The sequence below is a fragment of the Xenopus laevis genome, chromosome 9_10L (genome assembly GCF_017654675.1).
Source record: "Xenopus laevis strain J_2021 chromosome 9_10L, Xenopus_laevis_v10.1, whole genome shotgun sequence".
Lineage (NCBI taxonomy): Eukaryota > Metazoa > Chordata > Amphibia > Anura > Pipidae > Xenopus > Xenopus laevis.
Window position 1 is genome coordinate 47,783,709 of NC_054387.1, and position 130,836 is coordinate 47,914,544.

Below are 130,836 nucleotides of genomic sequence, written 5' to 3' on the forward strand. Positions count from 1 at the left end.
AATTTCCTGGTATGTGTCAGTGCATGGTCATTTCCAGCAGTATTTACAGTGCAGCCGCCACACCTCTCACACTCAGTTAAACTTTGGTTTATGGCAAGTCAGATATTGACACATCAAAGGCTCCCTCTGGTCATGGTGTTCCAGTTTATCATGTTTATATGTACAGTCAGAGAACTGGGGTGGGGGGGGATACCAATCTCTGATGGGCAGGAGTAGATATTTAGGGTAGGACTTCACGGACGATTTCCGTGCGATCCGACGCGCTGCACAAAAAACGCAGGCGTCACGTCGGATGCAACATAAATAAGGTAAATAATGGAAATGTCGGATGAAGTCACAGCGTTGATCCGACGCGACACGACACTCGGATGCAGACGCAGCGTGCATTCACTTACCTTATTTCCGTCGCATCTAATTTGACGCCTGCGTTTTTGCGCATCGTGTCAGATCGCACGGAAATCGTCCCTTATTACTTGTTCTCGAATGTCCAACCCGCAGCTCTTTTGCTGTTGTTCTTAAACTGCAACTAAGCCTTCTATGACAGTCCTATAGGCTGCCCCCTCATTATATTAAGAGGGAATGTAAAGGAGTTATTTTGCAGCCCATACATGTATCTCTATAACGACAGCCCTACACAGAGGGGTAAATTTACTAAAGGGCGAAGTGACTAACGCTGGAGAAAATTTGTGACATCATTTTGGGACATCGCCGATTTACTAACAGGCGCTGGTGTAAATTCGCTAGCGAAGGAGATAGACTGTAGCACTACTTCGCACACTAATGGCAAATTGCGAATGGACGTAACTACGCAAATTCACTAATATGCAGATTTTACTGAACGTTACCTCTTGCGCCAGACTTGCCTTCGCCACCTCAGACCAGGCGAAGTGCAATAGAGTAGATAGCAGTTCCTCAAAAAATTTTGGGAAATTTTTCCCAAAAAAACGCTTGCGACTTTTCAGTTTTTCAGGGTTAGGCTGCAAAAGATTATACATTTTTTCAGGGTACCCAGCTTCCCCCCTACATTTCCTTCATATGGCACATGAACTATACACTGGGCTCATGTGTAGGGCAATATAACAACTCTATTTTATTTTATTAAGGTTTCCCAGGCTTGTGTGGTGTAATGTATTGGCTGCAACATATACGTCCATTGAAATTTAATTTCCCGCCGTATGCAAATTAGCCAACACTAGCGCAACTTCGCTTTGCTTGCCGAATTAACGATAGTGAAACTTCGCCATCTTTCGGCGCTCTGGACGCAACTTCGCATTTTAGTGAATTAGCTTTGTCCTGACGAATTTTCGTCTGGTGAAGTGTTGCGAAGTGAGCGAGGCTATCGCTGGCGAATTTTCGCTAGTTAGTGAATATGCCCCAAAGCCTAAAGCTTTTAAATCTATAACCCCCCCCCCTCCGAACCACTTTGAGGGAATAATAGGGACTTGGGCACTCATAAATCGGGACACAGAGCCAGGGTCGGACAGGGGGGGGTCAGAGCCCACCGGGGCTGCCACATCAGGGCCCCCCTCCCCAGTCGCAAGGCCCCCTCTGTCCCTCTCAGCCCCCCACACCAGCACGTACCTGCTTTGCAGAACAGTAACACCAAAAAATGAAAGTGTTTTAAAGGAATGACAATATAATGTAGTGTTGCCTGCACTGGTAAAAAGCAGTGTGTTTGCTTCAGAAACACAACTATTGTTTATATAAACCAGCTGCTGTGTAGCAATGGGGGCAGCCATTTAAGCACAGGATACACAGTAGATAACAGATAGGGTCTGAAGGATCCCACAGACCTGTTATTAGTTGTGTATCCTGTGCTTGAATGGCTGCCCCCATGGGCACAGCAGCTTGTTTATATAAACGAAATATATTGTAGAGTTTCTGAAGCATCACACCAGTTTTACCAGTGCAGCACGACAGTAAATGACATTTTCATTACTTTCATTTTTTGGTGTTACTTTCATTTACTCCGCTTCAGATGCACTCCCAAATTGACCTCACCTCTACGCCTCTCCCTTTGTTTTGTTTTTAATTCCAGCCCCTTCACCTATTCTGCACTTTCATTTCCCCGAATCCACCCCTCCCTACACACAAGCACATGGTTCCACCCCTCCCTACACACAAGCACATGGTGCTCACAATTCTATTTCACTTTTCACCTCCTTTCTAAGAAAGAGGAAGTTGAAGTGGGGGGTTTTTTCACAGGCCTGATATGCAGAATGGGGAGAAAGATGCGCTGCTGCTACTAATCCTGGGCTGGTTACCTACCCCCACTTATCTAGTGTGGAGTTTTATTTCAGCATATAGTGTAATCCCCTTCCCTGTCAGAGCACACCCAAGCCCTTTGCAGCTTATGATCCATTACCTGCTGTTATAGAAGCACATTTATAATGAGGAGAATTGCAAAACAGAAATCTGTGTAGGACGTCACAGAAATATTATCATTGAGTTCTGAGTCACTAATTCTGTAAGGCCCAACTAGTCATAGGGGTTTCCCACCACTATATACTAATCTGCCAGGGCCACCCCTAATGTCAAGGCATCCCCAGCAGGAAGCATTACAAGTGGGAGTCAGTTCCCACAGGAGTTTTATTTCACATAACAGGCTCATCCGCACACTGGGGTTCAATGGCTGTATCCAGTCTGATCTCGAAGGACTCCTGGCTCTGGACAGGCCACTGCTGGGCAGATCCTTGGCGCTCCAGAGAGATTTGAGCTAGTGCTACAGGATAGAGAGAATGAAGGTTTGGGGTTGGAACAGTTAAAAATGGCAGGTGGTTCACCTTTAAGTTAACTTATAGCATGTTAAAGAATGACTAATTCTAATCAACTTTTCAACTGACCTTCATGTTTTCATTTTCATAGTTTTTAATTATTTGCTTCCTCTTCTGACTCTTAAGTTTTTAAATGAGGGGTCACCTCATCTAATAAACAAATGCTCTGTAGGGCTACAAATGTATTGTTATTGTTACTTTTTTATTACTCCCCTCAGTGTCGGACTGGGACACTAAGGGCCCACCAAAAAACCTTAGACCAGGGCCTCACCCTCAGTACAATTTTCTTCCTCTCCTCGCTCAACCTCTATTCTCCTAGTCTCTTTTCTTTACATACTATAATCAATTATTCCATCTATTTAACCTCTTTTTTCTCATAGAAATAGGGAATGGCCATAGGGTTGCCACCTGTCCGGTTTTGACCCGGACAGCCCGTTATTTTGAGGGGCTGCCCGGGTCTATACTTCCTGCCCGGTTTTCCAAATAAGGAACTGACACGGCGATCGGCCAATCGCTGATCGCCGCGTCATAGCCCCGCCTGCTGACATCGCGGGTCCGCCCATTGATGGCATAGCCCCACCCACTGATGTCACGGGTCCGCCCTCTGGCGTAACAGACACGCCAACTAACGTCACAGAACCCCCCCCAGTCCGACATTGACTCCCCTTTCTTTTCAGGCCCTTTTCTAATCATATTCCTGTCTCTTTTTCAAATCAATGCATGGTTGTTAAGGTAAGTCGGACCCTAGCAACCAGACTGCTGAAAATGCAAACTGGAGAGCTGCTGAATAAAAAGCGAAATAACTCAAAAAACTCAAATAATAAATAATGAAAACCAGTTGCAACTTGTTTCAGAATATCACTCTCTACATCATACTAAAAGCTAATTCAAAGATGAACAGCCACTTTAAAGGGGTGATTTACCTTTAAGTTAACTTTTAGCATGTTATAGAATGGCCAATTCTAAGCAACTTTTCATTTCACCTTCATGTTTTCATTTTTATAGTTTTTAACTATTTGCTTCCTCTTCTGACTCTTCCCAACTTTCAAATGGGGGTCGCTGACCCCCATTTAATAAACAAATGCTCTGTAAGTCTACAAATGTATTGTTATTGTCACTTTTTATTACTCCCCTTTCTATTCAAGCGTCTCCTATTCATATTCCAGTATCTTATACAAATCAATGCATGGTTGTTAAGGTAATTTGGACCCTAGCAACCAGATTGCTGAAATTACAAACTGGAGAGCTGCTGAATAAAAAGCTAAATAATTAAAAAAATGCAAATAATAAAAAACGAAAACCAGTTGTGAATTGTCTCTATCACTCTCTACATCGTACTTGAAGTTAATTTAAAGGTGAACAACTCATTTAACACAAACTAATCAGATGCTGAATCAGTCTGCTTTCATTATTTTAACTACTTTTAACCAGTGAAAATTAAGTGCAGGTTGGTTGCTACTTCATATTCTTCAGCGCAAGCTTTCCGTACTTTTACATATACCCGTAGGAGTTCACCCAGTGTAGAGGGTACCAAAATCTCTACTGTTTCATGCGTGTCTCGCCTATAAAGCTCCCAGAGACTCCACCAACCCTTTCCCTAGGTACCTGTAGGACTTCGTCCAGCAGACGTGGCACTTTGGGGTCGAGAATTGGCACTTTGGGGTCGAGAATCACAGGAAAGAATAGATTTCGGTGAAGTCTGGGAACGTTTCAGCCTTGCCCCGGAAAGTCCTAAAAAGAGCAGAGATAAACAATCAGTGCAGCTTTTAAATACACATGACTATTGGGTAGTTGATACAGTATTTCTCTTGTTGCCATTCTCTAAATAGGTCAGTTCCTGTGGTTGGCCATACAGACAGCCTATGTACAGTGTCAAACCAACTGACTCCTTACTCCGTTTGGGTAACATATGTTCACCATCAATAGCCTAACTAGAAGCTTACGTGAAAAATCTGGTCCCTTCTTCAGTGTCCCTTAGCCTTGCATGTAAAGTTGTATGTGGACACCTTTATACTGCAGTTTTCTGCCTTTTTGCTGATCCAAATTCGTTTATCTACGATCAAGGGTCCCTTCAAATCCAGAGGTTCCAGTGCAGGTGAAACCCCCACCCCCCTTGTAGTTCACAATCCTACTTACCATCCTTGATGTTATAAATGGCCGGTAGTCGAGAATCCATCCTTCCTCTATAGATGTGACCATCCAGCCCAAGTATATCTACTTCCTCGATCTGAGCACATGAAAAAGAAAGTGAGAAAGAAAGCAAGAAAGAAAGAAAGAAAGGGGTGTTAGTGCATGGTGTTATAGTAGTTATAAATAGGAAAACAATTTGAAAAATACCAGGACTGACTCTTTGTCTCTGATGGAATGGAACTAGTTGTCAATCCCCCATATGTAATAAGAGGCACTAAGTTGGCACAGGAGCAATAACCCATAGCAACCAATAAGATGTTTGCTTTTAGACAGGTGACCTGTAAATGCTACCTCCTGCTTGGTTGCTAAGGGTTACTGCTCCTAGGCACATTTAGTATATTTTATTACATAATCCCCAATGATTTTTATGAAAACCCTTGACCAATCTATTTAAATACAAGAATATCTTTATTTCTCAAATATGTGTACCCCCCTCCTCCACCCACCTTCTGAGCAAATCCTATGCTGCCTTCTTCTGGAGACATTTTTGAGGTGATGTTTTGCAACTTGGAAAAGCGACGATGGGAGTAGGTCAGCGTATGGCTACCCCCACAGCTACGGGCACTGGTCATGTAGTTATAATCAGCCAATTCCTGGGCACGATCACTAAAAGAAGAGTCACATCAGGTTACATGTCATCAAGTTGGTTGACAATTCCACAATCCTTTGCACATGACAGGGAACGCTTCCCTATTTATTTCTCCACTATCTTGCCCCATTGAGATTTCTGGACTACCCAGAGCATACAGGGTGACAGGTCTCTGTAGTCTGAATCAGACTGCTGGCTCAGAGAAGAGAGATAGAAACAGCTGGTCTATTTATCAAAAAGTATGTATAATAATTACTTAGTGTATGCTGGACAAAAGAGGGTTTAAAGGACAAGGAAAATCGAATTCATTGGGGGGTGTGCCAGTTTGTTTTTGACTCCTCTGATACAAGAGCAAAAGTAATTCTAAATTAGGTAAACTGATTAAACAAATCTTATTTAATAAATATTACATTTTCAAGCTATTAAGTCCACTTTGGGGAATGGCCAGAGTAAACAGGATTCTGCCCCCCAGTTCCAAGGGCATACATCACAATTAACAAAAAGAATTATCCTGTAACTCAAAAAACAATTAAAATTTACATGATAATCCACTTTACACATTTCATAACCTTCGGTACTTAATCATAGGTAATTCATTTATAATTACCTATTGTACTGATTATTTTTGGATCATAAAGTTCCTTTACATTATATTTGCATTCTCTGTCTTTCTCTTACACACTCACTTGCGGAAGTGCTGGCGGATGTGTTCCAGTTCGTACATACTTTGTGGCCTCGTAGAACGATGAACTGGCAGGCCGGGAACATTAGGAATGCTCAGTACTGGTCTGTATGGATTGAAAGGGAAAAGTAATCTATTTATCACCCACTACTTCCTTATTTGTGGTTGGTGGGACAGTTTAAATACTTATTTACAGTTTAGGATATCTTGGAACTATAGAAAGTTGAATTTTACAGCTTTGTATTCATATAGACATGAACCTAATACGTGTTAAAGGAGCCCAACCAAATGGGGAACTGCAAAGATGGACCTGAACTTGACAGTACATCGTCTCTAAACTTTTTTCACACTAAAGCAGGAAAAGTATGGCCTTTGAATACCTCACAATTTCAGCATTTAACCTAGACCATTTACAGTTGATCAACTACACCCCAAATTTGCTAACACCCTGCCAGTTATACGTTCCACAGCTTTCAGTCTGACTTGAAACTGTTGCCATAAAAAAGGGAGATGCAGAAAATGTGGTTTTGTTAGTATTGAAAATAATTATTGGGTCAGCCCCTCCCCAAAGTTCTCTGTAGGGGTAGTTCACTTTCCAATCCTTTTTTTTTTTTAATTAGATAGATCCTCTTCCTCCTTTCGGCAATTTATGGAGCTTTCTGGTGCATGCACAGTAGGTGCAAATGTCAGACTGGTTCCAACAGCACATGCGCGAGAAAAAAGCCTAGTGGCTGCGGTCCCTTAGCAAAGAAATTCAAAGATGGCGCTCACGAGCTCTGCTGCTCTGTTCTGCATGTAAAGGTTAGTGTTACATCCAGGGACACTTTTTTAAAATAATGGACTATGCAGGGAGGAAGCAGGGAGCGAGGGCAATGGAGGGTATTGGATGGGGGCTTTCTATTAGGGGAGGGTTAAATTAATTCACCTTTACATTAACTTTTAGTATGATGTAGAGAGTGATATTCGGAGACAATTTGCAATTGCTTTTCACTTTTTTATTATTTGTGGGGTTTGAGTTATTTAGCTTTATATTCAGCAGCTCTCCAGTTTCCAATTTCAGCAATCTGGTTGCTAGGGTCCAAATGACCCTATAAACCATGCATTTATTTGAACAAGAGACTGGAATACAAATAGGAGAGTACCTAAATAGAAAAAAAAGTAATCAGAAGTAGCAATAACAAACAACAATAACAAATAACAACAATAACAAAAAAATTGTAGCTTTACAAAGCATTTGCTTTAAGATGAGTCCGTGACCCCCATTTAAAAACTGGAAAGATTCAGAAGGAGAAGACTTTTTTAGCAGGATTCAGATTCGGCTGAATCCAAGTTCCTGGCTGAGACGAATACTTAAAATCATGTGACTTTTCATCACACAAATAAGGAAGCAAAACAATTTTTTTCATATGCAAATAAGGGGCTGGGATTCAGCGGAATCATTCAAGAAGGATTCTGCCAAATCTCAAAATAGTGGATTCAGTGCATCCCTATCAAAAACTATAAAAAATAAATAATGATGACCAATTGAAAAGTTATTTAGAACTGGCCACTCTATAACATACTCATTGAACTTAAAGGTGAACCACCCTTTTAATTGAAAAGTACTTCTGCTTTTGTGGAGGTATGCAGATCATTTTTGCATTTTCGGGCCAAACCCCACTCTCCGTGCTTGGACACAAGTGGAAAAATTTTTTTTTTGTTTTCCCATGACAGTATCCCTTTAAGTGCAGATCAGCTGAGCCGGGGAAGGGAGCGGATCTGTTTTTCTCAGCCTGCAATAAAAAAATACAGACAGAGCAACAGGGCCAACTATCTGTGTGCCCTCAGCATAAAGGCAGCTGTTATAATTAATATAGTAGTTGCTAATATTCCACGTAATGTATGCATTAATGTAGCAAATTGTAACAGTTCAGAATCTGAACCTGGATTACTGAGATGCCAGACTGAAACAAAGGAACATTAAACTTTAAACTTCCATTTTGGGAAAAAATGTTAAACAATGGAAGCCATTGAAAAAAGTCTTTATTTCTGGTGAGTAATCTGAAAAAACGTGTTTGGAAGGTAAACAACCCATTTTCACAAAGGAAACAAGAGTATAACAATAGGATCAGCTGACCTGAAGCCTGCCTGAGTAGATTATAGAGGGCCCAGTGCAGGTCCTTACTTTTCTTGATGGTTTGCTTGATATTGGAGGGAGGCTTAAGGGTCAGGGCACACAGGAAGAGGAAACTTCGGGTGACTTCGGAAAACAAATCGCCATCCCACTATTGATTTACATTTTTGCTGGGGGGAAGGCAGGGGAGGCAGTTCAGGGAGATTAGTCACCCCGAAGAAGAGGAGATTTGTCGCCAGGCGACTAATCTCCCCGAATCTGCCTGTGTGCCCTGATCCTAAGAGGGCAAAGCAATGCTGCTTTACATCAGAATAAATTGGCAGGGGAAAAAAGAGTGGTCACTGAATCCCCCCCAAGTAATTTTCTGTCTATTATGTTGGATTTTTTTGGGAGGGATAGATCTCCTTCTCATAGATTCCTGTTTCAGCTCTACTGAGAATATTTTATCATGCGAGGATCTTACCAGACACTGTTTTGCTATCAGACTTCTAAACTGCCACTTTGAGGATCTGTACTGAACACACACACTATAGAGAAAGGCTGTGTTACCAATTAGGAGTTGCCATTGAGAACTTACTGGCCCGGCATGATGATGTCCAAAGGGCGGTCACAGGAGAGGCAGTGGAAGTGGGAAATCAGTTGCCTGAGGATGACGGATGAAGAGAGTCAGCAAAATGTCTTTTCAGCTAATGCTGCATCATTTAAACTCCCCTTATTTCTAAACTAGATTATAAATTGACTCTTTGTTTTGATTAAAATACACCTAAGATATAAACATTGATAGTGTAAAATGTTTATATAATCTGCACATAATAGATCATCGCTGTAATGTTAAGCCAGACTTTGTATGTATAGTGTATATGACTGATCCAGAAGATCTAGTTAAATGAGATACAGTTTTTGAGCTTCCTTTACTCATTCTGGCACATCATTATTTTCTGTTGCCAAATGCCTTGTCACCCACAGCTGAATTTAACACATGTTCATTTTATACAAACCTTTTAAATAAACCCACAAACAGTGATTATTTTAACCATATCCAAAAATGGAATGCATTGGGTTTCACTGAATGGGGTCCATAGTTCTTGTATACCCATAATGCTGTGCTTCTTCCCTAATCTTATTCTTTTGCACATCTCTTTGTAACTTCTTACTTTCGGATGCCTGCGGCCTCATCCGTCTCATACTGGGGAGAGCGTTCTTGCAACTGACGACTTATAGACTTCCATCGCTCCTCTAGCTTCTTCTTAAATGGGTCTAATTCCATACGGTCTAACTAAAGAAGAAGTCCGTATTATATAGAAAAAATTATGCATGCACAGATACTAACAGGAAAATAGGAGAAACTAATAGGAGAAAATGGAATTAATGGAAAAGGCAAATATTGGGAGAGGTGGCAAGAGATATAGAAAATAAAGATATGTGGCAAGTTAAATTTTTGAGAAAACAGCTCAAGTATATAAGGGCACCAAGGAAGAAAAGAAAGTGTTGTGGTAGGTAGTGAATAAAAGTAATTTGAGAAAGAAAGAATAAACTAACAACTGAGATCAGAAGACATAAAATGTGATGCTTAAAAGCAGATGAGGATGGAAGGATGAAAATATGCAGTCTGCAGCCCACAACTTCCTTACTTTGTTCTGCATCTCCATGTTGATTTTATCCAGAACCTTCTGCCAGTCTTGTTCCTGTCCAGTCACTCGACCCAGCAGCTCTTGGACTATGTTGTTCAGTTGCTCAGTGGTGGCATCAAACTGGGCACGGCTCACCTTTTCATCCAGAGCCTGCTTATCTGCTTTCTGTCCTCACATAAAGAAAAAAAGAAAAGACTCATAAGAACAGAAATATGTAGGGGGTAAAAAGTGGCCATACATGGGCAGATTTAACCTTTGGGCCCTTTAGACTGATACAGTAGTTTATTTGCTAGTTTATGGGGCCCTCCGATGGGCCCACCCAACCAATATCTGCCCAAACTCAGCTAGATGCAAATCTGCTATTTGATATTGATGACTTGTATTACCATCATTATAATGCTGTTGTTTGACCCTAGCGCCAATGATTGGATTAGCCCAATATTCCTCTCCAACCTCACCAAACAAGCAGATCCTATAGTGTGTGACCAGCTTTACCTGGCATCAGATTTATTATCACAGGACAGCTCCATGCTAATTCTGGAGACTATCCCCAGAATGGTGCTCACCACATCTATTTCCAGCTCAAGATGTTCCTTGTCAGCTTTCTTCTCCTCCATTTCCTCCAGCTTCTTGTAGAGAACCTGCAGGTTGAGAATGAGGAGTAAGTGTTACACAACTGAATGACAGAGAATGCAAGAATACATATTCTGACAAACTGATATTCTCAACTCACATCAATGTGTTTCTGCGTCTGCTTCTGCTCTTCAGCCAAAGACCTTTCCAACCTGTCGCACTCTCCTTGGAATGTTAGCAGCAAATCCCCATCCTGAGAGAGTGAGAGAGAGAGAGTGTATCTGTTAGAAGGAAGAAACAATTACAAGACAAGAGGAGAATATGTAAAAATTTATGTAGTCAGGAGAGGTCAAATACAGTAGGACATAATGAGCATCCTTGTGCTAGTTATTTTGTCACATTGGTTTCTTTAAAGGAGAACTAAACACTGAAAACAAATATAACTAGAAACGCCATATTGCAAGCAGAAAATGAGGTTTGTCTGTCACAGAAGCTGATGCTAACAGGGTTGATTATTAAATCCTGATGTTAATTGAGGTGGTCTCCTAGCTGTGAATCACAAGGAAAGAAGAAGGGGGACTAGTGGGCATCTTAGGAGACACAGATCTTTACTGCTAAAGGACGGTGGTTGCAGTGCCGGGCCAATCCGACTGGGCGCCCTAGGTGACCTGGCCGGCCAGCGTGCTCCCCTCCGTGCTTGTGCACGCTCCCCTTCATGTGCGTGCCTGAACACAGTGTGCACACACATGCGCAAAGCACTGGAGGGGAAGACAGGGGAGAGCGCTGGAGGTGAGAGGGAGGGGAAAGCACCAGAGAGGGAGGGGAGAGTGCCAGAGGGGAAGGGAGAGGGAGGGAAAAGCGCCGGAGGGAAGGGGAAAGAGCTGGCGGGAGGGAGAGCAGCGAACATGGACTAGTGGTAGGTAGAAGACAGGTACCTGCCCATCGCCCCCCTTTCATTGTGCCCTAAGCAGGTGCCTCTTCTGCCTACCCCTAGTTCTGGCAGTGGGTTGTTGCCATGGGCTGGTACAGAATCCCAAAACATTATGGCAGCATGCCGATACACAGCAAAACAGCTTCTCTGTTTTTTTCAGACTCTGTTAGACTCCCCATTAGTACTATTATGGTGTTATCAGGTGTACATTGTATAGATGATGTCATATCCTCTCAGGAGGGCCTGGCCCATGATATTATCAACATACCCCCCAGCATCCTTATTAAATAATCAAGCTATTTTATGCCATTCTATGAATGTATTGTGCACTGTGCTGCATGAACAATACATTCATGAGGAGAACCTGAACTCTTGTACTGGGTTTGAGTGCCACCCAGTGTCTATATTTGCACGTACAACATGGCTACACTTCGGTATTCCAGAATACCTCCATTACAGGCTTTCATTATATAACAAATAAAAAAACAAACCAATACAATAAGTATTGTAGAAGTGATACCTATATTGGCTAACAATAAAAATACATTGCAAGGTTTCAGAGCACCAAGGCCCCTTCCTCATGCAAAATACAAATGAAAACTAGAAAGGCACTGAACGGTGAAAGGAAGATTTACTAATTCAAATGTATGTTATTTAACACATTAAGACAGGGCCTTAATTTAGGGTCAGGTTTCATGTCACACTATGTGACCTGACTGAATCCAGACTCCTGGACTATTTACAACCCACCCTAATTCATTGTATTATCTCTACAATTGATCTCTATCTATCTGTAACTTCCTAATTTATTGCCCATGAATACCATGAATCATTGATCTAACAATATATATGCTGTGCCTTTCTAGTTTTCATTTGTATTTTGCATGAGGAAGGGGCCTTGGTGCTTCGAAAGCTTGCAAAGTATTGTTAGCCAGTATAGGTATCACTTCTACAATACTTTTTGTATTTGTTTGTTTTTTATTTGTTATTTTTGCTACTGGCTAACAAGGTACCACTGTTTTTGTTTTAGGCTTTCTTTATAAAACTGTGAAAACAGTGGTGCAGAAATAGATATATTTCACACTGAATTTTAAACTTTTTGTTGTACAAATTTTATGGTGCTTGTCATTTCTCTCCAACATTCCCTTCCTACCTTCTAATGCTCAGCCAGCTGCATCTGTGTTAATCATGTTCTTACTAGGGTTGCCATCTGGCCGGTATTTTACCGGCCTGGCCGGTAAAAATGATGGTTAATCTCAATGTTATTAATAGGGAAAAAAGATAAATATATAGGAAGGCCGGTATTTTTATCCAGAAAAGGTGGCAACCTTAGTTCTTACCCTTTATACTACCTTTATACTACTATACTACTACTACTGTTTCTATAACGTCTTCAATTCCCTGATATCTTACCTTTTTCCTCTCTGCTTTCATTTCCTGCAGAAATCTAGTAATGTTCATCTCCTCCTGTAGGCTGGCGACATTGTTACTGCCACCAGGTACTGCTATTTCCCCTGAAAAGACAGACATTCCAAGTTTTCTTCTTCCATCATGTGTCTAAAATGTTTTTCTGTATTTTTGGGTGGGAGAGGAAGAAGTACGAAGAGTCGACTCTTCGTATGGAGGTCATTCTAGTCATGTACCTGCTATACTTGGCTGGCACATTTTTTCTTCAAAAAACACTAGCCCGGGTGCTGTTTGCCAAGTACTGTGCTGTTACCCAGATGGGTTTTGGTGAGCACTTACAAAGTGCAGAACTTTTTCTAAGATTTCTGTACCGCATATGAACTAAAACTGGAGTCACCCATGAAAACAAAATAAGATAGTGGAATGTACATCCCCCTGAGGTAGCAGGTAAGAGACTAGGACTACTGGGACACCCCCACAGTGAATTTTACCTTTACTTCTCCTTATGAAAGGCTTGGGTCACCATCTTGGGGAAAGGAAATCAGGGGTGGTGACTAGCTGTCAGTTTGCCATATGAGCCAAGGCTATTTCACTGTTAAGTTCTGTTATAAAGAAAAGCATACCTTACCTCTTCCTTCTAAAAGTGCTTTTAGTTCTGATCGATCAGCCTTGTTTCTCACCAGTGCCTCCACTCTCTCCCGGAGCACACTATATTTGTCTGTTAGAGCTCCCATTTTACGCAGAGCATCCACTGTATCTGCATAGCGCTGGGAAGCTCTGCTTTTTCCATGGGAGGAGACACCTGGAATGGTAGTACTAGTAATAGGTTGACTGGTGGAGGTAAGTTGGCTGCTGATGATCTCTGTAGTCATAGCAGCAGGGTCATTGCGTTGGTCAATAACCTGCTCAGTAAAACTCATCCCAGGGAGCTGAGTGGGTACTGTGCTCGGGGGACCCACCATAGGAGATCCAGGTGGGTGAGTGGAGACAGAGGTGTTAACAGCACTATAGGGAGGCACTGGGCCACCAGGGGGAGTAGATGTCATGTCTGTTGAAAACTGTAGACCTTTTTGGAAGGTTTGAATAGACACTAAAGTTTGTGGTAAAACAGCAACCAGGGCATCCCCTTCAGATTGAGACAAAGGTTCTAGTAGAGGGTTTTGTGCAGTTTGAGATGGACTTCCTTCTTGGGATGGCTGCTCAGATGGTAGTCCAGGTTCAGAAACTACTGTGATGTGAAAATCGGTCTGAGATGTTACTTCAGCATTTGAGGTTCCAGCTTGAGTGGGGACAGTGACATATGCAGAATCACTGGTTTGAGACCAGCCAGTTTCTAGATCTGGGACCTTCTTTTCAAAGACGGGAATGTCAGTGCATGAGGTTTCGGCATCCTAAAATAAAAGAACAATATTCCTTTTTTACTAAGCCAGTTCTAGAATGTCTCTTATCCACCATTTCACTTCTCTAACATTTCTAGAGTCCTGATTCCACCTGCAGACACAGCCATGACTATTAAAACTTTCCTATAATCACTGGGGGCAGCACTGCCAAAACCATGAGCTATATTTGAATACTGGCAGCCTGTGGGATGCTGGAATTGCTGCAGCCCACAGAGGGAAGATACATATACAGTGCTTACTATACAGTGAGCAGATACATATACAGTGCTTATTATACAGTGAGAATATACATATACAGTGCTTACTATACAGTGAGAATATACATATACAGTGCTTACCAAACAGTGAGAAGATACATATACAGTGCTTACCAAACAGTGGGAAGATACATATACAGTGCTTACCATACAGTGAGAAGATACATATACAGTTCTTACTATACATTGGGAAGATACATATTTTGCACCAGAGATATCTATCCAGGGGCACCCTCTAAGGCATAGGGCCCTTTTCAAATACTGTAATATTCTGGGAACCTAGCCAACACTACTTTCCCCTCTTACAACTTCCTTCCGTTCTTTGATACAAGATTTGTCTCTTCCCCTGGTCCCCTTGCGAACAAACATTGCCCCAACCCCCACTACCACCCCTACCACCATGCAATTCAAGATGGCTACCGCTGCACATGACAAGGCCACCCTCCTCCAGCAGTGCCACTGGACTAGTGGCAGGGAAAAGTTACAGGAATATCTTGTGGGGGGGGGGGCTAGTCTGGCCCTGCAAACACTTTCAAATGCCAGGGCCTGTTTTAAATCCTAGTCCTGACCTGAATTCTATCTATTTTGACGAATGTATCTAAACTGTCAGGGTGTTGTACATTGCAAATTAAAAAGCTAATTATGCAGTGACAGTATCCCTTTAACATTTGGGAGCTGGAGATAAAGTCCTAACTCCTTGCAGACTGTATTTGGCGCCAGAGGGCCTTTAATTATGCTGACGAAGATTACATTTCATAGTGATTAGGAGAAGTGTTTATACAAGGCACCCTGACTTATTTCTGTTTTGTTTTCACCTAGGAGCTGTGACTCACCCTGTAAATATCTGTTGGCGGTTACCATTTGGGGATATTGTTTTGTTAAGGTATCGTAATTAGAAGGATTCTTTCGATGCAGTGGACCAAATATTAATGCAACTGTTTGTGCAATGGAGTCACACGTTTTTGTATTTGGGCATATTAATTAAATTATTTTCACACGACACCACTTGTTTTGCTCATTCTTAGGATTGATTGGACTCAAAGCAGCAAAGGAAAGACTTCTCTGGAGTTGTGAATAGTGCTTTACCATCAGTATGAAGAACCGTTCTCGTTTTGGCCATGTAGTATAAGTAAATGGGAAATGCAGCATCTTGGAACCCAATGAGATGGTTCATTCATTACTTACCATACAGTGTGTCACAAGTGTCTCTCTTAGGATATCCCACCCCACCATGTTGTTCAGCTCAGTCGGGCTCGGATACTGCATCAATCGTTTTTCCAAAGCTGCCTGCAGCAAGAGAAGCATGGTATATGTATAAGAGCAGAATATATTTGCTATAGTGGATTCTCTGTAAATCACTAACAATTACATTATTACAGTCTGTAGAAACGTTATTGCACTTTCAACTGGTTGGTATGTAAGGGGCAGCTGGTAAATGTGACATTTGATGCCACTAAATAGGGAAGAAATATAGCACAGATAGGAAGGCTGGTATAATTTCCTTGAAAAAGGTGTCAACCCTACATAGTGAGTACCTATTTATGTCCCCTTACATTGCCATTTAAATACACACACTCATGGAAAATGCACTGTATACAGCTGATTTAGAACCTTTGCAGCCCCATAGGTGGATTTCCATAGTAACTACTACTACTTTCTTTGAGGCAAGCATCAAATATTAGAAGGCAAAGGGGCTAGGTAGGAGAATGGCAGAACCTGCAACCCGGCATAAGGCCTCCTCCCCGTCAAACCACCTGGGGGCACTGCTGTGTGGTAGCTTAGCCCCTGTAGATGAATTAAGTGCATATACTGTAATATAGGACTGCAAAGACAAAATCATGAAGGGTGGGGCAGAGGACAACCTTAAACTTTTATATCCCTAGGATTAAGGTGGCCATACATGGGCAGATAAAAGCTGTTGCCTATTCAGAATAAGTTAGCACCCACTTGCTCGCCTACCTGACAGGTTTGAAAATCCCATTGGGTACAGGACTGAAAATCCCATTGATACAGGTTTGAAAATCCCATTGGGTACAGGTGGGCTTTCTGGTGTGTCTACTTACCAGGCACTTCTGAATGGACTCTAACTCAGCTTGCATATTGCCCAGCTTGGCCTCCTCAGTTCTCTGTAACTCCATTTGGTTTAATTGCTGTTGGATTGTATCCTGATCACCCTGTGGAAGGCAAATGAACCTTATACACGATACAGTTAACATTCTATTTCCCTTTAACTCATGGGTCCCCAACCTTTTTTACTCTTGAGGCACGTTCAAATGTAAAAACAGTTGGGGGGCAACACAAGCATGAAAAAAGTTCCTGGGGGTGCCCAATAAGGGCTGTGATTGGCTATTGGTAGTCCCATTGTGGACTGTCTGTCTACAGGAAGTTATGTTTGGCAGTACACAGGGTTTTTATGCAACTAAGGCTTGACGTCAAGCCATGAATTCAAAAATAAGCACCTGCTTGAGGCCACTGAGAGCACCATCCAAGGGATTACGACGAGCGCAATCGGCTCTGACGGGTCGGTCAGGAGAAAAATCAAACCTTCGCGATCGATATCGTGTCCAGATATCAATCGGAAAGACCCATCAGAAGCCTCCATACACGGGCAGATTAGGTCTAAAAGACCGATATCAGCAGCTTTATCTGCCCGTGTATGGACACCTTAAGTGGCTGCTCACTTACACCCAATGGCACCAGAGTTTGCCTCTTATCTCCCACCAACACTGAGTCCAATGGGTTTCTCTTAACCCCAATACCTGCTGTTACTTTATACTAATGAAATGAATACAGACTAGTGAAATAGCTAATAATGGTTATATGAGCTATGGCCAATCTGGAGCCATCGAGCTGTTGTTCAGTTATAACCCCCATTGCTGTCAAGGGATACTGGGAGTTGCAATTTAACAACTGCTAGAAGGTTTCAGGTTATGCTTGCTTTACATGGACACAGAATGTCCTTTGGAGCGATGGATGAACTATTAGATTTGTGTTCCAGGTCCACTGCCGTGTAACAGAAATACCATGTAGTAAGAGGGCACAGGATAGTAGCTGAGTTTGAAGAAAAATATACTTCCATCAAGTGAGAGATATGATTCTATCCTATGTTATTGGAACATGCATTTATTTTCAGTATTTCTGTGGGTGTCCTGCTCCCCCAACAGACAGGCAGGTTAATCAATAATTAAAGCAGGACAGAAGATGTTGCGTATCTGCTGGACTGTACTTACCATGTACTGCTGGAGGGACATGAGCTCCTGCTCCACCTGGGCCAGTTTCTCTACATCTGATCTTTGCAGTTCCAGTTGGCTCAGACATTTTTGGATGTCCTCTTGCATAGTCTAAAAGAAGGCATTTGGCCAAAGTGCATAACAAATCAAGTTCCATCCACAGACTAAATCTGAAATATTAGATCATTACTATATGTTTACTACCACCTAGATTATCCTCAGAAGCTGTGCCAACCTCTCTCTCACTTGCTGCACAGAGTTCTGGGAAATCACACTCTGATTTCTATCACTTTGGTGGTCCCCCATTGAATTTTTTCATGTGGAAGGCTACACATTTTTCTTAAGCATATGGGATGTCCCACTCTGGACTCTATCCCATATGATGTCTCACTCTGGTCTCTATCATGTGGGTAGTCCCCCACTTGTTTCATGCATGTAAAAGGCAACACTTCTTAATTGTGAGTTCACCCTCTTTTCTCTAAAGTATGAAAGGTTCCCCTCTGGTATCTAGGCCCTCAAGATTCTTGCATTTAGACAAAATCTCAGTATTTCTTAATTTTGAGGCCTCCTTTTCCTAGCATGTGGGAGGTCCCACTCTGGTCTCTGCCATGTGGAAGGGGGGCAAGTCACACTGCATTTTTCTTACTTGGAACATTACTTTACCCTGCTGTCCTTCATGCTGAACATCACCATCAGTTTCTGTCACATGTGTGCATCCATGGCTTTTGTGGTTTTTGTCTAGATATCTGTGACCGCGTGCAATGCATTGGAGATTCTTGGGACATGTTGTTAGTAGAGATCATTCAAAGTCACCTGGGCCTGAACCTTCTCTGTGCTACACTGTACCACCATGTATTACCTTAGCCCACTCTCAGACCTCTGTCACCTACCATCCCCATGCGTCTTATTTATATCCCATTGCCCTGTAAAGTTAATTTTGCTCACCAGTTCCACAGAATCTCTGACTTTCTGCAGTTGGCTTTGAAAGTCCTTGTTGGCCTCCTGGAGGGTGGTAGTGATATTTAGCAGATCCTGCAGAAGCCCCATTGCCTAAACCAAGAACATAGATTATAATCACATTGTGTAGCAGTATTTGCCTTTCAGCACTAGGGATTATTTTATGGGAAATAGGGATGTTTTCTGGACAGTAAGCACCCAGCCTCATACCCTTTAACCAGAGCTAATAATTCAGTTTAGTTTGGTATATTGGCCAAACCTAAAACACATGGATTTGGTGCATCCCAATAAATCACTGAGGGTTAAATATTATAAAATTTAAATCAGGCTGTCCAACCTTCCACCCTCAAGCTCATGTTGCACAACAACTCCCAGCATCCTCCACCAGCTCAGTGATATACCTTCCTGAATTCTGTAATACAGGGGTGCCCAAAAGCTAGATCGGGATCTACCAGTAGACCATTAGCTGGTGATCAGTAGATCACCCTCCTGTTTCAGTCTTTTCATTCAGATATTTATTATGTTAAGGTTACCTAAGAAATAGTTGCTTGTTAAATATAGCCAGGACCGCCATCAGAAATCACAGGGCCCCAAACGACAAAATTTCCTGGGCCCCCATGGGCTGCGCCCACTGCAAGCCCCACCTACAGGTCCGCCCTCCCCACTCCACAGGTCCGCCCCCCACCACACAGTAAAACAACAAAAAAAATATTGGATTGGTGGCTAGGGTTCCCACATGTTAATAAAAAATAAAAAGATATTGGTGGTCAGGGCCCCCCATAAAAAAACATTTGTGGCCAGGGCCCCCCCATTAAAAAATATTGGTGGCTAGGACCCCACATGAGAAAAAAAATTGGTAGCCAGGGCCCCCCCCACATTATAAGAAAATTGGTGGCCAGGGCCCCTTAAACGTCCATGCCTTCCTGAAGTCAGCAGCTCTCAGAAAGATGGAGGGCCCGGCTAATCAAGTAAGTATGGGGTGGCCGGGCCTCCCTTACCCTCGGGCCCCCTACAACTCTCCCCCCTGTCCCCCCCTGATGGCTGCCCTGAATATAGCAATATACGTTTTCCCATAAATCAGTATTTAAGTAATATTTTCCATGGAACAGAATGCAAAAATGCTTTTATGGATGCAGATCAAAATGGGACAACATCACCAACATCACATTAGTAAAGTATGGGCACTCCTGCTGTAATAGGTTCTCTTACTGTTTTAAATGTTTTCCCATGACAACTGGAACAGTGAACTTTCCTAAGCCACTTGTGCCAGCTCTTGTATTGCTCAAGTGTGATTATGAAGATTTACTTTCATCAGTGCAGCCTTTTTATGTCTGCTGATAGGCCCCCCTGCATATTAGGAATTTCACAGGGGAAAGCAAAGTTCACTGCCCTGTCCTCATCCTCATCCCCACCCCTTATGGCAATGAAGGATTTAGACACCCCTCTCAGATTGCAGTAATTAATCCATCTCTGTGATGATGATGAGATGTTTGTTGACTCTAGTTGCTTGTTATTATCTGTAATGAGACCCAAGGGGGATGGGAGTGATAAATTATTTAGCTGGGGATTAAACAGCATTATAAAGTTTGTATCTTGGTTTATAGAGCAGTGGTACTGTCCTGTGTAACTTTATGCAGCAGAATGTACCCCAGTATAGCAATTACCCCAAATTTTATAGGGGGGAGTTATAAGAGTATTAAAATAAGCAATAGGAGAAGGTATAGGAAAAGAGTTAAATGGATCAAGATGGAGAAATTATATGAAAGGGATACATAGAGCAATGGGAGAGGCTATATGGAGCAGTAGGAGGAGTTATAGAGAAGTTTATACAGACAATAGGAGGAGTAATACGATAGATTATATTGAGCAACTGGAAGAATTTTAGGACACATGAGTTATTCAAAGGATTATACAGAAAAACAGCAGGATTTACAGTGCAGATTAGGAGGAGATCAGAGAGATCAGTTATATGTTAAAATAAAGATTATGTGAAGCAATAGGAGGAGTTATTCTTTGGATTATATGGAGCCATAGGTGGGATACAGGGAGGTTTTTATTGACTAATAGGTAGAGATATAGTGAGGGTTAGGAGCAATATGAGGTGTTATGGGGTTATATGGCGTAGTAGGAGTTATAGGGATGATTATATATTAATATATAAAGTAATAGGAGTAGTTGTATGGAACAATGGAAAGAGAGGGTTATATGAAGAATTAGGACGAGTTATATAGAGGGTTATATGTGATAACAGAGGGAGTTTTAGGGAGGGTTATATGGAGTTATAGGGGGGGCTACAGAGAGAGTAATACACAGTTACTGGGTGCTATATCGAGCAAAAGGGGGAGTTAAAGATATTACAGTTATATACAGCAGCAGGAGGAGTTATGGGGGTGCTATATGGAGAAATAGGAGAAGTTATAAGGAGAGTTATATGGAACAATAGGGAGAATTATTGTCATGTTCCCAACAACCACTAAAGACCAAAATGCTTGCTTGCATGGGGTTAAAACTCCTTGCACATTCCTTTTTACGCTGGGGGTCTGTGACTTCTGCCTTCCTTCTCTGTCTCTCTAGTCTCCAGGAAACAGGCACCAAGAGGGAGGGGGGCTTTCTACAGCTGGACGCTTCATTGCAGAACCATGACTAGATGGAATCCACACACTGCCCAATAAGAGCACGGCATTCTGTGCTGCTAGGACACACTTGTGTAGCTTACTATTTATTAAACATACGAATATCTGGCATAGAGATATAATGAACCCAAGACAGGCAATATAATGTAGCTGATGGAATGGGTGTGGGTGGGACATGATCAGACAGAGAGGAACAATATAATGAAGATGACGATTGATGAATCATCACTAGGCGGATTAATTACTGCAATCTGAGAAGGGTGACGAAGAGAATCCGTTACGGCATGGGGCAACTATATATATTATAGTAATTACTTCTGCCAGGTCACAAAACGCAGCATGTTCCAGCCTGTCCAGTTTTGAGGGATGCTGGGAGTTGCAGTTTTTTAACTGTTCCTGAAATTAGCAGCAGAGTGGAGAAGTAAAGGAGTAGTTTGTCTTAAGATAAATATTTGTTATAATGTAGATTTTGAGCTGCGTTTTGACCTCGGTTGCATTCACCTGAAATTCATCCCCAATACCATTGCCCCAAGACAATTTGCAGTTCGTATTTTTATTATTTGCTGTTTTGAATGGAAACTATTATTTGGTTGCTAGGGTCCCATTTACCCTAGCAGCCATGCGGTGGTTTCAGTGACAGATAGGAATAGAAAGATGGGGTTAAAAAATATATAAAAATGTAGCCTCAGAATGAACATTGTGGCTGCTGGGGTCAGTTATCAATGATAAGGTTTCAGGCTGAAGAGAGCCACAAACCAATACAGTACAACTCCCCACAACTAAGGTTGTCTGGGGATGCTGGAAGGTGTAGTCAACCATGGGAGGCTATGTGTTGTACAGTCTGAACGACTCCATTCTGAGTAACTGTATGCAATTATGCCTGCAAATTCTTTCCACAGATTTTGGAGACCCATGGGCTTTCTTTATGGTTTGCACCCCTTAATAACAGCTGGGAAGCCCTAGCTCGGGCAATAAGGATTTCATAGAAAGCAAAGTGACTCCACCACTCACCGTAGATACCCCGTCTTCATTTGCCTCAATCCTCTTCTTCATCTGCAACATGTGCCACACGTCCTCCACCGGGGTCGTACCCCCCACTCTTTCTATAAGATCAGCTCCAGTGGGCAACTTGTTCAGAGCTTCTATCTGCTTCTCTATGTGCTCGATTCTGTCTTCCATTTGATGGTAACCCACTGCCACCTTCCCAGCCTGCTCTGTGCCATCCATATGTGCCCACCCTGACGGTGTTTTGTACAGGTCGCTCTCAGCCTCCAACACTTCTGTCTTAATATCCTGGATGTGCAAGTGCTTGATGATTGCATGCAGCAGGGTGCGCAAGGCATTGAAATTCACTGCTCCTGCTTCTGGGGTGCCAATGGACAGGTTAGCCAAATCAGAAAGGCTAATCAGTAATGCCATCACCACCTTCCCCTGGTCAGTGCCACATTAGTTAAAGAATGCTGGGCAGTCAATGCATTCAGAGTTACTTGCAAAACACAAAAAGCACAGTGATATCAGGAAACTATGTAACAGCAGAATCAGATTTATTGCCAATGATACCTTTGCCAGCTGCAGCCTAAAAGCATCAGCGCCAGCTATGCCTCCTTATTTCACCCTGCTCTGGAAACCCCACCCACAATCAGTCATGCCCACTCACTTAGTTCCACCTCCATTTATCTCTTATTGGCTAGTTATTAGCATACACTGAGCTGATTAGCTGGAGAAGTTAATGGGGCTTTGCAATTGCTGACAGCAGGAACAGCTGTTTGATGGCATTGCCTGTTGCTCGGCAACCTCACGGTCCGCAGTTTATAACTTAAGGTGTCCCCACTCCCTCATGTATAGGGTTTTATAATGAGTTTATTTGAACTCTACTGAAAAAATACAATAACAAGTAATCAGCCTAAATCTGTCTTAAGGGAACATATCGCTCAATTTTTGCCTTGCTGTTACCATGCAATGTGTATGGACTCCACTAGGTGGTGGTAACCTGTTTCTCACAGCAGCAGAGCTAAATGAATGCTGAGCAATGTTGTGCCAGCAGGAAACAGCAGTCAGAAGTAGGTGGTAATTAAATGAGCCACAACAATAACCTCTATATTCAAATAGTGTTAAATAAATGCATTGTGCAGGTCTGTAGTGGCAATATTTCTATGCTTTTGTATTAATGTACATAAATACAGGGGTTTCACATTGGATCTGGGAAATATACCCCCCCTTTTCAAATTAAACATAAAATCCAAATTCTATTTTTATTAAAGCATTTAAACCTGTTGTAAATTCACTTAAAAATCTCAGCTGTCAATCATATATTGCCTGCCCCTCCGCTATGCCTTAGACATAGAGGTGGCGCAGGCAATTACTTTCAGTTTCCATTCAGCACTTTCTAGATGTCACTGCTCTCCCCACCATCTAATTATGAAGCCTGTGCATGGGGATTGCTATCAGGTCCCCCATTCTGGCACAGAAATATGATTTTGAGATGCAAGGCTTGTCTTAATAACAGTGTCCAGTGAAGGAAACAAGATTTAAATAAATTATATAGTATAAGTAAAGTTTCTTTTGCTTGAATAACATGATAAAATAAGATTTGGAATTATTTTTTAAAGGAGAATTCAATCCTAACATTAAAAAAACCCCTACACCCTTACCCTACATAGACCCCCCTCCCTCCTCCCCCCAGCCTAAGCAGGTCCGGACTGAGAATTAAAATAGGCCCTGGCATTTCAGGTACACAGAGGCCCAATCAACCCACACAGAGGCCCAAACAGCCCCCACCAGCCCACTAAATACTGACTTTCTATGGCACCTTATAGCAGCCCCTCTGGCATTTGCCAGAACCACAGATCCGGGCCTGAGCCTAAGTGTTACCCCTGGCAAATGCCCCTAACATTTTACTTACCCCTCATGCAGATTCAGGCATTGGAGTTCACGGACGCCATCTTCAGCCGCATCGGTAATCTTCGTAACGAGACCAGTGATTTGGCAATTTTCACGAGTTTCAGCGCATGCACAGCTGTTGCCAAACAGAAAATTACTCCAACTGCGCATTGGCCGCCACGCGGGTCTCATTCCGAAGATTTCTGATGAGGGGGTGGGGGTGCTATGTAGGTTAGGGTTTTTTTATATTAGGGTTGAATTCTCCTTATAAGTCACAGGTCAGGCATATAAGCTGGATGGTATATTTGGCATGGAAGGTGAATGCACCTGACAGAGAGACATAAGTGGTGTGCTGCAAAATGTATTGTAATTGGACCTTATGATATATGCATGGGCGTAACTACCGTGGGTGCAATGGCACCCAGGCCTGCTCAGATGCGAAGGCCCATAGAAAACTGCATCCAGACGGGGGGACTGCACGGCCTGCATCCGGGCCCAACCCTCATTAGTTACGTTACTAGATATTTGCCCTGTACTAGTCCATCTACCACATTACCCCCATCTGGAAGAACTAGAAGGGGCACAGGGAAGGGTAAGGAGAGACATGGAGCTGGTGTTATGATGAACCTCTCATATAGTGTGAAAAAAAAAAATATATTTTTGACAATCTGCACCCCCACCCCCGCTGACAACAGTAGGATAAAATGGCCACAATATGTGTCATATGAATACTGTCTGATCTGTGGCCCTTCAGCTGTTGAAGTACAGCTAAAGGATATGTAATGGGTCATCCAATACTAGTCTTACCTGCCTTGTTGTTGCCAGGGGAGATGCTGAGAAGACAGGAAAAGGAAGTGATGCAAATGCAAGAGGGTTTAAGACAACTTAGTTTTAAATAACTGACAAATAAGTGAAGATAAGAGAGAGGAGCTATGATAGGTTGAAATGTACATAGAAATGAAGCTGAAATCAGACACAGCCAATCTAGTTCAAACTCCAAGTAAATCCCACCTAATGATCCAAAGAAGCCAAGATCCTACCTGACTCCAAATGGGCCTGTGTCAATCAGCCACTAAGTAACTTCTATCACTTTAGAGACCCCTTTCTTTAACAAAATGTAACAAAAGTGAGTAAGAAAGTGCAGAATCAGCCAAGAAAGAAGTAAAGTAAATGAATGGAGTAAAATCAAGCCATACTTCCCAGCATTTGCTTTCCCTGCAGAGGCAACAATCACAACTGATATCTCTGCCCCTGATTGCACACAGCATGTGAATATTTCAATTATTTCCTGATCTACATAAGGATATTCCCCCGCAGTGCTGCCTCCTTTCTCTCTTCCCTTGTGGCTAGTGAGACTTTGTAAGTTACCATAGATGTTGAGATTTTTAACAGATCAGATCCTAATCGCAAGACCACGATCTTCTCAGAACGATCGTACGAATTTACCAACAACTAAAAAGACCAATTTGCCAGGAAAACAAAGGGGAGCTGCTTGCTTGGCCCTGCAAACATAGGTAGATTGCACTGGGGCCGACAAAGATTTTTTGACCTGGCCGATCAATTTCCTGACAGATGTTGGACGAAAAATCGTAAGATGTACGATCGTTCGAATCCCACTAACCGCACGATAATTTAGAAGGATTGGTCGGGCTTCCCTAAAATCGGTCGTTCGGCAAGAAGAATCGTCGCGTCTATGGGGAGCTTAGGGATTTCAAAGTAAATTCATCGCTAAAGGTGGCCATCTGTTCATTTTGTGAGGCTTCCAAACGGATCGTTGCCCGATATGACCACTTTGTGCTGCATGTGATCAGATCTATGCAGGCCACATCAATGAGCAGAAAGCAATCATCCAGAGTCAATTTTAAGCAAATAATTCTATTTTTTTGTAAGGATTTCCTTTGTATTAATAAAACAGTATTTTGTAATTAATGGGAACTAAGCTGCATGAATCCATACTTAAAGGGCAAGTAAAGGCATAAAATAATATCCCATTTTTACTTTATTTTATGAAAAAGAAATCTATCTCCAATATACTTCAATTAAAAGACGTGTACCATTTTTATAAGAAACCTGACTGCATGCAGTGAAATTCTCCCTTCATTTGCTGCTGTGGATAGGAATTGTCAGACGGTACCCTAAATGTTGTGCAGGGAAACAATCATACTTATGAACAGCAGGGGGAGCCCCCGCCTTACTTCCCAGCCAAAGCAGCTTTGTTTGTTTCCCTGTAGAGCAATTGGCGACTGTGTAGAGATTTGTATTGGATTTATTTTTGACTACATCCCCTTTACTGTTTCTAACTCCAGCTGCAGGGACAAAGATCATGGAGCCAGATTCAAACAGATAAACTGGGATTCTATTTGGAGGATTATTTTGCTGCAGCCACTGGTTCTGCAGAGTTGGGGAAAGTTTGTATTAAACAATACAAAAACTATAAAATCCACATTAGATTACATGACAACACAGGACCCAGTGCAGTCTGTATATTCTGATTATTAATCAGTCTTGCTGTGTTGGCTTCTGGTAGATAATATTGACTTGTGCTGTTTTGATAATTTATGACGATCCCTAAACAGCCCAGATTACACTGAGCATGTGCCCAGTCTTGGTCTTGCAAAGATGTTTAACAAAATAATGGTCCCCATAGACGCAAAGATTTTTCTTGCTGAGCGACCGATTTTAGCGAAGTCCGAACAATTCGTCAAATTATCGTGAACTTAGTAGGATTCGAACAATTTTACATTTTACAATTTTTCGTCCGACATCTGTCAGAAAATTGTTTGGCCAGGTTAAAAAATCTTTATCGGTCCCAGTGCAATCTACATTTGCTGGGCCAAGCAGGCAGCTACCCTTCAGTTTTGCTGGCAATATCGCCTGAAATGTTCTTTTTAGTTGATGGACACATCGTACATTTAAACAATCATTTCGAGATAATCGTGGTCTCGCGATAACGATTGGATCTTTTAAAAATCTTTACATCTATGGCCAGCTTTACAAGATGGCGACCCCCTGTGGCCAACTTTGAAAGCATAAATCATTTGTTTTATTAGGCTTGTGGTGCAGTAAGTTCATGTTTAGCCTTATTTTAGACTTTACTTACCCTTTAATTATAATAATTGTAATTTTATGTAATGCTTAAACTTTTTTGTAGACTAGGAAGATATGAAAATCCAAATCATAGAAAAATTCCTTTTCTGGAAAACCCCAAGCATTTTGGATAATAAAACCTATACCTGCACATTTTTTATTATATAATAAATACTTCAGTTCTGTGTGGGGCCTGATAAAAACAAGTGACAGATAATAGCTGCTGGCATCACTAAGCACAGTTTATAAGGTTATATTTCAGAGGTTATTCTTGACTCTTGTGTCTCTTTGAGAAGAATCCATTGGGAAGGAGAAAAGCTGAAACGAGAAACCGTATTTCCCCAGGTGCTGAGAGCCTGTGTGGGCTACTGATGAAGACTTAATATACATTTGTGGATGCTGCAAAACTATTTTTAAAAATAGGGCCAGCATTTATTTAGCTGTAGTTTCTACTTTCAAGGCTTGTTTACATTACAGATTTTACTACAGGAATCGGCAGCCTGCAGTCCTGCCACATTGTTATACAACAAACTCTTAGCAAGCCCCCAAAAGGGGTGGTTCACCTTTACATTAACTTTTAGTACGTAATAGAATGACTAATTCTAAGCAACTTTTCAATTGGCCTTTCTGAATTTTTGCCTTTTTATTCTGACTTTTTCCAGCTTTCAAATGGGGGGGAGGTCACTTACCCCATTTAAAAAACAAATGCTCTGTAAGGCTACAAATGTATTGCTATTGCTACTTTTTATTGCTCATCTTTCTATTCAGGCCCTCTCCTATTCATATTCCAGTCTAAAATTCAAATCACGGCATGGTTGCTAGGGTAATTTGGACCCTGGCTACCAGATTGCTGAAATTGCAAACTGGAGAGCGGCTGAATAAAAAGCTAAATAGCTCAAAAAAACACAAAAAATGAAAACCAACTGCAAAATGTCTCAGCATATCACTCTAGATCAGTGGTCCCCAACCAGTAGCTAGCGAGCAACATGTTGCTCACCAACCCCTTGGATGTTGCTCCCAGTGGCCTCAAAGCAGGTGCTTATTTTTGAATTCCAGGCTTGGAGGCAAGTTTTGGTTGTATAAAAACCATATGTACTGCCAAACAGAGCCTCCTGTAGGCTACCAGTGCATATAGGGGCTACCAAACAGCCAATCAAAGCTCTTATTTGACATCCTCATGGATTTTTTCATGCTTGTGTTGCTCTCCAACTCTTTTTACATTTAAATGTGGCTCACGAGTAAAAAAGGTTGGGGACCCCTGCTCTAGATCATACTAAAACAATTTAAAGGTGAACAACCCCTTTAAAGTCGAGCTGTCATCCAGACACAAAAATATGTATAAAAAAAAAGTCATTTTCAAATGAAACATGAAATCCAATTTATGTTTTTTATTAAAGCATTCAAATATTCAAATATTGTCTGCCCCTCCTCTCTGCCTTAGTCATAGAGGCGGAGCAGACAATTACTTTCACTTTCCATTCAGCACTTCCAGATGTCACTTCTCTCCCCACATTCCCCGTTCTCTTCCCCATTTAATTGTGTAACCAGGGCATGGGGATGGACATCAGGTCCCCCATTCTGGTGCACAAACAAGATTCTGAGATGATACAAGGCTTGTCTTAATAACAGTGTCCACAAAATGGCTGCTGCCTGCTTGCTATAATTATGAATTCCCAGACTCATGGAAACAAGATTCAAATAATTTATATTGTGTAATTAAAGTTCATTTTGCTTGACTAATGTGAAAAAATAGGATTTTGAATTTTTTTTTGGGTAACGGGTCCCCTTTAAGGTCTATAACACTTAGCAGAGGGATAATTCAGCGACTGGAGAGGCCAGATTTACTCATGCTGGTCAAAAATCCCCAATTTCACCTTTATTCTGTGGATGAAGATAATGATACTGTAAGCCCATTTCAGATGGTTTTAGTTTTTTTAAAAAAATATGCAACATTTTATTATACAGCTCTGGAATTGCAGTTTAAAGGGGATGTAAACCCATCCTAAAATTGCCAAATTAATGAAAATATAATGCTAAGTAACCTTCAGTGCAAGCAATCTGTTATCTACACATTTCCAATGTTTTTAAAGCTAATTGTACATGTAATTGAAAGCAGTATCTGCATGACGCTGCAGCTTTGAATGCATTTTCTTAGGTCTCTTAATCAACTGGCAAGTTCTTCTACAACGTTTTTAAAAAGTCAGAACCAGCAGGGCAGAAAACAAAAAGGCAGTGACAGATACTGCTATGGGTAGCAATTATGTTTGCACGTAACTTTGAATCCAGGAACATAGGTCATGAATGTATATGGGGAAAAGTGCTTAGAATTACAATTCTTTTCATTAGGCAAACATTTTTTTTTGGTTTTACACCCCTTTTAAGCAGTTACAAATTGTTGGGGTCTCATTGATCCCACCAGCAATCATTGTTACTTTGTGATCAGTTTTATGGATTAAAAGTAGATGGTGCGTAGATCAAGTGAATTAGCGATTAGGAGGTTAATTTGGGTAAGGGTTGTTTTCCTTTCAGTGAGTGCATAGATTTTGTTTGTGCTGAGTGCCTGTAAACAGAACTGAACATAGAATCTCTTGGCTTAGAGCCTGGGACATATGCAAGGATAAGATATGCAAGGATAAGATAACATTTTCTGCTTTCGTTTGAAAGTGTTTTTATATTATGCGGGTATAAATGCATATGTTTACTATAATCTTTGGCACGTGTCTGAAATAAGCGATCTACACTTGTATCTAAGAAACCTAACCTTATCAGATGATCGAGACGGCATGGCGAATTTCATTAGCAGCCTGGAATATGTATACAAGGCTCTGGATGTATGTCTATAATAAGTATTAACTATAAAAATATGAATTAATCGCAGAATGAGCCATGCTGCATGTGAATCTGATACATGCTAGTTTCAAAAGGGTGTGCGGGCAACCCTACTAGCAAAGCTGTCCCTTCCTTGTTGGGATCTGTAGGAAAGTGATTAGGACAAACCTTTAACCATAAGCACAGAGATGCTTGAGGCATACACATCATCCCAGGCTACATATTTAATGGGATACAGTGACCACCCCCATTGAGATGGCAAGCAGCGGCCTTTGCTGTCATGTAACCAGTAATAAGGAGACCACAAAAGATGCTCAGATGTTTTTTTTTTCTTCCTTTTCTTCAACTTGTAATTAAAAATAAACAACTCTGAATACAACATCTGAGACCAGGAAAACAAAGCATCCTTATAGTAATAAAACCAATAGAAAAGGAACGTTTGCATAAATCAGACATCCTCTCGGGATCTTCAATCGTCTGCCAATTCGAGTAAACAACATAATCACAGTGCTGTTTGGAAGCGATATTTGCAGAGGAAGGAACCGTAGATCCCCCTGGCACAGAGAGAGCAACTTACTCCCAATGCCACACGAGGGAAACATGGGAAAAACAAAATCAACCTTAAACTGTGGTTAAGGGTTTTAGTTTAAAGAAGCTGCAAGGAGCAAAGTTTCTATAAGTTATTGCCAAAGTTTCCAGCATTAAAGATGGCTGCTGTCACAGTGTCATTTGTGCAGAATGTTGGTCTGACCATATGGGAAAGCTTAAAAGCAAAGGATATGAAACTGGAGCTTTCCGTTGGGACGGCTCAAAAGGAAGGACATGAGTATAATATCCAAGCTCTGAATGCTTAGTGGCCCACTTTACATAAATGCTGTAAAATGCAGACCACTTTGCAGCTGCGTGTGTACAGCATATATGCATTATACATAAGATTTTTATGTATGTGCATGCAACGAGCAGACATGAATATGTATATCCCTACATACATATATTTTCAAATAAAAAAAGAAACCCGAAAATAGCTTTGTGTGTCTGCTTCACATATGGACAAAGACACGCAAATCCAGTATGTGCATAACATCATGTGTAGTGCACCCCGAAGAGTTTGAATGTGCCTGTTTCTCCATGATTGCGTGTTTAGCAGTATGTACAGTACATATGGGAATGAGCATGCCAGCACATGCATGACACAGCTTACATGTGCTGCGTGTACAGATGTTATGTATTCTGTGCATCTCCTATTCTGTGACACTGAGAACAGCATTGACTGCCACAAGCCTAACCACTGTACCTCTGACATGACAGGGGTTAGCCCATCCACACATACTCCAGCTAATACAAAGGGAATCATTGCAGCTCATGCTTCCAACTGTTAAAAATCCAACCCAGACAGTTGCAATTCACTTTCCGCCCTGCAGACGGGTTGCCAAATCATGCTCCGCATTCGCCTTCCAGAATGTGGCATTTTGCCATAGTGTAAAAACTTCAAACATCGTGGTACACTGAGGCTGGTGCACTGCTAAACTCCGGCCCAACTAGTTCACGTGCCTGCGTGGCGCTCTGAGGAGAGCAGCACGCTCAGTCATCCAGTGCAATGTTTCGGAAGAGGTAGGACATAGACTCTCCATTGTGGATCCGCCGAATGGCCTCGGAGAGGATCATACTTATGTCCACTGTTCTGATTTTGGAACACTGTTGCTTCTGGAGCTCATGTGGTATTGTGTTGGTCACTACCACCTGGGGAGGCAAGAGGCGAGCATCAGAATAAAAAAGCATAGTGTGTGGTGTCATATTGTTTCCTTTAGACAGTACAATTTGAGAGTACATCTTTTTAGAGTCAAGAATATTCCTTCTCTGTATATTTGTAAATATGGGTGGAAGTTGCCGTTTTGGACATTACAGTATAAGGGCATAGCTTATTGTATTTCTAGAGCATTACCTCTCTGTAAATTTCATTTCTGCCACATTACTGCCTTTTTATCTTAATTAGAGGTGCTAGAAGCTAGATGTTTTGCTACACGGAATTTCCAGGGTACCTTAGCAAAGAGAAGCAGTATGGAGACCTCGACTTGCATGTATAATCATAAATAGAAAATTCCAAATAATATTTCTATAAAAACAGATCACTGTTTAGCCAATAAAGGAATTGTTCAGCGTAAAACTAAAAGCTGGGTAAATAGATAGGCTGTGCAAAATAAAACATGTTTCTAATATAGTTAGTTAGCCAAAAATGTAATCTATAAAGCTTAGTGTAACTGGATGTCTAACATAACCGCCAGAACACTACTTCCTGCTTTGCAGCTCTCTTGGTTTCCACTGATTGGTTACCAGGCAGCAACCAATCAGTGACTGGGGGGGGGAATATTTTTTATTTTGCACAGCTTATCTGTTTACCCAGTTTTTATATTTACACTGAACTGTTCCTTTAAGGTAAATGGGGACAGAAGAAAGAATGTGAAAAATGGAAGTTTCTAAAGGCAAATGATTAGAAGCAAATGTACATAGAGATTAATGTTGAGCAAATATCTGACCTCATCTATAGCTGAAAGTTCTAACAGGCGCGGGGCATCAGAGGATAGGATCCCATGAGTCGCCATCACATAGACCTTAAAGGCTCCTCGTTCTTTCAGAATGTCTGCTGCCGCCACAAAACTGTCTACCTCATCGATGATGTCATCCTGAAATCAAAAATGATCCCATTAACAAAGAGACACCTTGCTGTGCAGGGAAGAGCCAGAGCAGATGCAAGCCATACAGGGAGCCTTTATGCCCATCTTACCACAATGATGGCAATTTTTCCATGTACATCTCCAACCAAGCTGATGGGTGGCTTCTCCTTGGGCATCAACACTGGTAGAAAAGAGAGACACGATTTATCATGGCGACCTTAGCTCTTAACAACTCAACAAGCCATAACCCTGGGTTAGTAACACCACCAGCTTCACATGCCTTGGAATTGTGTGTACTAGAGGCACTGCCCAATATCACCTATAACCTACAATCTTCAGCAACACTGAGATTCAGCAGCAGATCCATTTAAACTTCAATATATGACCCTATATCCCCAAAAAACAACTAATGCCTGTCTGGACCTGAAACTATGTGATGATTAGGGTTCTTGTTTTTCAGTACTGATGTTTATTCATAGCATCACCCTGCATTGGGAAACAAACAGTTTATATTCCTGATGAGATTCTTGGCTTTCCAATCAGATAGATGTTAGATGGTGTTTACATTCAGGAAACAAAATGGCAAGAGATTTGATCGTGTATATTCAGAATCTTACTTTATAATAGGTGCAGTATGCGGCCCTGCCTCTGTAAAAGACCATCTTTACTCTCCTAAATGCTACTGTGGCACACAGGGGTATGTGTATTGGGTTAATATTGGGTTTAGTTGCACACCCTCGATCCACACCAGTAAGGCACACACTAGGCATCACACCCACACATATATATACAGAATATATAAGAGCATAACAAAAAAAAAAAACCTTTCCATACTTGGCAGTTCAATGCCTGGAAACGGAGACTGGTGCTTGCCTAATGTCAAAAACACAGGAAGCGTGTAAGCAAAAGCTTCAGACAGGACTCTCACCAGCTTTAACCCCCTTCCCACAAACAGTATGGACAATTAGTGATTAGGAACCCTAATGGTGTCATGTAAAAGACAGGATTAAAGCAATAGTGCTCAGTTGTACAGCAGTGTGAATGGATACAGACAGCCAACAACCAGCACCGGCCAATCATATGTTTCAATCTTAATATCCAGGACTACAAACAAACTACCTACCTACCTATTGCACTTAGCCTCTCTTCTACTACTCACTGACTGCCTCTCAAGAGCTTCCCCATTTAACCCTTCCTCCCCACCAACCCTTACTACACAACTCATACAGGCGTTACCATGTATTCATTCTATCTGGCTCTCCACTCTCATACAAGAGGAAGAAAGCCACACGGAGCTTAAAATCAAATTGATTGGCCAATGCATCCTATAGGGGAGCTTGGCGTGCCATCAGCAGGCTTGGGAATGACTGTGGTGCCCAATCCTTACACTTCATGTGCAATTCAATTAAATGGATTCCCATGTCTAAATCACCCACAATCCAATCAGTTGGTTTTAACTGGTTTATATGGTAATTTTTACTGCATGTACAATTGGTCAGAGGGAGGCAGCCAGCTACTGGAGTCTCCAGCTTTTACACTAGAAGTATCACCTATTTGAGGACACGATTTCCATATAAGTTGGTTTAGCAATGTAAACTTACAGGGAATCTCCAGTCCTTTGTGCACTGTATTGTTCTTCACAGTGGGTGGAGAATGGCGTCCATCTAACATATCGTGCTCTCCACATTGTGGCTCCCCGTGTATGACAGCAAGGCCCACGCGCAGCCGTTCTGCATAAGACTGTGCCCTGTGGTCAGAGCAAGCATAAAGGCACATTCAGGCATTACAATGAGCACTCAAATTTAGATCCCAGTTGACAGATGCCCTTGGCAACCAGAAATTGTTACAGAAAGATACATGTTCATTTGGTACTCCCTTAACCCAAAGTATATGGATACATGGGTCAGATCAACCTATAACCAAACATGAGCCACGTTTATAGGTCTGCACTGTGAGGCCCATAGTGTTCAATTGGCTACTTGGACCAAAGCTATACTATAAGGCAGGCAAGTAAAAGTCATGCTGGTGAATAACAACCCATTAAGTTTTTTGGTACCTTTTAGCTGCATCGGGCGACTTGGCAACTATAACTGCATTTTTGTAGTTTTGGATCTGGAAAAAAAGATGATGGGTATAAACGCTTGATTGTCCAACACATTGATCCCATGATATATGCCAAGGCTGGTTCCTTACCTCTTCCTGGATGTACTGTAGTAGAAAGGGGGAGGCTCGCAGGTTGTCCACTGGGAAATTGAAGAAGCCCTGTATCTCTTTTTGGTGCAGATCCATAGTAATTATATGCGTAAGCCCTACAGTGTGAGAATTCACATGCTCAGTTTTTATTAACCCGTGATCCTGAAATCTCCCAAATTACCCTGGTAATTACAGGATGAGAACTGTATGGTTAGCCACAGACAAGGGGTGGTCAATGGCAATATGCCTGAAAAGGCACACAGTCTGCATAGGGCCATACACAAAAAGAGTGGATATTTGCCTCAATTGGAGGCCTATAGGAACCTGTTGGGAAAAAACACATACACTGCCCAAACGGCTCGCCAACCAGATATCTTGCGAATACCCATATAAAGTTTTGGCCCAGCTCCTAAACAGGCCTGGAGTGGCCCAGTCAGCCGCCCAAGCAGGCCCGTGTCTGGTCACTGCTAATCTGATCTTTAAACCAGTAACAATTTCAGATATATTAGGTATGTCTAGTAGTTGTTAATTCCTAGAATCCCAACAGCTTTTGGTTATCCAGTTTGGGCAGTACTGAACACCACATGGAGCAGCCTTTATTCTGGACATTATTTTAATCAAAACAGTCAGTCTTATATTATGTTACAGTAATACCTGTTGGTTAAAGGAATAGTTCAGTGTAAAAATAAAAACTGGGTAAATAGACAGGCTGTGCAAAATAAAAAATATTTCTAATATAGTTAGTTAACCAAAAATGTAATGTATAAAGGCTGGAGTGATTTGATGTGTAACATGTCAGTCAGAACACTACTTCAGCTCTCTTGGTTTACACTGACTGGTTACCCTGGCTACCAGACAGTAACCAATCAGAGACTTGAGGGGGGGCCACATGGGTCATATCTGTTGCTTTTGAATCTGTTGCAGCTGAATGCTGAGGATCAATTGCAAACTCACTGAACAGAAATGTACCATGTGGCCCCCCTTATAGTCACTGACTAACTCAGAGTTATAGAGCTGAAAAGCAGGAAGTTGAATTCTGGCTGTTTTATTAGACATCTGTTCACTCCAGCCTTTATACATTACATTTTTGGCTAACTAACTATATTAGAAACATTTTTTATTTTGCACAGCCTATCTATTTACCCAGTTTTTATTTTCACACTGAACTATTCCTTTAAGATAGAAATATGCAGCAGAAGCTGACACACTACTATGCAAAATGTATCATAAGGTTACACACCTAAGGGCAGGAGCTTGCAGAGTAACATATTTGAAGTGTTCCAAAAGGTTAGCTAGGGAGAGGTTGCATGGGTAAACTGTCAGTCTCAATGATTCTGCTAAACTCTGCTCAACAACATAAATCTCTGTGACTATCTACAGTGGGAACACTGCAAGTAGCTAGCGTCTGTCGCTTATGTACAGTAGTATAGGTTATTTGCAGTGGTTTACATTAGTTGTTGCATCAGATCAGTTTTGGTCACATTTTTAGACCCCCTGTATATTCTCGTTTTTTTTTTTTGTACGTTTCATGTAAATTCAAACTGACTGTTCCACTTCCAATAAATAACCCAACTTACCACAATAATGTGAAACAAACCCAGCAGTTCTCAGGGCCGGCAGTGTAGAGGGAGGTGTCATATTGTTTCCCTTTAGACAGTACAGTATGAGGGTATAGCTTATTGCGTGCCCAGAACATTCCTTCTCTGTATATTTGTATTTATACATATAGAAGGTGGTGCTATGTTGTTTCCCTTTAGACATTACAATATGAAGTATAGCTTATTATGTGCCCAGAGCGTTCCTTCTCTGTATATCAATGAGATGCAGCTACTAGTGATGTACGCTTTGAGAAAATATCAACACGCATCTGACCCCCCTCACCCTAACCCTCCGTGCATTCCTATTTATAAACCTGCACCCTGACATAACGAAAGGGGGTAGGGCACACTAGCGCATGAATATATATAAAGGAGCACAACCGACAGAAGTGGGGCACTAGGAGGTCATGGGCATGGTGGATGCAGGCTTAAGTTCAGCCCGCCCACAGCCCTCAAACTTGTGCAGAAGTCAACTGGAACCCGTATTACTAATGACGTTATGCAGGACTTTTCCGATTCATTCAAGCAGTATACAGTAGCTGCTGCCACTTGCACAATTACAATCAAGCAGATAAAAAAAAAACAACCGGACTTATATTGCCAGGTGAAGTTAGACCATGAACTGACTTTTCTGCTGATGACAGGTGTATTCTAAGCAGCTTTATTGTGTGTCCTGTGACTGTCAGTGAGTGAAGATCTGTATTGTTATTAGAATGTGCTGTGTGTGTGTCTCTAGTCAGCAGTCATACAGTATTCATGCAGTCCCCATTAGAGCCAGGCACATAATGTAAGACAGGAGAGACGGAGCTTACCTGCGTCAGACATCATTGAAGCAAGCAGCTTGCACACAATAGAGCCCCGCTTGCGCATCTTGCTCTGCTTGCTGTACGGGAAATATGGGATCACTCCGATAATGTTGTTGGCACAGGAAGTCTTCAGAGCGTATGCCATGATCAGAAGCTCCATTACTGCAGTGTTGACATCTCTGCGTAGAAAATCATCATATGCATTTTATTTCTAATATATTGGTTAAATAGGTTCTGTTACACATAAGCTTTTATAAACAAAGCACTTTTACCATATCCCCCTACTGCTGGCACTACCACAATTATTTCCAGCTGTTAGCTTGCACTGGCAGATACGGAAAAACTGCACTCTGCTATGCCATAATACAACCAGGCCTGTGCTGCCAGTGTTATTGGAAAGGCTGCATTTCCCCACCTGACCTGTGCCTTATTTCTTAGGGTATTCTGGGTAGAGAACTTCCTCATTCAGGGCATTCTGTCTAGAGACCTTTTGTTCATTAAAGGAATTCTAGGTAAAACAGGTTTCCATTCCCAGTGCTTAGGATATTATTACTCTTGTCCTTTAAGGAATTCCTGGATAAAAGTGCTGTCGGTATGTAGGGCAGAAGGTGAACTTAATTCAGCACAGCTTGCCAGAGACACAAATCCATCAAGTTTAACCTTTACTAAACACACAGTGTTGATCCAGCGGAAGGCAAACAAAACTCACTCTCCAGGCCAGCTGCCAACTTCACAGGAGGAAAAAATTCATTCCTGGTGCCAGAAATGGCAGCTATATGTCCAGAATGCGAGGTCACAATAAATAAGGGTTGTGGGTGGAGGCCCAGAAACTGAAAGGTCTGTGCTTAAAGGCAAAATGTGTGCACTATTAGTACATAAGCCCTGCTGTGTTTCCTAAAGCTGCAATCCCAGCACGTTCCATATCAAGGTTAGCCAATGGAAAACCTCCAAATTTCAGCGAGGAAAGGTCTGCCAAAGGCAATCGTTTACCAAATCTGAAAGACTTGGTGGAGAAATCAGTTTTAACTGGTGCTTTAAATGTGTATTTTGTGGGCAAGTTTGCCATTGAGATTTGTTTTTGGAGAGAACAGCTGCAATGACAAATTGTCAACATTTAGCTCCAAGGGAATTCCTTGGAAAGCATGCTGGAATGAGAAGTACCTCGTATAATTCCCACTACTAGGCCTGTCAGCCACAGGCCACTACTATCACTAATAAAAGTAAATGTACAAACTCAGAATGACTTTATTATATTGTAGGCACTTTTCTGCACCTATCCGCTTCCTCCCAGCCATGTAAATCAAACACAAACATAAATCGGTAGTCCGGAACTGCAGTATAGAGGAATTTGTTTACTCAAGAGAAGAAATAAACACAGAACTTTTTTAATATCAAGAATGTTATAAAATAACTTTATGGAAGAAAACCAATGCTTATGATTACAGTAACCCATTGCCTTTTCTTATCTCCCCTGGCTGTAGGGCTGCAAAGCAATACTAGCTAGAAGCTGGAAGGAAGGCACGACAGAGGAAGAACATGGATTCACTCATGCCTCAAGGAAAGGTGACGTTTTTCTATTATATTTGGATCCCATATAATGAAACAGGATCCTTGTCACAGCTACTAAGCCACAAATGATGTGCCCTTTAGCTGATGAAGACAGAGTTGCTGCTACAGAGTATCCAATATGCATGGAATAGCTCCTAACCTCTCTCACCCCCACGTGTCCTGCTGCCACAAGTGGGATTGTCTGACCGATCTTGTTAATGTCACTTTATTAATATAGCCCTGCTAATCCCTGGCATGTATAGCACAGCTAAACATTGCAGGAGCATCCATTAAACTCAACCCATTCCTTTCAGGGAGCCTTTAAAACCGACTATTTATCATTCTATTGCGAAAGCCAACAGATGCACCCCCCCCACACCCTCCTCCCGCAATGCCATCCATAGGAAAACCCCACACTTGGGAGATTATTTACATGCATTGACTTAGAATAGTTTCCCACGTAAGCGATACACAGAAATCAGCAGAGGGCATTGTGTCAAGGTAACACAACAAATGCAACTGGCATCTGTGTGCCAATGTGAGGTATGAGTGTGATACAGGAGAAGCAAAAAGTCATTAAAGCAAGGCAGAATGGAGACTGTTGGCATTAGAATTGTGGCACAAGCATCATTAGCAGTAGGGTATAAACATGATGGTATTTCAAGCAAGAAAATTACAAATGTATCTATAAGCAGCATCTAATCTTACTAGCAGCGGCCTTTATTACTTACCCTCACCCTCTGCCTTACTCAATGTACTATTTTCTACTGTAGGAAAAAAATTAGATGGGTAGATTAATGTCTATCCATTCTAAACAGCATGGGGTCCCATTCGAGGTACTAATAAGCTAATAATCATTTACCGCTTATTAGACCACTAATGGGCAACCACCACCAACCATCAGATTCAACAATACTGCAGTGTTAGTACTTGTAGCGTAGTGATATCTGGGACTGCTGGGCAGGTTCGGGCCAAACATGCTGCTCCTCTTCTGCCTGCCCGCGAACTTAGACTGCCGACTTCCTGTTTTATAGTCTCGCGTCTGCCCCACCCCTTTTGTGACATCATCAGCAGGGCAGGTCAGCCACCAGAGCAGATGAAGGGGTCAGTTTCTTACCGGAATTCTTCTTATTTTTTTTACATAGTACTGTTATGGTTCACAGTTATCACATCAGTCCCTGCACCAGTTTTTTCCAACAATTCTTTATTCTGCCATTATCACTGCTAAATGGTTGTTAGCGACACAGATTCATTGACGACAGACAGGATAGGTCATAACAAAATAAAAGCACATGTAAAATGACCCAAATGAATTATTTGTACAAGTCACATTGCATGGAATGATAAACATAGCTCATACCTAGAAACAGGGTTAAAGGCCCCTTTTCTGATTGCAGGCAATCTCTGGGAGCACGGATTCCTTTAAATAACTCTGGCAAAGGGAAGGAGGGGTAGATTCTAGCTCGGACAAATAGAGGGGAAATTAAATTCCTGCTATGTCTGTTCAATGGGTGCTGTTTTGGTAGTTGGAGCTTTTTAACCTGACTGCCAGACCAGATGGGCACCTTGAAGAATCGTTTTAGCAGATTCCCATCCACTGGTGCCCTTTTTCTCAGAGCAGGTTGGGCAGCAGTTACAGGAGTTGCAGCTGTTCTTTGCCTTTGTAGTACCATCATAATATGAAAAGAGAACAAGCCACAGCAGTTTTTTTTGCTGCAAATGACTGGTTTAACATTAACACTACATATTTTGGGACACAAGAGACCCTGTTTGGGCCATTTGTCAAGGCAACGGATCAACAGGATTTGGCTGTGCACATGCAGACAGTATGCGACTACTGGCAGATAAAAGGCAAGTTGTATAGTGTAAGCCCAATCAACACAGGCCTGAACAGGACACCCCAGAAATGGAGTGACAAAATCATGGCACACCTGTCACTGAATCACTGTGACCTTGAGTCTGGGCTGTAGAGACGTGCAGCTCTCAAGATAATGCTGCGTCTAATCCACAGGCCCCGGCAGCTGTTGATGCCTGGGGTGAGGCTTACAGCTAGTGCGCGTTCTGCTTCTCTTCTTCTGTGGTTATATGGATCAGTCTTTCAGCAAATGTGGGGCTATACCACCCAATCAGTGATGCAAACACTGCTCATAGAACCAGTATATACAGTGGCAAGCCGGTACACTCAGGAGCAATTCCTTGGGATACGTTCTGTGAGTGCTACCCTCATTTTGGCAAAAGCCTTTGTGCACAGGGTTGAATCTTTCCTTTATATATTTATTAGAATAGAAGCTGCCATACTGTCCAATCTGCTTACCTACAGATTACAATGATGGCATGCTAGAATATAACAAAAACAATACAAGACTTAAAACGCTGACATTTGTGCAGGAAAAGGCTACATTTGCATTTCACAATAACGGCTATCTGGATACAGTAAACAGCAGCTTACCTTGGAATTGTCTGTATAATGAAGATATTGTGCCCTCGGACTGATTCCTTGATTTCTACTCTGGTTTCTGTGACAGTTAACAGAAAAAGAGCTTTGGAATGAAAGAGCAGAGTAAAGGGGGGTAGAATTGGAGGAGAAAAAGTACAAATCTTACCTCCATTACTTTCCTGGTATACAACTGCTTTCCCCAACTGTGCTCCCAAGCGCCTAAAAACAAAAGACAAACCTGTATCAAATGCTCATCTCATACCCAATAGTGGGAGTTGTTGTTCAGCAACATGATGGTACAGCCAATCAGAAAACACATTCTCTCTTCATAGTTAAAAAAAAACTAGTGAGAGATTTCCATCTTGAGACTTACTCTGTAATTTTTTTGGCCAGTTCCATGCAGGCCTCGCTGGAGTTGGCGGAGAAGACACGGTATCCACACCTGGCTGAGTTCATGTTGTGGCCACCATTCAGCCACTTTGGGGGGCGGGAGTAAGAGAAAACAGACTTGTGAGGCATTAGCATCCGTCTTGGCATCACGAAGAAGTCTGAAATACACTAATGACTGATCAGCAACAGCAAGGTGCTTACATTAGACAAGCAGCAAATCAGGTAACATAAAGCCAACAGACAGCAAAAGGTTATATGACAGGATACAGCGAAGAGACTGATTGGGGTAGAGCAAAGGAAACATTTAGTGAAATATGGAAAGACTAGATAAAGCAATTTATCAGTCTATATAGCATCCTTAGTTGCAAGGGAAACTGCCACATGCTTAAAACAGGATGAAAATAATAAGATATCATAAGCTAGTGGTGTGCGGGTCAAGTAATTCTCAATCCGCACCGACCCCTCCCAATCCGCACTAGGCCCGCCGTTCCCCCTCTATTTATAGACCCACCCCGGCCCTTTTTGTGACGTCACTGCGGGGCGGACGCAGGTCTATAAATTTAGGGGCCAGAAGCCGGCAGTGCTAGGTCACAGCACATCACTATCATAAGTGACAGGCATCAAATGAAGGAGGTATTGGAGTGCACCAGTTCCAATGGTGAGTCATAATAGGTTGACTGCCAAGAAGCAGTATGTGTCAACTATAAAAAGGGTCAGAAAGTCAGTACTTTGATGTTTCAGTCTCAAAAGCCCCCCAGGCAATAGAATTTCAAAGAGGCCCCATAGTTGGAGCCTGAACTGCAGGTGCACGGCTTACAACAACTCTTGGAATGAGCGATGAAAGCCAATATCAGCCAATTATATGTGTTTTGATTCTTCAAACCAGAACAGTGCATCCAATACACAACTTACATGTAAGTTAGGTTAAGTTTCTAGACATGGTGTGGCAGTTTTTGCAGAAGTTACATAAATTGAATAAGTTTCAACTTAATTACGCAATTGGAGTAAACTACGTGGCCAGGCACCCTCCCGAAGTGGATTTCTCCAGCCCAGCACAACTGTACCCTGTCTCCCCCCAGATGGCGACCCTGACTGTATTTATTATATAGGCCACAAATCCCAGGAATCGTTTTAGAGTCAATAAGGCAATGTTTTCAACCATCACAAGATCTGGTCATGGGGGAAAAATAATAATAAATAAGCTGCTCACTCCAGTCGCCTCCATAAGGAATGACTATCAAGTACACAGGGGCCTGTATGTTCCTGCTGCTGCCTAACACGGCCCAGGATGAATAAACTAGTGTAGTGCCCGTGCCACAAGGTTCTTCCTCCCTGTCACAAACAGCAGTCCGCTCATGGTTATGACACAGATTCCACACATGTTTTGGAACACAGCACAATTCAGTGACTATGTGTAAGACAAGGCCATTCTAATGTTTACACTACTGCGGCACAGCGAGGTCTTAAGAGCAGCAAAAAGAAAGGGAGTATTAACCAAAGCAAACAAGACCGCAGTGCTTCCAAAACAAGTTTATGAAAAAATGAATGGCTTGCCGTGCATGACGCAGGTGCACTTGTGATCAACATGTAGTCCGACAGGCAGCTGTTTCCCAATTGCCTTAACAGAAAAAGGAGCTTTCTATGGATGATGCTTCTGCCCAAGGCAGGTATTGCTCCAGAATGCAGACATCTACTCTATGATACGCCCATCTAACCTGCAGGAGCGCCCGAGACACTGCCTGTTACCTTCAGTCAAATTGGAAACGTCCCTCTGTTGGCATGTTGGTTGCCATGATCCCCAAGCACCCTTGTGCCGCAAGTCTTTTATAATCATGAACACAACTAAAGCAGAGTAAATAAGACAGTACATTTAGAAGGCCATGGCTTTAACTATTTTCAACTCATAGAAAAAATGTGTACATATACATAGAAAACCAGCCTATAGGGTTTATTTAATGTTTACAAGATTTTCTAGTAGATTTAAGGTATGATGATCCAAATTATGGAAAGATTCGTTATCTGGAAAACCCCAGGTCCCAAACATTCTGGATAATAAGTCCAATGCCTGTACAAACGGAGCACTAAAGGTCTGGGTATATGGGTATGTTAAGGACACTCTTTAGGGTAAGACCACACTGGGCGTTTTGGGGAGATTTGGTAGCGTGGCAACTAATCACCTCGTCTTTGCGGCGACCAATCTCCCCAAACGCCTCCTCTCACTCTGTGCCCTCTAAAATGAAAAAAAAAAAACGCTAGCGCTAATCACACGCGGCGGTTTGTTTTCCGAAGTCACCCGAAGTTGCCTCACGAGAGAAGGAAGGCGATTGGGGAGATTGGTGGCCGCAAAGACAAGGCGATTAGTCGCCAGGCGACCAAATATCCCCAAAACGCCCAGTGTGGCCTTACCCTAAGAGAAATGGGTAAGATGGCAGGTCCTTGGCAATAATAATAATAATATACACAGTACCAAGATAACCAGCCAGTTTGCCTGCTTTTGCATCCTCGGGATCTAAAGCAAACAGGACCACGCCAATTGAAAAACAACTTATACTAAATAAATCTCTTCTGCAAGTGTGTAAAGAAGCCTCAATGATATCAACATGTGACAACATCCTTTAACTACTTCACTTCCACATCCATCTATCGGCAGGAAAATTTGAATGAAATAAAATAATGTCAGATTACCACAGGATACTATGTTAAAATTCACTGTATTATACAAACGTTGATATTCTGCCATTTGCTTTTCTTATCCATTAAAGGACGAAGCCCCAGTAACAATTGTGTGACAGAACTATCAAAATGAATATACAGCTGGGGTACTAGCCCGGAACAGCAGCCTTATGAGAGATAGTCTCTTCAACTTGTCTTCTGCAAACCTTTCTCCCTCCAGCAGGCCCCATTCTCAACTTTCTATGAAAGGCAAGATTCTTGTCTCCTCTTTTCCACTTAAACTCCTTTAATCCGGGAGATTTATGCTGCATAACTAGAAAGGGAAACTCACTAATCCTCTTATTCACACACTTCCATAAACATTGCCATCTATGAGGCTAATTTCAGACCATAGAATGGCTAATAGAAACAGCATCAGAGGAGGAAGTTGAAGTTTCACAATGGCCTTCTCTACTCCTTCATCAAAACGGTACAATGCTTCTTCCACAAACAAAATATTCCCACCAATCAATGACAGTTTCCCACTATCTTCGAGCCCAATCAAAAATCAGTTTACTATGGCTACTGCCATAAGGGTATGTTCCATTTTTTTGTGCTTAAAGGGATACTGTCATGGGAAAAAAAAATTTTTTCAAAATGAATCAGTTACTAGTGACATGACCAGGGGCACCTTGGAAATTGACAAAATGTCTAGCCCCATGTCAGATTTCAAAACTGAATATAAAAAAATCTGTTTGCTCTTTTGAGAAATGGATTTCAGTGCAGAATTCTGCTGGAGCAGCACTATTAACTGATTCATTTTGAAACATTTTTTTTTTCCCCATGACAGTATCCCTTTAACAAATACCTTTCCTTCCTAGTACAATACATATGAAACAGAACATGTGCTAAACCAAACAGGTACAAATGATAAGCCATGCCCATAAGTCCCTTTAAGGCACCGCTAGGCCCAGTAAAATGCTTAAACTAGGGATCTCTGTAGCCAGCCCCCAAAAAATCTGTGGCAATACAAGCCTCATCTTAATTATTTCATACACTGTTGTCTATGTTAGAGCAACAAATACAGAGAAAACAGTTGCTTGGGGCATATAATGGATAACACCCTCATACTGTAACATCTATAGGAAGCAATAGGAAAACATACAGAGCATAAAGGTTGTTAGTAAAACAAGGTTACAAGTTACCAGGGGATGGGCAATACACACCCTAAAGCTTAGCTGGTGCCTGTATATCCGCCCTGTTTTGAAAAATAAAATCTTGTTTATAAGGCAATGTATGCCCCGTAAAAAGGGTTTGTGAAGGACATGCAGTCTGCCTACTTTTCCAGTTAAAGCCGGCATTAAGCATGAGCATAGTTTACCATCATCATGCCAACAGGCATGGGTTAGGGAGAAGACTCAGGTGGGTGAAAGTGTATATCATCAGACCCCCCGCATCATCAGCCCAACTGCAGCTCCTTCCAATTCCTTATCACCCACTGAAGAGGGTATCATGTTTCGGAAGTCATGTATTCCATCTATAAATAAATATTAAGTGGCTCCATAAAAAATGTAGCAACAGCCAAACCCTACTTTCCTGACTCCAGAGCCCTGCAGAGGAACATTAATTGGTACACTCATTAATTAACTGCCAGCACAAAGCCTTCAAGTTCAAAGTGGCACCAAACTGCTGAAAACGGAAAGAGTAGAGGTTCATCTTTCTCTACGGAGATATCAGTTGCAGGATAGTGCAGGAGTGGAACATGCTGTATTCAGTGTCACTGTACCTGCAGGGAACTCAGAGTGTGAGTGTGGAAAGAATGCACCTTCTGTTATCATGAGAAGACAAGAGGTGAGGGGGGAACATTGGGACATACATTGGTAAAATGAGAAAAAGAGCTAACCTGATAGCAAAGAAGAAGCAAATCTCAAAGACAAGGGCTTCAAGAGAAGGTGGTATTTAGAACACTGAAAAAAGAAGAACATGGAATTGCAGCCACCAAAAAGTACAGTGGGAGTGGGGAAAATGGGAATCTTAAATAAGTGTGGGGTGCAAGTCACCCAACTGGGAAAAGCAAGTCAAAACACAGGCACTGCTGAAAAGGGAAAGACACAGGGAAGAGCTGGAAACGGAAGTACAGGCAATAATGCAGCAACCGCGCAGGTACCTGACTGAGCATCAGTATGGAAGGCCCAGGCACCAAACTGAGCACAAGCAGGGAAAGCGCAGGCACCAGACTTGAGCATGAGCAGGGAAAGTGCAGGTACCTTACTGAGCATGAGCATAAAAAGCGCAGGTACCTGACTGAGCATGAGCAGGGAAAGCACAGGTACCAGATTGAGCATTAGCAGGGAAAGTGCAGGTACCAGATAAGCATGAGCAGGGAAAGCACAAGTACCAGGTTGAGCATGACCAGGGAAAGCGCGGGCACCAGACTTGAGCAGGAAAAGTGCAGGTACTAGATTGAACATGAGCAGGGAAAGCGCAGGTACCAGATTGAGCACTAGGAAAAACAGAGCAAGAACCAGGCTGATGGTGAGAAATGAATGTGCAGGCACCAGAAGGAGCACAAGAAAAGACAGCATAAGAACGAGTTAGGGATCAAACAGGGAAACCACAGGCACCAGAAGGAGCACAAGGAGAGTGCAAGCACCAGATGGAGCGTGAGCGAAGAAAAGTGTAGGCACCACATGGAGCATTAGAAGTGAAACACAAGCAGAGAAAATGCAGGCACCAGATGGAGCACAAGCAATAAAACTGCAGGCACCAAATGGAGCACAAGAAAAGACTGCACAAGAACTAGGTGGAGGGCTAGCATTGAAAGCACAGGCACCAGATGTAACATAAGCAGGGAGAGTGCAAGCACCACATATAGCAGCAGCAAGGGAAAGTGCAGGCACCAAATGGAGCACAAGCAGGGGAAAGTGCAGCCACCAAATGGAGCACAAGCAGGGGAAAGCACAGGTATCAGATGGAGCATGAGAACGGAATGAAGTAGGAGATGGCAAAGTGAGGGCACCAGATGGAGCACAAGCAGGGAAAGCACAAAAACTAGAAGTAGCATAAGCAATGAAAACACAGGCATCAGATGAAGCACAAGAATAGATAGTGCAAGAACAAAACGGAGCACAAGCAGGTGAATGGCAAGTACCAGATGGCAATCTACATGCCATGACAACATTATGTTGGCATCTGGGTAAATATGCTTGGCTGAGAAACTGGCATGCAATGGCCATCATGTCTTGTAACTATATAAATCATGTTTTGTAACTATATAAATATTGACAATCATAATGGGGGGGGGGATGTCTGTTTTGTCATGCACTCCATCATCTGTTATGTAAATACAAAAAAAAGAGTGCAGACATCAAAAAGGCAGATGTGCACTGACACCCCTAGAACATAGAGGGAGTCAGGGTTAGAAAGGATGGGCATTGCCAGTCAGAAAACAAGTGCAAGGAGCAGGGACAGAAATGTTCGGAGAAGGGGAAGTGCCTTGCAGGTACTGAAACATTTGGGGAGATACAGTTTAGTGCAGGCACTGAAAGGTTTGGGAGTGGGGCATGTCTTCTATGGCCTGAATAATATGGGAGCTGGGGACATGTCATACAGGGACAGAAAGATTTGATGAAAGGGAGCAGTGACAGTGCAGGTAGGTGCAGAGCATTGGGGTGTAGCTCAGGAATGTCTCACAGGAGTCACTGGGCATTTCAGTAACTGGAACATTCTGGGTGGGTAGACTTGGGGCAGATGGATTTGGGGGCAGGTGCAATTGGGATTAAGGCAGGCAGGAATTTAGGGGTGAGCAGGATTTGCTGATGACAAAGGGACAAACATTATCAGTGGGAAGGGGATAGAGGGAGCCAGTGACAGTGGCGCAGGCAGATATATACCGAGGGGCACTATCATGGGGAGGCTGCACAGACAACTGGGAGGGAAGAAGTATGGGAAAACACACGGAATTATCAGGCAGTCCCGGCAGTAACAGAGGATGTAGGGGTTCCGGGTACAGAGAGAAGTGTGGGGAGCACCGATAAGTAAGAAGGGGAGGCAGAGGGACAATGGGGATGCGGTGCCAGAGGAAGGAGCAGAGGATCAGGAAAAGGACGGAGTCAGAGAGGATCGAAAGGAAAGATGATGGGGAATGATGCCCTGTGGGGTGCAACAGGGGTAGAGGGAAAAACAGACGGAGTAAATACGTACAGCAGCTCGTTCTCTGTGTCCCTGTTCTTATTCTGCCCGGCCAGAGCTCTGCAAACTTCCCCCAGCTCTCGTGAACTCGCCCGGGTGCGCGCGTGACTCAGCTGTCAGGCACTTGCGCAAAGCCGCTCTCTGAATCCCCGGCCACCATCTTGCTTACGGGCTCCAAGAGGCGGCTGCTCATACTTGTGGCAAAGCATGGGATACTGTGACTTGAGAGATTTCACATAGACCCCCAAACTACCACAGTGTGGTCAAAAGATGCTACAACCCACCTAAAGCTAAAGAACTGGTGTTATAAAGTGCCAAATACAATCTCCCTGATATTAACGCCCACATCTTCTTGTAATTATACCACAGGGCAGCTCCTGATAATCTCCCACACCCACTAAATCATGAAATATGTTGTAATCAAAACAATCCCAATTTAGCAGCATATGTGTGCATTTATTTTAGGCAGGGTTATTACCTGAACACTTCCATCCAAAGCTGCAGTCAGCCTGACCAGCCAGTGGCACAATTTGAAGCTACTAAATCATTTTTGGGCTCTTAAAGATGGTGTTAAGGGGGCTCTGCTTCCACAGTAGTCACCCGCCACGATTTTGTGCAGAGGGGTGGTTGGTTGCCTGCCCCTAAACTTTGGGAATAGGACATATTTTATGAATATATATTGATAAGGGATTCTGGAAGATGGTAGAAGGACTGCTGTAAGATGCCATATAGACATTCACTATTTAGTGGGCCTGTGGGAGTTGTTTGGGCCTTTGTGTACTTGAAATGCCAAGGCCTATTATGAATCCCACTCTGTTACAGTCTCATACCACCCCCTGCAGCCACAGGGTCTGCTTCCTCGATTGCCATATCTCTTTTTATCTGGCCTTGAAAATGCTCAGATGCCTCCACCAGGTGCTTACACCCTTCTATAGGAGCCCCAGCAATACTGTAAATACCTGCACCAGACACAAAACACAGGCAGAGGTTACATAATCTGTAAGTGGAGCACTTTTTATCTAGTGAGTTCGTATGCTTCCCCCTCTCAAGCTTTATTATAGACAAGGGAGGCCAGGCATAATCAGAAATACAAGATGCTTGTTTTGAGTTTAGGCTATCTCGCAGAAGGCATTTGCACTAATCTTTACAACAGGAACAAGATAAGGTAATCCTCATTTCACCTTGTCTGTAACAGGGCGTGTATCTGCATGCCCCAAATGTATCCCTAGCCCAGCAGGAAGCAATTGTGTGTAAATTCCACAACCTCATGTTTGATTTGTATGTGAGAATTCAAAACACCAGACAATGCACTTAAACAGGCTTTTTTTTTTTATTCTTAATTCTGGGGGTCCAAAATCTATCCCATTAGAACCTGACTGTAAAATTCATTCTGGCAGTGGCAAGTCCTTCACTGTATATAGTCTCAAATGTCTCATCATAAAAATTATACAATTAAGTTAAAAGGAGTACTACATGAATCTATTTTTCGCTTTAGGTTTCAGGAACAAACTGCACCTCTCGTGGGTAGGGTTGCCACCTGGCCGGTATTTTACCGGCCTGGCCGGTAAAAATGATGGTTGATCTCAATGTTATTAATAGGAAAAAAGATAAATATATAGAAAGGCCGGTATTTTTACCAGAAAAGGTGGCTACCCTACTCATGGGGGGTGCATGGCACAGAAAAAAGGTTGTGATTCATCAATGTTTTTGTCTCCTGTGTGTGATTCCAGAAACTGTAAGTTCAGGGCTTAGGTCAGAGCACAGGTCCTACACTCACGAGTCAGCTGGCAGCTTCTGAATCAGCAACTAATAGGGGGAAAGAAAGAGCTATATATTTCAGCCCTTTAAAAACTCAAATGTTTAATTTCACAAGGCCATGAACTAATTAAAGGGATTATCTCAATTGTTGTCCATTTCCTCTCTCCAGTGGGGGTTCCCATCTTGGTTACCCTGTTGGGGGGAATTGACAGACGGCACATTCCCTAACAACCCCGTCTGTGTCACCTTACAAAGGAAGGAAAGGTCTGCACATTCCATAACACTCCTCTGTGTCACCTTACATTGAAGGTGCCCAAACCACTGACAGATACTTCATGGGTCAGCACACCTCTGGTCTGGTCCACCAATCAATACAAAGCAGTATTCAATACAGCACAAAAAGCCTCCAAATATATTCGATCTGCTCAGTTAGAACCCTGTTCTTTATTTGTCGGCACTCTAACAGTTTGGCTATTTCTATAGGTGGGAGGGGGGATGTCAACACGGCAGAGTTTGTTGTCAAATACTACATGAAGGTCTGACCCACTTACCACCTGTTGCTGAAATCTGAACCAGGGTCTGCAAGGGTTCCTAACATGAGGTCATCACAAATGTCTTTCATCAGAATGGAACACTTAAAGCCAGCACAGAATATCTTAGACTTTTTATTTAAGTTAAAATTAAAAACAATAACTCAAACAAGTCAGTCAATCCTGATACCGTCTCAACCAATCCCATCCCACCGCTGACTATTAACATGGCTGAAACTTGTTTAATTCAGTGGAGACCCAGTATATTATATTTATATAAAATGTTCACTACATTAAAAATATTTCATATATGTTTATTAAAAAAATAAATTTATATTAGAAAGTGGTTGGTGCTTTTACTAAGGGGTTTACAGGTAGAAAGAGAGGTGGAATTTTTGTTTAGGTTTGGGCTCTGGATCTTCAGCATAACAGAAGGAAAATGCCTATAAAAGCATAAAAGGACATATGCTTTAAGAACAATACATTTCCCCTCTTAAAAAAGGATTCTAGTCTCTCACTAGTTACACCCCCCCAACTGATAACATTACAGATAACTGTAGTCTGCAGCTGAATCACATGTATACTGTATTGTAAAACAGAATGTTCTACTGAGAGTCAGGACTACACTGTTTAAATGACATGGTAAAGTGCTACTCTTCCAGGAATTATTGCAGAATGTTCTAGTCTAGTCCCCAACAAGACTAATTATCCTGCTCTACCTATTGCCTAAAGAGCCACTATATTTGAAAACCATCCTACTGCATTGTGATTAGCACAGGAAAATGCCCATGCTATATCTCTCTGTACAGGCTATGCGCATTTGCACATTCACAAGGATTCTTCTGCTGCTGCTATAACTGCACTCTTCCATTGCAGATTAATTCCACTGGCCTTGCCACAATGGCATCGCACTTGGCTAGCAAAACTATAAAGAATGAAAACTATAAAGCTAGTGCCTGCACCCAGAACTATTGCATCAGGAGTAGGCACACACAGTGGATTTCTGTGCAGTGGATTTCTGTGCGGAAATGCAAACTTGTGGAGCTTTTGGAGCTTTTGGAGCTGAAAACCATTGCATTGGCCCAGGTGCCTGCACCAGGGACGATGCAATGGTTCCCGGTGCAGGCATGATAAGGGGCAAACTGTAGCATAGTAGCTGATTCTTGGCCTGTGGTTTTCCACAAGCCAAGTTTCAGCCTCATGTGGCATTGCCCTTATAGAAGAATGGTTTGAAAGTTGTGACCAAGGAACAATGGAAACACTGCAGAGCAAAATCAGTAAAACCTGATGCTTACAAACGGATACGATGATAAAATTAGCACTAAAGGAGAACTAATTGTATAATCACTTGGCAGGTGATTAGTGAATATTAGTGATTAAAACCCCGGCCCGGTGCTCGTTTGATAAAAACTGCACCGGCCTAAGGTATATCTGTTAAAGTCCATCATCTGTCTTCACTTCATCTCTTTTCCAGACAGGTGAATATGCAGTAAAGTGAAAACAGAACATACACACAAAAAGTTGCCGGTTATCACTCTACTGTGCAAGTGCCTGGCCAAGCCTGGAGTAAAAAAGCCAGAAGAGGAAGAAGATTGTGGCAAATGAGCTTCTAGAAAAAAAAAAACCCCAGGCTAGTTCAGTTTTCTGCCTGTGGTATCATGTAAGCAATTATAATTAGTGGGGGCTAGCTTTTTGGCACCTCCCAGTGATTATACCATTAGTTCTCCTTTAATAATTCAATGAAGCAAATACAATGTGTAGGAACTCTTTAACTCAAGCACTGGGGATGGAGCGCACTGATAACTTCTTAAAGGGGCAGGGGCCTGGAGTGTGTGGGCTGTACTACAGTATTCTGATGGCATGTCAGATTGTAGATGTGGGGCAGGAAGTCTATAACTAATGCAGTGGGCTGAAACAAAACACTTTAACGACAGTTTACAGGTTAGGCATATTTAACTTGCGCGCTGGGCTGGAACACATTGCTAGCATCTAACAGGGAGATGGGCAAGGAAGCAGTGGGCTGGACATAAACATTTTAATGGCAGTTAACTGCAATTCTGCTTGAGTCGGTACATGATATACAGAAATACATGGTTTATGCCGACATAATACTTATGTATAAATAGTTCATAAGAGCAGGTTATAAAACCATAGTGTAATACTATGTAAAGTGATTCTGTAGTTCTGGGAATTGTGATTTCACTTCTGAACAAGTTAGCGTCATTTTTGGTGCTTGCGTGGGGGAGTATATTTCCAACTACTCATATTACTGTTCCTACTTCGTTTTTCTCCTTTCTTGTTTTATGGCAGGAACTCCTAATATTTACTCAGTATCTGAGTGCTGTCTGACTGGACACATCACAGGATAACAAATTATCAAATGGGATTATTGCAATTCAAACCCTGGGTTGAAGACAACCCAGCCAAAAACAGATGAGGATTGCATAGATGTGCAGTTATAGACAACTCTGCTCAAATTTTCATTTACATGTTAAGTTTTACTGTTCCTACCAGTATTTTTTTTGGTGGAAAATGCTTTATACAGAAATCTGGTGCATCCCTAGCTATTGTTCTCACTTTTCCTTACTTGCTATTCCCTGTAATGTTGTCCCTGGATGCTGGGAATGGTACTTTAGCAACAGGTTGGGGGCACCCGGCTTTGTACATCACTCTGGTTCAATTCTCACTCTCTAGAAAGTTTCCTTTGCTTTCTATTTTCCTTCTCTCTGCCAATATTATCTCACTTCATCATCCTCTCTCTTAATATAGCCAATATGACTTGTCGCTCCTCCCTCTCCAGCTCAAATCTCCTCTCCCTTTCTCTATTCTCTGCCTCCTGCCTATCCCTCTCCAAAGCAGCTCTTTCCCTCTGCAGCTGTAGCTCCTCCCTACGCAGGGCCAGCTCCTCCTCCCGCAGACGTTGCTCCGCCTCTGCTCGCCTCTCAAGGTGCTGCAGGATTCGTGCATACACATTGCAGCATCCCTCACACTCCTGCTTCCTGTTCAGCTTCTCCTCCATTATGTCCTCTTCTTGCTTTGTCTCCATAACTGCAATAGGAAATTATTAGGTTAACAATCCCTTTGTTTCCATCCATGCATAATCTCCACTAGGAACCTCCTCAGAATACAATATCCCCCATACAGTATATACCCAGATAGGGAACCCTATATCTTTTGAACTGCTTTCGTTGTGTTGGTCTCTATAAGACGTGCAAAGCTTGCTAATATAGCTACCACCATTAAAGGGAGCTCTTGCTCAAACTGCTTTACACCGTCTATCCTGGCCCACAAGGGAACTTGAATCAAGTGGGTCAAACCTTGTCCCTCTTTCCTGTAATATAATGCAAGAAAAAGACCACCATAGCCCCCACAGTAGTAACAAATTTACATTTCCAATAATCACGGATGTATAATACAGACCTGGAGGAGCCAGCACTTCCTCTTGTACTCTACACAGTGTCTCATCAGTGATGGTGACCGCCAGGGTGTCCTGGGGAGAGTATCTGTGGTGTTGCTCAGACCCAGCTACTTGTTTGTCTGACTCCAGTTCCAGTACTTCTTGTAGCAAATCTTCCTTCTCCATGTAGAGAGACTCTGTGCCAAACCTTTTATTGGGAAAAGAGGTGCCATCTGTGTGGGGCACATTTAGCTACAGAGAACAGAATGTGTCACAGAGAGGACAACAGCGAGGGGTACAAGGAGGGACTGGCCTTTTTGTAGGGACAGAGATTAAGAGCTGTGAGAAGGCAGAGGATGCTGAAAGGAAGAGATGCAGGGTGGAGGCTCAGTGAGCATTATGGGAGCATAGAACACTGTCTTCTGACCAGCACAATGCAAGCTGAAAGCATAATCTCATACTGCTCTGAAGTTGATTCATTCTGTGGACAAATGGCATGAGGTGTAGGCAAATACTATAGATCTAAATGAACTCTGTAACTCAGGGATCCCCAACCTTTTGAACCTGTGAGCAACATTCAGAAGTAAAAGGAGTTGGGGAGCAACACAAGCATGAAAAATGTTCTTGGGATGCCAAATAAGTGCTGTGATTGGCCATTTGGAACCCCTTTATGGATTGTCAACCTAAATTGAGTCTCTGTTTGGAAAAACACTTGGTTTTTATACAACCAAAACTTGCCCCCAAGCCTGGAATTCAAAAATAAGCTCCTGCTTTGAAGCCTCTGGGAGCAACATCCAAGGGGTTGGAGAGCAACATGTTGCTCACGAGCTACTGGTTGGGGATCACTGCTGTAACTGATGATACAGGGTGGAGGTGTACAGATTAGACTGTGTGTGGGTTATTGGGTGTAAGGGCAGGGATGCAAAAAGCAGAGCTCACTAGGTGAAAGTGCAGATCCAAGCTAATTAAGCAGCTAAACATTAATATGGGAAAGAGTATAGCAATAATGAGGGGTGGAGATGATCACACTGAAGAACAAGCAGAGCAAGGGGGCACAGGTATATGGAAAGTTGGGATACATGTAAGGGTAGTGTGCAAGAAGATGCAGAGTGTATGCTAATGGAATGTGCACAGTGAGCATAGGAAGAGAAGGTGGATGATCACATGGAAAGCCAATGCAGAATATACATAGGGAATAACAGGAGGAGGTAAAAGGAAATAATGTGCACTGGAAATGGGAGCAAAAAGCAGGTGCGTGCAGCAGAGTGTGTTGGATATCACAGGCAATTTAAAATTGTAGTACACAGGGCTGGAGTAAAAGATAGCTGAATTTCGAGTAGGCAACTGGAGCAGAATGAAGATACATAGGGCATGAAATTGCAGGCAACCAGATGTCACAGGGGTTGGACTGCACATGCAGCAGACTGGAGTAGAAGGCAGCCAGGAACAGCAGCCAGTGCAGAGAAGCAAAGGACTGGGAAATAGACAGCTAGGTGCATTAAGGAGATTGAGAAGTATGAGAAGTGGGATGTACCGGGTGCAGGTGGGGCGCAAACAGCAACAATTGGAAAAGAAACTGAATACAGTACTGGGTTGGAGTAGGGGTCAGTATGATGGCAAAATTGTTAGCACATAGAGTGCTGGGGTACTATGTTCGATTCCAGCCAGGGTAGTATCTGCACAGAGGGTGTGTGTTCTCCCTGTGTCTGGGTGGGTTTCCTCTGGGTACTCCAGTTTCTTCTCACACTCCAAACACAAACAGGCAGGTTAGTTGGCCGCATGTGTGAATGTGATAGGACCTTAGACTGTAAGCTCTACTGGGGTTGGGACTGATGGGAATGATGCTGATCTATGGATAATGTTGGGCCTATATAAATACAGCTGGATGCAGCAGGGGACTAATGCAAAAAGAATCCAGCAGCAGGGAACTGAATCAATTGACAAGTTTGCATGATGGTATCAGGGGATGGAAGCAAAGTTACAAGGGGCTTGCGGTGTACAATACATGTAACAGATGCATAGCAAAGGGTTGCAGCTTACTGTAGTACCAGTATAAGATCTATTATGTAGAATAATTGGGACCTAGGGTTTTCTGGATAAGGGATCTTTCTGTAACTTGAATTTTCATACCTTACATCTGCCAAAAAAAACATGAAATAGGATTGTTTTGCCTCCAATATGGATTCCTGCAACTTAGTTTCCATCAAGTCTAAGGTACTGTTTTATTATTACAGAGACAAAGAAAATTATTATAAAAATATAAAATGATTTGCTTAAAGGGGTTGTTCACCTTTAGATTAGTTTTTAGTATAATGCAGAGTCGATACAGTCGACTAGTCTGAGACAATGTGCAGTTGGTTTTCATTTATTATTTGTGTTTTTTGTGTTATTTAGCTTTTTACGCAACCCTTCTCTAGTTTGCGGTCTGCAATCTGGTTGCTAGGGTCCACATTACCCTAGCAACCATGCATTGATTTGAATACGAGACTAGAATATGAATATGAGAGGGCCTAAATAGAAATATGAGTAATAAATTATAGCAATAAAAATAAATGTATATCCTCACAGAGCATTTGTTTTTAGATGGGGTCAGTGACCCCCATTTGTAGCTGGAAAGAGTCAGAAGGCAAATAATGCAAAAACTATAAAAAAAACAAATAATGATGACCAATCAAAAAGTTACTTTTACAATTGGCAATTCCATAACATACTAAAGGTTAACTGGAAGGTGGACCACCCCTTTAAAATAAACTTCCTGTCATCCAGAGCTTTCTGGGTAAAGGTATGGGATCCGTAATCCAGAAACCCGTTATCCAGAAAGCTCCGAATTAAGGCATGGCTGCCTCCATTTTATGCAAATAATCCAAATTTTTTAAAATGATTTCCTTTTTCTCTGTAATAATAAAACAGTAGCTTGTACTTGGTCCAAATTAAGATAAAATTAATCCTTATTGTAAGTAAAACCAGCCTATTGGGTTTATTTAATGTTTAAATGATTTTCCGTTATCCGGAAAACCCCAGGTCCCGAGCATTATGGATAACAGGTCCCATATCTGTAATAGGTTTCCAGATATGGGGTCCCATACCTGTGTCAGACTGGAGATGAAGCAGATGATTGGAGCACAAACCAATACCCAGGCATCCCACTTGCCCCGATCCAGTGTTCTGCTGCTTGGGGTAATGGAGCAGACAGTAGCCATATACAACACAGCATTACAGCTGCAGGATAAGAAGGCAGAAGGATGCAGCAGGGGAATGAAATATAGAAAGTCACTATTTAGTGGGCTGGTGGGGAGATGATTGGGCCTCTCTGTATTGGAATGCCAGGGCCTATTTTGACTCCCAGTCCAGACCTCCCTGCCTGTACTAGTGGAGCAGAAGGTAGTTAGATACTGTACATTAAAAAGGTTGGCGCACATAGCTGCAAGACACTATGAAGCATGCAATAGCAGGGGAGTGAAGCATGCAATAGCAGGGGAGTGGAGCATGCAATAGCAGGGGAGTGACGCATGCAATAGCAGGGGAGTGACGCATGCAATAGCAGGGGAGTGACGCATGCAATAGCAGGGGAGTGACGCATGCAATAGCAGGGGAGTGACGCATGCAATAGCAGGGGAGTGACGCATGCAATAGCAGGGGAGTGGAGCATGCAATAGCAGGGGAGTGGAGCATGCAATAGCAGGGGAGTGGAGCATGCAATAGCAGGGGAGTGGAACATGCAATAGCAGGGGAGTGGAACATGCAATAGCAGGGGAGTAGAACATGCAATAGCAGGGGAGTAGAACATGCAATAGCAGGGGAGTCGAGCATGCAATAGCAGGGGAGTGGAGCATGCAATAGCAGGGGAGGGAAGTAGCAATAGCAGGGGAGTAGAGCATGCAATAGCAGGGGAGTAGAGCATGCAATAGCAGGGGAGTAGAGCATGCAATAGCAGGGGAGTGGAGCATGCAATAGCAGGGGAGTGGAGCATGCAATAGCAGGGGAGTGGAACATGCAATAGCAGGGGAGTGAAGTAGCAATAGCAGGGGAGTAGAGCATGCAATAGCAGGGGAGTCGAGCATGCAATAGCAGGGGAGTGGAGCATGCAATAGCAGGGGAGTGAAGTAGCAATAGCAGGGGAGTAGAGCATGCAATAGCAGGGGAGTGGAGCATGCAATAGCAGGGGAGTGGAGCATGCAATAGCAGGGGAGTGGAGCATGCAATAGCAGGGGAGTGGAGCAGAAGAGATTATATGCAGTGGTGATTGAAATAGAAGACAAAATGGACCAACAGAGGTAAAACATTGGGGACTAGAGGGCACAGCAAAAAGGACTGGAGGTTGAATGCAGCCAGATGCAGTGGCAGAGTGTATTGTACAATAGCAGGTTAAATGGAGCGAATGAGGGATCTGGGGTAAGACAGCGGCTGTAGAAATGATCTGGATGGAGCAGGGGTTGAGTATGTAGAGCTGGAAAACCAGGAGCTAATAATATCCCGGTGTCCCACCTGCACCTGGTTCTGTGGCTATGAGGCAAGTGCAGGGAGCGCACATTAGTGAGGGATATGGGACAGAAGGGAGCAGGAGACCCCCCCGTGCAGCAGGAAATGGAGCTTCCCTATCTGGGATGTCACAGACAAGAGCTCCCACCTGCGCAGGCCAGTGAAGTTCTGGCGCTTGTAGTAATGGAGCAGAAGGGCTGTCCGCTCCCGGCACCGCCGTCCATCCACCTCGAAGCCTTCTCCCCTCAAGGCGCTGTTCATCTTCTCCGCCACCGACGCCCAGGCCAGCCGGGACTCCCGCACCGCGTATGGATTGTGACGTATGACCTCACGGAGCAGCATGATGTCATGATGGGCCCCGAACCGGACCTGGCGCTTCCTGGAGGAGCCCGGAGGGCAGTAACCCCCCAGATCTGCGGCCACGGAGAGAGAAAAGAACTGTCACTACTGGGCACAGCGGGAGGGGAAAGCAGGGGTTAATCAGGGATACAATTCCGGGGAATTAATAGGAAGAGAACTACTGAATAGTGATCCATAGCCCACAGCCCATCTCTCTTACCGACACTGCTCTGCACTTGTACCGGGGGCTCCATCTAACACCGAATCCTCCTCCTTCTCCTGTGACCTGCCCAGGAAGTAAATCCTCCCAGACACCGGCACCACCTGGATCGGACTCTGGGGGGCGCCCGAGAGTTTAGCCAGTGTGTATAATAGATACAGACAGTTACAGACAGATACAGACAGATACACAATCGCTGCAGCACAATAACTGAAAGGACCTCTGTTTTGTTGCTCACAGCACAGAACACCAGTTACATTTTAATCAATTCAATTTAATATGACCTAGAGAGTGATTTTTTAGTTATTTAGCTTTTTCTTCAACAGCTCTACAGTCTGCATTTTCAGCAGTCTGGTTGCTAGGGTCCAAACCCTAGCAACACATGCATTTATTTGTATAAGAGTCTAGAGCATGAATACGAGAGGGCCCGAAAAGAAAGATGAGTAATACAATATAGCAATAACAATAAATGTGTGGCCTTACAAAGCACGTGTCTTTAAGATGGTGTCAGTGACTCCCATTTGAAAGCTAAAGCTGGAGTAGGAAGAATAATTCAAAAACTATAAAAATAAATAAATAAGGAAGACCAATTGAAAATTTGCTTAGAAATGACCATTCTATAAACTTAGTTTTAAGGTGAACCACCCATTTAAAGTAGAAGCAAAGTCGTTTTGCACTTGCCAAATGTTAGGCATAACCAAGTGAATGTATTTTCTTACCTGAAACCCCAGGCCGGTGATCCTATCGGCAGGAAACTTCACCGGCCTGGGGTTTTTTCTAGCAAGCACAACGGAGAGATCTTCTTCCGGCTTCTTCTTTCTTCAAATTTCTCGGGGCAGATGCATGCGCAATAGAACGAAATAGCGACTTTTTAGTTAAAGTCCGTCTTTTCATTCTACCACACATGCGCAACCGAGCGAAGAAAGAAGAAGCCAGAAGAGAATCGCTCAGTGGTGCTCACTGGTATAACCCCGGACTGGTTCAGTTTTCTGCTGATAGGAGCACCAGTCGATACATTTACTTGGGGGTGCCTAACATTTGGCACCCCCAAGAGCAAAATGACTTCTCCTTTAAGTGCAGGTGTCAGAGGATTCTGGGAGCTGTAGTCCAGACAATGGACAGAGTGATTCTTATGATATAGCTGTAATGGCTAATCCCTGTTTTGTTTAAAGGGTAAGGCATTTTTAGTAGCTGTATGCACAAAATGTCTCTGTCTTAAATATATTGATAATGGGTTGAGTGCAGAGTACTCTTGTATTTGTCTATATGTATTTTGTGGTCACAGCCTCATTGCACCCCCGCCTAATGGTTTTAAAAATTAGTGGTGAGCACAACTTTCCCTTGTTTGTCATAGTTCTACAGGAGCAGTGACCAGCTCCATGTTGTAGCTCCCAGCTTTTCCAGCTATAGTCAGGTGATCCCACTGGTGGCCAATAAAAGGGCAACACTGTTTGGGAGTTTTAACCTTGAAAACAGTTAGTAAGTTGCGGGAAAAACTTAGTCCCTGTGTAAAATGTATAATGAAGCAATTGAATTCTTCATGAATCAGATGCAAGTTAAGTGTAGGACTGGCCAGATATGGGATGACTTTGACGTAGTTGGCCAGCTTAAATATATTGCAATATATGGACAAACAATCCCTGTTTTGTTTAAAGGGTAAGGCATTTTAGTAGCTTAAGGCACACAATGTTCCAATATCCTTAATATATTGATAATGGGTTGAGTGCAGAGGACCTCTTGCATTTGTCTGTACACATTTTGTAAACACAACTTCATTGCAACTTCATTGCACCCCAAATGATTGTATTGACTTACATGAAACCAGGGGCCGGTGCTCCTATCCACAAAAAACTACACCGGCCTGGGGTTATACCAGTGAGCACCACGGATTGATCCACTTCCATCTTCTTCTGTCTTCAAATTTCCTGGGGCAAACTGGTTTCAGGTAAGTAACTACAATCACTTGGGGGTGCCTAACATTTGGCACCCCAAGTGCTGTAAGCCTTTCCTTCTCCTTTCATGGTTTTAAAAGCACAACTTTCCCTTATTTATGAGTTATACAGTGAACTCTGAGTATCACTCATGTATTATAAGGGATAATATACCCCCCTACTGTAAATTATAAGGATATTAGAAGTCACTGAGGGGTACTGTGACCATATAAAGGCACAAGGCTGCAGGCTGAGTTATACAGGGAACTCTGAGTATCACTCATGTATTATAAGGGATAATGTTCCCCCTACTGTAAATTATAAGGATATTAGAAGTCATTAAGGTGTACAGAGGTACTATACAGTAAATGCCACAGGCCAGGACTGCCATCAGGAGAGGGCAGGCAGGACTGCCGGCAAGGGCAGATATGGAGCCCTGGGTTGAGGGCATGGCCAGCTGAGTGTAGGTTGCCCTAGACTACTTATGCCACCCTTGCCACAAGCTGAAGGCTTTAATACAAGTCATGGAACTGTAAATTGACTTTTAACTCTTTATGTGGTGGTAATTTCCTACCTATTCGTGGCTCTTGCTCATTACAACAGTATTACTATCATTCCCATTGTTCACTTAGCCCTAAAAAGCATATTTCAAGCATAATCAACTGATTGAAGCTAGGAAACTGTGGGCAGCTTTTTGCTTGGCCCTGCAAACAATTGGCCAATGGATACATTTCACTGTGACCAACTTTTTTTTTTTTTTTTTTGTATAAACTGTTTTATTATTCAGAAGAATAACAAGAAACAAAACAGACAAATATTACAGAAGTAATACATCAAATAGTGACCAATTTTCTAACCTGACTGATAGATCTTCTAACTGATATTGGACAAAAATTTTTTTAGATGCACGATTGTTCGGTGCCCACTAACCTCACAATAATGCAACGGATTTGACAGAAATGTGTCGAAAAATCTTAACGTCTATGGCCACCTTAACTCATGGAAGGAACTGCTGGTTGCCTATGCTTGGCCTATTTCACTGCAAATCATTGGAAAATGCATTGTCCTACTTTAACACAAAACTTTTGTTCTGTACAGACACCCTGCTGTTTGCTCTTGTACCAGCAGAGGTCAACAAAGAGCAGTGGGTTCTGACTCAGTACAAACTCGGCAGTCCTGTATTCACTAGAGTCAGATGAGATGTGACAAGTGAAACAGGAGGGTGTGTTGTCTGTCTGTCCTCTGCCAGTTGCACTGTGCCTTCCTCTGTCACCTTCTAGACATCCTTCCAAGGTCCAGGGATGGGTGATACCCAAGATTCCTCAAGTATCCCCTCTGAGGTTATACTCTGTGACACTTTCTCCCTTGTACCAGGCACTGGCTCTCCCTTGTCACTCATCCTCACCCACAAGGAGCTTCTGATTCAGAATCTGTCCCTGGACGCTCAGCTGTCTCCCCAATACTCCCTTGCCCTGACCGACTGCATCGGATGCCGCTCCTTCAGAGGAAAAGACCCAACAGACCTTGGGGGTTATTTTACTGCAGTGTTTTACCCCCTTAGAGGCAAGGCGCTGGGGACAACAGTTTATCGGCAGAGAGTTTCCAGGACGTTCAGAGCAGAAGGTTCAAGAGACAAAGAGCAGAACTTTAATGTTGCTCAGAGCTGGGCCAAGAAAATATGGGAAATGGCTGAAGAGCAAGGTAAGAAGTATGGAAACACTGGAAAGTGTTATGTTCATATAATCACTTCCAAACCGATACCCCCTGTTAATCTACTTTTTATTTGTGTTGCCCTTTTCCCTGTTCCTAATTTCACCCACTTTGGGAAACTTTGTATCTACATCCATCCCATGTTTACAGGAGCTGCCAGGAACCAGTTCCAAATTGCACCTTGTTGCATTGAATTAAAGGAGAAGGACTGCCCTTGTCCTTACAGAGCAACAGGTGTTTGCAGGGGAAAGTATGGAACCTCAGTAACACTCCACAGACGTATGCCTTTTCTGGGAAGTAGCAGATTCTTTAGGGAATCATGTTTATAGTAAGGCAAGACTGGGTCAGCACTCAGCATTACAATTCCCAGCTTGTGCTGACAGCTGGATGGATAAGGTTAATATCTCTAGCAAGGCTGTAACTTTACAACAGTGCAAACAATTCAGCAGTTACCTTTGATCCGTCTAGTACAATTAATGAAATCAACTACATCAGTGGTTGCCATAGGTTTACTGCACAGGTGTCCTTCTATGTAGGAGTTAATGTTTTTCTGAATGATAAAGTTGCAGGCTAGGAAAGCCCAATGTGATTGTCAACAGTCAGATTAAACCAAACAGAGGGGCAGCACTAAATCGTTTAGATGTGCATCTGTAGATGTATGCCTCACCCCCTTTAACAGCACATGATCAATTCCAGGACCCACTTGACTTAATTAGCAGTTCATTTAGAATCTTGCTGTAGACTGCACTGGATACTCTGCTGCCATTTAAAATGCATACAGAGCGTTTCTGGAATTATCCCTTCACCTAGTCCTTGTAAGCACTACTCCATTCACCTGTCAGTATCTGGGAGGGGTGGGTTAGGTGCTAGGAAACTGGAGTTACAGGTTGTGACATTCCTCTGTGATTCATTGACTCTAGATTGGAATGCAGGGTAACTACACACCACTAAATGCAGGTTACTCAAAAAAATATACAGTTGCTAAGGGTCACCAACTGACTTTCCAACCAGACTCATATAAAATAAACAAACTAGCAATTAATTTCTATTTAGGGTGATGCTACATGGGGAGCCTTATCAGCATAGAGCAAAGCACACAAAAATATATTTCCGTTGTTTTGAATCACTGCAGGTAAAACATGTGAATCATTAAGGCGTGACAAAATATTAAAGAGTATTATGTCACCCACAGAAGAGTCAATTTAACACAGGCAACCAGGCCTGGATTTGTGGAAGGGCCTCAAATGCCCAGGTCTGGGACAGCAGAAATTTTAGGGGCTGCACAATGGATTTGGAAGCACTGGGGACATGCAGGAGATTCACTAGCGCCAATCCCCCTGCTCCGGAAACATTTACATATGTAGTGATGAAGCGATGAAGCGATGAGTGGTCCCGGCCTAGGGGTGTCCTATGTATAAAACCGGCCCTGCGGGCGACAAAGTGCCTACAGAACCCACTCACTGTCAACCCAATCTTCCCCTCTCTTTCCCACTTTTGTGATGGCTGAAATTGCTTGGCACTTTTATTTATATATTAACACTCTCCAGTAACATCAGATGGACAGATCAGGTATATTAATCATTGCAGTGTGGTGGGTGGGCAAGTGGTGATGCAAGGTGGTGAAGTATTGATGTAAGGGGGGTGGGTAATGACACTTAGGGCCGGATTTACATAGTGGGCGCCCCTAGGCCCACTGCCGTTTGTCGCCCCTGTCCCCTCCCCACCCCTTTTATCATCTGGACCGGAGCAATGGGGATTGGCGCATAGGAAATTTAACAAAATGGTTGTATCTCCAATCAATGTTGGTGTGGTTGGGCAGCATGCCGCCCCCCTAAAATCCTGCCACCCTTGGCCCTGGCCTAGGTGGCCTTTCCACAAATCCGGGCCTGATGACACTAGAGGCGAAGGAGTGATGAGGGGCGGCCCGTGAGCATATTTTTGACAGGGGTAGAGAAGGTGTAGGATTGGAGCGGATCAGGGCTTAAGTGGGTGGATCAGGGTCTCAAAAGAGAATTAAGTTTGTAATACAGGCCCTGGCTGAAGTATCAGGGTTTTTATTTACAAAATTGTAATTTAGGTATTGTATGTATGCAATAAAGACAATATGCCATTTATATATTACTTTTTTTTAAATAATGTTCTATATAATTGTATATTTATTGCATGGGGGGAAACATTTGTTTCCTGAGGAGGAGCCTGTAATGTGATAGGACAAGGAACAGGAAGTGAGAAGAGCCGTGCAGCCCTATAGCAAGTAACTTCCCCCATTCTAATATGTACTGTAACTGGCAGGGAACACAAGTAAAGCAACTGCAAAAGCAGGCACTTTATCATTATCTTTCTAGAGAGCTAAACTTAGCTGGGATCCCTTGAGATGATGAGAAGCAGAATGGTTGGTTTGTAGTAACCTGCACAGAACTGTCTGTTAGTGAGTGATAAGAGATAAGGCTTCTCAGAACCCCATGCAACCTCCCTGCATGTATGTATGTATGTATGTAAATACTATGGGATGTGCTGTATTTCTGCCCAGGCTTATCACCCTGAATGGCAGAGATAACAAATGCCACTTTCATGTATATTTTTGTTTGCATGCAAATCTATGTGATATTGTGACTTGTTAAAAATGAAACCTCCCCCCCCCGGTGTGAAACACCATCGGCTAATTTCATACACAGGATCTGGGCGTGCCCAGTAATAAACACCTATTGGTCTCAGGTAATAGCTGCACTGGCAACCACCCTTGACTTTCCACAGGTGAATTCTCCACTAGTGTGTCTATTGGGGGTAGTGGATCATTTAGTGCCTACTGCCCTGGACGTCCCCGATTGCTATCTGGCAGGTAAAGATGATGCTTGATGCCAATGTTATTAATAGGAAAAAACGGCAAGAATATAGGAAGGCCGGTATTTTTTTCCAGAACAGGTGGCAACCCTAGGTGTAGGGTTGCCAAATGGTCGGTATTTTACTGGCCTAGCCGGTAAAACACCTGCCAAGGCAATGTTGCTGCCGGTAAATTGGTAATACCCCTTAAAAAAGGACCTTGGCCCACCCCCAATCTGATCAAAACGTACTATTTTTCGCTGCCTTCAGCCCATCGTGCCGTGGCTTCACCCCTTTGATGTCACAGCCCACCCCTTTTGTTCCCGCCCCCACCACTGGCCAGTAAAAGTTTTGTTAAAAGGTGGCAACCCTAGTGTATGGGCACCTTAAGGTTTAGAGCTTTGTTGTATTATGCCAAGATATGTATAATTATGCTCTTGATGGGACTCACCCTTCCCACAGGGGACTCCTGGATAAAGCTAGTTAATGAGGTAATACCCTTGATAAAGCTTACACATGAGGCCAGATGTACGGCCCATAAATTTGATAAGATATGGAGTCCCTGGTGGGAGTCGGGCCCTGGCACTCAACCAAGGAATGACATGGCAAATGAATAAAGTAGTCTGATTGCAAGTAACTATCCTATACGTGTGGTTGACCTGTCAGTAAGGGAGCACATATAAGTCATAATGTAAACCAAAACAGAGACATGAGATTGTAATGGTCTTGTTTATTATAATTGTTTAATGTTCTTGAAAACAAATAAAGCATTACCTTTTTTAAAAAAATAAACCTCCCCCTCTATACTTAATGGGGTAGATTTGCCTTAAAATTAACTTTTAATATGAGTCAATGTTTTTAAAGGAACTTAAAGTAGGCAATGCAAAAGCCTAAACTAGCTTCTAATCCAAGCCATGGGCAGACATTCAAAGATGGCTTTTTCTTTGAAACAAAGAAGTTAACCCTCTGAAATTCACTGATGCTTTTTTTTTTCTTTTTACAGAGCATCCTGGCAACCCTCTGCCTTCCTCATGTCGCTTTCTGGTACTACTAAATCCATTTGCGGGAACCGGAAAAGCCTCAGCCCTCTTCCAAACACACGTGATTCCCATGTTAACGGAGGCCAATGCCACCTTCACTCTCCTAGAGACAGGTACTAACTGACTGGCCCATGGATAGGGGGTGGTAGGGAAACGCAAGGGTAGCCTACAGGTTAAATCTATATTTTGGGATAATGTTTAACCCCTCAGATGCATAACAGGAGTCAGACCTTGGGCTTGTTATTCATTAATCCCTCAAAGTTCAGCAAGATGACCAATAGTTGAAGACTCGGCAGCAAACTGGAGTCATATAATGAATTAACGCAGAATTTGTTTTTCCTTTTATTTTGCAATGCATGGGCTCGCAGAATATTATCTTCCTAGAACATTCCTTTATATTCACATGTATACCTGTGACGGGAATAGCTGGTGTTGTGTCTGGACTTTGGACTGAAAATGATATGATTTTACAAATACCTATTTACGATTTAAAGGGGTTGTTCACCTTTGAGATAACTTTTAGTATGATGATGTTAGAGTGATATTCTGAGACCATTTGCAATTGGTTTTCATTTTTTATTATTTGTGGTTTTTGAGCTTTTTTTTGTTATTTAGCTTTTTATCCAGCAGCTCTCCAGTTTGCAATTTCAACAATCTGGTAGCTAGGGGCCAAATTACCATAGAAACCATGCATTGAATTGAATAAGAGACAGGAATATGAATAGGAGAGGACCTGAATAGAAAGATGAGTAATAAAAAGTAGCAATAACAATAAATGTGTAGCTTTACAGAACATTTGTTTTAGATGGGGTCATCTGAAAGCTGGAAAAAGTCAGAAGAAGGCAAATAATTGAAAAACTAGAAAATAAATAATTAAGACCAATTGAAAAGTTGCTTAGAGCTGGCCGTTTACAATATATCAAAAGTTCACTTAAAACGTGAAACACTACTTTACAGGGGAAATGATCATAGTGTGAATAAAGGAGACGTAGAGCTTCCAAACCAGCAGTCTCTGTGTAGATCCCCCTCCCATACAGTTTGCTGCAGATAGCTGCCTTTTAGTTCTTAGAGCCCCTGCCCACCTTTCTTCTCATGGAATCTGTACAGCTCCTATCTGCAGAGGATGTACTGATTCAAATATGTTAAATAGATTGTGTTTAGGTGGGTCCAGGTAAGTTAATTGGCTGGAGGGCAGGAGTTTTGCTGATTGGATTTTCCCATCCCTAGAAGAACCAGGTGGGATCCTTTAAAGGTACCAGTAACTGTAATGGTGACATTTTGTGGTGAGAAAGGTATTCCCAAAGCTTGTTGGGGTGGTTTGGATCCTAGTGTATAAGAACACTTGTCCACAAACACAGTTGGTCTGGATAGGTCTTCAATAAAGAATAGTAACTTTAACCTCTAAGGGTTGCAGTAATCAATATGGCATGTTTTAAAGGTTCTGGGCACACAATAATATACACTTTATTACTCTTAATGAATACGGGGAAGAATATGGTAGTATAGTCACCTTTTATTAAGCTTATTAGCCTAAAAGTAGAATTTGCCTGTCGTGGGTCATGCGCTCAGGTTGCAAATGTGCCGTCTCTTGATCCACAGAGAGGCCCAAGCAAGCGTATGAGTTGGTGCGTGATGAGGACCTGTCCGGCTGGGATGCCATCGTTGTGATGTCAGGGGATGGGCTGGTGTTTGAGGTACTGTGACAAGCGCACTGCCTAACTATTAAATAACTAAAAAAAAACACAAACAATAAGGTATATATTCTGATAATACACAAGAGACAGGAGTATCCTGTTAATTATATCCTTATGAACCATGCTTAGTGATGTCATCAGTTATACTCAGTGCTTAGTGATGTAATTCCTGTCACATAAGTAATTTTTTTCCCCTGTTGTAAAATATGAGGATATTATAAGTCACCTTCGAGTTCCATGACCTGTATAAAAGCCTTTGGCTTTGTGCTGTTATGTGGTCATGGAACATATCCTTCTATTTTACAATAGGGGGTACATTGTTCCCTATATAAACAGTGCTTAGTGATGTTACAGTCCCTTCCTTAGAAACCTTTTGTCTTACTATACACCTCCTACAATTCATGGTTCTTTTACTGACACCCGCTCATCTAACTATTTACACTATTCAAACCATTCTACCGTTTTAGCTCCTCCAACTGTTACTATCATTGCTTATTCTGTAGGGGATTCAATTACCCTCATTTCTGACCTATGGGTGGCCTAATATTTCTCTTTTACAGGTTATTAATGGTTTGATGGAGAGGCCGGACTGGGTCTGCGCCATTAAGAAGCCGATTGCTGTTCTACCAGGTGGATCTGGGAATGCTCTGGCTGCATCTATCAGTTACTATTCTGGGTGAGAAATATTTTTTTGCCTTTTAGTGGACACAGATTGTCCAATCTTGTTACTTCTGTGTATTGATTTTTGCTATTTGTCTCATTATTTCTTTTTATTTAGTCTTATGTTCAGGTCCGGACTGGGAATCAAAATAGGACCTGGCATTTCAGGAACACAGAGGCCCAATCGGCCCCCACCAGTCCACTAAATAATGACTTTCTATAGCACCTTCTAGCAGCCCCTTCGGCATTTGCCAGAACCCACAGATTGCCAGTCCGGGCCTGCTTATGTTGTAGTGTGGGCCAACATGAAATCTGCTGGTTGGATAGGGTTTGGCAAATAATTAATTCCCACAGGCAGGTAGTGGGCCTAACTCTACCCTGTGTCCTACCCAACTCTGTTGTCCCTCCCCTGGCCAGCCAAATCTGACTATGGTCTACCACTTTTATAAATCGATGTATGCCCCATGTCCTCAGGAATGGGCAGGCTGACTGTGCTTTTATAAGTCCTGTTGGCACTGTTGGTCATGTACGGTTCAAGTTGGGTGTGGGTCAAAAAATTGGCACTTGGTTCTTAAAAACATAGCAACATGCCTGGTCTGGTTTAGACAGATGCAGACAGCAGAGCCGGGCCATGCTGGGCAGGCGCCCTAGGCAGGCACGGCAGTCGCAGGGCCTATTTAGTGTGTGCGCATGCGCAAATTCGCGCTTGCGTGCGCATGCGTGAATTTGCGCACACATGCGCAAATTTGCGCATACGCAGAAGCGCATAAAGCGCAAACAGTAGACCCTTGCAGCTAAAGTCCTCAGGCTACAACTCGCAACTCTTCTTTCTGGCGTAGTTGGTTGGCATAATGTCCCATAAATATCCGAACAGACATTTAGTAACACAACAATGAAAGAAGTAACTGATGAGTTTGATTTTGCAGCAAACAAAAGCCTTACGCCAATCCCACACCCCAATCTCCCCTTATTCACTTTGGCATATTAATCCCAATGGGTTCCCTAAGGCATAGGGAGAATGCAGGTGGAACACTAACTAAACAGGCTGATTTCACGTATCCCCTGCCACACCGGGTTTTTTTCATTTGCATAATTATGTCACGTGCCTTATCTCTTCATCACACCTTGTTAAGCCTCTGCTGCCATCTACAGGTAAAATGGCATATTTTATTTACCTAAACTGGAGGGGGTGCTTGCTGATTAATTAAATGATTGCACTCCTATTGTGTAGAAGCTACTAATAAAGAGTGTCCACACCGTTTATTCATGCTCACAATTATTTACCTCTCACAGGCACAAACAAGCGGTGGGCAACAAGCTGCTGAACAATTGTACATTCATCCTGTGCAAGGGACAGCCTGTACCCCTGGATCTTGTATCTTTTACCACCTCCTCTGGAAGGCGTATCTTCTCTTTCCTCAGTTTTGCTTGGGGTTTAATCTCTGACGTGGATATTGAGAGTGAGAGGTACAGGTTTATGGGTTCTGCCCGTTTCTCATTTGGCACTTTTGTCAGACTGACGGCACTACGTACCTATAGAGGGCGCCTCTCGTACCAAGCCGCTAAAACTTCAATGGACACTGCACCAGAGAGTGACTCACATAGGCGCACCTTAAATGATTCTACAGATATTGTGAACCCCCATGTTTTAGAGGACTCATTGCTTGTCCCATTGAATGAGCCAGTTCCACCTCACTGGACAACTGTTATGGAGGACCAGTTTGTGCTTGTCCTGTTACTCTACCAGTCCCACCTTGGGGCTGACCTCTTCACTGCTCCGATGGTGCAGAGCCCAGGAGAAGGGGTCATGCAGCTGTTCTACGCCACCTCTCGAGTCTCCCGGGCATCACTTCTTAAACTCTTCCTTGCCATGGAGAAAGGGACTCACTTACATGAGTCCATCCCTCACATAATCAATGTCCCTGTTACAGCATTTCGGGTGGAACCATTTGAGAGCAATGGGATCATGACTGTGGATGGAGAGGCTATACCATGTTGTTCCCTCCAGGGTCAGATACATAAAGGTCTTGGACGCATCATAAGTATCCCGCAGCCATCATGAACTATTATGGAGGAAGGCCTCAGTGTATTTGTAACATATCTACTGACCCTCTTCAGAGTTATTGTTAATGGTGATGGAGCATGCAGCAGAAAACTTTGTTGGTTCCTTTCTAAATTCATAAGCTAAACCACAGCTACAAGCAGCTCCTAAGCAATGCAAAAGTGTTACTTCTACCAACTTCACCATATTCATGGCGCCTACCTACAGCTGCTAATCTAAGAGGTCTAACTGTTTTTGGAGGCATATGGAAGTAAACCTTGCTAAAGACGCCTCTTGTCACATTCCCAAAGAACAGTCTATAGAAAACTAAAGGGACTTTGCTCATGACTTTATAAATTCCTTTAGGCTAGGGTCAGATGATGGGGGATCTCTGCCTGCGTTTCTCCGCAGGCAAAGAATCCACTACCCTGCTGCGCTTCTACTCCTGGTCTGCCTGCAACCATAAGTATTTTTTATGCTCAGGTGCAGGCAGACACGGCGGATTTTGGTGCCAAAACGTAACATTTTACATTTCGTGTCGAAATCCACCCCGCACTTCAAAAGGCTAGGGTTGCAGCAGGGCAGCGGATTCTCCGCCAGCGGAGAATCCGCAATGTAATACATTTTCTGCTGCTAGCCTTTACATTAACCAGCTCAGGTAATGAGATTTACTCGGCTTTATTCAGTGCCTTCAATTTTTAGGTCCCAGTACCATCAGGCAGTGCATAGCTAAGCCTCGGAATCTCACATCTTGCCCAAGAAACCTCCCACATTCCTCCCTATATTTATAGTTTTTCAGCCAAAACAAAAATTATAGCTGGAAGTGTAGGAGGTGAGGTGGATCCAGAGGAAGAGTTCTATGTCATGTTTGGATATGACACTAGAATGAGAGTTTGTGAGGAAGGCTATATTTATCTGTAAAAAAACGTTATTTTTATAAAAATGGTGCATAAGTGGTGATTCTTTCATCTCATCTTAACCTCCTTATTCCTAAGAGAAGAAATCAGACCCGGGCCTCTGTGGTTGGGTCCAAACAACAATTAGCTTTTTGTTCACAGTGCAAAATGCTGATTGGCTAATGAAACCTGTGAGTGTTGAGTGACTGATCAAGCAGCCATAGGATGAGGGTCACGCGGGGACCAGTAAATAGATCAGTTCAATGTATCTATGCATGATTATGTCTAAGTATTCAAGTATAAGCTCGGCATACTTAGGCAATTTCCCATCCCTTTAACATAAATACAGAATGTGCATTTAGATTGCAAACATGTTCTGCAACCACAGGTGTAGAACATTCACAAGTGAGCCACTTGATCATAACATCAGACTTGGGGAATCCGGGCCCATGCACACACCTTTGGGCCCCAACTGGCCCCCAGTGAATCTTTCCAGCTTTTAAATAGACCCTAACTACCAATAAACCTTTGCTTTGTGAGGCTACAATATGACTGTTATTGTTTATTACCCATCTTACTGTTTAAGCCTCTCCTATTTATATTCTAGTCTTTCATTGAGACCCCTGCCCAGTTGCAATGGTAATTTGGACCTTAGCAACCAGATAGCTGCTGAAATGCCAAACTGGACAGCTGCTGAAAAAACAATGCTTAATAATAAAAAATGAAGACCAACTGCAGATTGTGTCAGAATATCACTCTCTACACCATACCAACAAAAACGTAACCAAAATGAACAGTTGTTTTTTCTAGAAAGAAAATACATTTTATTCATTATATTTATATTATTTTATTTTATATTCAATCATCACAAAAACATAAAAAAGTGTATTCAAAATAAAATTGAAAGATGTAAAAGTTGCACATTTCCTCTCCAAAATCAGGACAATTTAGGCATTGTCCAGTTGTCAATACACGCCCCTGATCCACCCAAAAACCCTCCCACACAGGGGCTGTATTGACGTAATAGGTGCAACGGGGAGGTATGAAGTTATAATCTCATATCTGGCGTTTTTGAAAATTGTACAAGAGTCGCTTGGACGTTAGATGGCACAGTGTAATTCATCTGTCGCAGACCATTCTAATTCTAACTTCCTTTACTTTCTGCTTTATTGTCCTCTTTGGTTGCTTCTCTTTTGTCCCAGCTCCTTCAGTATTTCTGGGAGTTGTAGGTACACCTGTCTCTCTCCATATTTCCAGTTGTTCAGTGTCTCTGGTAGTCTCTCCACCAGTTGCTGCTTTGGGCAGTCTAAACAGAGCACTAAAGCATTTCATTTGTTTATTCAGTAAATGGAGAATTTTCCTTTACTAGACTACCCAGGAGAACAGTGCCGGGCCAAGCCGACTGGGCGCCCTATTCAACCCGGCCAGTCACCGAGCTTCCCTCCGTCCGCACCCCCCCAATGAAGGGTGCAAACATCTGCGCAGAGGGTCAGGTCCAGACTGAGAATTAAAATAGGCCCTGGCATTTCAGGTACACAGAGGCCCAATCAGCCCACAGAGAGGCCCAAACAGCCCCCACCAGCCCACTAAATACTGACTTTCTATGGCACCTTATAGCAGCCCCTCTGGCATTTGCCAGAACCCACAGATTGCCAGTCCGGGCCTGCGCAGAGCGACAGAGGGGAGGGCAAGGGGGATTGCCAGAAGGGAAGGGAGGGGGAAAAACTGGAGGGGAGAGGGAGGGTAGGGGAGATCGCCAGAGGGGAGGGGGAAAAGCAGGAGGGGAGAGGGATGGGAAAAAGCAGAAGGGGAGGAGAGAGTTCTGGAAGGGAATGGAGAGGGAGGAAAAAGCACTGTACATGGACTAGGGGTAGGCAGAACACAAGTACCTGCCCAGTGGCCCCCTTTCATTGCACCCTAGGCAGGTGCCTCTTCTGCCTACCCCTAGTTCCGGCCCTGCAGAAGAATCCCCTTATCCCATTGGATAAACATTTAGAGAGACACGTCCCACAGCCATAGGCCTGGCCCCTATACATATTATCTCTATATTATTTCCCCATTATTATAAATCCATTAAATTATTAACAAAAACTGAGATAGTGATACACAGTAACATAAGAATCCTTTCACTTTCCCTCAACTCAAGTCTAACCCGTAAAGCACAACAAGACTCAGGCTTTCTGAGCTGAAACCAGTCTGTGATAGTGAGATTTTCTTGCTAGAGAGCAAGGGACTTCCAATGTTCTGCAATTATTGGGTTTTGCGTCACTTTCTGCACTACACAAGGTATAACTGGTTTCAGAGATTATTTTATGCCCCATGTGAGCACACAATATTCTAATGTTAAGCCATAGCTCTCCACTAATTTCCACCATTGCTCCCTGCTGCCCTCCCTCCCTGATCTCAGCAAAGGTGGCCATACACAGAGAGATCTGCTCGTTTGTAGATGTTGTCAAATGAGAGGATCTCTCCTTGATATGCCCACCTTGAGGTGGGCGATATTGTGCTGATCAGATTGTTAGGTCTTTAGGCCCGACAATTGGATCATAACAAAAGAATATGGCCGGTCGGATGGAGGAACCGCATCAATGATCCGTTTCTTGCTTGTTGTTACTTGATTCTCAGCAATGTTATTGCATTTTAAGTTTTGCTTTGCCATTAATTACTGGTCTTGCTTGTATACTTTACAGCAGTGATCCCCAACCAGTGGCTCATGAGTAACATGTTGCTCCCCAACCCCTTGGATGTTGCTCCCAGTGGCCTCAAAGCAGGAGCTTATATTTGAATTCCAGGCTTGGACAGGCGCACTCCGCCAATGAGGCGAATTAAGGCACTCGCCTCAGGCGGCAGCGCCCCCTGGTTACCATGGGCGGCAAAAATGCTGCTCCTGGTAACTAAGAGCCGAATTTCCGGTTTTCAACCCGGAAATTCGTCTCTTCTAGTGCAGAGCGCGCAAAACAAAGCCCGCCTCAGGCGGCAAAACGCTCAGGATCGGCCCTGGGCTTGGAGGCAAGTTTTGGTGAATAAATACCAGGTGCACTGCCAAACAGAGCCTCAATGTAGGTTGACAATCAACATAGGGACTACCAACTGGCCAATCATGGTACTTATTTGGCACCCCAAGAACATTTTTCATGCTTGTGTTTCTCCCCAACTCCTTTTTCATCTGAATGTTGCTCACGGGTTCAAAAGGTTGTGGATCCCTCCTTTACAGCATAACTAGTGAAAATAGGCCCTGGCATTTCAAGAACATGGAGAAGCAAGTGCATCTGTGAGCTGCACCTAGTGATCCCGGGAGCAAAGGAAATCCTTGTCCTACTGCCTGGTCAGGAGATGACAGTAACTCCAGGTCATATTTATATTTATCCATATTCCCACACCCCCCTTATATGAGACTGAGGACTGGCTTCACATTCCAGTTTTTACTTTAGGACGGGTTGTCCAACTGGAGGCCTATGGTATCACCCACTGTAATATTCTACAGGTTTATTGTAAAACCCCTATCTTGTGCTTCTACAGTGAAGATGCTACATGGAAATTCTAATAACTGATTGGGATATAATAATAAACATTATGTAAGGAATCTCATACCTAGAAGAATAAGGGCAGGCCTATGTCTGATAGTGGCATCATTCTAACATGATAATTTGGCTTTTGGAGTTAAAATTTTAGTGGAGCATATACAATATCAATTATTTTACCATAGCAAAGCAAGAACAGCAGCTCATATTCATAATGATAAATGCAAATAACTATTGATAATGTTGTATCCTAGGAAAATCACTTATTCCCATGTTAAACATACATAATTAACATTCCTAAACACATCAAACAAAACGACGCATCTCCACCCGTATTTTAAAGAAAGTACTTTTCTTTACATTTCCCCTTTAGTTGGTGTATTCCATGCTGCTTGTTTGGACATCAGTTTGGTATCCCCCTGTATGATGACATCATAATGGGTAGAGGAGCTTCACTTCCTTAGATAATGCATACCTCCCAACTGTCCCGTTTCTGGCGAAACAGTCTTGCTTTTCACAGCTCAACCCGCAGTCCCGCATTTGTACTGAAATGTCCCGACACTCCTGCACTAAAACCCCTGCATGCGACACTGACTCCCAGTCCCGGCCAAGACCCCTGTGAATGTGTTTATATGACAGTGAGTGACTGCCAGTGATTTTCTGAGGTGTGGGAGACTGGGAATGACTGCACCGGACAGTGACATGGAATTTCAAGTCGCAGAGCCCGGAGTTACCTTGAAACAGAGACGTGCCTGTCAGACCCTTCTGCCCGCTCTGTGGCTTCTCTCACTGAGATAATGTGGGGGAGTTATCCCGTTATCTCCTTTCATTTTCTGGCATTATCACTCTGGCCCTCATTCCCCATGATATATTGGTGGTTCCTTCAAACAGCACCGTAGCTGCTTGCTCACATATAAACAGCACAATGTTATAGTGATAGCTGCAGTACCACCTTCCAACAACAGATGCCGCTGTTTATATCTGTGCCAGTGAAACTCTCCGTAGGCCAGGTCTTTGTTAGTACAGGAATGGGACCTGTTATCCAGAATTCTTTGGACCTGGGGTTTTCCGGATAACGGATCTTTCCGTAATTTGGGTCTTCATGCCTTAAGTCTACTAGAAATTCATTTAAACATTAAATAAACCCAATAGGTTGGTTTTGCTTCCAATAAGGATTAATTATATCTTAGTTGGGATAAAGTACAAGCTACTGTTTTATTATTACAGAGAAAAAGGAAATCATTTTTAAACATTTGGATAAAATGGAGTCTATGGGAGACAGCCATTCCGTAATTCGGAGCTTTCTGGATATCGGGTTTCCGGATAAGGGATCTTATACCTGTACAGGTAAGTTGCTGTACACATGGGAGAATTCCAGAATTTCAGATCTTCTTGAACAAGAGCTCTCAGTCTTTGCCATGCATGTCAAATTGGGGGCACCATGTGGCCATTCTATTATATATTTATCTACAAGGGCTCCAGCCATATTGGTATCCCCAGGGCGAAGGGTGTTGAAGGGCAAAGACGGGATATTGCAGGTCTAGTTAATGGGAGTAGTATATATAACTGCCTGTATATTGGGCTACATTGTAACAATAACAGACTAGATGTGGCCAGTATGTTGTTTGAGTCTGAAAGGTGGGGACTCCTTGCCTGCCTCAATAGGTATGGGGGGGACGGACAGAAACAGCCAACAAGTGACTGCAGTGCAGAGAAAGAGAAGTAGAAGTGCTGTAGAGCCTGGTGAAGGTTGCTGGCACTATTGTTTGGAGTTGTATGTACTGTACAGTTATATAAAGGGTTTAAATTGTGGACCAGTAGCTGAAGGGCCACACATTGAACATCACTGGTTTATTCATACATAGTCCCAGCTAACACTTGTGGTACCCACACATTGCATTAAAAACACTGTTGAAAGACAGGGTTACATTGTCCACAGACAGATTCCCTGGTCTGCGGTGTATTTTAGTAACCAGCCATGCTCATTTGGCGGCCTACTGTGCAATTGTATCTTAACTTGTGTCACGTTAGTGCTGGGCTTTGCTCCATAGTTAAAACAAAATCACCAGTGGCATAAATAGATATTGTTAAAGGACAATTCACCCTCATTAGCAAAACTGTAATACATAAAAAAACACAGAATTGTGTTCAAACTTTTATAACCTGCCAAATTTTGTAAAATGGACATGGTAATTAAGGGGGGTGGCCACAAAAATGGGCATGGCCAAAAAAATTTGCCGCGATACGCGCAGCAAATCTTTTAGTCCCTCTTTCTGTTTCCAAAATGTTGGGAGGTATGGATAATGTCACTGGTTATTTACAAATACAGTTGTTGTTCTGTTTAACAGATTTGTTACTAACTTTGATTGGCTTATGCTGATGTCATCACTATTAGCTGTAAAGGTCAAGTTTAAAGTAAACAACTACCTTTTACTGTATATGAAACGGCATATTACATGCTGCATGGCTAGTGATTACTGTTGGATACTCTTAAACGATGGGAAGAGCTTTGCTTTGATGACATCATAATGGGGAGAGAAGCTGCTTTTATGACCTCACAATGGGAAGAGCTTTGCGTTGATGACATCATAATGGGGAGAGAAGCTGCTTTTATGACTTCACAATGGGGAGAGAAGCTTTACCTTTATGACATCAGTGCTTATAACAGCTTTACTTAGTCCTTCTCAAAACATCAGCATTTGTTAGCTGGCAGTGTAGAGGGAGCATACTCCTGATACATTGCCAACAAACAAATTACAAATCTTATTAATTTTATCTAAATTTAACAGAATTATGGAATTATTGAGATTATTAATTATAAAGTGCTTTTTAGCCATATTTTTCGGATATTTTCTAGAAAGAAATAAGGTGATTGTATATAATATTATAACTGGGCTGATTGTTCTGATTGTATGGCTGAAGGAATTGCGCAATCGCAGAAATACACAGAATGCCCTGAAATCACAAAAAAAACAAAAGAAAGAAGAAGCAAAGCAGGTAAGTCCCGAATGATAATATTTACTACATTAGGACTTTGCCTTCGTTTATTCTCTGCCCTCTATTGGATTTATCTTTATGTTCTATTATTAAACTATAATTTGCAGGGACAATCCAACAATAGACTAAAGGCAACATATTGGAGAGTCCTTGTTGTGTGTTATTTGATCATATTTGGTACATATATTGGAAGGGATCAGTTTGTTGCTTGAGTAAACCCCAAACTGTGAAATATTTATTCTATTGTATTTATGGACAGTTTATATCCATCAAAGGTTCTAACAGTCTCCCCTTATTTCTTGAATCTGCAGGACCCCTGTGTCCCCTGTGAAGACAAACATGATGAAGGAGCTGTAGTAAGGAACTTACTATATATTGTTCTGTATCTCTGTGTGTCTGTACCTGGTACATGTCTGTATATGTCAGCGGCAAATCTTACAATCACATTATGCCATTAATGTAGATGTTGCCATGATAACATCCTACCCCCCATAAAAGTAACCCCAGTTAAGCCATAAGCTTGGTATTAGCAGTACTTATTCAAATATCTCAGAAACAGACAAAAATGACTGCAAAAGTGCTCTGAGAAGCATCTGAATAAGTTTTTTTCTTGTCCCATAGGCTGTTAGTATCAAAGTGAACATGCAAAATGTAAACATGAAACCTAAATTTCTTCTTTTTATCTCCAAATTTACAGGAAATAGACAATGAAATGACCAGTTTTATGAACAAGGTAAGGGCCATGCTGGATACTGTGTGTGTAGATACTATGCGGGTACTGTGTTTGGGTACAGCTGTGCACGTCTGGGTCCGTGTGTGACTGATCCTGCCATTGTGCCTGACATACTTCTGCCTCTACTTGGGGATTTAGTAAATTCCTCCATTGCCATAAATTGTACCAACTCTCTAACCTTTTAACTGCATTTGTTTCAATCTCTCCCCAGGTGCTCACTGACTGCTGGTCACAAATTATACAGTTTCTTCATTTGTTCATTAAAAATGAGTGTGAGAAGATGCTGCACAGTATCGTCCCTCCACTCTCGTCCTTAATGATACACCACGTCAACCTTGGCAAGAAGGTAAGGACCCCCTTTTTGTCTAAATCCCCTCAGTAAGTGGCCCACAGCATAGTCTTTAAAGCTTACATGAATTAAGCCCAGTAACATGCAGGAATAGGGTATAAGCTTACCACAAAGAACATGAGTCTGGGTGCACATACCCCAAACCTTCAGCAAGGGGAAGAAGACAATCAAAACTGGAAATTGCAGGCTGGAAATCATATATAATAGCCTGACGCGTTTAATACCTCTCATGGGCATTTACTCATAGACTAAAGTAACAGGAAATTTACACAAGTATTTTTAAGAAATCTCAGCCAGTCGCATCAATGGGGTGGTTACAAGTCAATTATCAATCATATTTAAGAGGTGCTAAAAGTCTATTACACATTATTATAAACTAGTAAGTATAGTGTTTGGTAAAAAGCACTGCATATTCTTTGGCATGAAATCCATTTCATTTGGCCAAATTAGTATCTATAGATCTGTATTTATATAGCTTGATTTCAATGCAGAAAGGCAATATTTACAGATATAATGAAAACCCCTAAACCCTTTCCTTCTGTTAGTATGGCCACATCAGATCTCTGTTCCATTAAGAATCTCATTTAGAGAGCTCTTGCCCTGCACCCTCTAACAGCCTGTGTTTTATTCAGGCCCTGAAAATAAATGGAGTGACAATGGATTGGACGAAGGACAGAAGCCGCATCTCAGTCGATGTCAAGTTTGAGTAAGTTGCTTGCATGGAACCTATGATCTTGCACACCTTTACCCCAATATCTTATACACAGTCATTCCTGTCCAGTCCCTTATATTGCACATACAAACCAACTCATCTGCATTGCCAATAATCCTGTTCCTGTTTATTGCAGATTTCATGGAGATGTCCAGATAAGAGCTTCACTTGCAAAGAAATTGCTCAGATTTGGAACAAAGGAATTACAGGTGAGTCCCAGGCATAATGTACAAATCCAGTCTTCCAGCTACACACACAGCGCCGATTCTAATGAAGATGCCGCCTGAGGCGGCTCCTTAAATGCCGCCCCTCCCCTCGCAGAAACACTAGTGCGGAGAGCGCAACTGCGCTCTCTCGCACTAGTAAAGCCGAATTTCCGGTTTCAAAACCGGAAATTCGGCCCTTTAAAGTGACAGGAGCGGCTTTTTGCCGCCCCTGAAAACTCATCTGGCGCTGCCGCCTGAGGCGAGCGCCTCAGCTCGCCTCATTGGCGGAGCGCACCTGTACACACAGTAAGAATAGCTTTAAAGCTGACTATACATATACAGATCAGGTTGGGCAGTCTGGCTGGTTTTGCCGGACCATCTGAGCAACCTTGGAAAATAGGGGGGGGCCAGTGGGGAAAGATGGGGGTCACTCATGACCCAATGATGCTTGTGAGTCATAGGTGACCAGCAGGCCCGGGCCAAGCCAGCCGGGCGCCCCAGTCAACACTTGGTTGGCTTTTTCGCAACCTTGTGGGCACACCATTGAGTGCGCATGCATGAGTGTCCACAAGCACGCACACATCTGCGAGCATGCACACGCACATCCGCGAGTATGCGCTTGCGAGCCGGCGAGTTTGCGCATGCATGCCCAATATAACAATTCATGGAGGGAGAGCAGAGCATGCACAGAGCGAGCAAAAAGGCGTGCTGATGCCGAACAAGGGTACGGACCAGGGGTAGAGGAGAGACGAGGTACGTGCTTGGTGCCCCCACTTTGTTGCGCCCTAGGCAGTTGCCTCTTCTGCCTACCCCTAGTTCTGGCCCTGGTGACCAGCAAGTTCATGAGCCTCAGGGTTTGGGAGCCTAAAATCCTTTTTGTTGACTGGCCTGGCCTATATTTGTTGACTGGCCTGGCCTATAAATGTACACCACTGGGTAAGTTACCTTTTCTATCCTGCATTGAGTAATTATATACCATTTCCTCTCTGATAGCTGAAGGGAAGAATCCGAATCTTTTTAGAACCAATCCTGGACAGACCACCATTTTTTGGCGTAGTTTCCATTTACTTCCCTGAAGAACCGGTAAGTCAGTAATATGTGGAAGTTGTTGCTCTAAGGAAAGTCAGATACAATAAAACATTTGGGGTTTATGGGAAAATAATGACAGAGGAAATCTTATAATGGGGGCTTGTTTGCTACAACACTATTGGCTTCCTGATTAGTAGAGGTTTTTCTGATTGCCAGTGATATGGAGTCACTAATATATAATTAGCCACTTCCACTGAGGAACTGGGAAGGCTGTTTTTGAGTTTGGGGAGGAGAGATAGTGTGGGCCATTTAGAAAGAAGACCTTTCCTCTAGTAAATCTTCCTTAGTCAATCAAATAAACATAGCATCTGAGGTCTACATGACAATTTACATGTAATATGTAGCTGACCCGCTCCCTCTTAATATTATCAATATGATTTTTTTGGCAGGAGCTTCAAATAAAATTTACGGGCCTTTCGAAACTGGCCGAACCATCTGTAATAAAGTAAGTAACTGTTTTGCTATGTCCCCTCTTGTTTGTAGCTTTCCACTATATATATATATATATATATATATATATATATATATATATATATATATATATATATATATATATCTTCTAATGAATGATTAAGTGGTGCTCATTTCAATAATTTGCTTTGCTTCCCCTACAGAAATTTCGTACACAAGAAGCTCATAGAGCTAATAGGAACGTTTGTGGTTAAGCCATTCGTCACGTGTATCCCAGTGGACCGCAATTTCAAAGTTGAAGAACTGAACTACGTGAGGACAATGGTAAATCCTGGAATTCAGATCGGTGCTCAATATTTAGTTATAACTTTATTGCTGTTACTGCCATTGCTCAGGTGGCTACATGTGGCTTAGTATGGTACGGGGCTGCTTACTGCTATTGGGTTGTGGACTTTATCTTGAATTAAATGAGCTTTTGTTACTTTGCAGAACATATTCCGGATATACATATTGGAAGCTGAGGGTTTGAGCTCAGAGGACTTCATGCCAAGAACCCTTAATTCTTACGTTGCCATAAGCAGTGCCAAGCAAAGAGCAAGAACACGTGTGGCTGCCAACAGCCTCAATCCAAGATGGCACCAGGCATTTGAGGTATGACTTGCTTATACATTTATGTGCATACAAAATGCTGAGTTAAATTGGCAGAGCTTATTGTGTCCACCCACTCTTGCCCTGTATATACGTAGCTATATCAGTGCATGGGGGCTGCCATTTTATTGTTCCTGTACAGGCATTTATGGAAATTTTTTCACACTGTGCTGTCTGAAGGAAACAGTAAGGCAGCTATTTACATATAAACAGAGAATATGGAATTTTCTGGAATGTTCTGTGCAGACGTTTCTCACATTTTGTACAGATATTATAAGTGAAACTGGAAAACAAGCTGGCACCATTCAAGTGTTGGTACCACACATTATACAGGCTAAGCTCATTCTATGTTCTCTCTCCAGATGGCATTTAATGACGTCCCAGAGCAAGAGATTGTTTTCCAACTCTTTCACAACAGATTGTTCAAGGACAAGTTGTTGGGCAGGTGAGTAGACATTGTGAAGACATATTTCTAATTATCATTTCCTAGCATCTCAACTGTTGTCATGGATTGGTGGGAGATGATCATATTATATGGTTGGATTTGTATTTTTCTCTATACAATGAAGGTGCTGCTCTTCTGATGCTCTTAAAGGAGAACTAACCCTACCAAAAACAAAACTCCCCATCTACCGCCCTCTATTCTCCCCCTGCCTGTAGTCTATAACATGAAAAGCATCCCTGTTTGTAAATCAGTTTGCTAACACAGAGCCTTCAGTTGGTGCCATCTGCAAAGTGATTCAATGATACATAAGATGGCGCCTGTGTTTGGCTTTTTAAATCTATGTCTCCTTTAAGTAACCAATCTCTTTCTTTCTGTCGGTGTCTAGCTGCAGAATCAGCGTGGAAGAGGCCATGAAACATGCAAACCTTGATATAGTAAGAGATTTATATGCCGGGGCATATCATGTCATCATCCCACCCCCTGTTCCCTTAGAAAGATATTCCTGCTCTTCATGTAGCTTAAAGGAGAACTAAACCCTGAAGTTAAAAGACCCCTACCCCCTTACCCTACATAAACCCCCCTCCCTCCTCCCCCCCCAGCCTAAGTGTTACCCCGGGTAAATGCCCCTAAGTCTTTACTTACTCCTTCGTATAGATTCTGTCCAGCGGAGTTCATGGGCGCCATCTTCAGCCGCTTCGGTAATCTTCAGAATGAGACCATCGCTTCAGCAATTTTCGTGAGTTTCGGTGCATGTGCAGTTGACGCGAAACAGAAAATTGCTCCAACTGCGCATGCGCCAATATGGCATTTACTTCCCAAAGATTACCGAAGAGAAGAAGATGGCTGCAGTGAACTCCGCTGGATAGAATCTGCATGGATGGGTAGGTAAAGACCTATTTGCCTTGGGTAACACTTAAGCTGGAGGGGAGGATTGAGGGGGTCTATGTAGGGTAGGGTTTTTTAACTTCAGGGTTTAGTTCTCCTTTAAATGCCCCTTCCAGGGAGTTACATAAAAGTGGGAACCCAGAACTCAGGTGGCACCTTCCCTCCTGCATTGTTAATTATCAGTTGTATTACACACAAATGGCACTTGTTTGTATGTAGACATGCAACACCTACCATCATTCTCTGCTAACTAACCACGCAGCATGAGGGGCTTTCTAAGTATCAATTTAGAAGCCATGAGTTGCCAACTCTGGGTTGGGCATGACTGACCTGTGACCTGACTTCATCACTGAGTTCTGTTTCTCTGTCCCTTTCAGTGGCTCCCATTAGATAACGTGGCCTCTGGAAGGCTTCACATTAGGAGTCAGCGGCTCAACCTTGTTTCCGACCCTGCTGAGCTTAGGAAGGTAATGTATTTGTATCTTTTTCTCTGGCTGCTTGTGGAAAGGGAGGTGCCTTCTGCTCTATGGTCAATGTAACTTGTCTATCCATTCCCAGGTGCTGCTGGTGAACCAGATGTCTCAGCCTGTACAGATGGAAGAATTTTGCTCAGCGCTCCTCAATGTGCATGTAGAGAGAGCCAAGGTCAGTACTAATGAACCACCGACATATTGCATAACTGGGCCCCACGACAACATCTACTTAGGGCCCCAAACTTGTACAGTGACATAATGACATTCCATTGTCCTTTATCCTTTTTCTGTCACATCTGTCCCAGACTCAATGTCCATCTTTAGACTCCTTTACTTTATTTTAATTTTCTTCATTCATGTCTTACAGATAACAATTGGAAACAAGATTCCAACCACCATTACGGAAATCAACGTCCGGAACATGACGAAATTGACCGCGGTAATGCTTGATATATATCAGATACCTGGCTGTAGAGTTGGGGTTCTTAACTAAATGTTCTATTCCTGTACTACAACTCCCAGTTTTCCTATAATAATAAAATCTGGAAGCTGTAGCCAACAATACTAGTTAGAGGGCAAAGGGTGGCAAAAGCTAAGTTTATACTATAAACCCCATCCCCTTCCATCCATTGGCCCCCCTCAATGCTTTGTACCTCCTTAGTAAGTCCTTAGTAAGTCAGTGGAAAAGTAGCACTTCCCTTATATTTATATACATTTTTACTTAGCAATGTGGCGTGCTCCCACAACCCCCCCTGCATTTGCCGTATAGCCTGAAGCTCTGGCTAAGCTTCCTGTGGTTTGTAGCATCCCCCATACCCACCCCTATTTATTAATTGTGGCCCTATGCTTTTAACCGCACCATATTAACACATATATATATATATATACATTTTTTCAAAAAATTGGTTTGGGCAATCACTTTCTCTTAAAAGCTGCGAGTCAGTACCGGGGGAGGATTCAGCCCATAGATAGAAACCAAAGTTCAGCAGACTTCTACTAATGCTATTATGCAGAGAGACATAGGATCCTCAATAATGTGACTGGTAGGTAAACAAGTTAGGGACCGCCATGTGGGGTTTACCTTGACGTGGTATGGTGGCTTTTCAACTTTATGATCATAACTTTGTAACTAAAAACCCCTGTCTTAGTTAACACATGCATTTGCATATCTACTGAACTACCTAGACAGGGGCCCAGGGAATGTGCACTGACCAATTTGGACATGTCAGTAGCACTTCCCTTATATTTATATACATTTTTACTTAGCAATGTGGCGTGCTCCCACAACCCCCCCTGTAGTGGAAAAAGTGTCCCTGTCATGTACCTTGGCATAATTATACAGAGTAGCACAGTGGGGCTCTTCAGCGCCATCTTCCGTATCTTCGGATACTCTTTTATTCCTTTGGCAATATTCTGAGCTTTCCGCACAAGCGCAGAAGGCACAAATACTAGGGATGCACCGAATCCAGGATTTGGTTTGGGATTCGGCCTTTTTCAGCAGGATCCCGATTCGGACAAATCCTTCTGCCCGGCCGAACCAAATCCAACCCCTAATTTGCATATGCAAAATAGTGGATTCAATGCATCCCTAACGAATAACCAAATGGTCCCAACTGTGCAAACGCAAAAAAGCTCCGTGCCGGCGCTCACTTTCGCGAGGAACCAGAAGATACAGAAGATGGTGCCGGGGAAAGCAGTGAGGGGACCAATGGAGAGAAGGGGATGGTGATTTTTGATGAACGGGGGTTTAGTTCTCCTTTAACATTAGAAAATGTTACAGTCATATTGTGTGCGCACATGGGGCAAAACATAATTACCTCTGAAACCAGTTATACCTTGTGTAGTGCAGAAAGTGATGAAAAACCCAATAACTGCAGAATATTGGAAGTCCCTTGCTTTCTAGCAAGTTACATAAGCTGGAGAAGAATAGTGGTACATTTCTCATATGTAGGTGGCTCTGGGAGAGGGCAAAAAATACAAGGCCACAATAGTAGGGGTTTCATGAGGATGATGTGTAATCTCTATGTATAGCGTTACAGATTATATCATTGTTATGTAAAGTAGAATAATAATAGCATATGTACTGTTAGTGCTCCCTTATTTACTCCTATCCATCCTGACTGTATTTCTGTATTGTTCCTAGTACTCTTGCAACACCACTGATCCAGTATGGAACCAGTCTTTCAGCTTCCTAATTAAGGACCCTCATAAGGAGAACGTGCAGTTTGTGGTGAGTAGAAAAATCCTGCTTATTTTTCCTCTTCCCACCCGTAGCTGGAGGTCAGAAGGCTCCTTTGTGTCCAGTCTGCTCTCCTTTGTGCCTTGCCTCTTTCCCTTACACTATGTTTTTTTGCAGGTAAAAGACCGATATGATGGATCCCTGGGCTCTGTATCTATTCCCATCTCTAGGCTCCTGGAGGCAAAAAATCTCACTATCACAGACTGGTTTCAGCTCAGAAAGAGTGCTTTACGGGTTAGACTTGAGTTGAGGGTAAGTGAAAGGATTCTTATGTTACTGTGTATCACTATCTCAGTTGGTGTTAATAATTTAATGGATTTATAATAATGGGGAAATAATATAGAGATAATATGTATAGGGGCCAAGCCTATGGCTGTGAGACATATCTCTCTAAATGTTTATCCAATCTATGTTTTTCATGCAGATTTTTGTTACTCCTTTACCCGTCGCAAGTTCTGAGACCAAGGAATTCAACGTTTCCAGCTCTCAGCAGCCTAAACATAAAGCTGTGAATAAGCCAAAGGCTGACCCCAGGATTAATATGAAGAGACGACCCCCATTAAGGAATAAGAGGAAAAAGCTGCACAAGCCAAAGCGGTAAGGAGTGTTGCATTGTGGGACAGTACTATGGGATAAGGGGATTCTTCTGTGTAGTCTATTAAAGGAAATGTCTGTGTTTACTGAATGAACAAATAAAATGCATCTCTTTAATGCTCTGTTTAGACGGCCCAAAGCAGCAACTGGTGGAGAGACTACCGGAGACACCGAACAACCGGAAATAAGGAGAGAGACAGATGTACCTACAACTTCCAGAAATACTGAAGGAGCTGGGACACAAGAGACGCAAGCAATGAAGACAATAAAGCAGAAATTCATGGAAGTTAAAGGGAAATTCCTACGCGCAATTAGAATGGTCTGCGACAGATGAATTCCACTGTGCCATCTAACGTCCAAGCGACTCTTGTACAATTTTCAAAAACGCCAGATATGAGATTATAACTTCATACCTCCCAGTTGCACCTATTACGTCAATACAGCCCCTGTGTGGGAGGGTTTTTGGGTGGATCAGGGGCGTGTATTGACAACTGGGCAATGCCTAAATTGTCCTGATTTTGGAGAGGAAATGTGCAACTTTTACATCTTTCAATTTTATTTTGAATACACTGTTTTATGTTTTAGTGATGATTGAATATAAAATAAAATAATATAAATATAATGAATAAAATGTCTTTTCTTTCTAGAAAAAACAACTGTTCATTTTGGTTACGTTTTTGTTGGTATGGTGTAGCGAGTGATATTCTGACACAATCTGCAGTTGGTCTTCATTTTTTATTATTAAGCATTTTTTTTTTCAGCACAATTTTTCAACAAATTAAATTATCGTTCAATTATATGGTTTCTGTTACTCTGTAACGATGACTGAATATAAAATAAAAAAATATAAATATAATGAATAAAATGTGTTTTCTTTCTAGCAAAAACAAATGTTCATTACACCCACCGGAAGCCCTAAATCCTGGGATCTGTAGTTCTTAACAAAGTATATAACATCTTAAAAGGTCTGTTAGAACTAACTTTTGGTATGGTGCATGGAGTGATATTCTGACACAATCTGCAGTTGGTCTTCATTTTTTATTATTTGTGTTTTTTTTAATTATTAAGCTTTTTTGTTCAGCAGCTTTCTGGTTGCTAGGGTCCAAATTACCCTAGCAACGGGGCAGTGGTCTCCGTGAAAGACTGGAATATAAACAGGAGAGGCCTGAACAGTAAGACAGGTAATAAACAATAACAGTGATATTGTAGCCTTACAAAACAAAGGTTTATTGGCAGCTGGGGTCAGTGACCCCTATTTGAAAGCTGGAAAGAGTCACTGGGGGGCCAGTGGGGGCTTGAAGGTGCGTTTATGGGACCCTGATGAAGGTGGGCTTGGATCCCCCAAGTCCGAGTTGCAGGCGCCACGTCAGATGCGACGGAAACAAGGTAAGTAATTCAATTGTCGGATCGTGTCACATTGTTGATGCGACGCAACACGACTGTCAGATGCAGACGCAGCGTCCAACAGTCGTGTCGCGTTGCATCAATGCTGCGACACGATGGAACAATTGAATTACCTTATTTCCATCGCATCCGACATGACGCCTGCGATTTTGCGCAACGCGTTGGATCACGGCTGAATCGGCAATGTAGTCCTGCCCTTACACTCAAGTGGCTCACTTGTGAATGTTCTACATCTGTGGGACCAACTTGTCTGTACAATCCTTAGTCCACTCAATATATATATATCCCAGTATTGTATAGATTATTGCAATCACTGTGAGCAGAACATGATAAGCCAAGTTGTTGGCAGAGCTTACATCAGTAATGTGGTGCAGCGTAGATCGTAAAATGTGTCGGCACTAAGGGGGTTAAAATCGCCATCTTGGAAATTGACGTTATTGGGGAGAATGCAGCATAACCCAATGCATGGAAGGAGGGGATAGAGCAGTGGATATGCTTTTAACCAAAGGCCACAGTTATCCAGAAAGCTCTGAAGTACAGAAAGGCCATTTCCCATATACAAATAATCCAAATTTTTAAAAATAATTTCCTTTTTCTTGGTAATAATAAAAACAGCACCTTGTACTTGATCCAAACGGAGATATCATTTATCCTTATTGAAAGCAAAACCAGCCTATTGGGTTTATTTCATGTTGACATGAATTTAAAGCAGACTTAAAATATGAAGATCCAAATTATGGAAAGATCCATTATCCAGAAAGCCCAAGGTCCCAAGCATTCTGGATAACAGGTCCCACACCTTATCATTCTGATATGCTCAATACAGGGGAGTTATGTTTGGCACATATTTGTCTGGATTGACAAAGACCCTAGGAAGGCTTTAGCCTTGTTTGTTACATGATTGGCTACAATGATACCAATTATATCTGGTATTAATTATTGTACAGTGTTGTATCACTTGCTGGTGCTATAGAAATAAATGATGACACCATAGGGTTCCAATGAATGTATAATTAGGCTGAATGTGAATGAGGGCTCCCCAATAAGTGCTTTCCCTGGCTCTTTCCTTAGCATGCCCTGCACTCTGCACTGGTCTAACTATACACCTTAGTATAATGGGGACAATATCTGTCCATTCCTTGTAATTAAGGGAAATAAATCATATATTTACAGTTTATGTTACTGGCTGAAATGGTGCCCCTTCATTCTGCCTCCTCCTGCTCTCATAACAGTTCAAATGGTTTCTGTTAGAGCCTCAGAGTCATGTGACTACAGAGTAACCATTATTGGTAGAAGGGGAGAGGGAAGGCCCCTGTAACGCAAGTTCCCTCTTCCGGGCTGGATGTGCACTGGGCCCCCTCACCCCTCCAGACGGGCGGTTTCCTTACCCCATTTTCTGTGGCTCAGTCTCCGGGGGGCCCAGAGGGGGAGCAGGCCTGAGTGTGATCACACCCCCATGCTCCCCCCCCTGTAGTTATGCCAAGGTCTGGACTGGGAGTCTAAATAGGTCCTGGCATTCAAAGTACAGAGAGGCCCAATTAGCTCACCACAAGCCCACTAAATAGTGACTTTCTATGGCATTTTATGGCAGCCCCTATGGCATTTGGCAGATCCCACAGATTGCCAGTCCGGGCCTGGTATGCCACTGGAAGGCCCAGTATAACCCATTTGGCGGAGGGAGTAAAAGTCTATGGGATTTAACTGTGCACTTTTTCTTCTTTCCTGCGGTTGGAGGGGGGCCCAGGAGTGTAAAGGACCCATTAAGGCCTTAATTAAAGGGGTTGTTCACTTTTGAGTTAACTTTAAGGGGCCGATTCACTAAGCTCGAGTGAAGGATTCGAATGAAAAATACTTCGAATTTCGAAGTATTTTTTGGGTACTTCGACCATCGAATGGGCTACTTCGACCTTCGACTTCGATTCGAACGAAAAAATCGTTCGACTATTCGACCATTCGATAGTCGAAGTACTTTCCCTTTAAAAAAAACTTCGACCCCCTACTTCGGCAGATAAAACCTACCGAAGTCAATGTTAGCCTATGGGGAAGGTCCCCATAGGCTTGCTAAACTTTTTTTGATCGAAGGATTTTCCTTCGATCGTTGGATTCAAATCCTTCGAATCGTTCGATTCGAAGGATTTAATCGTTCAATCGAACGAAAAATCCTTCGATTGATCGAACGAACGTTTAGCGCTAAATCCTTCGACTTCGATATTCGAAGTCGAAGGATTTCAATTCGAGGGTCGAATTTCGAAGTATTTTTTACTTCGAAATTCGACCCTTAGTGAATCTGCCCCTAAGTGTGATGCGAGAGACAATTTGCAATTGGTTTTAATTTTTTATTATTTGTTATTATTTTGGAGTTATTTATCTTTTTATCCAGCAGCTCTCCAGTTTCCAATTTCAGCAATCTGATTGCTAGCGTCCATATTACCCAAATTACATTGATTTGAATAAGAGACGGGAATAGGAAAGGCCTGAATAGTAATAAAAAGTAAATAAAAATAAATATGTGGCATTACAGAACTTTTGTTTTTTAGATAGGTTCAGTGATCCCCATTTAAAAGCCGAAGAAGGCTAATAATTAAAATAACTATAAAATAATGAAGACCAATTGAAAGGTTGCTTATAATTGGTTAATCCATAACATACTAAAAGTTAACTTCAAGGTACACATGTCTTAACTATGCACGTTTGTGGATATATTACTTTTATTTTTTCTTGTTTGTAATGTTTATTAAAAGCAAATAAAACATAACCTTTAAAAAAAAAAAGTTAACTTCAAGGTTAACTACTCCTTTAATATGCAATTTCAATATATCTTGATAAAATAGGTGAAACTAGCAATGTTTTGGGGCCCAGTAACACATAGTGATGCCTCTGCAAGCAGGCCCAGGCAGGTAAGTTTTTAGGGGCGACATGCTGCCCAGCTGCAACCTAAGAAGCACTGGGGTGTCATATTCCTGTACGTGGAATTCCCAGTGCTCGGGCGGGGGGTATGTTGCTCTTGAGAAGGCGTTGAGCGCTTAGACCAAGCAGCCTAAAGGCGCCAAACATCCAGGCCTGACTGCAAGCATCTGAAAGATCTGTGTGTTTCAGGAAAGTTGAGATGAATCTAGATTTTCTAAAGGATGGTTTTGAAGAGCCATTTGTATGCAGTGACCATATAATTCTTCCCTGTTTTATTCAGGTCATATAGAGAGCATGGATTCCTAACTTTATTATGTAGGAGAACCTTTGCATAAATACATCTACCTTGCTTATCCTGTTCATCTAAAATCTTTAAACTGACTTTTTAAACAAACATGGACTCCCTCAGTGTATTAGATCTCACTCGATTAAAATCCCCAGAAATCCTGTCTCTCTACATGCAGAATTTGTGCAAAAGGCAGTTATTTTTTTTAGATTTTGTTTGTACTGGAGTCCGTTATCTGAGTGAGTTCTAATATATTTGCTAGGAAAGGAAGGCCCCCCCCAGAAGATATATTGGATCATTCATCTGACACTAGGGTTGCCACCCGGCCGGTATTTTACCGGCCTAGCCGGTAAAACACCTGCCAAGGCCAGGATTACAAATTTACCAGCAATGTAGTTGCCAGTAATTTGTAATACCCTTGGAAAAAAAGCCCTTGGCCAACCCCCAATTCGCTCAGAACCGTTTTTTCCAGGATTCTGGCCATTGCGCGTGTTGCCCGCCCCCTTTTGTGGCACTGTGCGCAACTCCGCCCCTTTTACATCACGGACCGCCCCCCCACCAACCGGTATTTTTTTTTTTATATCAGTATGATGAAGCTTATAATATTTTCATTTCCCCTTTAACAAAAAATAATCTCTGCTCTAAAAGGAGAACTAAACCCTAAAGTTAAAAAACCCTACACCCCTACCCTACATAGACCCCCCTCTCCCTCCTCCCCCCCAGCCTAAGTGTTACCCCGGGCAAATGCCCCTAACGTTTTACTTACCCCTCGGTGCAGATTCAGGCGTTCACGGGTGACGCTTTGGCAATTTTCTTGAGTTTTGGCGCACGCAAAGTTGTCGCGTAACAGAAAATTGCTCCAAATGCGCATGCACCGCCCCGTCTCATTCCAAAGATTTCCAAAGAGAAGAAGATGCCGCCCATGAACTCCGATGCCTGAATCTGCACGAGGGGTAAGTAAAACGTTAGGGGCATTTGCCCTGGGTAACACATAGGCTGGTGGGTTCTATGTAGGGTAGGGTTTAACGTTTAACGTTACGGCAGCCATACCCTTGCTGCCCCTGTACTATATCCAAGTGAGCGGTGGATGGGTAGGACGTACAGATCGTGTACCAGGAGCAATACACTGTAAAGAACCACAATTCATGCATATTGGCCAGATTGTCAGCTCACTATACTGAAAACGTACCATTGTATTAGAACATTACAGGTACAAGCATATGCCATAATGATAGCGGCTGCCTGTGGGAGAGGGGGTGCCTTTACAATTTGTCATTTCTAGGTTTCAATAATAATAATTACAAAAAATCCATACAAAACATTCAGCAAAACAATCTTTAATTTAACAATCCTGTATTTTTACATTAAATTAGCAAAGTAAAAAAAAAAACAAAAACCAAAGAACCAGGAGGCACAACACCCGCGCACACACACACACCAGCACACAGAATATTTATAAAGCATTTTGCGTCCAACTCAGTTCAAGAATTGAAACACTTTACATTTTTGCCATATGTGGGGGTGCAGATTTATAACCCCTTCCGTCCTGAGATTCTGTGCACTGTTTACATGACTCAGAAGCAGGCAGTTTGCAGCCTAAACCATGCTCTGTCATTTTATATGGAAAATTTGGTATCGAGAGAGACTTGCAGCTGCCCGGGGCATGCGTCGCTTTACATGCATTTATGTCACAGGGAGGATAAGGGGGCGCAGCTGAAGGTCGCAAATAAAAACGGAAGCATCCGTCATGAGACAAGGAGAGAGGATCTCAGGGGAGAAGGGGGAGCTACGTTGCCTTTTCTAATTACTGTTCACATGAAGTAAAGGCCAGCTTGAGCCATTTGGCTGTGGAATGCTGGGAGTTATTGTGCAGCAAGAGCTGAACTTGCACAAGGTGCACCTGCTATATATCATGAAGCCTACATCTAGCACAAGTAACACTCACTCTTCTCTCTGCACCTTTTTAAAATATTGTTTATTTTGCATTTTATACCCTCAAATATGACATATACAGCCGGGAACATGACAGCATTACAGACGGGGGGAAAAAGAGCGGCAGCAGCCTTTCCCCGGCATAAATTAAATTCACATTAGTCAGAAAGAGCGAGAGCAAACCGAACATGAAATAAAACTTGTAAACATGCCTAAATGTAAGGCAGTGATTGGTGGAGAGAGCAGGAGAGGGTTATGGGAATGTATCCAGGCCTGCGTACGTTTGTGTATGGCAGTGAGTCTTGTATACTACGCACAACAGGAATCAGTTGTGAGGAGAGAAGCACATTCAGCTGCCTGAGTCGCTCATTACATTTCGGTGCTGTCACTGATTTATTACCCTATGACACAGTAAGAAACAATGATGTCATGTTTAGCTAGTGCCTGTCAGGATGATGTCATATAAGCACAGAATGTTTATTAGGTACATACATGGCAGGACAAACCCAAAGCACTGTTGTTGCCCTGCTGTAGACAAATTCAGTCGTCTCCTACCAATTTCTGCAACTGAATGAATGCATTTATATAGAAGAATATGTCACAGTGAAATGATAGTGTACGTGCTTGTCCAGACCAATCAAACGGTTGGCTGAAGGAGTGTTTGGGGGACAAAAACATGTTACTGGCCTAATAATGCCAGAACGCTAACACTCAATTCAACACAAGGATCTGCGAGTAATAAAACCACAGCAGGCACTGGGGACATTAAGAACAAGTCACCAATGATCCCAATGAGGGTTTTAAAAGCAGATGCGCCCTTTAATGACAAGCATGTCCCCAACATTGTCCCATCTGGTGCACGAGTGCATGTGCCACCCCTTAGCCCTGATAATGAATGAGATTGAAGTTATACAACTTCCGCCTCCATTGAAGCGATACCTGCAAGTCGCTATTGTATTTCTAACTCACACAGACTCCCAGGCCTTCCAGTTGCTGCAAGCTCCCATAGCATCAACGCCACATTAGCGATCATTGGGGAATGGAGTGTGTCTCATGCAAGGTAATTCTATGTAAGTTAGAAATGTGATTCATATGATGATATGATACAAGCTCAGTTTCTCTTTAAACGTCACCAAACCCAAGGAAGATGTGCCACACACATGCCATTGGTATATGACCATTCTCAGACCTCCGAGTATCTGACCACAATATAATCTGGTTGTGTAAGGCTCGTTTACGACGTGGGTCCAGCCCAGAATGTTGAGACATTTTAAGTCCTTCGATGAAGTACCTGTTAATTGCTAAATTCAGACGCCATTTTCTGTTCCACCACCCCTATAGCTGTGGATGTCCTCCCAAAGACAACAGAAGGTTGACGTGTTCAGTAAACAGTTTCTAGCTTTGAGATAACATCTCGGTATATAGCTTTGTGATAACATCTTTGCAAAAAGAGGGATCTACAGTGCACCAATGACATGTTACGGGTCTCTCTTCCTGCAAGGAGGTCAATGTTCTGTCTCATAGCAGCAAGGCGGTCTCCAGGGTATGCTAGGGGCAAAAAACTGGACATAGGAAAATAACAGCGGGGGATAAGGGAGGTTTATTAGTAGGATTACAGTCTTCGTTGGTTTCAGCTTCTACCAATGAGAGGCTACACATTTTAGGTACTGAGGTACTGCAGACCTCCCTGTAAGAGGCTCACATGGCAGTGGAAAATATGGGGGATGCGAGGATGCATGGGTTGAGCTGGGTAGGAATGTATGGCCCCCGCTACTCCACTTTCGTCCTTATAATGGTAGTGTCAGTCTGCCTCCGCGAGGCTCTGAGATGCCTGCTTCCAAGAGGGAAGCTCTGTACTGAGCCAGAACACCCTGAATGCTCTTGATGAAGCCCTTGGACAAGGGAAAGAGGGGAAACCCAATATCAGGGTAGCCTCGTTTGTCAGGGAGGAAGCTACGATAGCTCTTTCTGCGCTTCTTTGGTTTAACACTGGGCTGCCCACCCCCAGCTGCTCCTCTTGGCTCTTCTGAGAGGCTACCACCCCCTGTAGCGCCTTTGCTTGTGCTTTCCAAGTCAGACAATTGCTGGGATTCCCCAGGTGACATGGTGGCACCACATCCAGAATCATCCAGGTCCTTGGAATCAAGAGTTGGATCTGGGGTGCACTCGGGCTCAGTAGGGCTGTATGGCACTATACAAGGGTGCTCCTGCCCATTTTTAAGCTCGCCTCCTCTTTCTACCATTGAATTGGTCTCTAACCAGTTCTCTATGCGATGGGCCAGGCGCCAACCATTGCTCTTAAAGTGCTCGCAGATCTCCTGTTGGAAAACCTCCACTGGTCTTCTTAGCAGCTGCGTCATAGACTGCACTACACGAATAAGTGCCATCTCATTGTAACATCGGCTGTTCTCATAGCCTTCCTGTAAGCCACGGTCACTGTCAAAACCTGCTTCATTGTAGTACGGCTCATTCACTAAAATAAGGCCTATTGAGGCAAGCAAATAGTTTTTAAGTTACGGGAAATAATGTGTAAATTTCAGTTTTTTTTTTTTTTAACAGAATAATGAGGGAGATTGACATGAAACCCACCTTGAATAGAGATTAGCACCTGAAGGAGACTGGACTTGCTGGTCCACCTCTCTGTACCCTGAGTAGAGTAGAAATGTGAGTGAGAATTCACAGGATTCAGAAATGTAATTAGCACAGGCCAATCCCGGGCCAATATGGAACCCATCTGCACTGAAAAGCAATAAGGAGCTGCACCTTTCTTTGCTGTTTTAACACATTGCATTATTCTAGGAAAGATAGTCACTAGATTTTGGAACATAGTCGGAGAACAGCTCCCATTTTTAAACAATAGCATCAGGGATGTTGGTTGATGGGACCTGCCTCTCTAATTCAGCCTGAAGGGCTCAATAGGGTCTAGGTGTGGGCTCTGTGCCGGCCAGTCAAGTTCTTCCATATCACAAGTATTTATATACTTTGTGCTTCAATTGGATATTTAAGGGTTCATTTACTTAAACCACCTTTGTGGGGTTACAAGACATATGTATATGTACAAAACCCTGTTAAAAGTCAATTGCATGCAAAAACTGCAAACTGCAAAGTAACAAGAATCTTTCATGGTGACATAGAGGGTAGAGGTAATTTATGATGGATATACTAGAACATACCTTTCCTATCCAGGTCCCCAGAAGGCTGACGCACACTTTCCCATTGTCATAGAGGTTTGGGTTTAGCTTCCCACTGCACTGAGACAAGTAACGGAACAGAGGGGGCACTGTCGGGTAAATATTTGGAAGCTGCATGTCGAACAGAAAGAGGCCGTCTTCATATGGGGTGCGTGTTGACCCTTTAATAAATGCAGAGAACAGATCCTAAGGTAGGAGAGACAAGAGGAAAGAAGGGGTGGGTAGTTAGGCCATACCCAATGTAGAAAGTATGGTTTTTTTTTTTTTGTTTAGGATGAACTAAAATTAATTTCCCAAAAGGCATTGTTCACCTTCCAAACAATTGTTTCAGTTCAGTTGTTTTCAGATTGTTCCCCAGGAATAAAGACTTTTTTTCAATTGCTTTCCATCTTTTAATGTTTTCCCAAATTGAAGTTTAAAAAGTTTAATGTTCTTGTCTCCGGTGTTTCAGTCTGGCAGCTCAGTGATCCAAGAGCATTCTGAACCGTTACAATTGGATACATTTAGTTGATACATTTCTCAGCAACATCTATGGAATGTTGGTAACTGCTATATCGATTCTAACAGCTGTCTCGGGATTCTGTTCATCAGGGACAAAGATAAGAAATGTATCTACTAAATGTATCAATTAATAACAGTTAAAGAGTCGGCGACACCCCCCTCCCAGAGCTGCTTTAGAAGGTGAAAAATGAATCTTTACACAATATTAGACAAACGATCACAAATAGAAAGTAATTACAGAGATTACTGGTGAAGTATCTGAAAACAACTAAACTGGATAAAATGTTGAAGGTGAACAACCCCTTTAAAGGAGAATGTACTTTTTAGGCACACTCTAGTGCCTAAAATCATTTCCCCCCCCAGGCTAGCACTCTTTAAAAAGCTCAACAGCCTGCAGAGTTCCAGCTGCCACCTCTAGCACAATACATTGTATTCCAAATCTGACTTTAGTGCACATGCAGTTGCCCAACAGGCACAAGGAATAGCTGCGAGTACAGTGCCCAAAGTATAAAGTACATGATCACAGTCACTTGGAGGTGGCTAGCAAACAGGTTCCAACCCCCCCCAGTGATTTGGAGCTTCCTTTTCCTTTAAACAAGCTATTTACCAATACACATATCATACATGATCACAATGTATGAATTAATGACAGTCGTTATGTTATTTTGGCTCCTCTAAAGCACAATTCTTTGATCTCAGTCTCAGGCAAACAAATTGGTATTTACCATTCTGTCTTCAAAGGTCTTCACCATAATGCCATCAGGAAGGGAAGTAGCTAGAAGAGCCATCTCTTTGCGCACGGTACTGAAGAACTTCTTTGCTTCTGGTGCTTGAAACTCCAGTTTCTTAAAGGCGTGACTCTCTAAGGTGGAAGGTAGAACAGGATCATGGGTTAGAAATCGCTGCCACCTCTTAAACTGAGTTATGGTGGAGTAGATCCAGAATGTAATTTCTGCACAAATCTAAAGAGGAGAACACAAAATTCAGCCTCAAAAGACTGTTACCCAAAAATGGTTTCCTCTGGGAGGGTTTTATTCTACACCGTGACCAGAGTGCTTTTGTCTGTCCCGGTCTTTGGAAAGGGTTCAAGATAAATAACTAAACAGCTGACAGTTCGTTAAATGAAGTAAAGGTACATACCAGGTGCAGTTTCAAGCACAGAGAACACTTCCCCTTTGGCGCTGGTGAAGATAACTCCAGGTTTGCCACCACTCTGCTGGCACAATACAGGAGTATCACTGGGCCATTCTGAACGGACAGGCGTCTGTGCTTCAGCTTTCTCCTCCTTTTCAGACTCGGGTGCCGACTCCATTTTTTCTTCGTCCACTATGGCCACATTGTCTAGGGTTTTTTTGAGGTTCTCTTGCAACTTCTTTATATCATCCAGGAACTTTTTTTCTCGGGTAAACTTCTCTGGCTCTGCTGTGGGGGAGGTTGGGGAGCCGGTGAGCAGCTGTTCTACAGTCATGTTCTTTAGGCTCTCAAGAATTTTGATGGCTTCTTTCAGTTCCTTAAAGCTCTTCACAATTCCTTCCTTCTCGTTCGCACCGATCCCTAGAACTCCCAGATCTGCTGCTGCAGCAGATGCAGAGCTTTGTTCTGGCTCATCTGGCACTGGTTCTTGCAACGGCTCTGCAGGGGTGCTCTCATTCGGTGTAGCTGCAGCCTCCTCCCCTGCTGCCCGAGGGAACTCCTCCTCTGTCAGTCCATTGTCGGTTTCCCAGCTGTCGCTCTCATCCTCCCATTCATCAGATGATGCGCCACTGGAGCTGCTGTCCACAGAGTCATAAAAAGATTCCTCCAGCTCTGATTCCACATTATACAAATGCTGCACAGAATTTAAAAATACAATAACGGGATGCATCAAATGATGTGAGACGATTCCATGGGTGTACGCCTAATAATTATACAACATATTTACCTGTGGAAGGACAATTGTCCTGGAATTATCAGCCCAGATCACTTCTACCTTGCTACTCACATCCACACGAGCTACCTGTCCCACAGAGGGCTGCAAAATAGTGAAACTGGGTTTAATCACAAAAAGGCAGTATGAAATAAATAGAACATCCACAGTCAGGTGAAGGCATCTGGACTGTGGTCAGCCAAACCCATGCTTACCACTACCACCTGCCTCTATATTGGAATCACGCCCCCTGGCCTTCTACCTGCCAAGCAACAACTAGACACCACAATAAACACATGCAGCTGCAAAGGTTCCCAGTACAGATGAAAAAATAAAATCACAGACCTGGCTGGCATCAGGGAAGGCTTCTGGATCAGAACTGCCAATGCGGATCACTATGTCTGTGGCTCTAAATCGGAAATCTGGATGGTCAACAATATCATACACGCTGACATCCTCCTCTTCCCCAACAACCTGAGAAAGAGAGAGAGAAACATTTACATGTGTAGCAAGAGCATGATGGGTTGGGGCTGTGAACTTTATAATGAGACCAGAATGTCCTTGGAGAAGTTTATCTGTGCACCACCTTTAGCATTCACAGGGCATTAGCATAAAAAAAAATCAACTGTACATTTTCTAGTTATGATCTTTTGTTGAGACAAAGTTAAGACAATGGATGGGTGAGGACTGGGTGCTGACTAGGACCACTGAGAAAACAGGCTGATATCTAAAGCACTAAAACACAATGCAGCATTTGATTAGCACTTATTCTCCTGCCTCAGCTATGAGTGTCCCAACATGTTGGGCTAAAACAGTGGCAAAATGCTTTTGTACTAATGTACTACTTGTACTAATGGATATATATCCAGCCTAATTAAAGTCTTGCACCACAGCCCAGCAAGGAGGGCACACACAGAGCAGCCCAGACAAGCCGGAGTGATACAACGGGTGAAAAGGACTTTGTGGCTAATCAGCAATGAATCTAATTATATATAAACCTAGTTTACAATCTGCACATCCTTTTATATAATACAGCAGAACCACCTGAAACATTTTAAAAATATATCTTAAAGCACTACTGCTGTATGGTTCTTGAGCAAGGTCATGTGACAAATTATGTACAATTTAAAGGAACGGTACAACCAAAAACGGAAGGTGTATCCAAGAAATTAAAATATAATGTACAGTACAGGTACATGAGAATAAGATGCTCACCTATTTAAATAGATCATCCACTAGGGGCTTAATTTCCAGTTTATATGCTGTGTTATCGCAGGCTAGTAATGACGCCCCATTGGAAACTCTTTGGGTTAAATGGGAAACAGCAGTAGATATTATTGTAGATGAGGAATGGCAAGAGGCCCTTGAGTCTCCTCAAATAGTCTCTGTATGCTATAAATTGAGAATGGTTCAATTATATGTATAACATAGGGCGTATCTTACCCCAGTAAGATTGCATTTGATAAACCCTGCTATACCCGAGGTCTGTAATAGGTGTGTTGTGGAGAAAGGCACGCTAATACATACTGTATATTGTGCGAATGTAATGTTATTAAACCTTATTGGGCTGAGGTTTTGAATCATCTAGATAATATTTCAGGGGTTGTCATTCCTAGAACATCTAAGGTCTGCTTACTGAATATCCTGGGTCGTACGGTCTCTAGTCAGTATACCAGAATATTTATTCAAGAATCTCTCTTCTTGGCTAAAAAACTTCTAATTTTCCAATTTTGGTTTATAACTCCCCCAGAAATCCAAGTATGGATAAATATTATACAGGATACTTGTAATTTCCAACGTATAATTTAATTTAAAAGGGGTTGCCCAGATAAGTTCCATAAAATCTGGGATAAATGGATTGATAAATTTTATCAAATCCAAACTGTTACTGCTTAGTGAATAATTGGCTATTTTATTTAGTCTTTTATCATTATATGAATAGGATTTTAGTTGTGGGTATTCTGTTGGGTGTGCAGTGAATTGCTCTTAACAACAAAGGTGTGCAACGGGAGCATATTTAAATATTGAATATAATTTTGTGTTTTATATGATTGTAAACATCTGTAATACTAAATAAAAAACATTTTTTTTACTGCTTTTGTGACTGTCATTGTCTACTTTGGAATTTGCCAATAAAAGCTACCTGAATTAAAAAAAAAAAAAAAAAAAAAAAAAAAAAAAATTATATATATATATATATATATATATATATATATATATATATATATATATATATATATATATATATATATATATATATATATATATATATATACACACACATACATAATGTACAGTAAAACCGGTGTTTGTGCTTCAGAAACACTTAATAGTTCATATAAACAAGCTGCTGTGTAGCCATGAGGGCAGCCATTAAAGCTGGAAAAAAGACACAGGTTACATAGCATATAACAGATAAAACACCATTGTATTGGACAGGGCTTATCTATTATGTGCTATGTAACCTGTTCCTTTTCTCCTTTTTCCCCAACTTGAATGGCTACACAGCAGTTTGTTTATATAAACTATACTAGTCCTTCTGAAGCAAACACACAGATTTTACCAGTGCATGCTAACAGTATAAGATATGTTAATTACTTTAAACCGCTTTAATTTTTTGGTGTTACTGTTACTTTAAAGACCTTGAAACATTTAGGTGAGTCCTCACTGTGGGAACAGACATATTGTGTTCACAGAAACTCACTTCAGTATCATCCCCTTCCGAATTGAGCTTAATCCATTTTACCACACAAGTACGTCCTTTGTGATCCCCAGACTGCACCACACCATATATACTGGGATCCTGGGCAGCATGGGCTATTGGGGCAAAACAGAAAGAAAAAAAGTTAATTCAGATAAATAGATTTACAGGATTTTTGCTTCTAGTTTGTCTTAGAACCAGAATAGTAATGGTTTTGTGCCCTATGCTGTGTCTATGTCTCACTCATCTATTAGTATGCACCCTGTTCTATGCCCCCACTAATCTGCCATTATGCCTCCCTCATCTGATAGAATGCCTCCTGTCTATGCCCTGCTCAAAACCTGCTTTCAGTATTCTGTTCTTAAATCCAGCAAGCATTTTGTTTGCTTTTAAAATTACTAACCTCTCTTGTCAACTACAAAGTCGCCTGGGCAGAACTCATTGTTATCCAGATGCTGGATTGGCACCAATTCATTTGACCGGATGTTGGTCTCAACACTTCCATCTTGCCACAGGACATCAGCCGTGGTCACAGTAGTTATAATCTCTACAGCCACTCTGCAGGGACAGGAATAGATGAATAGTGTAAATAACCTGCCAACACACCATTTGTGTATTCAGAGAACATCTTAAATTTGATGCCCCCCAGAGCTTGATATGACTTGAATAAGGAAATCTTTGTGTTTCTAAATAAATACCTGGTCATAGAACAGAAGAGGTAAAACACAGTGGGAGATCAGTATAAGAGCAGAGGGTGCTGCAGCTTCATAGCTGACCCTTTACATGGCAAATGGATACTAACCTGTCACCATATTTGAACTCTTTGTACACTTTGCTCTTTTTCTTCTTCTTATGTTTCCTCTTAAGATTTCGGATGGACAGGGGAATGCTCTTCTTGCGCCCAGTCCCACTGCCACTTTGGGAAGATGTTGTAGAGCTGGCAGAGGAAGTCACAGAACTTGTGTCATCAGTGTCCCCTGCAGCTTCATCATCAGCTTCCTGTTCTAAGGAATGCAGCTGGAGACCCTGGAATATTTCCCGGAAGGTGCCCAAAGGCTGATCTTTGGTTGGGCACTCCCGAATGTTTGGTTCCTCGGGGGGAACTCTTTCCAGCTCACCAGAGACCAGGTCTTCCTCTGGTACCTTCCCAATTGGTATTTCAGTGGTTGTTGGTACGGAGGAGTTTTTTTTGAGGAGTTCGCTAGGGTTAGAAGGATCCTGGGTACATGAGATTATCTTGACTATCTGCTTCTCCCGTAGCTTGTCCACCTGCTGCATATTAAACAGGCAGAAGGCAAGAAATTTGCTGTTATACCACATGACAAACATTCTTCTAAACCTAAACCAGCTAATGCAAAATGAGCCTGCAGTTGGGACACCCAGAACTCTCTGCTTAGGCTACCAATTCTGACAACTCAATAAAAACGCAAACCTTTGTACTTTAATGGCCCTACCTTTCTGGTGACTGTGACCTCCCCCAGCAAGCAGTCCTTCTCAAGACTTTCACACAGAATTTTTGTGGGTTCCACTTTAGTCGGAAAGATATACAGACACCTCTCTCCCAGCTGCCTCTGGGTGTGATCAAAGGAGCCCAGTCTTTTCACTCTGAAGGGAAGCAAAACTTCAGTTCATAGAGTGGTTTATATTGCCCTTTAGCAGTATGACAGTTTGGGTGTTATGAACTCATCCAGATTTGTGCACTGTAAACCCCCACACCTTGGCGCGTGTTGGACTCACCTAGACAGGTTCTCCTGTGTAATTACAGAGGGTGGTGGATCCATGGAATCGGTACCCCCAAGACAAAAACTTTTTGTAATCCAAGTAACTCGTAGTTCGGTTACCTGCACCTGTAAGATGGAGGGTTATGGTTATCCAGGAGAGCTTGGTTGAGCAGCAAAGCAAAAGTTTAAAGGAAGACTATACCCCCAGAACAATGTAGGTCTCTATAAAAAGAGTTTGCATAAAACAGCTCATATGTAAAACCCTGCTTCATGTAAACAAAACATTTTCATATTAATATAGTTGTAGTATTTCTGGTCAGGTGATCTCTGAGGCACAGAGACCATCACGAAATGGTGGTTCAAGGCAAGAGATGTAAAAGGGCAATATTTACTTAAATATATAAACCAGTTTGGTAAGATTCTTTAATATGTTACGTAATATGATATAAACTGTTGCTTAAGTGTTCATTTTGGAGGTATAGTTTTCCTTTAAAATGTACCTGTGTGTATGTTACAGGCACATACAGGTAGGCCGATAAATCTTTGGACAGATAATGACAATAACAAAGGAATTGCCCACACCTGCCCATGAAATAGCATGAGTCAATTGTCCAATCTCTTTTGAGCCCCTGAAATGAAGTGTTAAAAAAAGGCTTTAGTTCCTCATATTTTTATGCAATCTTTTTGTTCAACCCACTGAATTAAAGCTGAAAGTCTGCAGTTCAGCTGCATCTGAGTTGTTTCCTTTAAAATTCATTGGGGTAATGTACAGAACCAAAATTAGAAAAAAGTTGTCTGTCCAAAGATTTATGGGCCTAACTGTGAATAACTGTCACATACTGTGAATAAAACATCAGCTGTGTGGCAAGATTAAATGGCTACAAGCACTAAAAGTATGAAGAGAGAGGAGACGGTTTCCCTGAAGAAATAGTGCCATTTGGTAGGGAGGTTATATTTCTTGCTAGAGTGTAAAGACATCAGTGACATTTGACCTTATGTGTCAGCACTAAAATCATTGCACTCTCAATGGCTCATTAGTTATTAATGATGTAAAAACAAACAAAAAAAAACCAAAACAAAACTAGAATGCGCTAGAGGATCTTGTATCACAATCTCCACTGCTGCACACTAGGGCGTGGTTCCCAAATTGTGATGTTGGTCCCCCTGGGCTGGCTTGGAGCAGTAGCGGGATGGGGGTTTGACCAGCCTCGTGACCTTTTAGGTTGGGAAAAGGGAACAATAGTGTACAACACTCCCCAGTGAAGGACTTTTTAAAAGGCATGTAAAGGCAAAAAAAAAACTCCAATTTTTACTTTCTTTAATATAAAAGAAACCTATCTCCAATATACTTTAATCAAAAAATGTGTACAGTTTTTATAAGAAACCTGACTGTATGCAGTGAAATTTTCCCTTGATTTACTGCTTTAGATATAAATGGTCAGATGGTCCCCAACTGCTGGGCAGGGAAACAATCATACCGATGATCAGCAGGGGAAGGAACTCAAGCAGCTTTGTTTGTTTTCCTGTAGAGCAGTTAGTAACTGTATAGAGATTTGTATTGGATTTTGTCCCAGCTGCAGGGACAAAGATCATGAATCCAGATTTAAACAGATAAACTGGGATTCTATTTGGAGGATTATTTTGCTGCAGCCACTGGTTCTGCAGAGTTGAAGAAAGTTTGCATTAAACAATACAAAAACTATAAAATCCACATTAGATTACATGACAAAACAGGACCCAGTGCAGTCTGTATATTCTGATTATTATATCAGTCTTGCTGTAATGAGAGGGGGGGTCAGCTGGTTGATGAAAACGAAAAATATGAATTCAGAATCTGCGCTTTTATTTTGTCTGTCTACACAAATGAGGAACCAGTTATTAAAGGTTTCCTTCTTAATAGTCCCAATTCTAGTAATACAACTAATGATGCATGGTTCACACATGAGGAAATTCAAAAGAGACTAGAACATGTTAAAGGGCACCTGTCACAGCCAAAATCAAACACATATTAACAATCTGACCAGTACAAGCTAAACACGTTTAATCAAACTACATATATAGTTTTTTGAAAAAACTGCAGGTTTTAAAAAAATCCCTTACTTTGTCAAATGGGTTCTTTCACTGAGAGAGGCCATACTGTGACTATAACAGAGACTCTAATATGCAAATTTCAGGAGCATGCTCAGATTGTAACACTGCTTTGAGTATTCTACCCAGAATGCCTTGTTTAAGTAAACTCCTCCACTAGAAGTATCAGGAGATTTCCCTATCTTGTCCCCTGCTGGTAAAGTCATTATGCAAATGAAGGACACACACTAACTTCCAGCAGGTGGCAGCAATACTGAACAGCAGCTAACACACAGGTTTGGCTGATTTGAAAATAGGGTTGATAAGCAAGCAAGGAATTTCAACTGAGCATGTGCGAGATTTCAGAGCTACAGTTGGCTGGGAAGATATAGGTAGGAGGAGCCAGTGAAATCCAAGATGACTGCCTCAGCTAGAACTGCAGGGGAGATAGGGGAGATCTTGCAGAAGGTATAGTGAGTTGATCATTTACATTATACAAAATATTCTAACTGTTTTAAAAATTGGATTTCTTGAACTTTCACATAGTGTATTTACTTAGTAAATGATTTTGGTCATGATTGGTGCCCTTTAAGATAAACAAAGGTCCGGGGCCAGATGGTATTCATCCCAGGGTACTTAGCGAGCTTAGCTCTGTAATTGCCAAACCTATTTACTTAATTTTTCAGGATTCATTGAGATCTGGCATAGTGCCGAGAGACTTGCGAATTGCTAATGTGGTGCCTCTATTCAAAAAAAGGATCCCGTTCTCAGCCTCAAAATGATAGGCCAGTTAGTCTGACGTCAGTAGTCGGAAAGCTTTTTGAAGGGTTATTAAAGGATAAGATACTGGACTTTATAGCAAATCATAATATATGAGTGTATGCCAGCATGGTTTAATGCGTAATAGATCTTGCCAGACTAACTTAATTTCTTTTTATGAGAAGGTAAGCAGGGACCTAGATTCTGGGATGTCAGTGGATGTGATTTACTGTACTTAGACTTTGCTAAAGCATTTGATACAGTGCCACACAAAAGGTTACTGGTTAAATTAAGAAATGTTGGCCTGGAACATAGTATTTGTACCTGGATAGAGAACTCGCTAAAAGATAGACGACAGAGTGGTGGTAAATGGAACATTTTCTAATTGGACCAGTGTTGTTAGTGGAGTACCACAGGGCTCTGCACTAGGTCCCTTGCTTTTCAACTTGTTTATTAATGACCTGGAGGTGGGCATTGAAAGTAATATTTCTATTTTTGCAGATGCTACTAAATTGTGCAGAACTATAGGTTCCATGCAGGATGCTGCCACTTTGCAGAGTGATTTGTCTAAATTGGAAAACTGGGCAGCAAACTGGAAAATGAGGTTCAATGTTGATAAATGCAAGGTTATGCACTTTGGCAAAAATAATATAAATGCAAGTTACACACTTAATGGCAGTGTGTTGGGAGTTTCCTTAAATAAGAAGGATCTAGGGGTTTTTGTAGATAACAAGTTGTCTAATTCTGGGCAGTGTCATTCTGTGGCTACTAAAGCAAATAAAGTTCTGTCTTGCATAAAAAAAGGGCATTAACTCAAGGGATGAAAACATAATTATGCCTCTTTATAGGTCCCTGGTGAGGCCTCATCTGGAGTATGCAGTGCAGTTTTGGACTCCAGTCCAGGTTGTTTTCTCTGGCAAAAAGGCGCTTGCGAGGGGACATGATTACACTTTACAAGTACATTAGAGGACATTATAGACAAATAGCAGGGGACCTTTTTACCCATAAAGAGGATCACCGTACCAGAGGCCACCCCTTCAGACTAGAAGAAAAGAACTTTCATTTGAAGCAACGTAGGTGGTTCTTCACAGTGAGAACAGTGAAGTTGTGGAATGCACTGCCGGGTGATGTTGTGATGGCTGATTCAGTTAATGCCTTTAAGAATGGCTTGGATGATTTTTTGGACAGACAGAATATCAAAGGCTATTGTGATACTAAACTCTATAGTTAGTATAGGTATGGGTATATATAATTTGTGTGAAACAAAGGGAGGGGTGTGTGTATGGATGCTGGGTTTTCATTTGGAGGGGTTGGACTTAATGGACTTTGTCTTTTTTCAACCCGATTTAACTATGTATCGGCTTCTGGCAGATATTATTTGACTTGTGCTGTTTTGATAATTTATGAGAATCCCTAAGCAGCCCAGACCACACTGAGCATGTGCACAGTCTTGGTCTTGCAAAGATGTTTAACAAAGTTACCAGATGGTGACCCCCTGTGGCCAACTTTAAAAGCATAAATCATTTGTTTGATTAGGCTTGTGGTGCAGTTAATCCATGTTTATGTTTCGTATACAAAATACAGCATTTCTAGCCTTATTCTATTTTAGACTTTACTTCCCCTTTAAGGTTGGTGCATAACTGAATCAAAGGTATGTAATTTCCATGTGCATTAAAGGGACAAAGATTAATACAAGGTATAAGAGGGACAAAGATTAATACAAGGTATTAGAGGCATAAAAGGGTTCCAGAAAGAAGCTCATGAGCAGGCATGTGTTCAACTCCACAAGGAAGTGGCCTTAAATTTTCTAAGTTAAGTATTGCACAAAAGCCACAGATCACAATTAAAAGGCAGCAAAAATGATGAATAAGGAAATCTCAAGTGTACGAGGATTAGCTAGTTCTAGCTTCATTGATGTATGACATCCAATCCTACACCAGACAATTAACTAAATCATCTCCAGCGTAGGCTCTTACATGTATGCGTGTGAGATACTCAAGAAGCGTGGAAAACTAAAGAGGAAAAAAAAAGTAGTAAGCAGAAGTAAGAGCTTACCTCTTCCACCCCCACACGAAACTTGCTCTTGGCACTCAGAACTGGCTTGACCCCAGAGAGCCACTGTACACTGGAGAACACCTTGGAGGGACCAATTAGTGCTTGACCAGGATAAAAGCCATAAGAGTCATCAAAGAACAGCCCCTAGGGGAAAGATTTGAAATGAGCACAACAGAAACATGTGAAATGGAAAGAAACCCCTGTTATTTAAATTAGCCTTTGTAAATAAAAATGCTTTGGACAGTAATTAGCTTTGTAGCCTCATATTATATACAGTATATGGTGAGTGGGTCCCTAAGCTCAGGTAAGTGGCAGCTCATGACTTGGGAAAAAGTAGGAAATAAGAAATACTGGGGGCATCTTTGGATTCACATACCTTCCCTGCTACTGACACCAATAAATTAAACCATTTTTTACATCATAAGATTTTCTCATTTTAATGTTGCCATAAGAATATTTGCCCGGTGCTTTTACATTACCGATCTGATCCCCCATGTTCCTCTATGAGGGGGCTGCCATATTTGTGCAGCAGTACCCTGTTAGCATTAGAAACTCTGACAGGTTGAGAAGAGACAATCAGGTTGGCAAAAGTGTCAGATTTTGTCAGTATCTCTTTAAGGGTAATAAAGAAGCTCAAAACATTATATTTAAAGGGGTTGTTCACTTTTGCGGTACCTTGTGATGTGGAGAGTTATATTCTAAGACAATTTGCAATTGGTTTTCATTTTTTATTATTTGTGGTTTTTGAGTTATTTAGCTTTTTATTCGGCACCTCTTCAGATTCCATTATAAACAATCTGGTAGCTAGGGTCCAAAATTCCCTAGTAACCATGCATTGATTTGAACAAGAGACTGGAATATGAATAGGAGAGGACCTTACTAGAAAGATGAGAAATAAAAATTAGCAACAACGATACATTTGAAGCCTTACAGAGCATTTGCTTTTTAGATGGGGCCAGTGACGCCGATTTGAAAGATGAAAAAGTTAGCAGAAAATAATTATAATTATAATATAAAACTATATTAAAAAATAAAAACCAATGGAAAAAGTTGCTAAGAATTGGTCATTCTATTACATACTAAAGGTTTACTTAAAGGTGAACCACCCCATTAATATAGGATTTTACGGATATGTTGCTGAATGGAATCACAGGCTGCTTCCATGGAAGAGATTATTTCATGCCAATGACATAACATGCTTCTGTTTCCTTTCTTCCTCCCATTTTGTGGCACGGCTAATAAGTGCCACCATAAAAACCACTGACATCTGAAAGCCACCTGACTGGCAATTTCTGTTACACTTGCAGGCAACTGAATGGGTGGGGACAATTAAGAGCATTTGGCCCCACTTCCCTAGAAGCTGCTAATCACTTGAGAAGCAAGAAGTAAGTAAGAATTACCGAGTCGCTGGCATGGGGGCAGACATCGTACAATTTGGATGCATCCTCGGTGCTCATAGAACATCTGCAGCAAGCAGGGGGAGGAAAAGGAAGATCTCTTGAGAAACCCAAATTCCAATCTCATTCTCCATCTCACTACTGACCCCTCCCTACATAACCACCAGTAATAAAGGGCGGTGAGCTGCACCCATTAAGGGTTCTGTTGATACCTGGCTCCGTTGGACAGCTTGAGGACAACCTGGTTCTTCAGATCGTACACTTTGCCCAGCCAGCAATCATAAGCAATGTAATCCCCATACATGATAGGCTGGAGAGGCAACAAGAGAGACAAGCCAATCAGAATGAAGCAGGAGAATGATTAAGACGTAATATAAGTCACCAGTCCCTAGGAGACCCAGAAACCCCCAATCCAAAGCCACACAACCCCCTTGTCACTGTAATTTGTAAAATCCAATCATTGGCAATGGGGTACAGAGTTTTGTTGTGGGGCCCAGTAACTGGCTAGCGCTTGTGCAGGGATTTATGGCTATTGTGAAAGCCAACGCGACAGATCATCTCACCCAAATGTGGTGCAGCTCCTTGCTGTTGACCGGGTGGAGGAAGCAGTTGGTCCCCACCACTTTCACTACGCAGTCTATGTTCACATCGATCACTGTGCCGCATTGGCTGTCCTGGAAGAGGCAGAATAATGCAGGAAGATGATCACTGGCAGCAAGCAAAAAGAAGGATAAAGTACAAGATATGAGCAACGGAGATGCCCCCTTACCTTTGTGCTCATCCTACGTACAACATCTCTGGGAACCAGTGACCGGTCTTCCAGTTTTAACTGCAAACAGGGAAAGGCAATCATATAATACTGAAACTGAGTGTGCATTGTATTTGTACCATGCATACATTGCTTTCCTAAGGCAGCAATAGATTAAAGCATTCTGTGTGCTTATTCTTATATATGAATGTGATGTTACAATAATGTGCAGCTGCTCCATGGGAAAATAATATGGCACCTCCCACCTATATGCAGAAATACAGGTATGGGATCCATTATCCAGAAGGCTCTGAATTATGGAAAGGCCATCTAACAGACTGCATTTTACCCAAATAATCCAAATTGTTAAAACTGATTTCCTTTTTCTCTGTAATAATAAAACAGTACCTTGTAGTTGATCCAAACTAAGATATAATTAATCCTTATTGGAAGCAAACCCAGTCTATTGGGTTTATTTATTGATTACATGATTTTCTAGCAGATTTAAAGGAGAACTAAACCCTAAAAATGAATAGGGATAAAAATGCCATGTTTTATATACTGAACTCAGCCTACATTTTCAGCTCGTCAATAGCAACAATGATTCAGAACTTGTCACAGAGGGTCACCATCTTGGAAAGTGTCTGTGACACTCACATGCTCAGTGGGCTCAGAGCAGCTGTTGAGAAGCTAAGTTTCGGGGTCGTCTCAAGTTATCAAGCAGAAAATTAGGTTTATCTGTAATATAAGCGGACGCTACAGGGCGGATTATTAAATTCTGATGCTAATTGCACTGGTTTCTATGCATTACCCAAATCACAATTTGTCCGCTTCAAGCGGATTGTGACAGAGGGTAGTTTGCAACAGGAGAGATTGGATGAAATGGAAAACAATTTTTTGCAGAGAGGTTATCCCCCAGGTCTCCTCAAGAAGCAACGTGAGGGGATTGAGGACTCACATGTAGGTCTCCAATGTGATTACAAAAGGGACCAAAAACGTATTCCTTTTGTTTCTAAATTTAACACAGTGAGCCAAGAGGTCGCTAAGATTATACGAAAACATTGGGGTATACCAAGAGATGGGGTTCCCGAGGTAGAATTTTTCCAAAATATGCCACTCATGTCATACAAAAGGAGCAATACCATTGGATCCACATTGGTCAAATCAGATTTGGGAGGAAATTTAAGGGAAGAACGAGTCTTACGCCCTAGAAACAATGGCACTTTCCCTTGTCTGTCGTGCAATTGTTGCTCTAATGTGCTTAAAGGTGATGTTGTTCATCACCCATGGAAGGGCACTCCGATAAAAATTCACGGCTTTTATACATGCAATACTACATTTGTAGTCTATGTGATAAAATGCCCATGTGGCCGACTATATGTAGGGCAGACAACCCGTGCCATCAAAGATAGAATACGTGAGCACAAATCTGCAGTGAAACTTAAAAAATTAGATCAGGTGGTTTCTAGTCATTTTGCTGAAAAAGGTCATGGGGTCCAGCAATTAAAGTTTCAAGTAATCGACAATATTCCAAAACTTCGCCGCGGTGGTGACCGTGTTAAAATGCTACTTAAAAAGGAAGCTAAATGGATACGTCGCTTAGAAACGCTGGAACCCCGTGGCCTTAACCGCGAATATGACTTGCATCCCATATACCGATAGAATTTTAAGGGTTGTTTTTAATAACATTATGATCAGACAATTTTTTACAAACATTGGTCATTTTTATTGTTTTGCAGATACTGTACTATGAGATTCAAACCTTTACCGTGATGAATACAATTATCAGGAAATAAGTGGATACTTTATCTATATACTACAATGTATCTGACAATGTTGCCTTTATGTTTTTTTCTTTGTATCAATTAATTCTTACTGCTCACCTATAGAGGGCGATCCAATGTGTGAGTATAAAACTTTGCAATCTGCAGTAGTTCACTAACTTGACAAAAGGCCACATAGGCCTGAAACGTTGTTCGTTTGAGATCTAAGCCAGAAAATCCAATAAAGGCTTTTTAAGATTATATATGATTTGGATGGTGCTGTGATTTCGTCTTGCTGGTTTCTGTGCTGCCATGTAGTAATTGTCCATATTAATTACTAATCAGCCTTATACTGTGACTTTTATATTCTATGTGTACTGTATATTTTGAATCAATCCCTAAGCTCAGTAACAGACAGCAGCACAGAGCATGTGCAGTGAAGCTGAAGATGGGGAGCTAGTGGGGCATATTTGGAGACACAGATCTTCCCTGCTAAATGGCTGTGGTTGCTTTGGGCTGGTACAGAAGCACAAAACATAATGTACAACATTTCTAGTCTACTTTTTTAGTTTAACTTTCCTTGTATGAAGACCTAAAATACAGAAAGATCCATTTTCCGGAAAACCACAGGTCCCAAGCGTTCTGGATAAAAGGTCCCATAACTGTACAGAGAAGGAATGTTCTAGGTACACAATAAGCTATACCCTCATACAGAAATGTTGGCTCTGTAATGGCAGCTCCCACCACATAAAAAAACAAAGAAGGAATGTATGTCCTAGGTATGTAGGTTACCTGCTGTGTCTCTCCTGGGGAAGACACACAGATAAATAGTGTCTGCTGATTTGGCCACTACTAACAGAATATTTTTTGGCTTGAGAATCTAAACACCCCTCCAGTAAAGTGCTACATCCCTCCAGTAATACAGGCCAAATAAGCAGAGCCATTTTTGTAGCCATAAATAATGCTCATTAAAGTGAATATATCAGGTAGGGAAGCTTCAAACCACAGAGACTTCACATCTGAGCATCTATAGTCCTACAGAGCCAAACAGTTGTGCTGCCGGCTTAGCCCGAATCCCAGAGCAGAACTCACTGCAGTGTAAATCACATAATACTGCTCCCCCCCACCCCAACTGGGACACTTCCCAGCCCCTGGGATTGCACAGTCATCACCGGTGAGTTACAAAGTAGATTACAATGGAGCTGTTAAACAAAGCCCCTGGTACAAAAACAATAGCGGGGGAATGGGGGTCTCTGGAAAAGTCGAGTGCCTTATTCTCTGGGGTGGAACATTTGCCTACCTGCCAGAACACTCCCAGGATACAATGGAAAGAAACTGCATGACCCATGCAGAATACTCAGCGCATAGAATAAGCTATACCCCCATACTGTACTATTTAGGTTTCAGGAATAGCGTATACACCCCATGAATAAACCCCATAGGATCTGTTCTATAAGGATGTATCGGAGAATGAGAATAAATAGCATTATTAGTGCTAAAGTGGAAAAAAGTTTTATACAAGGCAGGGCTGTCCAATGGCATGTGCCCCCCCCAAGAGATTTTATAGCCCCTGAGCTATAATGACATCAACTTAAAATATTGTGGCCCCCAGTTAATGCAGTACAGAAAATCAGTGGAGTACTGTAAGGAAAGACCGATACAAGAGGCTCAACACCAGCCCCTGGGTATTTATAAAAAAAAAAACAGAGGCAATGAGGGTACTGCCGACTCCCTACTGCTGTCTGTACAAGATTGTTCCATGCAGGCGGCCGCTGCCCAGCTATTATTAGTTTTATCAATTTTTCATGTGTCCACTGAGACCAGGCATAGGTGGGCCGACAGCAGCTATGCGAGGATTGGGTGATATTGCTCTCGCCAGTTGCACAGAGACCCCACAGCGACGGCATGTAAACTGCTGACTAATGGTGCCAGAAAGAGAGACGCTGAGCAGCAGACGGCACATTCGCTGCACCATAAAAAGCTCTGATCCAGCAATGGGAAAACTGATGCAGATCACCTATACTCAATCATTTCTAGTCATGTTACTTATCTGGCTTCCAAAGTGTTATCACCATACCCCCAGCCAGTTAGACCCCCCCTCCAAATCCTGCCAAGTTTATTTCATCAAACCACTTGTGCTGCCATTGATATATATTATATACCCCCTAGCACACTTACTTGTCACCAAACATTACCCCTGGCCCAAGAACAAGGTTTGTTTTGTTTTTTAAGAGGGAACATTATAACATATGGAACAAGTTCAGATATATATTCTATACAAACATGAGCATGCAATGCCTTCCAACCACACCTCACTTTATTGTAACTATGTGCTACACTTTGATTTGCTGATCAGATACATCCCAGCAGCAGGCACGTTGCACTGTGTCACTGTACAGTATAACCCCCTTCCTAATGGAAGCCAAAGGCCTAGACAGGCCCATCTGCCACTGCCTCATTATTTGGGATTGACCAGCTCCCCCCTCACATTCTGTCTGCTTTGTCTTTACTTATCATTGTCACCAAGAGATGCAGGGTCGTCACTGTGACAGCTAAGATGAAACCAAATTCTCCAAGGGATCCGGGTTCTGCAGGGGCACAATGATGCAGCTCATGTATTATTCCTGACAATTTACTACAAGCCTGCTCCCCTAAGCCTAGTAACAGCATTTTTTCTGTTTATGTATAATGTACTTGCAGCAGGAGGGCATCCTAATAAACCAGATTTGCATTACATGCCTCTCTGTAGCACATAATGCTATGGCTAAAGTAGGTAGGTTACCAGATCACATGATATACTGCAGGATGGTATTGATCAGTCTAGTAGTACAAGGCACAGTCTCTCAGATGTTATTATAATGGCAGTTTAACACTGGCTCCTTGGCCCCTGCATTGGAGTGTTACATTCCAACAAGCATCTCACCTCCTCCCACCTTCAGTTATGCACAGTCATCACTTTGCAACTAGATTATTGCAGCAGGCCTCACAGCAGCCACGTCTTGTGCCACCCTACTCACACGTGCCATGTGTCACCATCCTGATCAGTGTAATGTGACATATACCACAGGAATGGAGGGGGGGGGGGTAACTGCACTGGGGCTGTCACTATAGATACAAGAAACAAGCAAGAGACTGTAGTGCTGGGCTCTGAGAGAGAGACTGATTGGGGCACCTGGATGTCATCTATATCAAGGGAACCCCAATATGTATTAATCCTGTGCCCAACAATACTGCCCCTTCTCTGTTATCCAGCGCCCAATTTGCCCTTTACCATCAGGGATTTCAGAGTAAAGTGTATGGGTCCCCTCACTGGGATAGAATTGGCAAACTGTGACATGTAAGCCAACAGGGAGCAGAGGAATGCTAAACCACTAATGTCCCATCTATTCCTTATGCCCAACTCTGGCCCCAGGTCACCTGTGGACTATACCAGCAGCTGCCTGGCACTGGGGTTTTTGGGCCATTAAGCCTAATGTCAGGTAACAGTTGGTTTTGGACATTTTTGTGCAGGCAAATTATACCCTGGAGTTTAACGTTAGGCCCAAAATGCAAAAGGGAGAGGGGGAAGAGCCCACACCGAAGAACACAACTGACTCAAGCCCCACTTCACCCAATGCTGAACAGCTATAGTTCTGCTCCTAAGACAGCAATGGGCTGGGGGGCATCTAGATTTGCTGCTTCTGCCTGACTAAAACACCCAGCATCCATTGTTGGACACTGCTGAATCTGACAGGATTGGAGTGTGGCAATAGACGCACCAATATCATACAAAACTAATTTCCGTATGATATTCGGTGGGTGTATGGCAGAAGATGAGCCGACCGATATCGCCAGAAGACTTGGATATCAGTCGGCTTGGTGATCGGCCCAGGCGGAAAATTTTGATCGGGTGCCTTTGAAGGCACCTGAACATCGGCCACTGTTTAGCGATGAATTGTCACATACAGGTAGAATTCTATTTTTTCTACCTGTATATAGGGTTGCCACCTGCCCGGTAAAAATTAAGCTCAATGCCAATGTTATTAACAGAGGAAATGCATAAAAATATAGGAAGGCCTGTATTTTTTTCAAGAAAAGGTGGCAACCCGACCTGTTTATCTGACAATTCAGATTTTCCAAGAAAGATTGTAAATGGTCACCTTGAGAGATCATAGGGCCCCAGGCACTGCAGGAAGGATAGGCCCTAGATCTGGAGGATTGGTCGTTGGCATGCTGCAACTTGTGAGTCCTAAGTGTCTAAGAACGGCTCCCGTGGGGATGGTGGGAGTTGTGATATAACAAGCAGTCAAGTCAAGTGGATGTTATTGTCATTTTATTGTCAATGGTATGATCTATATCTAGGCATGACTCCAGGGGGATGCTGGGAGTTGCAGTCCTGATTATGCCAGTCACACACACTGGGGCCAATTACCTTGTTTTCCCTGACGTCCTGCTTGATGCCCTCTGGGTACCACTGCACACGCACATAGCCCCTCTTCAGTGGGCCGAACCTGCTGACCTGAGGCTCCGAGCCTGGGCTCCCTGCTCCTCCCGCAGTGCCACCAGCTGCTTTCTTCCGACCCCCAGTAGCGCTCTCATCCTCTCCCGGCAGCACATCCTCCTCTTCCTCAGAGTCTGAGTCCTCTCCGTGGATGAGGCGCACTAGGCCGAAGCGGGTGTGGTTCCGGTAGCAGCCAGATACCAGATCGTGAGAGAAAAGGAGGCGCTGGGAACCGTCACCAGCCGGGGGGCCTGGGGAGGCGGAGGATGGAGCTGTGTCCGAGGGGTCCGCCATTGTTGTTGTCCGGAAGGGAAGAGAGAGGAGCTGCTGCCGGCCGGGGCGGTTACCAAGGAGAGCGCGACGTAAAGTGCGTGCTGACGTCAGCGCGCATAGCGTGGTAACTAGGAGAAAGGATGCTGTTGCTAAGGGAACGCCTGGGTCTCTGTTGCTAAGGTTGCTGCGTAGCACTAACCAAGGCCTGACCTTAGTCTCTCATTGTGTTTGTGGGACTCTAGAAACGACCCAATTGTGTTTCTCTATAGACCTGTCTGATTGCAAATACCACATGCATTAGGCTAAGGCACCAGGCCACTACAACTACTGAGCAATGAAGGTGCACAATGTTAGTGCATGGTACAGTACAAGAAACATCTCAAGTTAAAGGATACAATCCTGTTCCAAATGAAGACTGTGTCTTTTTATAGGCTCCATGTCATGTGGCTAGCAAAGAAATACTTCTAGCCCCCACAGTGTTGGACTGGGACACCAGGGGCCCACCAAAAACCCTTAGACCAGGGGCCCACCCAAAAACCTTTAGACCAGGAGCCCACTTTAAGTATTATTTTCTTCCTTTCCTCACTCAACCTCTATTCTCCTATTCTCTTTTCTTTACACACTATAATCTATTATTCCATCTATTTAGCCTCTTTATTCTCTTAGAAATAGGGAATGGCCATGAAATAGGCCAAATTTTTAGAAGCAGGAGGGCCCACTGACACCTGGGCCCACCGGGAGTTTTCCTGGTATCCCAGTGGGCCAGTCCGACACTGAGCCCCCAGGTGCAGATCTTGGTCCCACTGCTTTCACAGGAGTGTTTGATCTTATTATTATAACCTGTCCCCTCCCCTCAACCGTGTAGCATGGGAAATTATTGATCCCATAGGCTTTTTCCAAGAACAAACATTTCAGAGTCCACTGAGGCCCTTTTCAAAAGCCTTGTGTTTAGAGAGAAGCCCAAAAAATGCACATTTCTTTTGTGAATTCATTGAAGTGCCCATATTACTGTAGGTGTCATATTAATGTATCTATGATTTTTCTAAAGTTGGTATCCCCTATATCATCCCTATTTAATGAAGTTGGTATAACAATAGGTATAAACATATACATGTAAAGCATTAATACTCCAAGTAACTGCTTACTTTTGGACCCAAGAGGAGTTCAGAACATGGAACCATGGGACTCTGAATGTTCCAGTTCACAGGGCGCCAAGCTCATTTTGATTTCTAGGGAAAATAACAAAGCAATGCCCAGTTTAGAAGCATGGGAGAAAAGCATTAGTTTGTTAATGTCTCTGTACTCTGAAAGCCTGGAGCTGTGCCTGGTATGGATGCTACTCGACAGAGTGACCTCCTTTCAGTCAAATGTTTAATGGACACTATTATATCATATTCTTCTCCCTCCTATAATCCACACATACTTAATTACTACTGTTTTTAGTTGTGACAATAACTGCCTTTGCAGGTTGCAGTGGAGTGAACAACAGAAACATCCAGTCTTTCAGATAGCTGATCCAAGTTAATTTTACCACTTCATGCTTTGTTACAGGGCAAGGCTGTCTATTTAGACAGGAATAAAGCTCAGTCAGTCACATAATACAAATTAATCATTTAACAAAATGCAGAAAGTGGTCATTATTAGCTTCTGATCCACATGACTCAACTCCATCTTTCTCCCAAAGCCCACAATGTGTCACCAAGTTAACACAATGAGGTGGACAGGCCCGAACTGACAATCTGTGGGTTCTGGCAAATGCCAGAGGGGCTGCTGTAAAATGCCATAGACACTCACTATTTAGTGGGCTGGTGGGGGGCTGTTTGGGCCTTTGTGTGACCTGTTGGGGCCTCCGGGTACCTGAAATACCAGGGCCTATTTTGATTCTCAGTCCATACCTTGAGGTGGACAATGGCATTGGAAGCAGTTACATTAATTTGTTTAACCCTTATGCTGCTGAGGACCAAGGCAATTGCCAAAACTGGATGGTAGTGAGTCTCAGCGCACACACAACATAAAATCTACCAACACTTTTAATGGGCTAACAGATGGCAAAATAGAAACAAGCAATGTAATTATAAATGAAATGTACCTATCAGCCCCCAAACTGGACTCTCCTAAACAACCTACCTCAGAATCATCCCCTCTAGGTTCTAAAATCCAGTCATAAATAAGAGAATAAAAGTCCATCATCACGGAATTGGGATCCTGGAGAGAAAAATAATATACATGAGAAAAAGCTCTTTGTTATTACACTTTAGTGAAAACATAGTATGCTGTGATTTACAAAGATTCTTCATCATTTAAAGTCATCCCTGCACCAGTGGAGCTTACAATCTATCATATTCCCTCATGATGCACACTAAGGCCAATTTCATCAGGAGTCAGTTAAAATACCTGTATGTTTCTGGATTTTGAGAAGAAACCCACAAAGATAAGGGACAGACATGTCTGCTGAATTTTTAGGAGTTAGTCATTTTTAGCATCTAAGCCTGACCCCACCGCAGTGTCCTACAGTAGCAACCCAATGTCCTGCTCTCCATACTCAGCACCCAGTATATATCAATACAGTGACGCCGTTTATGAGGGTTTCTTCAAGGGATAAAGAGTAAGTTCAGCTTCACATGCAGTAGACACGAGTAAAATAAATAAAGCCTATTACTGTTGTTGTACCATCATGGTGCTGGCTGGTCGGTGCTGGCTGGTCGGTGCTGGCTGGTAAGTGCTGGCTGGTAAGTGCTGGTTGGTCGGTGCTGGCTGTTAGGTTCTCCAGTCGTTGCAACATGGTGGTGCCCATTCTGTGAGCCAATTAGTGGGCAGGGCTAGTAACTGACAACAACTGAATGATTATATAAATGAATTGCCAACGTTGATTTACTGATGGCCATTGAATGGGATATTTTTGGTTGACATGGTATTCAATTTTAAAAGAAAAAACAAATTAAAATATCCTACGTTCATTAAAGGGCTACAGCTCCTTAATTTTTTTTTTACTTTTTTTTTTACTTTGTATCTATCCAATAAAAGTGTTTAGAGGTAAATGTATAGATATTTGTTTTGTTTCCTTTGTTTATTTAAAGGTTTTATATATTTATATATTTTATTTATAATATATCTGCACAAACCAGAAGGAAGGATTGCAGAGGTGAGGGCTCACAGAGATATACCATAAAACTATGGCAACATAGTACTAATCACAATTCAGCAGGAACAGCCCCCTAAGTTTGCTCATTGTCTGTACAGATAGACATCCTAAAACTATGGCAACATAGGTATTCCTTCGTACTAAGCACAATTCAATAGGAACAGTGACCTACATTTACCTCTTATTTACCATCAAGTAATTCAGTGGGATTGGATTTATGAATGATGTGTTCAAAAATGATTTATTGGCTCACGGTGACACATATACAGGTAGGGACCTTTATGAAGCCTTTTGCATCAGATGTACTTGATGGCATTATAAGACCAATTGATTTCTTACTCAAGTGATTCTGCAAAAGATGGCCTGGGATTTCTATATATAATTACCATGTAAAATGATATGCTAACATTTGAATAATATTTAATTTCAGTCTAATTTTTAAAACTAGACCCAATAGTGTTAGTGTACCAAAATAAAATATTGAGCCAATCTGCATTACCACCATCTTACCTCTAGGTGTCCCCTTTGCATAGCTACTAGACAACCCAAGTCAAGTAACTCCAAAGCAAGCAGACTCCCTGCTCTGTAAGCTCTTTAGACTGGGGAGCTCATTTACAAACACAAATGCTAAAATTTATGAAGAATTGTCCATCCTTTAATGAAAGGAACACTCATCAAACGCAAATGCTCCTGTATAGCTTGCTCTGATGAATGGTGCGGAGATATAAAAATTTGCACAGTACAGAGCATGGTGGACACACGTTACTGCACATGCTATTTAGCAGGTGTCAAGTCGCCATATTTTTGGCATATTTGCTCCCTGCCCTGCACTTTTCTACAATCCCTACCTACAGGCATCAAAGCTCCAAAATGGAGCAAAGGAAACGGAGTATGCCCCATGAATACAGTGCTACCTGCATTGGCAGCGATATATTCATGAGGGGTACTGTAAGTACATGGCAGAACTGCACCGACGAGTGCAATGCTCCGCAAATCTGCCACTAGGCAGTGAGTGCGGTCAGATGTATGGTTGCCTCTGCAGATCCAGACAGTGACTCCAAAGGGCAGGACAAATTATGACGGAATGGGGCAGATGATGTTTGGGAGTGGAGTGATGATATCAGGGAGCAGGATTATGATATAGCAGCAGCAGGGCCCTGGTTTCCCTAACATTGCTAAAGTCTTAAATATACTAAATAAAAACATGAACTTGCTGCACCAGAAGCCCAATTAAAGAAATTATTTCTGCTTTCAAAGTTGACCGCAGGGGGCTGTCATGTTTAACTTGTTAATGTTAAACATCTTTGGAAGACTACACAAATTCTCAGTGTGGTCTGGGCTTCAGTTGGGAGGTCATATATGATCAAAACAGCACAAGTCAAATATCTGCCATAGAAGCAGATACAGCAAGACTGATTAATAATCAGAATATGCTGACAGCACTGGGTCTACAGATACAAATCTCTACACAGTGGCCGGCTGCTCTGCAGGGAAACAAACAAAGCTGCCCAAGTTCTGGGAAGTAAAGGTGGGGGGCTCTCCCTGCCGTTTGAAAGTATGATCAGTTTCCCTGCAGAGCAGTTAGGGACCGTCTGAAGTTTACTATGCTCAGCAGTCAGAGTAAGTAAAACGAAGGGGAAATTTCTTTGCATACAGTCATGTTTCTTATAAAAACAGTACACATTTTTTAATTAAAGTATATTGGAGATAGATTTCTTTTTTTATCAAAGAAAGTAAAAATGGGGTTTGATTTTTATGCCTTTACATCCCCTTTAAAGATGGCCATGCATTCCACTGTGCATATTTCTGTACTGATCACATTGGCATATCTGGGGTTAATGGAGTGCATAGTAGCCATTTCTGCAGTGATCTTACTGGCATGTCTGAGGTTGATGGAGTGCTAGCTGGCTTTTTCTGTAGTGATCTTAATGTGATATCTGGGGTTAATGGAGTGCTCATTGGCCATTTCTGCAGTAATGAAATACAGGTGCCACAGTGTGTTGTGGAATGCTTAGGGCCACAATATGTCATGAACGGTGGGGGCCACTGTGTTTTTGTATCTGATAGTGCCATTCCAAACATGGAAAAGGGTGTGATTTGTAAATGAGCATAGAATTAGGGGGATTTGGCAAAAAATGTTCACCACACTACACGAAGCAGATCATTATATAGCACACTTTTGTCTCTAGGGGGCCCTCCAAGCACATGATATACGGTATCTGCCGTCAGAATATAAATGTATAGCAGTATTTGTCATGAGTCAAAGGGATTCCTTGGCACCACTGTTCCAGGCCCTGTTTACTGGTCCCATTCATCTCTACAGTTTTTGGGGGGGAGAAGTTGGGGACAGGGCTTTTACCTATTGTTTCCCAACAACAGAGTTAATCTGAGGACACTTGGCTGTCAATCACCAGAGATGTCACTGCAATGGAGCCTGGGGAGCTTGTAAGATAAACTTTTAGATAGGCCATAGTAATAAATGATAAAAGTATTCCTTTAAGGCAACCTGCCTACAGTATATAAATGTACCAGCGACCCAATAAATAACCGGTCATTCATCCCAGTTTCCAGCAGCATCACTGGAGCAATACAGGTGCATCCTATAGCTCAGGCATGGAACAACCTTCCAGCAGAGATGGTATCACCTAATCCAATAAGGGAACTGTAAACAGAGTAAGCTTAAGCTTCTACTGAATATTAGGTAGATGAGGTATTAGATGAGTGCCAGCACTAAAGGAATAGCTAACTTGATGTGCTAAACTACAATACCCAGAGTCCTCATAATGCTGTAGGGGCGGGTTTGGGCATGATCTTGTTATGTTGTACAATTATCCTTGTATCATTAAACGGGTTGTTAACTTTTAGTATGCTATAGAGCAGGGGTCCCCAACCTTTTTCACCCGTGAGCAACATTCAGATGTAAAAATAGTTGGGGAGCAACACAAGCATAAATTCCTGGGGGTGCACTGCCTAAGAAGGGCTGTGATTGGCTATTGGTAGCCCCTATGTGGACTGGCAGCTTACATGAGTCTCTGTTTGGCTCTACATCTGGTTATTATGCAACCAAAACTTACCTCCAAGCCTGGAATTCAAAAATAAGCACCTGCTTTGAGGCCACTGGGAGCAACATCCATGGGGTTGGGGAGCAACATGTTGCTCACGAGCTACTGGTTGGGGATCATTGCTATAGAGCGTGATGTTCTGAGACAATTTGCAATTGGTTTCATTTTTTATGATTTGTGGTTTTTGAGTTATTTAGACTTTTATTCAGCAGTCTGGTTGCTAGGGTCCAAATGACCTTAGCAACCATGCACTGATTTGAATAAGAGACTGGAATATGAATAGGAGAGGGTCTGTATAGAAAGATGAGTAATAAAAAGTATCAATAACAATACATGTGTAGCCTTACAGAGCATTTGTTTTTAGATGTGTTCAATGACCCCTTATTTGCAATTTGGAAAGAATCAGAAGAAAAAGACAATTAAAAAAAACTATAAAAAAGAAAAAATGAAGGTCAATTGTAAAGTTGCTTAGCATTAGTTATTCTATAACATACTAAAAATTAAATTAAAGGCGAACCACCCCATTAAGACGAGTGGTAGGCTGCGCTAAGCGTAAAGGACAGACAGTATAGGCTGTTGCTGGATTCTGGGAGTTGTAGTTGAGCTACAACAAAGCGTATGGTGGGGTTGTACAGAGAACATGTACAGGTTACATGAAGGGATTACACAGTGAATGGGAGATTGTACTGGAGGCTCTTGGTGCTTCTCTGTCCCTAAACCCTTTATAAGGGAGTCACGTGAGCGGCAACTTAATTTAGAGGATGTCTTAAGCAGGGATCTCAGGCAATCCTAGGAGTGCAGACCCAGACGAGATCTAAATCCACTCTCCTGCAGCCTCTCGCTTGCCCCACTTGTGCTCAACACCCCTGGCGAAATTCAGGTAAGTTCCATTTTTCTCATATTTTTGGGAGGGGGCGGTTCTCTATCATTTGCAACTGCCATGCATCTCCATCCCACAGGGCAAAAACCACTCTGCTAGCAGATATGTAATAGGGTTATAAATACAGACTTCTACCAACTTAAATTAGACAGAGGAACTTCGCCCAAAAATGTTTTTTTTTTGTTTTTTTTTGCATAATGACCAAAAATGTCATTCTGAGCAACGTCCCAATAAAACGTATTCATAATGGTCTTTGCAAGTAAAAACACCCAATCTGTTCCTGACTCATGAAAGCAAAGTTGCTTTTTCTCCTGGTCTGTGGATCAGTTGGCTTCTGCTACAGTGTTTCCAAAATCAAAACTCGAAGTGCAGTGAATATAAACGCGAGACAGGCGCTGCTTATAATGGCAATAACATTTAAAAATAACTTTAAAACCAGTGAATGTGTGTAATGTATGTATATTGGGAAGGGGCTCAGTATTAAATCTCTTACATTAGGCAGAGTTGCCCTTTACGTTAACCCAAATTACAGTTCATGGGAATTTCATGTAATAAGCTGAAACTGGGAGTATTGAGAAGGTGCTCAGGTGCTTTCATTAGGCAGAGTTGCCCTTTAAATCAAATCACAAATCATGGGGAATAAGTTGGAACTGGGAGTATGTAACAGTATTTTACAATGGGCTACTTACTGGTATAAAGCTCTGACCCACTGCTAAGAACAAAGGCAGGTAATGTACAATACATAGGGACAACAAATACAGTATCAATATATTGTCTTGTTATAAGGGGGGGTGTAATAAGATTTGTAGTTTGTGTACAGATAAAGAGCTTAACTAATGGGACCTATAAATAACAACAAGCCTATATGTCACAACCCCACGTACACAGGGATCTACGTCATGACCCAATGGTATGAAAGAAGGAGATGTTATGTGGTCCGATGCACAGTTATTCCATAGGCACAGCATCTGCATCAGGTCACAGATAAGGGAGGGTGATAAAAACATTGTTCTTCATAAAAACATTGTTCTTCACAATCTGGATAATCTCTCAATGGGATGATGAGAAATCACTTGCTAATTGCGCACGTCATTTTAATTAATCATGAAAGCTTTTTTTTATTAAAAAACAGACCATTTAAAGGGGAAGCATAACTTTTATTTTATATATATATATTCCATTTCTGAAATCACAACTGGTGGCAATGCCTGAACACAGGTTCAACGCAGTATTGCACGTGACACATAGGCTTAAGGGATCTGAGAGAACCTTGGAATGGAGCAACGGACAGAACTTCCACAAAAGTATAAAGTCGCTAGACCCGGTTTCAAAGTAATTAGAGTTAGAGATAGACAATACTACCCAGAATTCCTTAGCACTATAGCCAGAGAAATTCTTCTTATTGGTCTCTACATAAATTATTCTCTATCCTTAATGGGGAGTCTGTATAACGGATTCCTGTAAATCCAAGGGACTTGCCCTGGTTCCAAAGGTACTCACAATTTACTATAAATATATATCCAAGATATAAGTCCCATGGCTCAATTCTTAGTTAAAAATTGAAAGTTTATTACAAATCACATTTAAAATGGTACATACTGACCCCACATGGCCCACCTTAAGCGTTACATACCCTCCGGTACTCACATATGACTAAATACGGAGGGTATGAAATGCGTAAGGTGGGCAATGTGGGGACAGTATGTACCATTTTAAATGTGATTTGTAATAAGCTTTCAGTTTTTAACTAAGAACTGAACCATGGGACATATATCTCTATTAACATGGCCCTAGAACACAAGACTGAGTTTTTCATCCCCACCCCAGTCTGTTTCGGATGGTTCCCACCCCCATTCCCATTAAGAGCGTGTGGCGGCTGATACACAGAGATTCCCATTACGCTGCATTTAGTCTTAAGTGCCCACTTACCAACCTCTCCTTGGCAATTAACACCTGGCAATTATATTCCTATCTGACGTACATGTGCCCAGCTCAGCAATTATAGCCGCATTGGCTGTAATATCCCTATTTATTTGCTCTCTGCGCTCAAGTCGTCCTTCTCTTGCAGTTGCCCCTTTTAACCTGATACTTCATAGAATGTTTCAGCAAATGTTTCAGCAAATTTACATCACAAAAGAAAATTCAGAAATTAAAATGTTTATGGAACTTAAACATAAAAAGGCAAATTCTGTACAAACAATCTTTATGAAGTAAGTAAATTCTTCATTCAAATTTATACTCAATAGGATCGACCCAAAGACTCGAATCAAATTTTCATTTTAAAAAAAAATCGATTCGAGTTTTTGTCAGGAAGGCTGCAAACAACTCTAGATTGATCCCTGGACGTCTCCCATTGACTTCTAACAGCAATCCGCAGGTTTTAGGTGGCGAATAGTCAAATTCAGAGTATGAAACAGCTCGAAAAGCAAAATTCACATTTTTAAAAAAAACTTGAATTGAATTTTAATAATTCCCTAGTAGAATGACAGTTTTGGTCATAAAGAAACTCGAAAATTTGAATTTTCAATTCGACCCATGATAAATCTGCCCATTAATGAATTTTGTCTGCCCCCATGAATACAACACTGCCTGCATTTAGCCAGCCAGCGCTCTATTATATATCAGGGGTGAGGGAAGGCACACAGGTGTCCTATAATTTGCAACGTTCACCGACTGCCACAAGTTCAAGCTGGATAAGCACTAAGGGGAGCACTTCTGTACTTGCAGCAGGGGCAGTTAAAGTGCCTCATAGTATGTGCCTGTTTATGTGTGCCCTATTAGCTGGCATCAAACAGGGGTTTAGTAAATCTAGCTAAAACTGGGTTGCCCATACTTATGCAAGGTCTACTTTTAGTGATGATCTACATCCATAAAACCATTGTTAGCATTCTGTTCCAAGGAAAATATGACTTAAATATTGATTGATGGGAAAATGTATATTGGTATATTTAACAAACCACTATTTCTTGGGTAACCTGAACATAATAAAAATCTGAATGAAAAGCATTAAACAGGAGAGTGATTTAGACAAGCTGTTTGTTGAGAGTGGCTTGAGATCTAGTGATCACCAGCTAAAGGTCTACTGGTAGATCCCAATGTACCTTTTGGGGCACCCCTGAGCTACAAGGTTGCAATTAAATCAAGGTTATCAGGAGCTCACTAGTACAAATCCTTTACCCATTTTACCCAACTGCAGGGAATAAGGAATAGGGGGAATTACAGTACAACCCTGTCAATGGGGCTCTGCACCAGTTTATTTTCCTGGACCTGTTGGTGTTCAGCTGCACCCATATTTTTGTGGGGACACTTCAGCACCTGTGTTTTTTGAAAACAGATATCATGAATGCAAACACATTTTCCACGACATTGAGAGCAATTAAATCTCTCCATCCCTTAATAATAGGGGGGAAATGAACTTGCATATTCATAGAGTGTCATTACATGTGAGTCCATCACTGTGCGTCACCGTACCGTGCCAGGCTTTATAAAGGGAGAGGCTGACAAATTCTTGCTTGCCTCCATCAGATATCCAGGTTGGTACAGGTCACACCACCAGAACAACCATGTCCGTGCTGAACGCAATACCTTTCATGAGGCCCATCCACTTGCGTTCCCCGCGCCAGCAGAGACGCCACACACTGCCTGCCAGTGAGTTCCGCTGCCTGTCCCCAGAGGATGCTGTCAGTGTTTTTGAGATAGAAAGAGAAGGTAAGATTTCTGTGTCTTGAAGAAAGATTTATTTCCTGAAGGTTCCACAATCATAGGTGCCTCCTAGGGTGGCAAACAGACAATGTTTCATTTTCATGGAGAGAGCTTGGATTTGACTCTTTGCCCCTGGAAAATCAGTCTCTGGAAATGTCCCTCAGTTTTCAAGAACTAACCTGCAGAAAGTATTTCAATAATCTTATTGAAATAATCTTAGAAATATACACCTGCTCTCACTGTATAACCTGTAGTTCATGAATAGGATTGCCTGGTTATAACCATTAAGCCTGGCATATACACCTTCTGCACCCTACTAATGCAATGCTTGTATGGTGCAAGCTCCTAGTTTGCAAATGTTGGCACCTTTAATACACCACATTTAACACAAATGGTATTTGGTAATTGCCAGCATTTAGCTTAATTTATTCCGAAATTGTCCAATTGTATCTCCTGTACAGTCTGTCCCTGGTGATGGTGGATGGGGAACAGACTGTTAATTGGTTACATTCTAGTGTTAGTACTCACACCTTCTAAATTCTGACAACTGAACTTGCGTCTGCTTTTTATAACTCACTCTCCATGTAATCTATTCTCATTCAGCCTTCATCTCCGTTTCCGGAGAATGCCCCCTCCATCTGGATGAGGTTCGACAATTTCTGACCTTGTGCCCGGAGCTCTCGCTGGGATGGTTTGAGGAAGGAAGGCTGGTGGCATTTATCATTGGGTCGATGTGGAACCAGGACAGACTGAGCCAGGTAAGGAACTTGGGACACTGCAGAAATAAGACCCATGAGAAACTCACAAACTTTTAACCTTGGGGAGGAGGGGGAATGTTTAATAGAAGTCAATCAGAATTGCTACCCACGTCACAACACGTGCCCTGTATTGTCTTTTACCAGGCACTTGCACATGGATGTGGCATCTTGCCCTATTATAATGAAATGCACATCCTGTAGGGGCAATAAGCAGTTAATCTACCCACTGAGCATTCCAATATCTTAAGTGTTCATGTCTAAACCCAAATGAAGTAGGGGCTCAGCTGCTGAATAGGTCTAATAGTGCACCAAATAGTGATGCACACAAACACTCTATACCCAGTTTGATTATGGACCCTGCTTGGGAGATCAGAAACTTCTTACCCCTCTTTATTCACAGGACGCACTCACCTTTCACAAACCGGAGGGTTCGTCCGTCCATATCCACGTCCTGGCTGTGCACCGTACGTTCCGCCAGCAAGGCAAGGGCTCCATCCTCCTGTGGCGTTACCTCCAGTACCTGCGCTGCCTGCCTGTTGCTCGTCGGGCCGTCCTCATGTGCGAAGACTTCCTGGTCCCCTTCTATTCCAAGTGTGGCTTCAAGGCTGTTGGACCCTGTGACATCACAGTGGGACCCATGACCTTTATCGAGATGCAGTACCCAGTTCAAGGTCATGCCTTCATGCGCCGAAACAGTGGCTGCTAGCCCACCTCGTCCTCCGAACCCCATGTCCAATTACCCCTGGTCAGTAATGTGCTGCAGAGCAGTGTCTTCCTGGCCCAACTGGTGGCAGAGGGGCACGAGGTACAGTAACAGGAGCATCTGAAGGTCACTCTTCAGCATTACAGGCTGGAAAGGGTTAATAACCTGCACTGCATGTGCATACCAAAATGCTTCTTGTAGCCCTTGTTTGCACCCCATTCATTCACCAACGCATCTGCCCCCTTTTGGCAGACATGATGTAAGACCAATGTATAAAACAGCCCCCCAATACCCACCTGTCACTGTACAAAATCCACTCATATATGTATCTCAATAAATATGCTTTTGTACTAGCTTTTGTCTGCCCAGTTCCTTACTGTCGCTCATGTGGGTGCTCAGTGCTGAGCAGAGTGCAATGGGACTTACTGCACACAGGGGGGTATGAAAGGAAACTTATATACAGGGTAATGGGGCAATAACCTGCTCTGCTTCCTCATAAATGTAAATGTAGCGCAATTTCACACAGAAAATATAGGCAATTGGGATTATAGATCATGTTTAGTTACTGTAACTCGCAGCATCCCAATGACAACTTTTTAAAGTTTATAAACACCTTTTAGACATCTCAATTCTCAATAGCAGAGTCTGTGTCTGTGGGCAGGATTAAAACACTCTGATGGCAGCTTACAGGGTGAGGAAGTCTAACTGAAGAAGTGGGTGGTGCTATAACATTATTATGGCATCTTACAGAGGTAAGGGCAGGGAGTCTGTAACTTGAGAAGTTAGTCTAGAACAGTGATCCCCAACCAGTAGCTTGTGAGCAACATGTTGCTCTCCAACCCCTTGGATGTTGCTCAGTGGCCTCAAAGCAGGTGCTTATTTTTGAATTCCAGGCTTGGAGGCAAGTTTTGGTTGCATAAAAAACAGGCGCACTGCTAAACAGAGCTTCAATGCAGGTTGATGATCCACAAAGGGGCTACCAAATGGCCAATCACAGCACTTATTTGCCACCCCAAGAACATTTTTTCATG

At 42.4% G+C, this 130,836-nt stretch overlaps 7 protein-coding genes across 20 annotated transcripts; 3 read left to right on the top strand and 4 right to left on the bottom strand.

The window, feature by feature from the left end:
* Positions 1–2,571: 2,571 nt before the first annotated feature.
* Positions 2,572–25,373, bottom strand: LOC108701127 (uncharacterized protein C16orf96 homolog). 3 transcript variants are annotated; one of them, XM_018235351.2, is made up of 18 exons: positions 25,055–25,373; positions 22,379–22,853; positions 18,723–18,827; positions 17,778–17,888; positions 16,611–16,721; positions 15,733–15,834; positions 13,519–14,281; positions 12,897–12,997; positions 10,713–10,805; positions 10,546–10,620; positions 9,980–10,144; positions 9,503–9,624; positions 8,926–8,991; positions 6,240–6,341; positions 5,411–5,570; positions 4,911–5,001; positions 4,380–4,505; positions 2,572–2,722 (listed from the first exon to the last, which is right to left on the bottom strand). In XM_018235351.2, the coding sequence occupies exons 2-18, from the start codon at positions 22,784–22,786 to the stop codon at positions 2,595–2,597; spliced, it is 2,829 nt and encodes a 942-aa protein (XP_018090840.1). In that variant the 5' UTR covers positions 22,787–22,853; positions 25,055–25,373; the 3' UTR covers positions 2,572–2,594. The 3 variants fall into 3 exon arrangements, with proteins under 3 accessions (XP_018090840.1, XP_018090843.1, XP_018090841.1); XM_018235354.2 differs by having other exon boundaries at positions 22,379–22,731; positions 25,055–25,369; XM_018235352.2 differs by lacking the exon at positions 25,055–25,373 and adding an exon at positions 24,270–24,405 and having other exon boundaries at positions 22,379–22,731.
* A 3,723-nt stretch (positions 25,374–29,096) lies between these two features.
* On the bottom strand, positions 29,097–48,821 carry prpsap1.L (phosphoribosyl pyrophosphate synthetase-associated protein 1 L homeolog). 9 transcript variants are annotated; one of them, XM_041575475.1, is made up of 14 exons: positions 48,663–48,764; positions 46,363–46,426; positions 45,841–45,996; positions 41,791–41,894; positions 41,584–41,636; positions 41,430–41,496; positions 37,439–37,611; positions 35,029–35,144; positions 34,892–34,947; positions 34,437–34,582; positions 33,670–33,708; positions 32,946–33,016; positions 32,698–32,844; positions 30,473–31,903 (listed from the first exon to the last, which is right to left on the bottom strand). In XM_041575475.1, exons 3-14 carry the CDS (start codon positions 45,859–45,861, stop codon positions 31,745–31,747), a joined length of 1,152 nt encoding a protein of 383 aa, XP_041431409.1. In that variant the 5' UTR covers positions 45,862–45,996; positions 46,363–46,426; positions 48,663–48,764; the 3' UTR covers positions 30,473–31,744.
* A 2,239-nt stretch (positions 48,822–51,060) lies between these two features.
* Positions 51,061–59,525, bottom strand: LOC108701128 (trichohyalin). Its single transcript, XM_018235356.2, has 4 exons — positions 59,374–59,525; positions 58,963–59,227; positions 54,359–54,543; positions 51,061–53,986 (listed from the first exon to the last, which is right to left on the bottom strand). Exons 1-4 carry the CDS (start codon positions 59,405–59,407, stop codon positions 53,679–53,681), a joined length of 792 nt encoding a protein of 263 aa, XP_018090845.1. The 5' UTR covers positions 59,408–59,525; the 3' UTR covers positions 51,061–53,678.
* Positions 59,526–62,419: 2,894 nt separating this feature from the next.
* Positions 62,420–73,189, top strand: sphk1.L (sphingosine kinase 1 L homeolog). 2 transcript variants are annotated; one of them, NM_001095091.1, is given in 5 exon segments: positions 62,420–63,005; positions 66,838–66,987; positions 68,474–68,568; positions 69,129–69,244; positions 70,522–73,073. In NM_001095091.1, coding segments are annotated over 5 exon segments (1,530 nt in total). In that variant the 5' UTR covers positions 62,420–62,605; the 3' UTR covers positions 71,291–73,073.
* LOC108701812 (extended synaptotagmin-1-like) lies at positions 71,650–88,231 on the top strand. The gene is made up of 20 exons (XM_041576276.1): positions 71,650–71,735; positions 75,108–75,174; positions 78,995–79,039; positions 79,381–79,416; positions 79,628–79,762; positions 80,398–80,471; positions 80,533–80,686; positions 81,677–81,766; positions 82,162–82,217; positions 82,387–82,507; positions 82,673–82,834; positions 83,194–83,276; positions 83,662–83,710; positions 84,539–84,628; positions 84,720–84,806; positions 85,002–85,073; positions 86,778–86,864; positions 86,991–87,125; positions 87,298–87,470; positions 87,597–88,231. Exons 1-20 carry the CDS (start codon positions 71,650–71,652, stop codon positions 87,799–87,801), a joined length of 2,007 nt encoding a protein of 668 aa, XP_041432210.1. The 3' UTR covers positions 87,802–88,231.
* Positions 88,232–93,385: 5,154 nt separating this feature from the next.
* Positions 93,386–120,367, bottom strand: LOC108701130 ((E3-independent) E2 ubiquitin-conjugating enzyme UBE2O). Of its 3 annotated transcripts, none has more exons than XM_041577410.1 (19): positions 120,218–120,367; positions 119,686–119,763; positions 111,064–111,123; positions 110,858–110,968; positions 110,507–110,604; positions 110,298–110,361; positions 108,898–109,041; positions 104,033–104,142; positions 103,750–103,900; positions 103,098–103,567; positions 102,699–102,853; positions 102,299–102,411; positions 99,940–100,068; positions 99,610–99,699; positions 98,829–99,516; positions 98,414–98,550; positions 97,170–97,373; positions 96,586–96,643; positions 93,386–96,481 (listed from the first exon to the last, which is right to left on the bottom strand). In XM_041577410.1, exons 1-19 carry the CDS (start codon positions 120,350–120,352, stop codon positions 95,784–95,786), a joined length of 3,693 nt encoding a protein of 1,230 aa, XP_041433344.1. In that variant the 5' UTR covers positions 120,353–120,367; the 3' UTR covers positions 93,386–95,783. The 3 variants fall into 3 exon arrangements, with proteins under 3 accessions (XP_041433344.1, XP_041433345.1, XP_041433343.1); XM_041577411.1 differs by having other exon boundaries at positions 120,229–120,286; XM_041577409.1 differs by lacking the exons at positions 119,686–119,763; positions 120,218–120,367 and adding an exon at positions 117,217–117,648.
* Positions 120,368–124,567: 4,200 nt separating this feature from the next.
* aanat.L (aralkylamine N-acetyltransferase L homeolog) lies at positions 124,568–130,158 on the top strand. Its single transcript, NM_001171911.1, is given in 4 exon segments — positions 124,568–124,642; positions 128,168–128,350; positions 128,948–129,102; positions 129,503–130,158. Coding segments are annotated over 3 exon segments (606 nt in total). The 5' UTR covers positions 124,568–124,642; positions 128,168–128,205; the 3' UTR covers positions 129,809–130,158.
* Positions 130,159–130,836: the final 678 nt, after the last annotated feature.

Bases quoted from the DNA above. Each gene is read 5' to 3' on its own strand.
- LOC108701127 (XM_018235351.2), bottom strand. From the start codon at position 22,786: ATGGCATTACTGATTAGCCTTTCTGATTTGGCTAACCTGTCCATTGGC. The intron at 8,992-9,502 runs GTAAGAAGTTAC...CGTCATCCTCAG, and splicing joins GAGGCCGCAGGCATCCGAAA to GCAACTGATTTCCCACTTCC. The intron at 4,506-4,910 runs GTAAGTAGGATT...TGCTCTTTTTAG, and splicing joins CATTTATAACATCAAGGATG to GACTTTCCGGGGCAAGGCTG.
- prpsap1.L (XM_018234007.2), bottom strand. From the start codon at position 41,954: ATGCCAAGACGGATGCTAATGCCTCACAAGTCTGTTTTCTCTTACTCC. The intron at 34,948-35,028 runs GTAAGGAACCAG...CTTTTTTTCCAG, and splicing joins TACAGTACATCCAGGAAGAG to ATCCAAAACTACAAAAATGC. The intron at 31,904-32,697 runs GTCAGATATTTG...TTGCCTCCCCAG, and splicing joins AACTTTCAGCTATAGATGAG to GTGGTAGTGACCAACACAAT.
- LOC108701128 (XM_018235356.2), bottom strand. From the start codon at position 59,407: ATGGAGCCCCCGGTACAAGTGCAGAGCAGTGTCG. The intron at 54,544-58,962 runs GTGGGAGCTCTT...TCCCAATAAAAG, and splicing joins AACTTCACTGGCCTGCGCAG to GTTTGGCACAGAGTCTCTCT. The intron at 53,987-54,358 runs GTCTGTATTATA...TTCCTATTGCAG, and splicing joins GGAAGTGCTGGCTCCTCCAG to TTATGGAGACAAAGCAAGAA.
- sphk1.L (XM_041575714.1), top strand. From the start codon at position 66,945: ATGTTAACGGAGGCCAATGCCACCTTCACTCTCCTAGAGACAG. The intron at 66,988-68,473 runs GTACTAACTGAC...CTTGATCCACAG, and splicing joins CTTCACTCTCCTAGAGACAG to AGAGGCCCAAGCAAGCGTAT. The intron at 69,245-70,521 runs GTGAGAAATATT...TACCTCTCACAG, and splicing joins TCTATCAGTTACTATTCTGG to GCACAAACAAGCGGTGGGCA.
- LOC108701812 (XM_041576276.1), top strand. From the start codon at position 71,650: ATGGGGGATCTCTGCCTGCGTTTCTCCGCAGGCAAAGAATCCACTACC. The intron at 71,736-75,107 runs GTATTTTTTATG...CGTCTCTTCTAG, and splicing joins TGGTCTGCCTGCAACCATAA to TGCAGAGCGCGCAAAACAAA. The intron at 83,711-84,538 runs GTAAGAGATTTA...TGTCCCTTTCAG, and splicing joins AACATGCAAACCTTGATATA to TGGCTCCCATTAGATAACGT.
- LOC108701130 (XM_041577409.1), bottom strand. From the start codon at position 117,579: ATGGCGGACCCCTCGGACACAGCTCCATCCTCCGCCTCCCCAGGCCCC. The intron at 110,605-110,857 runs GTGAGATGATCT...TTGCCTCTCCAG, and splicing joins AGGAGCTGCACCACATTTGG to CCTATCATGTATGGGGATTA. The intron at 97,374-98,413 runs GTAAATACCAAT...CTCCTACCTTAG, and splicing joins AGACCTTTGAAGACAGAATG to GATCTGTTCTCTGCATTTAT.